At 47.1% G+C, this 114018-nt stretch overlaps 3 protein-coding genes across 6 annotated transcripts; 2 read left to right on the top strand and 1 right to left on the bottom strand.

The window, feature by feature from the left end:
* Positions 1-5647: 5647 nt before the first annotated feature.
* On the bottom strand, positions 5648-10338 carry LOC120909875 (zinc finger protein 551-like). Its single transcript, XM_040321644.1, has 2 exons — positions 10241-10338; positions 5648-7475 (listed from the first exon to the last, which is right to left on the bottom strand). The coding sequence occupies exons 1-2, from the start codon at positions 10323-10325 to the stop codon at positions 5782-5784; spliced, it is 1779 nt and encodes a 592-aa protein (XP_040177578.1). The 5' UTR covers positions 10326-10338; the 3' UTR covers positions 5648-5781.
* An 8537-nt stretch (positions 10339-18875) lies between these two features.
* On the top strand, positions 18876-33195 carry MRPL16 (mitochondrial ribosomal protein L16). Its single transcript, XM_040321767.1, has 4 exons — positions 18876-19002; positions 23123-23194; positions 26320-26468; positions 32650-33195. The coding sequence occupies exons 1-4, from the start codon at positions 18948-18950 to the stop codon at positions 33133-33135; spliced, it is 762 nt and encodes a 253-aa protein (XP_040177701.1). The 5' UTR covers positions 18876-18947; the 3' UTR covers positions 33136-33195.
* An 8657-nt stretch (positions 33196-41852) lies between these two features.
* Positions 41853-100522, top strand: LOC120909845 (zinc finger protein 585A-like). 4 transcript variants are annotated; one of them, XM_040321574.1, is made up of 5 exons: positions 41853-41971; positions 51111-51284; positions 72905-73031; positions 91915-92028; positions 96745-100522. In XM_040321574.1, exons 2-5 carry the CDS (start codon positions 51216-51218, stop codon positions 100176-100178), a joined length of 3744 nt encoding a protein of 1247 aa, XP_040177508.1. In that variant the 5' UTR covers positions 41853-41971; positions 51111-51215; the 3' UTR covers positions 100179-100522. The 4 variants fall into 4 exon arrangements, with proteins under 4 accessions (XP_040177508.1, XP_040177507.1, XP_040177509.1 ...); XM_040321573.1 differs by having other exon boundaries at positions 51108-51284; XM_040321575.1 differs by lacking the exon at positions 41853-41971 and adding an exon at positions 57591-57773 and having other exon boundaries at positions 51207-51284.
* Positions 100523-114018: the final 13496 nt, after the last annotated feature.

Raw genomic sequence — 114018 nt, 5'->3', positions numbered from 1 at the left:
GTTTTTTTCCGACGGATTTCCGCTCAAGCTCGGCTTGCATACACACGGTCACACAAAAGTTCTCTGAACTTTCAAGCATTAGGAACGCGATGACGTACAACACTACGATGAGGCGAGAGAAATAAGTTTGATGCTTCCGCGCATGTGTCGGATTGTTTCCGAGCATGCGTGTGCTTTTTTTCCCATCGGAATTCCATACAGACGAACGGATTTTCCGTCTGAAAAATTTAGAACCTGCTCTCTATCTTTCCGACGGAAAAAGTCCAATGGGGCATACACACGGTCAGAATATTCAATGAAAAGCCTTTTCCATCGGAAATTCCGACCGTATGTACAGTACATTCTATAGCTAATAGCCAACAAGATCTTGTCAGGTAGCCTTATGCCATGTACACACGAGCGGTTTTCCCATTGGAAAAAAAACAATGGTTTTCCTGACGGAATCCCTCTCAAGCCTGCCATGCATACACACGGTTACACAAAAGTCTGGTGAACTTTTGACTGCCAAGAACGCAGTGACGTAAAAGACTACGACAAGCTGACAAAATTAAGTTCTATGCTTCAGGCCCAGCAATGTCTTTTCAGATTATGAATTATAAACATATATTTTTACTTTCAATATAGGCAGCCTTTCTCAAACTTTTCAACTCTGATGCCGCGTACACACGATCATTTTTCGGCATGAAAAAAACGTAGTTTTTCAAAAACGTCATTTAAAATGATCGTGTGTGGGCTACACATCATTTTTCCGTTCGTAATGGAGATAGCACATTCATCACGCTGTAACAGACAGAAAAGCGCGAATCGTCTTTTACTAACACGGAATCAGCTAAAGCAGCCCCAAGGGTGGCGTCATCCGAATGGAACTTCCCCTTTATAGTGCCGTCGTACATGTTGTACTTCACCGCGCTTTGCTAGAGCATTTTTTAAAAACGATGGTGTGTGGGCAACGTCGTTTTAATGATGAAGTTGGGAAAACGTCGTTTTTTGGACATGCTGAAAAACAAAGTTTTTTTTTCATGCCGAAAAATGATCGTGTGTGCATGAGGAACCCTTGAAATAACTTTTTAGTCTCAGGGAACCCCTGCTAAAAATGACTATATCTACAACTCATAATACATTAGTGTGATGGTCATTGGGAAGAACGCTCCTTAGGCCGCGTACAGACGAGCATACATGTACGATGAAACCGGTCCGCCGGACCGTTTTCACCGTACATGTTTGCCCGGGGATTTCTGTATGGTGGCTGTACTCACCATCATACAGAAATCCGCGCGTAAACAATACGCGGGGCGTGTCCGCGCCGCGACGATGACGCGGCGACGTGGGCGGCCCTGCCAGTTCAATGCTTCCACGCATGCGTCAAAGTCATTTGACGCATGCGAGGGATGGCGGGCGCTCGGACATGTACGGTAGGTCTGTACAGACGACCGAACATGTCCGAGCGGGCAGGATTTCAGCGGGCTGTTTTAAAACAAGCCAAGAAATATTTGCCCGCTGGAAAAAGGCCCGGCGGGCAAATGTATGCTGGAATCCTGCCCGCTCGGGCCTACACACGACCGAACATGTCTGCTGAAACTGGTCCGCGGACCAGTTTCAGCAGACATGTTCGGTCGTGTGTACGGCCCATTACACTTGTGAACCCCCTTACAGATAGCTAAAAAGATCAATGGTGTCAGTGGAAACTTATCTGAGAGGCAGAAATTGCTCAAGGAACCCCAAGCAACCTCTGGAGGAACCCTGGATGAGAAACCCTGACCTAATGTTACACTGATCATCATGTAAATAGATAACAGAAGACATCTCAAATAATTGGAGGTGGAACAAGTGATCTACCATGTTTGTTTATTTATTCTGTTGGCAGCTGATCCAATGACCAAAAAACCTAGGCACAAGTCATGTGATCTTGATCTCAAGCCGTAAATGAGGCTCAAGACCAAAGCCAAAACTTTTTTTTTTCTTTTAGCTTTCCAGTAGAGTAGGGAATGGTCAGAACTTTGGTAAGGTTTCTAATGCTGTCCTTTGCTGAGGAGATTATCCTTCACTTCTTGTGTGGTCATCAGAAATGGAAGTGAGAGAAAGTCTTCCCGGTAGGGACAAAGGCAGCGATAAAAACCTGACAGGGGTTCTGTATTTTCCTTTACTATCAAACCAGTCTTTGTTAACCTTTTTACTCCAAAATAACACTTGCAATTATGTTTAGGTCTCAGGGAACCCCTGCTAAGATTATTCCATTGGTTGCCATTGAGAAAATGACCCTTACATTGGTTGTGGCTGGTGGGAAGACTTCTAGTGGTCAGAAATGCCACCCTTAAGCCTTGTACACACGACCGGTTTTCCCGTCGGGGAAAACTGCCATGAGAGCTTTTGGCCAGAAAAACCGGCAGTGTGTATGCTCCATGGCAGTTTTACTGACAGGAAAACTGCCGGGAAAGAAAGAGAACCAGATCTCCTTTTTCCCGCCGGTTTTTAACCCGGCAGTTTTCCTATGGGAAACACTGCGATGGAGCATACACACGGCCAGGGTTCCCGACCAAAGCTCTCGTGGAAGTTTTCCTGTCGGGAAACCCAGTCGTGTGTAGAGGGAAAAAGTTACAAAGCAGGTTCTCGGTTTTCCTCTCTGGTTTCCCGGCGGTAAAAAGTATTTTTACTGCCGGGAAACCCGTACATGTGTACGAGGCTTAACAGTCATGATTCTGGCTCTGCCAAGTGGTGTTGGACCTGGAACTATGCAGGCATTATCAAACAGAAGGTAAATTACCCACAGCTCAAAGAACCCCTAGCCACCTCTGGAGGAACCCTAGGATTTCATGGAACCCTGGTTAAAAAATGGCTGTACACTGCAGACATACAACAGGAGATGATAAGAGACTGCAGCATGATACAGGCATGGTTTCAGGCTGCGGACACGCAATGGGAGATGGTTAGATACAGAAAATGTATTATAAAGCCTCGTACACACGACCGGTTTTCCCAGCAGGAAAACTGCCAAGCACTTACGCCGACGTATAACAAGATACGGCGACGTAAGTGCAAATGTGCGCCGTCGTATCTGTGCGCCGGACCCACAAACTAAGATGCGCCTAAAAACAGGCTTCATCCCGCCGACGTAACTTGCCTACGCCGGCGTAGGGTGGGCGCACATTTAGGCTGGACGCATGGTGGCGCTCCTATTGATTAGCCATTCAAATATGCAAATGAGTGAAATACGGCGATTCACGAACATACGTGCTCCCGACGCAGTGTGCGTAAGTTGTACGTCCGGCGTAAAGTTATCCCCCATAAAGGAGGTGTAACCCAGCACCAGACATGCAAAGGTCTGCACCAGGGAACACAAGCCGGCGTATTTTACGTTGGAGGTGTCTGGCTGGGCGTAGGTTACATTCACGCCATACACAGTGATCCGGCGTAGTTTAGGCAGTTCCGACGTGGTTGTGAGCATGCGCAGGGGGCTACGTCCACGTCTCGGCGCATGCGCAGTTCGTGATACGTATCTGTCTGGTGCTCGGCCCATCATTTGCATGGCTCACGCCCACTTCCACCTACTTCGGCGTACGCCTTCAAAACCCAGCGCAGAGTTGGGAGCACTGGCTTGGTGAATTCCATGCTTGCCTCTCTGCGCTGCGTTGGCGTAGCGTACATTGTTTGCTCTACGGCGGCGTAATGTGCGCCCGCTCTCTGTGAATCTGGGCCAAGCTCTCCATTTTCCCATCGGGATTTCCAGCGTTATTTCCCCGCCAGATCTACTACTTACCTATGGGAAACGCTGCGAGGCAGTGCCGATGGAGCATACACATGGCCGGGATTCCCAGCCAAAGCTCCATGGCAGTCTTCCTGCCGGGTTCTCGGCTTTCCCCTCGGTTTTCTCTGCAGAATTTTTACCGCTGAGAAAACCGAGCGTGTGTACAGGGCTTAAGAGATGGTTAGGACCTTCAAACATACTACTGGCAAATTGCTATGGCATGCTACAACTATGGTTATGTACTGCAGAGGTGCTACTGGGACTGTGGATATACCACAAAAGATGGTAAGAGACTGAAAGGATACAGGTATATAGCTGGATTCAGGTAGGGTTCTGGAAACCAGATACGCTTAAATTAGGCTAAGATACGAGCGGCGTAAGTCTCCTACGCCGTCGTATCTTAGGGTGCACTTTTTCCGCTGGCCGCTAGGTGACGCTTCCGTTGAGTTCAGCGTAGAATATGTAAATGACTAGATACGCCGATTCCGTAAGAGGTACGCCGCGTAAAGATAAAGCTGCCCCCTAGGTGGCGTAGCCAATGTTAAGTATGGCTGTCTTTCCCGCGTCGTCCGTGAATGGGGCTGGACGTAATTTACGTTCACGTCGAAACCAATATGTCCTTGCGGCGTACTTTGGAGCAATGCACACTGGGATATGTACACGGATGGCGCATGCACCGTTCGTAAAAAACGTCAATCACGTCGGGTCACCACCCATTTACATAAAACACATCCTCATTTGAATTAGGCGCGCTTACGCCGGCCCCATTTACGCTCTGCCGCCGTAAGTTAGGAGGCAAGTGCTTTGTGAATACAGCACTTGCCTCTCTGATTTACGGCGGCGTAGCGTAAATACGATACGCCGCCGTAACAATGGGCCCGGCTACCTGAATCTAGCTAATATTTTTTTCAAATGCTACTGGAAATTGCCAGAGACTGAAGACATAATATAAGTGGTGGATCACGGGGCACATGCTGCAAGAGATTGGGGACAGGTCAAATGAGACTGTTACAACTGCACAGCTTCTTGGCGATTCAGCACTTCCCTGTTTGTGGTCCCTACAGCTCCCCTAAGTAAAAGAAATAAACCAAACCCATGTAAACAACACCGTAGGCAAAACGGTGCTACAGGGAGCCCCCAATTAGAACAGAGTGATGGTTCCTGGCTTTCTTTTCAGCACATTAAATGACACGGGGGAACTCTGCACCAAAAATACTAGGTGACATTTTGTTTAGGATTGAGAGAATAGCTGGGTGAGAAAACACCGACCTCTGTTGGGGATCAAAATAAGTACCAAAGGGCCAAATGCATTCCTTGGGCCACCAGTGGGGTACCATGGTACTGGATTGTCTGTTGTAGTCCTGATTGAAAATGAAGAATCCCAAGGTAGCTACACCCCTCAATAGGTAATAAAAGCTTAGAAAAAAATGCAACAATTTATAGCACAAAGAAACTGAGAAGTGATGGGAAGAGAAATATGAAGAGGAGGAGAGGGGGAAGTCCAATATTCAAAGTCCGATATTATATAGTCTCTCCTGAATAGCTGCAGCTCCTCTGAATCAGAGTATTGGATAGGTCCGCTGTGGTCATGTACTGAAAACAGAATAAAGAACAGAGGGCGCCACCAACTAAGTGTAGATGCTTATTATGCTGCGTACACACGTTTTAGAAATTCCGCCGTCCGTACAAAACGTCAATCACATCAGGTCATCATAGATTTACATAAAACACGCCCCCCTTCCACATTTGAATTACGCGCGCTTACGCCGGCCCCATTTACGCTACGCCGCCGCAACTTACAGAGCAAGTGCTTTGTGAATACTGCACTAGCTCCTGTAAGTTGCGTCGGCGTAGCGTAAATACAATACGATGCGCCGCCGTAACAATGCGCGCCCCTAACTGAATCTAGCCCACGGTTTTCTTGTCGGAATTTCCGATCGTGTGTACGCGGCATTAGATTATAAAATTAAAAACCGTATTTGTGGTGCCCCCTGTCTTTTTATTCTCTTTTTCAATAAAAGCTTAGAAAATGGATGGCTTTACCATTGTGGTGGTGACTCTACACTCTGATGTCTTTTGTTGTAAGCAGAATAAGAGCTAGTGTCGTACATTTTGAGAGCCTGCTGGTCCACCCAACTGGTCGGCTCATCGTCTCCAATGCTTTCTGTCACTTTTTCAGCGCCGTGAGTCCTCGCGTGCCTGTTGAGGTGGCCCTTATGGCCAAACCGTTTCCCACACACCAGGCAAGAAAAGGGCTTCTCTCCGGTGTGAATACGTTGATGGACAATAAGGTTCGAATTGTTGGTGAAGCATTTCCCACAGACAGGGCAGCCAAAAAGTTTTTCTCCAGTGTGAATGCGCTGGTGGATGAGTAGGCTCGACTTGTAGAAAAACAGTTTTCCGCACTGCGGGCAGGCCACCTTATTCCCGTTGTGGACCGTTTGGTGCCTGACTAAGCCGAAGCCAGAAGTGAAACTCTTCTTGCATACGGAGCAGACGTAGCTAGTCTGTGAGAGTAGGGAGGGTTGGTGGACCAAAGGAGTCGTTTTTTCGCAGTAGGCTTTGTTGTAATCGCGTCCGTTGGCTATAGACAACTTTTTGCTCCACTTCTGGCTACGGTTTTTACTTCTGTCGTTCAGACTCCCCTGAACTAACGCATAATGAGCGTCTGAATATTCTATAGGGGTAGGATCATCATTGCTTTCTTTATCAGAGAAAGATTCTTCCTTTGTAACGTTGAACTGATCTGTGTTTGGACAATATCTTGGTGCGTGACTTATGGGTGCGTGACTTATGGCTGTGCATTGTGTTGGCGAAAACTCTGTATTTGTATAATGTCTTGGAGAAGCATCTACGATTGTACTTGCTATAAGATTTGTGGTCCTACCAGGATTAGAGGTGGCACGTTGTTTTGGCTTGGGTTCCATGGATGTACATGGTCTTTGCAAACAATCTGTGGGCGTAGAACCTACGTCATGGGAGGCAGATTCCATCCTAACCAAATCAGATCTGTATTGTTCAGCACCAGCGGGGTCATAATCATCAATATGTCCTATTGAAAATAAATCTGGTTCCTCTTTAATACCATTGGACACACACTGTGTATAATATGTGGCTGGGCAGTGATCAGGTAGAGAAACCGTCTGTCCATCTTCATCGCAAGACACAGGCTCCTCCTTTATAATGTGAGGGGTGCACTGTGGATGATCAGTTGAAGCATAAATATCTGTGTAACACGACGTCACGTATGACCCAAAGTCTTCATTAACTCCAGATGGAACCTTGGCTTCTATGTATTCTGTAGGTCCAAAGACGTCTGAGGTCAGGAAGCCAGCACTGGTGGCAGAGGGGGACTCCGATTTAATTTTTTTTAAAACTGGTTGCGTCTGGGCACACCTATCGCTGTTCTTATGAGACAAATGTTCAATCGTGCGCGGGTCTGACAGGCTTCTATTTGCTGGAGAGTTATCATCAGGACTACAAGCAGCAGAAGCTGCCTTCGTTGGAGATGCACATTGTGACCACTCATGATTCAACAATGTTGACATTTTTTCACCAACGGCGGGTCTTGCTTTGGCTTTTCTTACCCACTTCAGCTTCCGTTTTCTTGGCCATTTCTTCCTACAGCTTTTTAGGCTGGTTTTATTGGGCGTAGGAGTTGTATTACTGTTTACATTCGACGATATCAAGGGCAGTGTATGACTCTCGACTTCACAATCCTTCAGGTTCAAGTCTGCGAGAACAAAAAATGGAAAATTGTATCAAATACTTACCGTAATTTTCCTTTCCTGGCACCAATCCATGATAGCATACATGTGGTAGTAGCAAGGAAAACGCATATGCGGAGTCCGTGTGCTGCGCACCCCGAAAATGCAAAAACAAAAATGGGAAGGTCCCCCAGTGGGGTTTTTTAGCGGCACGATGTTCTCACATAATGCCGCTAAAAAACCCCACTGGGGGACCTTCCCATTTTTGTTTTTACATGTGGTAGTAGTAGCCCTGCCTACTACATGTATGCTGCCACGTTGGCACCAGTAAAACTAAAAATGTTATCAAATACTTACCGTCATTTTCCTTTCCTGGCACCAGTCCATGGCAGCATATATGTGGTAGTAGTAGCCCTGCATACTACATGTATGCTGCCACGTTGGCACCAGGAAAGCTGAAAATGGTATCAAATACTTACCATCATTTTCCTTTCCTGGCACCAATCCATGGCAGCATACATGTGGTAGTAGTAGCCCTGCCTACTGTATGTATGCTGCCACGTTGGCACCATAAAAACTGAAAATTGTATCAAATACTTACCGTAATTTTCCTTTCCTGGCACCAATCCATGGCAGCATATATGTGGTAGTAGTAGCCCTGCATACTACATGTATGCTGCCACGTTGGCACCAGAAAAACTGAAAATGTAATCAAATACTTACCATCATTTTCCTTTCTTGGTGCCAATCCATGGCAGCATATATGTGGTAGTAGTAGCCCTGCCTACTACAAGTATGCTGCCACGTTGGCACCAGAAAAACTGAAAATTGAATCAAATACTTACTGTAATTTTCCTTTCCTGGTGCCAATCCATGGCAGCATTCATGGCTACTACTACTACATGCATGCTGCCATGGATTGGCACCAAATAATCGGCACAATATTGTGACAAAGAATTACAGCCCAGTGCAGAAACCTATAGTTAGTGTACATTTCTAAACACTGTGTACATAGATATATATATCTCCATCTATAGAATTTGCAAAGTTTTTCATAAAGTAAGAGTCACAACCCCTTCTAGACTGCCTAGAGCAGGGTGACACCACCATTTACTTGAGAGAATAGAGAGCCAACAACCCGTTCTTCCAAATAAACATAAGCGTGCGCACAGGGTGTGCCAGGTATGCCCAGGCACACCCTAATCACTCTGTACAGCACAGATTCCCCCTACTGCCTAGGTTTCACCCCCTCCTTCCCCTTGCAGTGCTTCTGGCTACCCTACTCTCCTCTTCCTCTGGCTGTTGCTGCAGGGATGTTTTAGGATGAGTGGGGAAATATGTAACTTACCGACCCCTTCCCTTTCAACGTGAGTGATCGGTAGTCTGTGTTTGAGCTTTGGGGTGCACACCCTGATGCAATAGGCTGTGCACACCTATGCAAATAAATGACTTCATTATGATGGGCAGAGTGTACAAATTACAGCAGCTTAGGTGCTTTGGCAATAAGCCTGTCATAGCCATGATGGTTATGATTAAGGCTTATTGCCAAAACGCATAAGCTGCTGTAACTTGTACACTGCCCATCATAATAAAGTAATTTATTCGGACGAACAAGTTGCCTGTGTTCTGACGAGAAATGACCGCCGTCGAATAACGCCCGCCCTGTACTGCGCAGGCGCAGCACTTGCGCAGTACGGAGGACAAAGGAGCCGCCAAAAGTCTCCGAACATGAACAGCTGTTGATCAGCTGTAGACGGCGCCTGCGCAGATAAGACTTCATTGTGCCACATGCTCCTGATGCTCATGCAACTCTGCAAGGGGCAGGTGTATTATTCATTGAACTCTGCAAGGGGCGGGTGTGTTATTCATTGAACTCTGCAAGGGGCGGGTGTATTATTCATTGAACTCTGCAAGGGGCGGGTGTATTATTCGTTGAACTCTGCAAGGGGCAGCTGTATTATTCATTGAACTCTGCAAGGGGCGGGTGTATTATTCGTTGAACTCTGCAAGGGGCAGCTGTATTATTCATTGAACTCTGCAAGGGGCGGGTGTATTATTCATTGAACTCTGCAAGGGGCGGGTGTATTATTCATTGAACTCTGCAAGGGGCAGCTGTATTATTCATTGAACTCTGCAAGGGGCGGGTGTATTATTCATTGAACTCTGCAAGGGGCGGGTGCATACAGAACAGGCCGTATTTTAACATGATGGGCAGAGCTCATACGATGGGGGTGCATTTGTCAAAGGGGCGGATGTATTATTGAGAAGCATGTAAGGGGCGGATGCCGCAGAAGACGCCGTATTTTAGAATGATGGGCAGAGCTGATACAATACGGCCTCTTCTGTAGGCATCCGCTCCTTGCAGAGTTCATTGAATAATACACCCGCCCCTTGTAGAGTTGCACGAGCATTGGGAGCGTGCGGCACAATGTAGTCTTAATTGCGCAGGCGCCGTGTACAGCTGATCATGTTCAGAGACTTTCGGCGGCTCCTTTCTCCTCCGTACTGCGCCTGCGCATTACAGGTCTGGCATTATTTAGATGGGGCTTTTGACCTGTACAAAATCGTGGAAAAAAGCGTCAAAATCGCATTAAAAACTGCCGCAAAAATTGCGCGACTTTCTGCCTGTAAAAGCTATGCTTGGGTGTGAATGGGGCCTTAAGCCAGTCTGAGGCAGACCTTGCACTCCTTAGGATGAATTCTCAGCTGGACCAAAGGGTGGGGTTTTTCCATTCTCCTGGTGTTTGACCCCCAATATAAACCAAATATCACTTACTGGGAGTTGTCTTACCTTTTATTTTGGGAAGTGGCCGCTTCTCCATCATGACGTCCTTGTAGAGATCCTTGTGTCCTTCTATATACTCCCACTCCTCCATGGAGAAATAGACAGTGACATCCTCACACCTTATAGGAACCTGACACACACAATGATACCGTCACCATCCAGACACACCCCTTGTCTGTTACTGGATAATGTCCCAGAATTCCCGGCACCGCTCACCTCTCCTGTCAGCAACTCTATGATCTTCTGGGTGACTTCTAGAATCTTCTGGTCTTTGTTATTCTTAGTTATCAGGGAGGGAGATGGAAGCTCCATGATGGGACTGTGACTCCTCCCCCATCGTCCTGACACCCGGGAACTCATGCTTCTTGTGATAGGCACATCAGATTTGCTCAAAGGTACATAATCCTGTATATACAAATTTATATACATGTTTCCGTGGTTAGAACATATAACATTGTAAAAGTAACAAAATCTACAAAGGATTTCTACCAGCTGTATTGTATTAACAGAGATAAGAGTGATGTCATGCAGTGGCGTAACAACCGGGGGGGGCGCCGGTGTGTCTGCCCCGGGCGCTGAGCTGAGGGGGGGAGCCGGAGCCCCTCCGCAATTGAAATGGTGGCAGCGCCGCGGGTTTAGACAGCGCCGCAGCGGCACAGTGAGAGGGGTGCAGGGTGACACCGCTCACCGCTGCACCTACTATCCCCTCCTCTCGTGGCCGGGGGCTCTCTGTGCGATCCCGGATGTCAGCCCGGCCGAGCAGCAGAGTGAAGCCGCCTCCCCTCCTCTCTGTTTATGTGTAAACAGGGGGAGGGGGACCTGCTGCATGTGACGGGCACTATCCGACGGCAGACCCTTATCGACAGGAAACCCGCCATGCTTACCAGAGGTACTGAATGGGGGGGGACTACACTGAAGGGGGGCTACACTGAAAGGAGGGCTACACTGAAGGGGGGACTGCGTTGAACGGGGGCTACACTGAAGGTGGGGCTACACAGATGGGGGGGCTACACTGAAGGGGGGGCTGCACTGATGGGGGGGCTGCACTGATGGGAGAGGCTACACAGAAGGGGGGCTGCACTGAATGGGGGGCTACACTGAAGGGGGGGTTACACTGAACAGGGGTCTGTGCAACATGCAGGAGGTCCAGAGCTGCAGGGTGCTGTGTAATGTAAAGGGCTTCAGGGGGCTGTGTAATGTAAAGGGGTCCAGAGGTGCAGGGTGCTGTGTAATGTATAGGGTGCTGTGTAATGTAAAGGGGTCCAGAGGTGCAGGGTGCTGTGTAATGTAAAGGGGTCTAGAGGTGCATAATGCGGTGTAATGTAAAGGGGTCCAGAGGTGAAGGGTGCTGTGTAATGTAAAGGGGTCCAGAGGTGCAGGGGGTTGTGTAATGTAAAGGGGCCCAGAGGTGCAGGGTGCTGTGTAATGTAAAGGGGTCTAGAGGTGCATAATGCGGTGTAATGTAAAGGGGTCCAGTGATGCAGGGTGCTGTGTAATGTAAAGGGGTCCAGAGGTGCAGGGTGCTGTGTAATGTAAAGGGGCCCAGAGGTGCAGGGTGCTGTGTAATGTAAAGGGGCCCAGAGGTGCAGGGGGTTGTGTAATGTAAAGGGGCCCAGAGGTGCAGGGTGCTGTGTAATGTAAAGGGGCCCAGAGGTGCAGGGTGCTGTGTAATGTAAAGGGGTCCAGAGGTGCAGGGGGTTGTGTAATGTAAAGGGGCCCAGAGGTGCAGGGTGCTGTGTAATGTAAAGGGGCCCAGAGGTGCAGGGTGCTGTGTAATGTAAAGGGGCCCAGAGGTGCAGGGTGCTGTGTAATGTAAAGGGGTCCAGTGATGCAGGGTGCTGTGTAATGTAAAGGAGCCCAGAGGTGCAGGGGGATGTGTAATTTAAAGGGGTCCAGTGATGCAGGGTGCTGTGTAATCAGGGATACGTTATTGAGGTATGTCTGCTGGCAGGACAGGTGAGGGCTAAAGGGGATCCAACCAGAGTGAATGTTTATATAAGGGGGGGGGGGGGGGGGGCAGAAAAAAAAATCTGCCTCGGGCGCCCATAACTCTGGTTACGCCACTGATGTCATGTGACCTCCCAGAATCCTCCTCACCTCTCTGGTCAGGTCTGTATGTTATTAATAGAAGAGTGATGTCATGTGACCTCCCAGAATCCTCCTCACCTCTCCGGTCAGTAGATAGATGATCTCCAATGTGAGGTTTAATATTTCCTTGGTCATGTGACTCCTGTCTTTCTCCATCCTCAGATGATGCCGGCAATGTTGGGGCCCCGTATCCCAATGACACCATGTAACTGATGCACAATGTACTGGTATGAAATAAAACACACAGGAAAGAAATTTGACCAAATTAGTTCAGGTACAAGACTAAAACATTACAGGAGAAAAAAAAATTAACAATTTCCAAAATGCAAGATAAAAAATAAATAAAAAAATGTAATTTGTAATAACATTCCTCAGTAAAACAAAGAAAGGCAACTGAAAGCAAAGAATAAAACAATGGCCTGGATTCAAGAAGCAATTGCGCCATAACGTTAGGAAAGGCCGCGGCTTCGGCCTAGCTCCGGCCATCTTGGTACACCTGGAGGCGGCCCTCCTCTGTTTACACTCACAGAGGTGGAGGAGCCCGCACTCGTGGGACACTGCTAATTGGGAGTCCCACTACTGGGGGTGTCTGTCTGCACGGAGAGGGGGGGGAATCTGTCTGCACCGAGAGAGGGAAGGGGGGGGTCTGTCTGCACCGACAAGGGGGGGTCTGTCTGCACCAAGAAGGGGGTGGAGAAGTGGATATTACAATGGGGGGGGGGGGAGATGTGGATATAACAGTGGGGGAGAATTTTTTTTTTGCTGATCCGAAAAATGATCCGATCCGTGACTCCTGATCCGAGGAACGATCCGAACCGTGAGTTTTTTGATCCGTTGCACCCCTAATAATAACTACAAAAAGAGGTAATAAACACACATTGATCATCAGGTCAGTGCTGCTGCATTTAAAGCGGAGTTCCACCCAAAAACTAAACTTTTCGGAAACACCCCCCCCCCCCCCCCCCTGGTGGCACCTATCAGGGGGGGTTGGTGCAGATACCTGTCTAAGACAGGTATTTGCACCCACTTCCAGGCATAGACTCACAACGCTTCACTTCCTGATCCCCTCACTGAGGATGGCAGCGGGGGCAGCCGAGAGAGCTTCGGCTGCCGACATCGCGGGTAAGTGTCCATTTTTTAAACGTCAGCCGCTGCCGTATTTGTAGCTGCTGGCTTTTAAAAAAAATAAAAACATTCGGATGGACCTCCGCTTTAATAGTCTTTTGCAAAATGTGCGCCTTTATCTACTTGCCGTTTTACGGCGGCAAGTTGGCTCCCCTGCGCGAGAGCCCGTAGCTCTACGTCGGCTCTCTCGCACCCCGCTCGCCCCCGACTCCAGTGCGCGTGCCCGGCGGGCGTGATCGCCGCCAGGCACACGCGATCGCTCGTTACAGAGCGGGGACCGGGAGCTGTGTGTGTAAACACACAGCTCCCGGTCCTGTCAGCAGGGGAAATGCTGATCTTCTGTTCATACAATGTATGAACAGAAGATCAGTCATTTCCCCTAGTGAGGCCACACCCCCCCTTCAGTTAGAACACACCCAGGGACATACTTAACCCCTTCCCCGCCCCCTAGTGTTAACCCCTTCACTGCCAGTGGCATTTTTATAGTAATCCAATGCATTTTTATAGCACCGATCGCTATAAAAATGCCAATTGTCCCAAAAATATGTCAAAAGTGTCGGAAGTGTCCGCCATAATGTCGCAGTACCGGAAAAAAAATCGCTGATCGCCGCCATTACTAGTAAAAAAAAAATATTAATAAAAACGCCATAAAAATACCCCCTATTTTGTAAACGCTATAACTTTTGCACAAACCAATCAATAAACGCTTATTTTTTACGAAAAATAGGTAGAAGAATACGTATCGGCCTAAACTGAGGAAAAATAAAGTTTTTTTATATATTTTTGGGGGATATTTATTATAGCAAAAAGTAAAAAATATTATTTTTTTTCAAAATTGTCGCTCTATTTTTGTTTATAGCGCAAAAACTAAAAACCGCAGAGGTGATCAAATACCACCAAAAGAAAGCTCTATTTGTGGGGAAAAAAGGACGCCAATTTTGTTTGGGAGCCACGTCGCACGACCGCGCAGTTGTCAGTTAAAGCCACGCAGTGCCAAATCGCAAAAAGTGCTCTGGTCTTTGGGCAACAATATGGTCCGGGGGGTTAAGTGGTTAATTCTGGTCCCCACATTTCTTTGTTTAGCCCCCCCTGCTGGTCTGTTCACCTCGGGAGGAAGAACAGGCAGACCCAGTACTTCCAGGTATAGGGGGGATCATGTGACTCACTTCCTTTCTGCCCACATGACGGCACCGGTGAGTGGTGATTGGCTGACCAGGCATCCATTGCTGTCACATGATGGGCAGGGAGTGTTACAGACCCAACTTGGAGCTTACACAAGGCCTTCTTTTCTCACCGACTGAAGGAAAAGGTGAGGACCGGCCGCGGCTGGGACCACCATGGAGTGGGGCTGTTGCTACACCTTGCCTGGGTTCATTTTATGGCAAAAACCTAGAACAGCCAATCACAACTCAGCTCTTATTCCCTTGACTCCAGCAAAATGAAACCTGACTACTTGCTGCACATTATTCCTTCAAGCATAACCCTGTTGGTGTCAAAACAGATGGAGTCAGTGGGAAATGAACATTGACAGCATCCTTTATTCTATAAACGCGTCAATTATCTCCATCATCCTGCACCGCCCCCCACCGTCCATTCATCACTAACCTGCAGCTGTTTCCCTCAAGCCTTGGCTCTTCTATTTTTGCAGGCTGGCCGGAAGTCGCTCGCCGGAAGTGCAGCGCTTGCGTTTCACGGAGGCTGTGCGTTCCAAGCCTCCTTATCGCAGCCGAGTTCCTGTACGGAGATTGGAGCCCCGCGATATCACGTGCTCTGCCGCGACGGAGGATTCTGGGAGTTGTAGTTTTGTAGCAGCTGCTGGTTCTTGCCCTAGTTCTGGGGTTTTCCAGTTCATAGGAAATAAGGAGGTGAAATGTGTGGCGTCCTATCTGCAGATTGCATGGGAAAGGAGTGAGATGCTTTGGGTTGTAGCCTGGTTCTATAAAGGGGCTTATTCTGGGTGCAAGTTTAGTTCATTTGGTGAGGAATACATCACTAAGCACATTACTTGTAAGGCCTCACCCATCTGGGCATGAAGGTGTCAAATCCCTCACACTTTTCTGATGCCTGAGGGGCTGGCCGTTCCACACACATCCACCAATATAAGTGAATGGCTATATGCGGCTCTGCTTGGGTAAACACAGTTTGTTCACCGGCATTTACCTGTGCATGGCACTTCTAACCATGTGTACCACTTCTGTGTTTGGGGAGAACCACCACAGGTACATGCGTGAGTATACAGGAGCCATCTTTGTACACCAGAGCATGGCTGTGCCACAAAGTGCTGGGGATCCACCTCAGCTCAAGTGTCTGTGTACGTGAGGCCCAAAGATGTGTGTCCTACATCTAGTCTGGATGGAGGACCTCAGTTCTGAGGGATGGAGGAACTTGGTTATGAGGGATGGAGGAACTCGGTTACGAGGGATGGAGGAACTTGGTTACGAGGGATGGAGGACCTCAGTTACGAGGAATGGAGGACCTCAGTTACAAGGGATAGAGGACCTCAGTTACGAGGGATGGAGGACCTCAGTTACGAGGGATGGAGGACCTCAATTACGAGGGATGGAGGACCTCAGTTACGAGGGATGGAGGAACTCAGTTACGAGGGATGGAGGAACTCGGTTACGAGGGATGGAGGAACTCGGTTACGAGGGATGGAGGAACTCGGTTACGAGGGATGGAGGAACTCGGTTACGAGGGATGGAGGACCTCAGTTACGAGGAATGGAGGACCTCAGTTACAAGGGATAGAGGACCTCAGTTACGAGGGATGGAGGACCTCAGTTACGAGGGATGGAGGACCTCAGTTACGAGGGATGGAGGACCTCAATTACGAGGGATGGAGGACCTCAGTTACGAGGGATGGAGGAACTCAGTTACGAGGGATGGAGGAACTCGGTTACGAGGGATGGAGGAACTCGGTTACGAGGGATGGAGGAACTCGGTTACGAGGGATAGAGGACCTCAGTTACGAGGGATGGAGGACCTGAGTTACGAGGGATAGAGGAACTCAGTTACGAGGGATGGAGGAACTCAGTTACGAGGGATGGAGGAACTAAGTTACGAGGGATGGAGGAACTCAGTTACGAGGGATGGAGGAACTCAGTTACGAGGGATGGAGGAACTTGGACTACGAGGGAAGGAGGAACACGAGGGATGGAGGACCTCAGTTACGAAGAATCGAGGATCTCAGTTACTAGGGATAAAGAACCTCAGTTATGATGTATGGAAGACCTCAGTTACGGTGGAATGAGCACCTCAATTACGAGGGATGGAGGACTTAATGTACGAGGGATGGAGGACCTCAGTTACGAAGAATGGAGGACCTTGGGTATAAAGGAATGGAGGACCTCAGTTACGAGGGATGGAGGACCTCAGTTACGAGGGATGAAGGACCTCAGTTACGAGGGATGAAGGACCTCAGTTACGAGGGATGAAGGACCTCAGTTATGAGGGATAGAGGACCTTGGTTAAGAGGGATAGAGGACAAAAAAACATAATATCAAGCGCACTCCCTATGGATATCTCTATAGACCATAAACAAAGGATAAACGATGGGAACAATAGAACTCCAAACTAATTTTTGTGAAAATCAAAAAATGAAAAATATATAGTGCTTATATGGAATTACTATAGTCCATCAATGAAAAAGTCCACAGCACTGAATAATCAAACGATGCCTTGCTTAGATGGCTGCCAGCTGACAGATGAAGCAATCTGTGAAGCAACAAGAAAGGAGACACAAAGCAGCGCCTTCTGAGCGTAGCAAGTGTATTTAATATTGGAACTGTATCAAAAACATATAAATCACCTACTCACATGTGAGTAGGTGATTTATATGTTTTTGATACAGTTCCAATATTAAATACACTTGCTACGCTCAGAAGGCGCTGCTTTGTGTCTCCTTTCTAAGAGGGATAGAGGACCTCAGTTACGAAGAATCAAGGATCTCCGTTACTAGGGATGAAGAACCTCAGTTAGGAAGTATGGAAGACTTAAGTTATGGGGGAATGAGCACCTCAGTTACGGGGGAATGAGCATCTCAGGTACGAGGGATGGAGGACCTCAGTTACGAAGGATGGAGGACCTCAGTTACGAAGGATGGAGGACCTCAGTTACGAAGGATGGAGGACCTCAGTTACAAGGAATGGAGGACCACAGGTATGAGGGATTGAGGACCTCAGTTACTAGGGATAGAGGACCTCAGTTACTAAGGATGGAGGACCGCAGTTACGAAGAATGGAGGACCTCAGTTACAAAGAATGGAGGACCTCAGTTACAAAGAATGGAGGACCTCAGTTACAAAGAATGGAGGACCTTAGTTACGAAGAATGGAGGACCTCAGTTACCAGGGATGGAGGACCTCAGTTACAAGGAATGGAGGACCTTAGGTATGAGGGATGGAAGACTTTTAGTTACGAAGAATGGAGAACTTCAGTTACGAAGAATGGAGGACCTCAGTTACTAGGGATGGAGGACCTCAGTTATGAAGAACGTGGAACCTCAGGTACAAGGGATGGAGGACTTCATTTACCAGGGATGGGGTCCTAAAATGTGCCTCCTTGAGGATACAACTATACCAGCTCAGTGATGGGACTGAAACTTTCACTTATTGTGAATAAAAGCATGCTGACCATATATGAGTGAGTCTTTCTATAAAATAAGTTCATAAATATAATGTATTCCCTCCAGCCTACACTGGCATCTCCCCTCCTCTGTGGGCGGTATCAGCTCATAGAGTACTGAGCAGGCGCCGTTGACTTAACAAGCTGGTTCCGCCTATGGTATTTGTTCCACTGAACAGCTGATGATCAGCTGTTGCGTTCGGCTATTTCCGTAGCCTGCTACTGCGCACGCCCGGAGTCTGCGCAGTCGGTTGTGGAACAAGCTCGGCGATTGTCATCTTCTCCTCCTCCCTCCCTGAAGCCTCCCCCGCCCGGGTGCTCGCTGACTGGTGCCCTGGATGGGCCGCTCTATTGTCAGTCAGTGAGCTCCTCCTGCTCTGTCAGCCCCATAGAGCCGCACACAGCCCCCCCCCCCCCTCTACGATCCGTTTCAAACCCGACGTTTTACAGAGAAACACAATTTAAATGATGTAATAAATATACATGTCTGGAGGAAATGTTATGAAATTGACGGTGTGGTGCAGTGAAGCTTTCCGTCCTCCCCTGCTGACTTTTGGTACGCTCCACAAGCCAGGTTTCCTGTCTCAGCAGCTAGCTGCCGATTCCGTGTTCCACAGCTGACGAACAGCTGTTTTGTTCGGCTATTTCCGTAGCCTGCCCGTAGAATGTTACTGCGCATGCCCGGAGACTGCGCAGTCGGTTGTGGAACTTCCCCCATAGGGGAACATTGAGGACAAGTCACCGTGAGCGGAGCTTCAAGCAATATTGACCTTGACCTGTTCGCCCCTCCCAGGTTGATGACGTCACATCCAGGGTAGCTTCAAGCTTGGCTTTCCTGCTGGTGACCGGGAGGGCGCTCCGTGTCCGTCTGGTGGGAGGATGGCGCTGCCGTTATGGAGCCGCCTAACGGGGCCCCGAGGTCTTCTACTGACAGGTAAGGAACACCCAGCAGCATGCATGCATGCGGGTTACTATAAGTAAGCTCTCAGGGCAAGTGACAGGGACCACATGGAGAATCAGTCCGCTAGAGGGCGGGGCGGCTCGCCGATTTGTCTCCAATGCCCTTAGTGCTCTGTGTGACAGCGGCCATTTTACTGTAGTCTTATGTTAGTTATAGAGTGGACTTCGGGACGATGGAGGAGACAGAAATTGATGGCTTGCTGTATATAATGATCTGCAACAAAAACCTGGTTTTAACAGAACCGATTAGATAAAGTTTTTTCGTTGGCCAGCCTGAAGTGTGCTGGGACTTTCCTTGCATGTTCTGCCCATGTGCACCTCTCAATGGAAGTTAAAGTGAAGATAAAGAGGACTCCACCTTTTAACTAACACTTGCGCGGTCCCAATAACATTTTATGTATTCCCCCCCCCCCCCCCCATAAATAGAGCTTTCTTTTGGTGGTATTTGATCACCGCTGCAGGTTTTTTTTGCGCTATAAACAAAAAAAGCGACAATTTTGAAAAAACAACTTTTTTTTTCTTTCTGCTATAAAAACTTTAACCACTTAAAGGGGTGTTCCAGGCATTTTTTTATGTTTATTAAAAGTCAGCAGCTACAAAAAGTGTAGCTGCTGGCTTTTAATAAACAGACACTTACCTGTTCCCCGGTCCAGCGACGTGCCGCTGGGAGCTTCGTTCCGGTCCCCCCTTCACCGCCGGCGCCTCCACTGCAACTGTGGGCACCCGGCCGTGACAGCTTTCGGCTTCACGGCCGGGCACCCACTGCGCATGTGCGAGTGGCGCTGCGCCATCCGATTGGACAAGCGATCGCCTGGGACCTGTCACGTGTCCCAGGCGATCGCCTACAGGGAGGGGCTGCCAAAAGGCGATTAACTTATTGGCTTTTGCAGCCCCTCGGCGGAAGGAGGAAGTGGGACAGGAAGTCCCACTCCCCCCCCCAAAAAAAATTACATGCCAAATGTGGCATGTAAGGGGGCGAGGAGTGGATTAAGCGGAAGTTCCATTTTTGGGTGGAACTCCGCTTTAAGACCCGGACCATTATGCAGGTAAAGGACCTGGCCACTTTTTGCGATTCGGCACTGCGCCGCTTTAACTGACAATTGTGCGGTTGTGCGATGTGGCTTCCAAACAAAATTGGCGTCCTTTTTTCCCCACAAATAGAGCTTTCCTTTGGTATTTGAGCACCTCTGCGGTTTTTATTTTTTGCGCTATAAACAAAAATAGAGCAACAATTTTGAAAAATTTTTTTTTTTTTTGCTATAATAAATATTCCCCAAAAAAATGTTGGTTTTGGGATATACTCGCTGTGACGGTATTAGAATATCCCCGTCAGGCATTCCCTTCTTCCCATAAAAGCAAATCACCACAATATTCCACAAGGAGGAATATTCCTGGAATCACCCAATAAGCCACACATTAGTCCAGGCTTACTGCTGGAACAAGACAGACTTTAATGGTACAACACACAGCTTATATGTAATTTCCAAAGCTGTTGCAATGACAATCTCCGCCCCCCTCACACTGGGGCTTCCATACAGATTATTAGGCAGACACTTCGGAGCCGACCCTGAGAACACATTTTCTTTAGATAATGACATCAGTGACGTTAATTACTAGTTGTACAGAATACGTTATCTAGACAGCCTGGCCCCGCATGTAGAAGAGATAATTACCACAATGAAGCAATCAGAATAATTAACATGAGCCACTTCTAATCACAGTAAACGGTAAACACAGGTCTCCTTCACACACACAATAGATCAATTATCCTTTGAAATAGGACTGGCTGAGGAAGGGTCATTAACCTGAGTCACACCTGAAATCACCTTCCCTCTAACACACACACACACACACACACACATTAAACAAGCAGGGAGAATTACACTGAAGCATGTGCTTCACACTCGCCGTATAAGACTACCCCCTTCCTACTAGTCATGCCTCGCCTCACGGTGCCACCATTACATGCCAGACTGTGCCCCAGTACATGCCAGACTGTGCCCTTACATTATCCCAAGACATGCAGAATCGCGGCCGTACGATTTTTCAAAAGCCGCGCCTTCTACGTCTTCTGTTCCGTGATAGCCGGAAACACTCAGCTTCCCAGGAGGCACTGTGTTTAGTGTCCGCCTATCACGGAGGCCCTCTCGTCTGGGGATGAGAGGGCCTCCGTGATAGGCGGACACTAAACACAGGACGAGAGGCCCTCCGTGATAGGCGGACACTGAACACAGTGCCTCCTGGGAAGCTGAGTGTTTCCGCCTACCACGGAACGGAAGACGTCGGAGGCGCGGCTTTTGAAAAATCGCACGGCCGCGATTCTGGGATAAGGTAAGGTTAGGTTACCGGCGTATAAGACGACCCCCTGACTTTTAAGAAGATTTTAAGGGGTTAGAAAGTCGTCTTATACGCCGGAAAATACGGTAATAAAAACTTTTTTTTTTTCCCCCAGTTTAGGCCGATACGTATTCTTCTACATATATTTGTTTAAAAAAAATCACAATAAGCGTTTGGTCTGCGCAAAAGTTATAGCGTTTACAAAATAGGGGTGGTTTTTTTTTTTACTAGTAATGGCGGACACATCGGACACTTTTGACGCATTTTTGGAACCATTGTAATTTTCACAGCGAAAAGTGCTATAAAAATGCAGCTATTACTGTGAAAATTACAATTTCAGTGATGGGGTTAAACACTAGGGGGCGCTAAGGGGTTAAGTGTGCCCTAAGGGAGTGATTCTTACTGTAGGGGGGCGTGGCTGTAGGTGTGACGTCACTGATCGTCGTTCCCTAGATCAGGGAACAGACGATCAGTGACATTGCCACAGAGAAGAACGGGGAAGGTTTGTTTACACTCGCCTCTCCCCGTTCTTCAGCTCCTGTGACCGATTGCGGGACACTGGCGGCTATCGGGTTACGCGGGCACAGTCACGGCGCTTCGGACTGGGTCGCGAGCGCGATCCGCGGCTGGACACTTAAAGGGCAACGTACCTGTACATGCCTGTGCCCTTCTGCCGACGTATATCGGCGTTAGGCGGTCCTCAAGTGGTTAATAATTTTTTTTTAAAAAAATTGAATTTCTTTATCAAATATGCATTCTGCTACATATTTTTGGTAAAAAAAAAAAAAGTGGTCCATAAATCTATCCCTTATTTTGTGCACGCAATAATTTTTGCGCAAACCAACCAATATACGTTTATTGTGTGTGTTTTTTTTTTTTTTTAATCTAGTAATGGCGGCGATCAGCTCAAACACAACCCCCCCGTCCTTCCCTCCAATAAGTGACACTTTTTGGGGACCAGTGACACTGATACAGTGATCAGTACTTAAAATATGCACTGTCACTGGCCGGGAAGGGGTTAACATCAGGGATCATCAAGGGTTAAATGCTTGATTAGGGGGTGCTTGCTAACTGTGTGGGGGATGGTTTGACTGGGGAAGAGAGAGTTCTGTGTTCCTGCTTGGGGGGGAAAAAAACACAAGATCTCCCTCTTCCCCCACTGACAGAACGCCGTTCCGCCTCACTCGGAAACGACTGCCGGCGAACATCCGGACCCGCTGATTGGACACAGCGGGAGCCAATCGGAGCTGGTCACGCGACTCGGAGGAAGCGAACAACGTGCAGGTATGTAGCTTCGTGCAGCCGGGCCGCTCTGCCACAGTTTATGGGCGGTGGGAGGTTAAAGCAAATCTGTCCATTCAGGGATCAGTGACAGGTTCTCTTACTGGGACCTCCTCTGACACCTGCTCAGTGCCACCCTGTCTCCATTCCTCTGGCAGAACATTGGGTCTTCCCTGTGTGTCATCTCCATGTCAGAGCTTGTAGAAGGTTGATGATTCCCCCCCCCCCCTCTATCCAGCGGCAGGTGATTGGGTAGAAAGTCACACACTTGCTCATACCCAGAAGTACTGAGTGTCGGTGGACTTCACCTGCACACAGGAAAGGCATCGCTGGGCCGGGGGTTGAGCTTTCAGGAGAAGTGACAGGTTCTCTTCAAGCATATCCTTCTTTTTTAGAAGATGTCCTGTTATGTTTTCGTCAAAGAGAGGCTCATCTTTAGTAACTAACACACCATTGTGATCTTTTTCTCTATACAGGCCGAGTGTCCAACACACACAGAACCGCCGCAGCCGGACTGAAGTCTTACGAACCGCCGCCGGATTTTAGAGGTGAGCAAAATAAAAATACACCGGATTACCAAAAGTATTGGGACGCCCGCCTTTACACGCACATGAACTTTAATGGCATCCCAGTCTTATAGGTAGATTCAGGTACGTTGGCGTAACTTTGCGGCGGTGTAGCTTAAGGAATTCAGGCTACGCCGCCGTAAGTTAGCGAGGCAAGTACATGATTCACAATGTACTTGCCTGCTAAGTTACGTCGGCGTAGCCTGAATCGGCGGGCGTAAGGGCGCCTAATTCAAATGTGTTTGAGGGGGGCTTGTTTTATGTTAATGGCGCTTGACCTAACGTTTTTTACATTTTTTTTTACTGCGCATACGCCGGGCGCCTACATTTCCCAGTGTGCATTGCGGCGAAGTACGCCGCACGGGCCTATTGATTTTGACGTGGACGTAAACAACGTAAATCCCCCCCCTCCCGGTAAGCCTCGGAGGGCAGCGGGAGGGGCGACCCTCTCCCGCCACTGATGAAAGTGATCTTGCGGCGTATCCGCCGCAGAGACCACTTTTATCTGAAAGCGGACCGCCCGCTCTTGAAGATACCAGGGTTATGGTAGCTAGCTGTTACCATAACAATGGTATTCCTCTTCAAAGTAGCGACGCATAACGACGGCCGGCGGTTCATGGTTAAATCAGACCTGTGTAACCTTGAGCTCTTATCTGCTGATGTGGCTAAAGGACCGTACACACCATATGACTTTTTGACAACAATTGTCCGATGGACCTGTTTTAGCGGACAATCCGACCGCGTATGCTCCATCGGACAAATGTTCGCTGTGAAAACGGACAAACTTTCCGGCAACGATCGGATTTTGCTCCTTCAGACATGATGGATTAGTCTGATGGAGCAAAATCCGATTGTGACTAAAGTCCAAAGTACAAACACGCATGCTCAGAAGCAATGCTAAAGATCAGACCATAGCAGAAGTTGCCCAAAGGGTGGCAGTAAAGAGCTAAAAAATCATGTGATTTGGTGAAAGTTGGCTGAAAAAGTCCTGCCGTGTGTATGCAGGACAAGTTCGCGGCCAACGCCCTTCGGACGAAAATCCACGGAAAAGTCAGATGGAGGTCGAATCGTGTGTATGAGGCATTAGAGTTTCCTTGCAACCAGGTCCCCTACCTTTTTTTTTTTTCTATTGAGAACTGGGTCCACCATATCTATGATATTCATGGTAATCCCAAGGGTGGTAAAGATCTTTGGGCTTTCAATGACCCTCCCTAATCTAGTAAATTCTTGCTCATCATCTCATGGGCTGTCCTGGAGGATGATTTGGGGAAACCAGAGTTGGGGCCCCTTTCACACGGTCGGACCGCTTAGGTCCGCCTGTCAGTTTTGTCGGCGGACCTCAATGGCCGCTCCATGCAATCCTATGGAGCATTGGATGTCAGCAGAGACATGTCCGCTGACATCCGACCCGATCCGATTCGCCAAAATCGGACGTATGGTGATCTGTCCCCATCCGTCCATGGCGGATCGGGTGAGATCTAATGAAAACGGGCATGCTGTCCATTTTTTTATTTTTATTTTTTTTAATCATCTCTCCATAGGAGACAGCGGCACTGCACAAGCCCCTCCCCGCTCAGTGAGCAAAGAGGAACTTGTTATCCGCCGGTGTATTAACGTTCTTGTTCCACCATGTGGGAAGTTCCACAACCGACTGCGCAGTCTCTGGGCATGCGCAGTAACAGGCTACGGAAATAGCCGAACAAAACAGCTGATCGTCAGCTGTGGAACACGGAATCGGCAGCTAGCTGTCCGGTGACGCGCTGCCTGTCGGGATCCGTGGTGTCGGTGCAGGCGGGTGACGCGCTGCCTGTCGGGATCCGCGATGTCGGTGCAGGCGGGTGACGCGCTGCCTGTCGGGATCCGTGGTGTCGGTGCAGGCGGGTGACGCGCTGCCTGTCGGGATCCGTGGTGTCGGTGCAGGCGGGTGACGCGCTGCCTGTCGAGATCCGTGATGTCGGTGCAGGCGGGTGACGCGCTGCCTGTCGGGATCCGCGATGTCGGTGCAGGCGGGTGATGCGCTGCCTGTCGGGATCCGTGGTGTCGGTGCAGGCGGGTGACGCGCTGCCTGTCGGGATCCGTGGTGTCGGTGCAGGCGGGTGACGCGCTGCCTGTCGGGATCCGTGGTGTCGGTGCAGGCGGGTGACGCCTGTCGGGATCCGTGGTGTCGGTGCAGGCGGCGGTTCCTGGGCGGTGAGCGGAGCTCGGGGAGGCAGGATACCAGCAAGTTCAGGTGTGTGCTGTGTGACGGGAATGGGCTGATCCTGGAGGAGGGTGGAGGGGAGAGGTCTGATTGTTATGGGATATTATAGGGAATAGAGATGGATAGGAGGGTGCACCGCCCTCACCCTGCACGGTGGTGGCCAAGAGCTGTGTGTGTGTGTGTGCAGGCCGGTGTCTGTCCCTGCAATGTCCCCATAGCTGCCTCAGGGAGGGAGGAGGAGAAGATGACCATCTGAGAAGTTCCAGAACCTACTGCGCAGACTCCGGGCATGCGCAGTAGCAGGCTACTGAAATAGCCGAATGCAACAGCTGATCATCAGCTGTTAAGTGGAACAAATACCATAGCTGGAACAAGCTTGGCAGATCACCGGCTCAGCGGAGATCAGTGGAGAGATCGCCCGCTGAGCCGGCGGGAGCTGGCGAACTCGTAGCATAGTGTATTTGGTGATGCATTTCCTGTTCCTGTTGGAGGAGGGGCTTTTTCTCATGGGCTGTCCTGGAAACAGTCGCTGGTAAGTCTAACTGGCTTATGTTGAGCCACATTTGGTCTGGTAAGCCTGTGATTGGTGGAGGACAAGTGGCGTGGAGACTTCATGATGAGTTGATAGGGAATCCTAAACATGTGCACAGTGGATTATGGTCTAATATGAACTTTGATACTCGCTTTATGACCTCTCAACTTTGCGTGGTGTGTGTTTTTTTTTATTATTTTTTATTTTTAGCGCTGCACAATTGAGTGTTTTATGTATTGTGCTTTTTCAAGTCGAAATATTAAATACCAGTGTTTTGGTTAAAAAAAGGTCTGTGTGTAAAGGGTGGACCTGCAGGTGGCAGTTCTAACCCAAGGGGTGTACATTACAGACTGAATAGTTGTTCCTGTTTCTCAGGGGTCGAGATGAAGGAGAAACCCAAACTACGCTTTCTGAACAGAGCGCCGGACCTAGTGAAAGTGCTAAAAATGCCTAAGAACCTGCGAGACATCCGGGGCCCGGCGACCGAGGGACGGGACTTCCGAGAAGGAAAATACGGCATCTTGGTAACGATAACCTATAACTTATCAGTAATATAACTGACTTAATAATGTCACCCTAGGAGCACAGGGTCACTTTGTATGTTAAATCCCAACTCTTTACTGTCCCTTTAACTAGATTTTTTGGGCCAAGGTGGCCAACATGAACTATTTGCTACACCAGGCGGTCGCTAAAATCTCTAAACAAGGTCCAGTTTACTGCCCTTCAGACTTTAGGGATGCTGGACTGTGGTCAGTGGTAGTGTAAAATGTAACGGGTGGGAGGAGTAGGGGGTCGGTGGGAGGAGTAGTGCCCCCCTCGTTGGGAGGAGTAGTGGCCCATCGTTGGGGGTCGGTGGGAGGAGGAGTAGTGGCCCATCGTTGGGGGTCGGTGGGAGGAGGAGTAGTGGCCTGTCGGTGGGAGGAGGAGTAGTGGACCATCGTTGGGCGTCGATGGGAGGAGGAGTAGCGCCCCCATCGTTGGGGGTCGGTGGGAGGAGTAGCGCCCCCATCGTTGGGGGTCGGTGGGAGGAGTAGCGCCCCCATCGTTGGGGGTCGGTGGGAGGAGTAGCGCCCCCATCGTTGGGGGTCGGTGGGAGGAGTAGCGCCCCCATCGTTGGGGGGGTCGGTGGGAGGAGTAGTGCCCCCATCGTTGGGGGGGGTCAGTGGGAGGAGTAGTGCCCCCATTGTTGGGGGGGGGGGGTCGGTGGGAGGTGTAGTGCCCCCATAGTTGGGGGTCGGTGGGAGGAGTAGTGGCCCCATCGTTGGGGGTCGGTGGGAGGAGTAGTGGCCCCATCGTTGGGGGTCGGTGGGAGGAGTAGTGGCCCCATCGTTGGGGGTCGGTGGGAGGAGTAGTGGCCCATCGTTGGGGGTCGGTGGGAGGAGTAGTGGCCCATCGTTGGGGGTCGGTGGGAGGAGTAGTGCTTCCATCGTTGGGGGACGGGCCTGAACTGGCCACAGGGCACCCGCTTGCTCTCCCCCCCCCCCCCCAATACTCTTCATCTTCCCATTTTTTGCAGAGGCCCTAGAGAATAAAATGGTGGGCTTTGCGATTTTTGTTGCGTGGTATTTGCGCAGAAGTTTTTTCAAATGCAAATTCTTTGGAAGAAATCGAAAAAATAAATAAATATGTAATGCACGCAATATAATTAATCGTTTGGTAAAATATAAAAGATGTCACACAGAGTAAATAGGTACTTAACACAGGGCTTGACAAATTTGCTTAGAATCTCCAGTTTCCAGTCGCCATTGCGACCTGGCGCCTTGGTTTTGTCGAGCCCTGACTTAATATGTCACGCTTGTGGAATGGCGACAAACTACTCCCTGGTGGGACGGGAGAGCCTGGGGAGTCACAGGGAGGGGTGGACCCCCTTTTATCCTCATTTAAAAGCAATCCAGCGGCTTTTTTTTTTTCCATCTCAATCTTTTCAGGGGGGAGGACAGATGTGGGGTCTTTTTATAGACCCCCCCCCCCCCATATCTCTCCATAAGGAGAACCTGTCACACACCATTTCTATTACAGGGGATGTTTACATTCCTTGTAATAGGAATAAAAGTGATAAAAAGTAAAGGGAGTGAACGCACATGTAAATTGCGCCCGCATATGTAAACGCCTTTCAAACCACACATGTAATTGCCACGTGTGTTAGAGCGAGAGCAATAATTCTAGCCCTAGACCTCCTCTGTAACTGGTAACTAGGGATGAGCTCGATGTTCGCGTCGAACATAAGTTCAACTTGAACATTGGGTGTTCGTCGAAGAGCGAACATTACGGGACGTTCGCGGCAAATTCGAGCGCCGTGGAACACGATCGCAGTGCATTGCTCTATGATTGGCCAAAGCATGCACCTGACCTGCATGCTTTGGCCAATCCCAGCGCCCTCAGCTAAGAGAGCAATACTTGGTCAAAGGCAAGGGTGCCTTTGGCTAAATATGGCTCAGGGGGACCAAGTCCACGCCCCACACTATATAAGGCTGCTTACACGGCGGCCCTGTGTAGTGTTGTTGGTGTGGACGGAGAGATAGTGGGGTGGATTCAGGTAGGGGCGCGCACTACTACGGAGGCGCAGCGTACCGTTTTTACGCTACGCCTCCGTAAATTACGTGCGCTACGCTTCATTCATGAAGCAGTAGCTCCGTAATTTGCATGTGTGCTCCGTAAAACTGCCCGGCGTAAGCGCGCGTAATTTAAATGATCCCGTAGGGGGTGTGGATCATTTAAATTAGGCGCGTTCCCGCGCCGAACGTAGTGCGCATGCCCCATCGGGAAACTTTCCCGACGTGCATTGCGGTAAATGACGTCGCAAGGACATCATTTGCTTCAACGTGAACGTAAATGGCGTCCAGCACCATTCATGATTCACTTGCGCAAACGACGTAATTTTTAAAAATCGCGACGCGGGAACGACGGGTATACTTAGCATTGGCTGCCCCTGCTAATAGCATGGGCAGCCTTACGCAGAAACCGACGAATGCAAACGACGTAAAATGCGAACACAGGGCGCGCGTACGGTTGTGAATCGGCGTGAGTATGCAATTTGCATACTATACGCTGATCACAACGGGAACGCCACCTAGCGGCCATCGTAAGAATGCAGCCTGCGATACGACGGCATAAGGGCCTTATGCCAGTCATATCTTAGGCTGCAGTCGGCGTATCGAGCTTTCTGAATACAGAAAAGTCGATACGCCGGCGCAACTAAGCAATTGCGCTGTGTATCTATGGATACGCAGACGCAATTGCTTGCTGAATCTACCCCAGTGTGATTTAGATTTAGCAGGCAGGTTATTCAGTTAGCTGCAGTGTGCATTCCTGGTGTACTTCTACTACGACGCTTCTGGTGGTGTACACAATACAGTGCAGCCGTAGTGCAGTGGCAGTTGGCTAGTCAGCCGCTTGATCATTCTTACGGGCGGCGAGAGGGGACATCCGTCCGCCCCCGCTGCCCTCCGGTGCTTCTACCGACTCACTGCTGTGAACGGTGAGTCGGAGAACAGATCTGCCAGCCCCAGATGTTCACCATAGAGATTTCCGGCGGACCAGATGGTCGTCAGAATCTCTATGATTGTCAGAGGCCGGGTGCGATGTTAAACTAAAAGTAGAATTAACATTTTTTTTTTATTGGCCGTCCCCGTGTGCCCGCACGCAAAAGCGAACGCATACGTAAGTCCCGCCCACATATGAAACCGGTGTTCAAACCACACATGTGAGGTGTTGCCGTGAACGTTACAGCGAGAGCAATAATTTTAGCCCTAGACCTCCTCTGTAGCTCAAAACATGTAACCAGTAAAAAAAATGTTAAAGCGTCGCCTGTGTTTTTTTTTAACCACTTAAGGACCGGACCAATATGCTGCTAAATGACCCAAGGGGTTTTTACAATTCGGCACTGCGTCACTTTAACAGACAATTGCGCGGTCGTGCGACGTGGCTCCCAAACAAAATTGGCGTCTTTTTTCCCCACAAATAGAGCTTTCTTTTGGTGGTATTTGATCACCTCTGCGGTTTTTTATTTGTTGCGCTATAAACAAAAATAGAGCGTCAATTTTGAAAAAAATTCAATATTTTTTACTTTTTGCTATAATAAATATCCCCCAAAAACATATATAAAAAAAAAATTTTCCTCAGTTTAGGCCGATACGTATTCTTCTACCTATTTTTGGTAAAAAAAATCGCAATAAGCGTTTATCGATTGGTTTGCGCAAAATTTATAGCGTTTACAAAATAGGGGATATGTTTATGGCATTTTAATTTTTTTTACTACTAATGGCGGCGATCAGCGATTTTTTTTCGTGACTGCGACATTATGGCGGACACTTCGGACAATTTTGACACATTTTTGGGACCATTGTCATTTTCACAGCAAAAAATGCATTTAAATTGCATTGTTTATTGTGAAAATGACAGTTGCAGTTTGGGAGTTAACCACAGGGGGCGCTGTAGGAGTTAGAGTTCACCTAGTGTGTGTGTTTACAACTGTAGGGGGGTGTGGCTGTAGGACTGACGTCATCGATCGAGTCTCCCTATAAAAGGGATCACTCGATCGATGCAGCCGCCACAGTGAAGCACGGGGAAGCGGTGTTTACATACGGCTCTCCCCGTTCTTCAGCTCCGGGGAGCGATCGCGACGGGGCGGCTATAAACGAATAGCCGCGCCGTCGTCCCGGATCGCTCCTGAAGCCACGGGAACTGCCGCAAGTACCGGGGGGGGGGGGGGGGGGGAGTCACAATCGGACCCCCAAACCAACGTCTAGGCAGGGACGTACAGGTACGCCAATGTGCCTGTCCGTGCCATTCTGCCGACGTAAATGTACATGCGGCGGTCCGGAAGTGGTTAAGTACCGAAGTTTGGCGCCATTCCACTAGCGCCATTCTACTTGTGCAATTTTGAAGCGTGACATGTTGGGTATCTATTTGATCGGTGTAACTTCATCTTTCACATTATGCAAAAAAATTGGCTAATATTACTGTTTTTTTTAACCGTTTTAAAAATTGCTGCGCAAATACCGTGCAAGATAAAAAGTTGCAATAACCGCCATTGTATTCTCTAGTATCTCTGCTGAAAAAACATATATGATGTTTGGGGGTTCTATGTCATTTTCTAGCCAAACAATTATGATTTTTTTTACATGTAGGAGTGAAGTGTGAGAATTTGGGCTGGTTGAGGTTGATGTCGCCTGCAAATGTGAAGTTACTGGGGCAGATCCACAAAGGTATTACGCCGGCGTATCTATTAATACGCCGGCGTAATTTGAAAATTCCTGCGTCGTATCTTTGTTTTGAATCCTCAAAACAAGATACGACGGCATCTCGGCTAGATCCGACAGGCGTACGTCTTAGTACGCCGTCGGATCTAAGCTGCAATTTTTCGGCAGCCGCTCGGTGGCGTTTCCGTCGAATTCCGCGTCGAGTATGCAAATTAGCTATTTACGGCGATCCACGAATGTACGTCCGGCCGGCGCATTGTTTTTACGTCGTTTGCCTTCGGCTTTTTCCGACGTATAGTTAAAGCTGCTGTTATGAGGCATACTCAATGGCCCAGATTCAGTAAGCAATTGCGCCTGCGTAACCATAGTTACGCAGCGCAATTGCTGACTTGCGCCGGCGTAACGAGTTCCTCTGATTCAGAGAACTCGTTACGCCGACTGCAGCCTAAAATCTGCGTGGCATAAGGCAGATTTTAGGCTGCATTCTTGCGTTGACCGCTAGGGGGCGTTCCCATTGTGGTCAGCGTATAGTATGCAAATTGCATACTTGCGCCGATTCACAATGTTGCGCGGACCCTGCGTACGCAAGTTACGGAGTTTCCGTACGGCGTCTTTAGCGTAAGGCTGCCCCTTCTAATAGTAGGGGCAGCCAATGCTAAAGTATACCCTCCGTTCCCGCGTCGTGAAATTTGAATTTCACGCCGTTTGCGCAAGTGATACGTGAATGGCGCTGGACGCCATTCACGTTCACTTTGAAGCAAATGACGTCCTTGCGACGTCATTTGCCGCAATGCACGTCGGGAAAGTTTCCCGACGGCGCATGCGCTTTACGATCGGCGCGGGAACGCGCCTAATTTAAATGATTCCCGCTCCCCGGCGGGATCGTTTACATTGCGCGTGCTTACGCCGGGCAATTTTGCCGGCGCGCCCTCGCAATTTACGGAGCTGTTGCTCCGTGAATCGAGGGCAGCGCAAAATATTTGCGGGGACGCAGGGCAAAATCATTGCCCTGCGCCTTCGCAAATAGAGCGCAGATGTCTTTGAATCCGGGCCAATGTTAAGTATGACCGTCGTTCCCGCCTCGCATTTTCAATTTTTTACGTAAGTCGTTCGCGAATAGGAATTCGCGTAGAATGACGTCACCGTCGTAAGCATTGGCTTGCTCCGGTTAAATTTCGAGCATGCGCACTGGGATACCCCCAGGGACGGTGCATGCGCAGTTAAAAAAAAAAAAAAAAAAACGTCGTTTACGCCGGGTCGCAACGTATTTACATAAAACACGCCCCCATTACATCCATTTGAATTCCGCGCCCTTACGCCGCAAGAGATACACTACGCCGCCGTAACTTACGGCGCGATTTCTTTGTGGATTCGAAATAAAAATAAAAAAGTTACGGCGGCGTAGCGTTTTTTTAGATACGCTGCGCCCGGCAGAATCTTACGCGAAGGTACGTGGATCTGCCCCACTCTGTGTAAACTCTTCTGATTATTTTTTTTTTCTTAGGCCCTGGGAGGCGGCTACTTGCGCTGGGGCCACTTCGAAATGATGCGTCTGACCTTAAACCGTAAGTTTGACGCTCGCACCACCTTCAGCCTGTGGATGGTGGAAGCGCCCAACAAGCCCATTACCCGCAAAGGACTTGGGCAGCGTATGGGCGGAGGGAAAGGCGACGTGGACCATTATGTCACCCCGGTCAAAGCCGAGCAGCTGATCTTGGAAGTGGGGGGTCACTGCGAGTTTGAAGAGGTGCTACCGGCCCTGGAACAAGTGGCCAAGAAGCTTCCTTTCCCAGCAAAGGCCGTTAGTCGGGAGAGCCTCAAACAGATGCGGGAGGAGTTCGAGGAGAAGCAAAGGAACAACCAGAATCCGTGGACATTCGAACGCCTTGTGACCCGCAACATGATGGGCTGTAGGAAGTATCTGTGCCCGTTGGACCTTGAGTTGAAGGGCAGATACTGGGGCAAACGCTGCCTGAAAAATCGTGTGTGAGGCTGGTTACCTTACCTGTTAGAAAATGGAGAGGCTCTTATGGTCTGTTAAAGTGGTTGTAAACAAAGCATATCCCTCTGTGGTCCTCCAGCTGTGGAAAAACTACAAATCCCATCATGCCTCTTTCTGTGGGAGTCATGCTTGTAACTGGCAGCCTTGCAATGCCTCATGGGACTCGTTTCGCAAACAGCTGGAGGGCCATATAGTGCAGGGCTCGACAAATCCCGGTCGCCAGGTCGACTAGAAATAGGGTCCTGGCGACTTGGCTTGGAGCTGGCGCCATCTGGTGGTGAGCCGTTGGTATTACAAGTTATTACCACCAGATGTGTAAGCTGGCACCATCTGGTGGTGGCCGTTGGTATTACAAGTTAAGCATTACAAGTTAAACAGCAATTCTAATGTCATTTTTCACTATTTTCACTGCCATCTTCTTCCCTCTAATTAGAACCCCCAAACATTATATATATTTTTTTTATCCTAACACCCTAGGGCAGGGATCCTCAAACTACGGTCCTCCAGCTGTTGCGGAACTACACATCCCATGAGGCATTGCAAAACTCTGACATTCACAGACATGGCTAGGCATGATGGGAATTGTAGTTCCTGAGCAACTGGAGGGCCGTAGTTTGAGGAGCCATGCCCTAGAGCATGGGTGCTCAACCTGTGGCTCTCCAGCTGTTGCAAAACTACAATTCCCATAATGCCGCAGCCTTTGGGAGACATGCTTGTACCTGTCAGCGGCTTGCAATGCCTCATGGGAATTGTAGTTCCGCAACAGCTGGAGAGCCACAGGTTGAGCACCCATGCCCTAGAGCATCATGGGTCAGTCACCCTGTGGCTCTCCAGCTGTTGCGGAACTACAAGTCCCATCATGCCTCTGCCTTCAAAAGTCATGCTTGTACCTGTCAGCGGCTTGCAATGCCTCATGGGAATTGTAGTTCCGCAACAGCTGGAGAGCCACAGGTTGAGCACCCATGCCCTAGAGAATATAATGGCGATCGTTGCAATACTTTCTGTCACGCCGTATTTGCGCAGCGGTCTTACAAGCGCACTTTTTTGGAGAAAAAAATATTTTTTTAATTAAAAAAATAAGACAACAGTAAAGTTATCCCCATTTTTTTTAATATTATGAAAGATAATGTTACGCCGAGTAAATTGATACCCAACATGTCACGCTTCAAAATTACGTCCGCTTGTGGAATGGCGTCAAACTTTTACCCTTTAAAATCTCCATAGGCGACGTTTAAAAAAACTCTACAGGTTGCATGTTTTGAGTTAGAGGAGGTCTAGGGCTAGAATTATTGCTCTCGCTCTACCAATCGCGGCGATACCTCACATGTGTGGTTTGAACACCGTTTACGTATGCGGGCGCTGCTCACGTATGTGTTCGCTTCTGCGCGCAAGCTCGGCGGGACGGGGTGCGTTTTCTGGCTCCTAACTTTTTTAGATGGCTCCTAGATTCCAAGCAAATTTGTCAAACCCTGATATAGTGTGTACTTGTCTCAATTAATAGCACTAAATGTCATTTCTATCTGCTGCTTCCTTCCTCTGACAAGTTTTCCTGACACCAAAAGATAACAAGGTGACAGGGGAGGTACCTCCAGCTGATTGGCAGCCTCCTGTGAGCTGTGTGGAGGGGGATATTTCCCTTCCTCTCCTTACCGAGCTCTACAGAGTGTAGCTTTTGCTTTCCTTCCCCCGTTTTCTGATGGCTCGGACAAGCTTTATAAATTCTGGATTTGAACGGATGTAGAGAAGAGAGCAAATAAACAGGTACAACTTATCTAGGAGGATCTGTTACTTTCTCTGTATCACCTGAGGCCAGTCACTATACTGGGTATATGGAAGGGTTTTCAACCACTTTAACTTATAAGGCTGTGCAATATGCTGAAATGCTGTGTCATTCTACGACAAAATGGAGTCTGGTGCAATTCGTTATCTAGCCTCTATTTCTGCAGATCTAACCTAGAAAATTAGCAATGAAACCACAGGCTGCAAATGATGAAATTTAAGTTTTTGAATTTGTACTTTTCTTATGCCGACAAACTTGATTGGGATTTAAATAAAGATTATTTCACAATGAGAAGTTGCAGTGATCGCTAAATATCTGGTACAGACAATACGGTACTGTTCAAAAGTCTTGGGCCTCTTTCACACCAACGCTTTCCCCGGCTTGTTCCGTTTCCCCCCCCCGGCTTGTTCCGTTTCCCCCCCCCCGGCTTGTTCCGTTTCCCCCCCCGGCTTGTTCCGTTTCCCCCCCCCCCGGCTTGTTCCGTTTCCCCCCCCGGCTTGTTCAGTTTCCCCCCCGGCTTGTTCATTTCCCCCCCCCGGCTTGTTCCATTCCCCCCCCGGCTTGTTCATTTCCCCCCCCCGGCTTGTTCCATTTCCCCCCCGGCTTGTTCCATTTCCCCCCGGCTTGTTCCATTTCCCCCCCGGCTTGTTCCATTTCCCCCCCGGCTTGTTCATTTCCCCCCCGGCTTGTTCATTTCCCCCCCGGCTTGTTCATTTCCCCCCGGCTTGTTCCATTTCCCCCCCGGCTTGTTCATTTCCCCCCCGGCTTGTTCATTCCCCCCCCGGCTTGTTCATTTCCCCCCCGGCTTGTTCATTTCCCCCCCGGCTTGTTTCATTCCCCCCCGGCTTGTTTCATTTCCCCCCCGGCTTGTTTCATTCCCCCCCCCGGCTTGTTTCATTCCCCCCCCCGGCTTGTTTCATTCCCCCCCCCCCCGGCTTGTTTCATTCCCCCCCCCCGCTTGTTTCATTCCCCCCCCCCCGGCTTGTTTCATTCCCCCCCCCGGCTTGTTTCATTCCCCCCCCGGCTTGTTTCATTCCCCCCCCCGGCTTGTTTCATTCCCCCCCCCCCTTGTTTCATTCCCCCCCCCCCCCCCCGGCTTGTTTCATTCCCCCCCCCCCCCCGGCTTGTTTCATTCCCCCCCCCCCCCCCGGCTTGTTTCATTTCCCCCCCCCCCCCCCGGCTTTTTTCATTTCCCCCCCCCCGCTTGTTTCATTTCCCCCCCCCGGCTTGTTTCATTTCTCCCCCCCCCCCGCTTGTTTCATTTCCCCCCCCCCCCCCCGGCTTTTTTCATTTCCCCCCCCCCCCCGGCTTGTTTCATTTCCCCCCCCCCCGGCTTGTTTCATTTCCCCCCCCCCCCGGCTTGTTTCATTTCCCCCCCCCCCGGCTTGTTTCATTTCCCCCCCCCCCGGCTTTTTCATTTCCCCCCCCCCCCGGCTTGTTTCATTTCCCCCCCCCCCGCTTGTTTCATTTCCCCCCCCCGGCTTGTTTCATTCCCCCCCCCCGGCTTGTTTCATTTCCCCCCCCCCCGGCTTGTTTCATTTCCCCCCCCCCCCCGGCTTGTTTCAATTCCCCCCCGGCTTGTTTCAATTCCCCCCCGGCTTGTTTCAATTCCCCCCCCCCCGGCTTGTTTCAATTCCCCCCCCCCCCCGGCTTGTTTCAATTCCCCCCCCCCCCCGGCTTGTTTCAATTCCCCCCCCCCCCGGCTTGTTTCAATTCCCCCCCCCCCCGGCTTGTTTCAATTCCCCCCCCCGGCTTGTTTCAATTCCCCCCCCCCCCCCGGCTTGTTTCAATTCCCCCCCCCGGCTTGTTTCAATTCCCCCCCCCCGGCTTGTTTCAATTCCCCCCCCCCCCCCGGCTTGTTTCAATTCCCCCCCCCCCCCCGGCTTGTTTCAATTCCCCCCCCCCCCCCGGCTTGTTTCAATTCCCCCCCCCGGCTTGTTTCAATTCCCCCCCCCCCCGGCTTGTTTCAATTCCCCCCCCCCCCCGGCTTGTTTCAATTCCCCCCCCCCCCCCCCCGGCTTGTTTCAATTCCCCCCCCCCCCGGCTTGTTTCAATTCCCCCCCCCGGCTTGTTTCAATTCCCCCCCCCCGGCTTGTTTCAATTCCCCCCCCCCCCCGGCTTGTTTCAATTCCCCCCCCCCCCCGGCTTGTTTCAATTCCCCCCCCCCCCCGGCTTGTTTCAATTCCCCCCCCGGCTTGTTTCAATTCCCCCCCCCCCCCCCCGGCTTGTTTCAATTCCCCCCCCCCCCCCCGGCTTGTTTCAATTCCCCCCCCCCCCCGGCTTGTTTCCATCCCCCCCCCCCCCGGCTTGTTTCAATTCCCCCCCCCCCCGGCTTGTTTCAATTCCCCCCCCCCCGGCTTGTTTCAATTCCCCCCCCCCCCCCTGTTTCAATTCCCCCCCCCCGGCTTGTTTCAATTCCCCCCCCCCCCGGCTTGTTTCAATTCCCCCCCCCCCCCGGCTTGTTTCAATTCCCCCCCCCCCCCCCCCGGCTTGTTTCAATTCCCCCCCCCCCCCCCGGCTTGTTTCAATTCCCCCCCCCCCCCCCCGGCTTGTTTCAATTCCCCCCCCGGCTTGTTTCAATTCCCCCCCGGCTTGTTTCAATTCCCCCCCCCCCCCGGCTTGTTTCAATTCCTTCCCCCCCCCGGCTTGTTTCAATTCCTTCCCCCCCCCGGCTTGTTTCAATTCCTTCCCCCCCCCGGCTTGTTTCAATTCCTTCCCCCCCCCGGCTTGTTTCAATTCCCCCCCCCCCCCCCGGCTTGTTTCAATTCCCCCCCCCCCCCCGGCTTGTTTCAATTCCCCCCCCCCCCCCCGGCTTGTTTCAATTCCCCCCCCCCGGCTTGTTTCAATTCCCCCCCCCCGGCTTGTTTCAATTCCCCCCCCCCCGGCTTGTTTCAATTCCCCCCCCCCCGGCTTGTTTCAATTCCCCCCCCCCCGGCTTGTTTCAATTCCCCCCCCCCCGGCTTGTTTCATTTCCCCCCCCCCCCCCCGGCTTGATTGGGGTAAGCGGTACACTTTGGTGGGGGAGGGTCAGCCATGCCTCGTGACCAGGCATTATTACAAGCCAGTTAACGGACTTGTAAAAACGGACAGGCGGAGCGGACGTCTGAAAGGGGCTGAAGAAAACCCTATTTTTCTTCCGTCAAAAAAACGGAACAGACGAAAAACGGATGTTAGCGGACGATCCGTTTAACATCCGATCCGCTAACATTCGTTTTTCATCAAAATATGTAATAAAAATAAAGTTCTAACAAAAAAAAAAAAACGGATGAAAAAACGGATGATAACCTGATGATAAAAATCTGATCTAAACAACAGTCCGCACGTGTGAAAGGACCCATAAGACGTCCTGTTTGCAGTCTGTAAGAAGCCATGTGGGGGAGGGGACACAGCAAACATGTGGAAGAAGGTGCTGTGATTAGATGATACCAAAATGTTTCTTTTTGGCCTAAAAGCAAAACCCTATTGCAGGGGTCTTTAAACTACGGCCCTCCAGTTGTTCAGGAACTACAATTCCCATCATGCCTAGTCATGTCTGTGAACGTCAGTGTGTTACAAGGCCTCATGGGATGTGTAGTTCTACAACAGCTGGAGGGCCATAGTTTGAGGATCCCTGCACTATTGTGTGGTGAAAAACTAACACAACTTGCGCTATTTTTCAAAGAAGAATGGGAAAAATGTCCCTCTGTAGATGTGCAAAGCTGGTAGAGACATCCCCAAAAAGACTTGCAGCTGTAATTGCAGAGAAAGGAGGTTCTACAAAGTATTGACTCCGGGGGGCGCCATACAAATACACACCACACTTTTCACATATTTATTTGTAAAAAAAAACTTGAACGACGATTATAATTTTCCTTCCACTTCACAATTATGAGCCACTTTGTGTTGGTCCATCAGATAAAATCTCAATAAAATACTTTTATGTTTTTGGTTGTTACATGACAAAATGTGGAAAATTTCAAGGGGTATAAATACTTTTTCAAGGCACTGTGTGTATATACACACAAACCCTGTACTCCCGGTATACAGATCACCCGCACTCCCGGTATACAGATCACCCGTACTCCCGGTATACAGATCACCCGCACTCCCTGTATACAGATCACCCGTACTCCCGGTATACAGATCACCCGCACTCCCTGTATACAGATCACCCGTACTCCCGGTATACAGATCACCCGCACTCCCTGTATACAGATCACCCGCACTCCCTGTATACGGATCACCTGTACTCCCTGTATACAGATCACCTGTACTCCCTGTATACAGATCACCTGTACTCCTTGTATACAAATCACCCGCACTCCCTGTATACGGATCACCTGTACTCCCTGTATACAGATCCCCTGTACTCCCTGTATACAGATCACCTGTACTCCCTGTATACAGATCACCTGTACTCCCTGTATACAGATCACCTGTACTCCTTGTATACAAATCACCCGCACTCCCTGTATACGGATCACCCGCACTCCCTGTATACGGATCACCTGTACTCCCTGTATACAGATCACCTATACTCCCTGTATACAGATCACCCGCACTCCCTGTATACGGATCCCCCGCACTCCCTGTATACGGATCACCCGCGCTCCCTGTATACAGATCACCTGTACTCCCTGTATACAGATCACCTGTACTCCTTGTATACAGATCACCTGTACTCCTTGTATACAGATCACCTGTACTCCCTGTATACAGATCACCTGTACTCCCTGTATACAGATCACCCGCACTCCCTGTATACGGATCACCCGCACTCCCTGTATACAGATCACCTGTACTCCCTGTATACGGATCACCCGCACTCCTTGTATACAGATCACCTGTACTCCCTGTATACAGATCACCTATACTCCCTGTATACAGATCACCTGTACTCCCTGTATACAGATCCCCCGCACTCCCTGTATACAGATCACCCGTACTCCCTGTATACAGATCACCCGTACTCCCTGTATACAGATCACCCGTACTCCCTGTATACGGATCACCCGCACTCCCTGTATACAGATCACCCGTACTCCCTGTATACAGATCACCTGTACTCCCTGTATACAGATCACCTGTACTCCTTGTATACAGATCACCTGTACTCCTTGTATACAGATCACCTGTACTCCCTGTATACAGATCACCTGTACTCCCTGTATACAGATCACCCGCACTCCCTGTATACGGATCACCCGCACTCCCTGTATACAGATCACCTGTACTCCCTGTATACGGATCACCCGCACTCCTTGTATACAGATCACCTGTACTCCCTGTATACAGATCACCTATACTCCCTGTATACAGATCACCTGTACTCCCTGTATACAGATCCCCCGCACTCCCTGTATACAGATCACCCGTACTCCCTGTATACAGATCACCCGTACTCCCTGTATACAGATCACCCGTACTCCCTGTATACAGATCACCCGCACTCCCTGTATACAGATCACCCGCACTCCCTGTATACAGATCACCTGCACTCCCTGTATACAGATCCCCCGTACTCCCTGTATACAGATCACCTGCACTCCCTGTATACAGATCCCCCGTACTCCCTGTATACAGATCACCCGCACTCCCGGTATACAGATCACATGCACTCCCTGTATACAGATCACCCGCACTCCCTGTATACAGATCACCTGCACTCCCTGTATACAGATCACCCGCACTCCCTGTATACAGATCACCTGTACTCCCTGTATACAGATCACCTGCACTCCCTGTATACAGATCACCCGCGCTCCCTGTATACAGATCCCCCGCGCTCCCTGTATACAGATCCCCCGCACTCCCGGTATACAGATCACCAGCACTCCCTGTATACAGAACACCCGCACTCCCTGTATACGGATCACCCGCACTCCCTGTATACAGATCACCCGCACTCCCTGTATACAGATCACCCGCACTCCCTGTATACAGAACACCTGCACTCCCTGTATACAGAACACACGTACTCCCTGTATACAGATCCCCCGCACTCCCGGTATACAGATCACCCGCACTCCCGGTATACAGATCCCCCGCACTCCCGGTATACAGATCCCCCGCACTCCCGGTATACAGATCACCCGCACTCCCTGTATACAGATCACCTGCACTCCCTGTATACAGAACACACGTACTCCCTGTATACAGATCCCCCGCACTCCCGGTATACAGATCCCCCGCACTCCCGGTATACAGATCACCTGCACTCCCTGTATACAGATCACCTGCACTCCCTGTATACAGATCACCCGCACTCCCTGTATACAGATCCCCGTACTCCCTGTATACAGATCCCCCGCACTCCCGGTATACAGATCACCCCGCGCTCCCTGTATACAGATCCCCCGCACTCCCTGTATACAGATCCCCGTACTCCCTGTATACAGATCACCCGCACTCCCTGTATACAGATCCCCTGTACTCCCTGTATACAGATCACCTGTACTCCCTGTATACAGATCCCCTGTACTCCCTGTATACAGATCCCCCGCACTCCCTGTATACAGATCACCCCGCGCTCCCTGTATACAGATCACCCCGCGCTCCCTGTATACAGATCGCCCGCACTCCCTGTATACAGATCCCCGTACTCCCTGTATACAGATCACCCCGCGCTCCCTGTATACAGATCACCTGCACTCCCTGTATACAGATCCCCCGCACTCCCTGTATACAGATCACCCGCACTCCCTGTATACAGCTGATTCTCTATGTAATGTAGCTCTGTCAGCCATGGCCGGTCACACTCCCAGCAGTACACACAACGTTTGACACACACAGTGAACACCGGCCTGGCTATAGGGACCCCTCACTGGACCCTTTCCCAGAATGGCCGAGAAGACTCTCCGTTGGTGACGTCACGACAAGCATCCCGTCGCCCCGGTAACCCACCGCTCTCCTGCTCGGAGACCCTGCGCTTGCGCACTTCGCTCCTACCCCGGGCTGCCTGTGTGGTCCCCGGGACATGCGCAGTGGAGCCGCTCTCCTGTCCGGACCAGGACAGCGAGAAGAACAGTGCGGGGGGGTGTGAAGGTGCGGGCTGTATATAGACAGGTAAGTGTGAGGGGGCGGGGAGGCCTTCTGTGATAGCTGAGAGGTCCAGGGCGGGGGATGCTGGGAGAGGCCTGTATATAGGTGCTCCATTAGTCAGCCTGCAGGTAGCCTGCCTCTGGCCTGCAGCCCCATCCTCATCTCCATCCCCATCCCTGTGTGAGGGGCCCAGGTACAGCTATGACAGGGCCTCATCCACAGCCTGACCACACTCCTCACCTCAGAGGGGACACCAGGAGAGGACCATCAACTTATCTCACTTCTAGAGTCATCACTGACCAATGAGGGACCCGGGGTCACCACACACCCATCACTGACCAATGAGGGACCCGAGGTCACCACACACCCATCACTGACCAATGAGGGACCCGAGGTCACCACACACCCATCACTGACCAATGAGGGACCCGGGGTCACCACACACCCATTACTGACCAATGATAGACCTGGGGTCACCACACACCCATCACTGACCAATGAGGGACGCGGGGTCACCACACACCCATCACTGACCAATGAGGGACCCGGGGTCACCACACACCCATTACTGACCAATGAGGGACGTGGGGTCACGACACACCCATCACTGACCAATGAGGGACCCGGGGTCACCACACACCCATCACTGACCAATGAGGGACCCGGGGTCACCACACACCCATCACTGACCAATGAGGGACCCGGGGTCACCACACACCCATCACTGACCAATGAGGGACCCGGGGTCACCACACACCCATCACTGACCAATCAGGGACTTGGGGTCACCACACACCCATCACTGACCAATGAGGGACCCGGGGTCACCACACACCCATCACTGACCAATGAGGGACCCGGGGTCACCACACACCCATTACTGACCAATGAGGGACGTGGGGTCACGACACACCCATCACTGACCAATGAGGGACCCGGGGTCACCACACACCCATCACTGACCAATGAGGGACCCGGGGTCACCACACACCCATCACTGACCAATGAGGGACCCGGGGTCACCACACACCCATCACTGACCAATGAGGGACGTGGGGTCACGACACACCCATCACTGACAAATGAGGGTCCCAGGATCATCCCCCACCCATCACTGACATATGAGGGTCCCAGGATCATCCCCCACCCAATACTCCATCACTGGCCTATGAGGTTCCTGGGATCATTCCACACCCATCACTGACCTATTAGGGCCCCTGGATCATCCCACACCCATCACTGACCTAGCAAGGTCCCAGGGTCACCCCACACCCAATACTCCATCACTGACCTATGAGGGTACCGGTGTCAACCCACACCCGGGTAATGGACTCATCCATCACCCAATACTCCATCACTGACTTATGAGAGTCCCAGGACCATCCCTCATCCAATGCTCCATCACTGACCTATGAGGGTCCTGGGATCATCCAACACCCAATACTCTATCACTGACCTATGGGGGTCCCGGGATCATCCCACACCCATCACTAACCTATGAAGGTCCCGGGTCATCCCACACCCAATACTCCATCACTGACCTATGAGGGTCCTGGGATCATCCCTCACCCAATGCTCCATCACTGACCTATGAGGGTCCCGGGATCATCCCACACCCATCACTGACCTTTGAGGGTCCTGGGATCATCCCTCACCCAATGCTCCATCACTGACCTATGAGGGTCCCGGGATCATCCCACACCCATCACTGATTTATGAGGGTCCCGGGATCATCCCAAACCCATCACTAACCTATGAAGGTCCCGGGTCATCCCACACCCAATACTCCATTACTGACCTATGAGGGTCCCGGGATCATCCCACACCCAGTACTCCATCATTGTCCTATGAGGATCCCGGGATCATCCCACACCCATCATTGATTTATGAGGGTCCCAGGACCATCCCACACCCAGTACTCCATCACTGACCTATGAGGGTGCCGGGACCACCCCACACCCAATACTCCATCACTAATCTATGAGGGTTCCAGGATCATCTCACGCCCAATACTCCATCACTAACCTTTAAAGGTCCCGGGATCATCCCACACCCAGTACTCCATCACTGTCCTATGAGGATCCCTGGGTCACCCCACACCCATCACTGACCTATGAGGGTCCCGGGGTCACCCCACACCCATCACTGACCTATGAGGGTTAGGCATGTGCAATTTTTTAAGTTACGAATACGTTTTCCGTCAATTTTCGTTATTTTAGTTGATTCGTTAACATACGAATGAACGAATGGTTTAGCGCAATTAATAACGAATAACGATATTTTCAAAATAACGAATATGAAAAACAACGAAGATACGAAAGATGAAAGAAACGAAAACATAGAAACAACGAAAATACCGAACCCAAAAAAAATAATAATTACGAAAAACAAAATGAACGAAAATGCAAACTTACTAATATTCGAAGACCGAAAAGAAAACAACCGAAATGCCGAACAAAGACTAAAAAACGAAAATCAAAACTAACGAAAAATAAATTACGAATCTTCGGAAAACTGAAGTGAAAACAACGAAAATACAAAATAATGTAAATTAGCTTTCGTTGGTACTGAAATATTTCTGGACATTGACCAATAGCCACTGAGCGCTGTCCCTTTCCTCTGAAGAGGTTTGTTCCTTCCCCCAATGAGCTTCTTTCTCATTACCTCCTGGCTCCTTGTGTCTTTTTCTGTGTTAGACTGCAGTGCATCTCATTTCTAGATTTGTATTTGTAATATCTGACATATTTTAGTTTTCTTCTACGTCAGACTTCATTCTAGACAGGGTGTGTGTGCTAACTAAGACAGTCAAGTCAATCACAGTAAAGTACGGATTACAAAATTACGACGAGTAGTGTGTCGAATAAACGTAAAATGTATTCTAACAGAATTACGAATGCAATAAAATCTACAAAAGTACGTTTTTACAATCAAAGGAAATTAGACACGAAAATACGAATGATCATAAAGCAACGAAAATATATTTCTTACGAAAATACGAACGCGGCATGATGGAAAATATATTGTAAATACGAATAGCAAAACAACGAAAATTAAACTAACGTAAAAACGAAGGAACGAATAAAATCATTTTAAAAATACGAACGCGGCAGAATACAAAATATAACGAAAATACGAATCTCGATTCAACGAAAAATAAACTAACCGAAAAAAACGGAAAAAAGAGTGTTACGAAAATACTAAAGAGTACGAATACGATAACTAACGTTTTACGAAATTACGACTTGTTACGAATCACGATAAACCAACAAAAACGAAACAGAAATAAACGAAAATTTTTGCTGTGCACATGTCTAATGAGGGTCCCAGGGTCACCCCACACCCAATACTCCATCACTGACCTATGAAGGTCCCGGGTCATCCCACACCCATCACTGACATATGAGGGTCCCGGGATCATCCCACACCCATCACTGACCTACGGAGGGTCCCAGGATCATCCCACACCCATCACGGACTTATGAGGATGTCAGGATGATACTCCATCACACCCAGTACTCCATCACTGACCTATGAGGGTCCCGGGATCTTCTCACACCCAGTACTCCATCACTGACCTATGAGGGTCCTGCGGCTCATCCCTCACCCAATTCTCTATCACCAAGAGGGGAACCGGAGGAAAGTACCACCACCACCAATAATACTAATTTTTATAATAATAATATTATTTATAATAATAATAATACCATCACCACCACCAGCAATAATAACAATAGTAATAATTATAATAAAAATAGCAATACCAATAATAACAATATTATATATAAAAGGAACAACAATACCAGCACCTCAACATTAATAATTATAATAAGGATAATAATCTCACCACCACAAACAGTAATAACAATAATAATTATAATAAGAATAATAATACCACAACAGCTAGAATAATAATAACACTAATAATTATGATAAAAATAGTAATACCAACAATAATAGTTATATTAACCACTTAAGACCCGGACCATTGTGTAGGTTAAGGACCTTGCCCCCTTTTGCGATTCGGCACTGCGTCGCTTTAAGCGACAATTGCGTGGTCGTGCGACGTGGCTCCCAAACAAAATTGGGGTCCTTTTTTCCCCACAAATAGAGCTTTCTTTTGGTGATATTTGATCACCTCTGCGGTTTTTATTTTTTGCGCTATAAACAAAAATAGAGCGACAATTTTGAAAAAAATTCAATATTTTTTACTTTTTGCTATAATATCCCCCAAAAACATATATCATTTTTTTTTCCTCAGTTTAGGCCGATACGTATTCTTCTACATATTTTTGGTAAAAAAAAATCGCAATAAGCGTTTATCGATTGGTTTGCGCAAAATTTATAGAGTTTACAAAATAGGGGATAGTTTTATTGCATTTTTATTAATTTTTTTTTTTACTACTAATGGCGGCGATCAGCGTTTTTTTTCGTGACTGCGACATTATGGCGGACACTTCGGACAATTTTGACACATTTTTGGGACCATTGTCATTTTCACAGCAAAAAATGCATTTAAATTGCATTGTTTATTGTGAAAATGACAGTTGCAGTTTGGGAGTTAACCACAGGGGGCGCTGTAGGAGTTAGGGTTCACCTAGTGTGTGTTTACAGCTGTAGGGGGGTGTGGCTGTAGGACTGACGTCATCGATCGAGTCTCCCTATAAAAGGGATCACTCGATCGATACGCCGCCACAGTGAAGCACAGGGAAGCCGTGTTTACATACGGCTCTCCCCGTTCTTCAGCTCTGGGGAGCGATCGCGATGGGGCAGGTTTTAAGGGAATAGCCGCTCCGTCGTCCCGGATCGCTCCCCGCGGGAATCCGACCGCCGCACGCAGCGGATGGGGTCCCGATCGGACCCCCGACCCGCTAGAAGGCAGGGACATATATATACGACCATCTGCCTGTACGTGCCATTCTGTGGACGTAAATAGGCGTGCGGCGGGCGTTAAGTGGTTAACAATAACAAACTTTTTTTTTAAAGTGCTCCTGTCCCTGTGAGCTCACACGCAGAAGCGAACGCATACGTAAGTCCCGCCCACATATGAAAACGGTGTTCAAACCACACATGTGAGGTGTCGCCACAAACCTTAGAGCGGGAGCAATAATTCTAGCCCTAGACATCCTCTGTAACTCAAAACATTTTACCAGAAAAAAAATGTAAGCGTCGCCTATGGGGATTTTTAAGTACTGATGTTTGGCGCCATTCCACGAGCGTGTGCAATTTTGAAGCGTGATATGTTAGGTATCTATTTACTCGGTGCAACTTCATCTTTCACATTATGCAAAAAAAATTGGGCTAACTTTACTGTTTTCTTTTTTAAAGCATGAAAAATTGCTGCGCAAATACCGTGCGAGATAAAAAGTTGCAATGACCGACATTATAGTCTCTAGGGTCTCTGCTAAAAAGGAAAAACATATATAATGTTTGGGGGTTCTATGTCATTTTCTAGCAAAAAAAAATGATGATGCAGGAGAGAAATGTCAGAATGGGCCTGGTTGGCAAGGGGTTAATATGCTCCACACAAATGTGGTGATATCACACAAGCTATATTAAGCGCTCAGATCTTTTCAGAGTGCATAAAAAAAGCTGCTTTATTAGACTGTTTCAATGGGAATGGGTAACAGCATCTTTGACCCGCAGAAACAATGGCCCAGATTCAGGTAGGGGCGCGCACTGATACGGCGGCGCAGCGTTTCGTTTTTACGCTACTCCTCCGTAAATTACTGGAGCTATTACTAGAGAATTTGCTCCGTAATTTGCGGCGGTGTTTCGTAAAAGGGGCCGGCGTAAGCGCGCGTAATTTAAATGATCCCGTAGGGGGCGTGGATCATTTAAATTAGGCGCGTTCCCACGCCGAACGTAGTGCGCATGCTCCGTCGGGAAACTTTCCCGACGTGCATTGCGGCAAATGACGTCGCAAGGACGTCATTTGCTTTAACGTGAACGTAAATGGCGTCCAGCGCCATTCACGATTCATTTACGCAAACAACGTAATTTTCAAACATCGCAACGCGGGAACGACGGGTATACTTAGCATTGGCTGCGCCTGCTAATAGCAGGAGCAGCCTTACGCGGAACCCGACGAACGCAAACGACGTAAAATGCGACCGCCGGGCGCGCGTAGGGTTGTGAATCGGCGTGAGTATGCAATTTGCATACTCTACGCTGACCACTACGGGAACGCCACCTAGCGGCCATCGTAAGAATGCAGCCTAAGATACGACGGCATAAGAGCCTTATGCCAGTCATATCTTAGGCTGCAGTCGGCGTAACAAGCTTTCTGAATACAGAAAAGTCGTTACGCCGGCGCAACTAAGCAATTGCGCTGCGTAACTATGGATACGCAGACGCAATTGCTTACTGAATCCACCCCTCTGAGAAGATCTGAGCGCTATACTTTAGCTTGTGTTATATCACCACATTTGTGTGGAGCATTATATTCGATCAGCTGCCATTTTGTCATATATAACAAACATAGGCCCAGGTTCACAAAGCACTTACGCCGACGTATCTCGAGATACGCCGCGTAAGTGCAAATATGCGCCGTCGTATCAATGCGCCGTGCCCACAAACCGAGATACGCTTGAAAATAGGCTTCATCCGACCGATGTAACTTGCCTAGGCTGGCGTAAAGTGGGCGCATATTTACGCTGGACGTATTTGGCGCACCCATTGATTTTCTATTCACATATGCAAATGAGGGAGATACGCCGATTCACGAACGTACGTCCGTTCGACGCAGTGCGTGTAAAGTCATACGTCCGGCGTAAATTTATGCCCCATAAAGCAGGTGTATCTCAGCAGCATTCATGCAAATGGCTGCAGCAGGGAACACAAGCCAACGTATTTAACGTAGTTTACGAAGGACGTAAATATGGCTGAGCGTAGGTTACGTTCACGCCGCAGGCAGTGATCCGGCGTATCTTAGGGAGTAGTTCAGATGTGATTCTGAGCATGCGCACTGGGATACGTCCACGGGACGGCGCATGCGCCGTTCATTATACGTATCTGTCTGAGACTCAGCCCATCATTTGCATGGGGTTGCGCCTCATCTGCATGGCTCACGCCCACTTCCACATACGCCGGCTTACGCCTAGGAAACCCAGCGCAGATTTGGCAGCACTGGCTTTGTGAATCCAGTGCTTGCCTCTCTGCGCTACGTCGGCGTAGCGTAAAGGAGATACGCTACGGCGGCATAAATATGCGCCGATGTATGTGAATCCGGGCCATATACACCAATCAACCATAACATTTTGACCGCTGATATTTAAAGTGAATAACATCGATTATCTTGTTACAATGATATCTGAAAGTAGGTGGGATATATTAGGAAGTAAGCGACCGTGTTGTCCCTAAAGTTGATGAAAGAAGAAACAATGGACAAGTGTAATGCCGCGGACACACGACCGACCGTTTTTCATGACGAGAAAAATGCAATTTTTTAAATTGGTCATTAAAAACCACCGTGTGTGGGCTCCAGAGCATTTTTCTCGACGTGAAAAAAGGGCATTAAAAAATTTAGAACATGCTCTAATTTATTGCGTTGTTTTTCACGTCGTGAAAAACGGTCATGTGTACGCTTTAACGACGGGAAAAAAACGTGCATGCTCAGAAGCAAGTTATGAGACGGGAGCGCTCGTTCTGGTAAAACTAGCGTTTGTAATGGAGATAGCACATTCATCACACTGTAACAGACTGAAAAGCATGAAGACTGAAAAGCGCGAATCGTCTCTCAACAAACTTTTACTAACACGTGGTAACACGAAATCAGAAAAAGCAGCCCAAAGGGTGGCGCCATCCGAATGGAACTTCCCCTTTATAGTGCTGTCGTACGGGTTGTACGTCACCGCGCTTTGCTCTAGCATTTTTTTTTTCACGATCGTGTGTATGCAAGGCAGGCTTGACAAGAATCACGTAGAGAAAAACTTTGTTTTTTCCATGACATTAAAAACGGTCGTGTGTATGCGGCATAAGGATTTGAAGGACTTTGAAAAGGGCCAAATTTTTATGTCAGAGCAACTCCAAAACTGAAGTTCTTGTGAGATGTTCCCAGTCTGCAGTGGTCAGGACCAACTAAAAGTGGTCTAAGGAAGGAAAACTGGTGAACCGGTAACAGGGTCATGGGCGGCCAAGGGGACTGAAGAATGGGCTGTGTAGTCCTCAGGGCTCGATAAATCCCGGGCGCCAGATCGCCATGGCGACTAGAAATAGGGTCCTGGCGACTTGGCTTGGAAGGCTTGTGAGCTGGCGCCATCTGGTGGTGGCCGTTGGTATTACAAGTTAAGCATTACAAGTTAAACAGCAATTCTAATGTAATTTTTCACTATTTTCACTGCCATCTTATTCCCTCTAATTAGAACCCCCAAACATTATATATATTTTTTATCCTAACACCCTAGAGAATAAAATGGTGATCGTTGCAATACTTTCTGTCATGCCGTATTTGCGCAGCGGTCTTACAAGCGCACTTTTTTGGGAAAAAATTACACTTTTTTTTAATTAAAAAATAAGACAACAGTAAAGTTATCCCCATTTTTTTTTATATTATGAAAGATAATGTTACGCCGAGTAAATTGATACCCAACATGTCACGCTTCAAAATTGCGTCCGCTCGTGGAATACCAACAAACTTTTACCCTTTAAAATCTTCATAGGCGACGTTTAAAAAAACTCTACAGGTTACATGTTTTGAGTTACAGAGGAGGTCTAGGGCTAGAATTATTGCTCTCGCTCTATCAATCGTGGCGATACCTCACATGTGTGGTTTGAACACCGTTTTCATATGCGGGCGCTGCTCAGGTATGTGTTCGCTTCTGCGCGCAAGCTCGCCGGGACAGGGCGCGTTTTCTGGCTCCTAACTTTTTTAGCTGGCTCCTAGATTCCAAGCAAATTTGTCAAACCCTGAGCTAGTGTTACTCAGATTGCTGAAAAAGTTAACGCTGGTTCCGATAGGTGTCAGAACACACAGTGCATCACAGTTTGTTGTGTATGGGGTTGTGTAGCTTCTGAAAGCCGGCTACAGTGGGGGCACTTGTGTGGGTGCGCTCCCAATCTGGGCTGTGTATGTTCATAGACACACTACCATATCAGCTAAAAACATGTTCCCCCAATAATCAGCCTCCACACACAACACTAATAGTCTGTTTCTCTCCAACAGTAGAAGAAGATGGATGCAGAAATACAGAAGCCCCTCCCACCTTCCACCGACAAGCAGAATGTAACGCCATAACTGCTCATTAGGGATTTGTTGTCACATCTCACGAACATGGACAGTCTGCGGACAGTTGCGGATTTTCTTGGCTCCACCTCCGACATGAACCACCTGACTGGAGAGGTAAGTGGTGAATGATGGTGGACTCACACGGTTGGTTGACCCTTACTGCTGAACACGGCAGCACAGAGTATAACTTATGCCTACAGACCAGCGCCAGAAAACTGCTTCTTGCCCTTTATTGGTGCAGTCACATGACCACTGTCAGTTCATGGCACTATTCCTGCAGTCTCTTGGTATATATAAAAAATAAAATAGAAATGGGAGCCTACGAAGATGGCAGTGATTTTGTCAGTGCAAGTCAGTGTGATTGTGTTAAACTGCAAACAACATTTTTTATTTTTTTTTCCCAATGCAGTGAGGCTGTGCCCGCACTGCTGGGGTTAACTTCTTGTTTTTGTCTAGGGCAGTGGTATCCAAACTGTGGCCTGGGGGCCAGATGTGGCCCTTGGGCACTATTCCATTCACTGAAACCAACGAAGGGGCACAATTCATCCCACTGACACCAACAAAGGGGCACAATTCCTCCAGCTGACACTAACAAAAGGGGCACAATTCCTCCCACTAAAACGAACAATAAGGCACTATTCCATTCACTGACAGCAACGAAGAGACACAATTCCTCCCGCTGACACCAACAATAGAGCACTATTCTTTTCACTGACACCAATGATGGGGCATTATTCCTGCCACTGACACCAACAATGGGGCACTATTCTTACAACTATGACCAACAATGGGGCATTAGTCCTCCCACTGACACCAAAGATAGGGTAATGGGGTGATACTGCGCTGGTCTATATAAATGTGGAATCGATGTTGATGTACTTTTAAAACAATACCACCAGATAATGAAAGCAGAAAAAATAATATGTGCTGCTGCAGCAAATAAATGTCAGATAGAACATCAACAGTATATAAATAGAAATTAAGCTGCGCTGCATGAACAATAGATCAAATATGGTGATCAGTATGCCAACATAAATAAAATTGCATATAGTGCTGTTGTTAAATACGTGACAACCATGCAAATAATAATGATCAAAAGTTCATATGACAGAAAACTTGAGTAAAGTGACATGTGCATGCATGAACCTCGGTGCAAAACACATGTAATGTATCCCAAATAAAAAGGTACACAAAATGGTGACGTCAGCACGCCGCTCCTCCCTACGCCGTTTCGTCCAATAGCAGACTTCCTCCAGTGCCCCCTGATCTCTTTCATTAGGGATCCACTCAATTCGGTAAGCAGATTAGAGATAGGAGGTGGAGGCTTTCATCTATTCTGCTATACACGGTTTCCTGGGATATTTTCAGCACTTTTCTGCGATTTTCATTTGAATTTGCACAGGAGATTGAACATTTCATGAACTTTTTATTTGGGATACATTACATGTGTTTTGCACTGAGGTTCATGCATGCACATGTCACTTTACTCAAGTTTTCTGTCATATGAACTTTTGATCATTATTATTTGCATGGTTGTCACGTATTTAACAGCACTATATGCAATTTTATTTATGTTGGCATACTGATCACCATATTTGATCTATTGTTCACGCAGCGCAGCTTAATTTCTATTTATATACCAAAGATAGGGCATTGTTTACTGCAGCGTTAACCAGTATATATATTTTTTTTTTCAGCCAGCGATTTCCTTCACTGTAAAAGTAATCCCAGCGTCTATGGAGCTGCTGGATTACTTCTACAGGCGGTGGGTTTCTGTTGTCATACAGTGGGAGGAACAACATCAGTTCCCCTCACTGTGTCCTCCCCCCCCCCTCCTCTTAGTGCCACTGATGCCTTTACAGTGGTCTCCCGAGCCATTGGGGTAAGGATGGGACCTGCGACATTCTTTTCCTGGGACACAGTGAGAGGCACTGATGTTGTGCCACCTATTGTGTGACATCAGAAATCAAAGACTTTGTTACTTCTGGGTTTGGTTCTTTGTTTATCTGTCCATCAACGGCCAATGAAGAAGCTGATCAGACCAATCTGCGTCTGATCGGCTGCATTGGAGGCCAAAGGAGAAATTTGAGGTCTAATAGACCTCAGATCTCTCCATAAAGAGGACGTGTCACTGTCCATGCTATCACAATGGATGTTGTTGATAAAAAAAAAAAACTGTAAAAAAAATTGAAACGCCCCGTCCCCTCCCCCGTGCTAAGGAATGCATGCGTCAGTCTCGCACGCATATGTAAATGGCAATTGCACTACTCATGTGAGGTATCGTCACAAACGTTATAGTGAGAGCAGTGGCCCGGTTTCAGGTAGATTTGCCCCTTAGTTACGGAGGCGCAGGGCACCATTTTTGCCCTGCGCCCCCGCAAATTTCCTGCGCTACCCGCGATTCACTCGAGCAGTAGCTCCGTAAATTGCGTGTGCGCTGTGTAAACTTGCCCTACGTAAGGGCGCCTAATGTAAATGATCCCGTAGGGGGCGGGAATCATTTAAATTAGGCGCGCTCCCGCGCCGAGCGTAGAGCGCATGCTCCGTCGGGAAACTTTCCCGACGTGCATTGCGGCAAATGACGTCGCAAGGACGTCATTTGCTTCAAAGTGAACGTGAATGGCGTCCAGCGCCATTCACAAATCACTTACGCAAACGACGTAGATTTCAAATTTCGAGACGCGGGAACGACGGGTATTCTTTAGCATTGGCTGCCCCTGCTTTTAGGATGTGCAACCTTACGCGAAACCCGACGTACGCAAACTACGGAAATTGCGTACGCAGGGCTCGCACAAAGTTGTGAATCGGCGTTAGTATGCAATTTGCATACTATACACTGAGCACAACGGGAACGCCACCTAGCGGCCATCGCTAGAATGCAGCCTAAGATATGCGTGGCATAAGAGCCTTATGCCACGCAGATTTTAGGCTGCAGTCGGCGTTACGATGTTCCTGAATCAGGAGCATTCGTAACGCCGGGGCAAGTAAGCAATTGCGCTGTGTAACCTATGGTTACACAGGCGCAATTGCTTCTTGAATCCAGGCCAATGATTTTAGCTCCAGACCTCCTGTGTAACTCTAACCTGGTAACCTGTAAAGGCTTTTAAAGGGTTGCCTTTGGAGATTTTAAGGTACTGTAGTTGGCATAGTCGTGCATAGTTACATAGTTACATATAGCTAGATTCAGGATGGTGAGCGCATACTTGCGACGGCGTAGCTTATGGCATTTAGGCTAGGCCGCCGTAAGTTAGCGAGGCAAGTACATGATTCACAATGTACTTGCCTGCTAAGTTACGGCGGCGTAGCCTAAAGCGGGCGGGCGTAAGGGCGCCTAAATCAAATTAGGCTGAGGGGGCGTGTTTTATGATAATTAGGCTTGACCCGACGTGATTGACGTTTTTTTGGAACTGCGCATGCGCCGTGCGCCTACATTTCCCAGTGTGCATTGCGGCTAAGTCCGCCGCACGGGCCTATTGATTTCGACGTGGACGTAAACGACGTAAATCCCTATTCACGGACGACTTACACAAGCGACGTAAAATTTTAAAATTTCGAAGCGGGAACGGCGGCCATACTTTAACATTACTATTCCAGCTATTTGATGGAATAACTATAGGCCTGATAATGCGTTACGTAAACGGCGTATCTGTACTGCGGCGGCCGGGCGTACGTTCGTGAATAGGCGTATCTAGTGATTTACATATTCTAGGCCGACCGCAATGGAAGCGCCACCTAGCGGTCAGCCTAAAAATTACACTTTAGGATACGAGGGTGTAAGACACTTACGCCGCTCGTATCTGAGCCTAATTTAGGCGTATCTGGTTACCAGAATACGCTTAAATTAGCGCTGGCGCACATTCAGACTTAGGCTGGCGTATCTACTGATACGCCAGCCTAAGTCTCTCTGAATCTGGCTAATAGTTGGTAAGGTTGAATAAAGACAGCAGTCCATCCAGTTCAACCCAGGTTAGGTGTGTGGGCATGCATAAAATCATTTCCCATATCCTTGTATAATGCATTCTCTAAGATGCACATCCAAGCGTCTTTTAAAACTATCCACTATCCAACTATCTGCCTTAAAAAAGTATATAATATTTGGGAGTTCTAAGTAGTTTTCTACCAAAAAAAAAATGATGTTTTCTTTTCGTGTAGGAGAGGGATGTCAGAGTTGGCCCGGACTGGAAGTAGTACACCACAGAGGAGTACCCGGAGCTTTAATCCTGCATTGGCAAAGCACAGCTTTATTCTAACTCAGGGTAAAGTCTGTTAAAAGGCCAACCCTAGCCCAATTATACTCAGTTTTCTGTTCTCTCTGAGCTCTCACATTACGCCCGCTCCTGCCAGGAATGGACAAGGTGGCATGTAATCTCATGCCAGGATGCAATGCTTAGAGGTCAGGGCCAATCACCAAGTCCTTATATTGTCACAATAGGAGGACATTAGGGTTGTCCCGATACCGATACTAGTATCGGTATCGGGACCGATTCCGAGTATTTGCGGGAGTACTCGTACTCCCGCAAATACCCCCGATACCAAAATAGAATACGCCGCCGCCGCCGCATCCCGCCGCATCCCCGCTTGGTTAATACGGGCGGGGAACATTACAGCATTCATTCGCCACGTATAGACACTCCCTCTTGCTCTGGTGACCTGTCCAATCCCGAGCAAGGGGGAGTGTCTATACGCAGCGCGGCGCGAAGGACTACAGCTATTCAAAGCTGTAATGTTCCCCGCGCGTATTAACCAAGCGGGGATGCGGCGCGGCAGCGGGGATGCGGCAGCATGTATGGTAAGGGGGACATGGCTGCTTTTTTGGGGGGGGACATGGCTGAATATGGGGAGGACATGGCTGCATATGGGGGGGACATGGCTGGATATGGGGGGGTCATGGCTGGATATGGGGGGACATGGCTGCATATGGGGGGATATGGGGAGGACATGGCTGCATATATGGGGGGGACATGGCTGGATATGGGGAGAGACATGGCTGCATATGGGGGGACATGGCTGCATATGGGGGGACATGGCTGGATATGGGGGGACATGGCTGCATATGGGGGGACATGGCTGGATATGGGGAGGACATGGCTGCATATGGGGGGGACATGGCTGCATATGGGGGGGACATGGCTGCATATGGGGGGGACATGGCTTGATATGGGGGGGACATGGCTGGATATGGGGGGGACATGGCTGGATATGGGGGGGACATGGCTGCATATATGGGGGGGACATGGCTGCATTTGTGGGGGGACATGGCTGCATTTGGGGACACATTTAAAAAAAAGTATCGGTATTCGGTATCGGAGAGTACTTGAAAAAAAGTATCGGTACTTGTACTCAGTCCTAAAAAAGTGGTATCGGGACAACCCTAGAGGACATCATCAACCCTTTGCAAGCCCCAATGCCAGCTGACATGGAGGTTACACAGTGGTCCCAGCTCCAATAGAGGAAGGAACGGCAAGGGAGCATGGCAGAAGTATGAAGGGTGGGCTTTCCATGAGCTTTCTAGAGACTCTGGGCCAGATCCACGAAGCAGTTACAATGGCGTATCTATTGATACGCCGCGTAACTTCTAGGTTGCTCCGGCGTATCTTTGTTTTGTATCCACAAAACATGATACGCCTGAAGCTGGGCTAGATCCGACTGGCGTACGTCTTAGTACGCCGTCGGATCTAAGGTGCATATTTACCCTGGCCGCTAGGTGGCGCTTTCGTCGATTTCCGCGTTGAGTATGCAAATTAGCTAGATACGGTGATCCACGAACGTACGTCTGGCCGGCGCATTTTTTTACGTCGTTTCCGTAAGGCTTTTTTCCGGCGTATAGTTACCCCTGCTATATGAGGCGTATCCTATGTTAAGTATGGACGTTGTTCCCGCGTCGAATTTTTAAGAATTTAACGTTGTTTGCGTAAGTCGTTCGCGAATAGGGCTTTGCGTAGAATGACGTTCACGTCGAAAGCATTGGCTTGTTGCGGGTTAATTTGGAGCATGCGCACTGGGATACCCCCACGGACGGCGCATGCGCCGTTCATAAAAAACGTCATTTACGTCGGGTCAAGACGTATTAACATATAACACGCCCACAACTTAGCTACTTGAATTGCGCGCCCTCACGCCAACATATTTACACTACGCCGCCGTAACTTACGGTGCAAATTCTTTCAGGATACGGAAAATACGCTGAAAGTCACGGCGGCGTAGTGTATCTGAGATACGCTACGCCGGACGGAAAAATGCGCGGAGGTACGTGGATCTGGCCCTCTGTCTCTTTGCCCTTTAAAGGCTAACTCTGGCGAAATTAATAATCTACCCTTTGCAGTAACGCTCCTGCCCTGCAAGGGTTAAATGCTCGTTTTTTTTTTGCCTAGGGTACCATTATGAAGATTTTTTTATTTACCTTATCTCTCACTTCTGCAGGCTTCTCCTCTGCATGCAACCGACAGACAACACTCTGTCTGTCAGTCCCACCCTGATGTCATCAGATACAATGCAGGACCGGCAGTCCTGCCTTGTATGAAAGGATGCCGAGGGTCCGCCCACATTTCAGAACATTGGAGGAAAGAGGAGCACGCTGCTTGCCAGGAAAGCAAGGGGTAAGGGGTAAGTAAAGCCGCATTACAGTGGTACCCTAGGCAAAAATAAACATTTAACTTTTGCCGTGTGCGCAAGGGGGTACCCACTGCAAGGGTATATTTGTAATTTCCCTGGAGTTCAGCCTTAATGCACAAAAGGACGGAGTTTCTCTAAAGTGCATGTCAAGCCAAAAATGTATTTTCTAGTTTTGAATAGTTAAGAAGGGATTAGAACCAGTTTCTTCTAGGGTTGTCCCGATACCACTTTTTTAGGACTGAGTACAAGTACCGATACTTTTTTTTATGTACTCGCCGATACCGAATACCGATACTTTTTTTAAATGTGTCCCCAAATGCAGCCATGTCCCCCCACAAATGCAGCCATGTCCCCCCCATATGCAGCCATGTCCCCCCACATATGCAGCCATGTCCCCCCTATATGCAGCCATGTCCCCCCATATATTGCAGCCATGTCCCCCCCATATGCAGCCATGTCCCCCCCATATGCAGCCATGTCCCCCCACATATTCCAGCCATGTCCCCCACATATTCCAGCCATGTCCCCCACATATTCCAGCCATGTCCCCCACATATTCCAGCCATGTCCCCCACATATTTCAGCCATGTCCCCCACATAATGCAGCCATGTCACCCACATATTACAGCCATGTCCCCCACATAATGCAGCCATGTTCCCTACATATTACAGCCATGTCCCCCACATATTACAGCCATGTCCCCCACATTGTCCAGCCATGTCCCCCCACATATTTCAGCCATGTCCCCCACATAATGCAGCCATGTCCCCCACATATTGCAGCCATGTCCTACACATAATGCCGCCATGTCCCCCACATAATGCAGCCATGTCCCCCACATAATGCAGCCATGTCCCCCACATATTACAGCCATGTCCCCCACATAATGCAGCCATGTCCCCCACATATTACAGCCATGTCCCCCACTTATTACAGCCATGTCCCCCACATATTCCAGCCATGTCCCCCACATATTCCAGCCATGTCCCCCACATATTCCAGCCATGTCCCCCACATATTCCAGCCATGTCCCCCACATATTCCAGCCATGTCCCCCACATAATGCAGCCATGTCCCCCACATAATGCAGCCATGTCCCCCACATATTACAGCCATGTCCCCCACATAAGGCAGCCACGTCCCCCACATATTCCAGCCATGTCCCCCACTTATTACAGCCATGCGGGGAACATTACAGCTTTAGTTTGAATAGCTGTATCCCCGCCGCGTATAGACACTCCTCCTTGCTCGGGATTAGACAGATCCTCCGTCCAATCCCGCGCAAGGGGGAGTGTCTATACGCGGCAGGGATACAGCTATTCAAACGAAAGCTGTAATGTTCCCCGCACGCTGATTAACGGCGGGTTTTCAGGGCGACGGGTTTGCGGCGGGGGAACAAGTATTCTATTTCAGTATCGGGGGTATTTGCGGGAGTACGAGTACTCCCGCAAATACTCGGTATCGGTCCTGATACCGATACTGGTATCGGTATCGGGAAAACCCTAGTTTGTTCTTTTCCTGCTATTCGGAGAGATTTCTCCTTATTTCCTGTCCTGCTGACAACGAGGTCAGTAAAAATCTGCAGCAGAGACACAGACTAGAAAAAAAAACCTGGCAGGGGTTCTAGTCTTCCCTCATTCTACTAAATGAACCACTTGCTGACCACCTGCAGTACATTTACTGCTGATGGGCAGCTCCTCCAGGCTCAGCGATGTGCCAACTGCAATGTTGTGATCTGCAACAGCTGTGTCCATCGAACACAGTGGACTGCAGTGCTCGGTATCAGACAGATGCGAGTGGCCCACATACCACGTGATCACTGTGCGATCACATGACACCTATAGGTAGATTCAGGTACATGGGTGCAAACTTGCCGCGGCGTAGCTTAGCCTGTTTAGGCTACACCGCCGTAAGTTAGCTAGGCAAGTACATGATTCTCAATGTACTTGTCTGCTAATATACGGCGGCGTAGCCTAAAGCGGGCGGGCGTAAGGGCGCCGAATTCAAATGTCTTGGAGGGGGGCGTGTTTTATGGTAATGAGGCTTGACCTCACGTTTTTTACATTTTTCCTTTAATGCGCATGCGCCGGGCGCCTACATTTCCCAGGGTGCGTTGCGGCTAAGTACGCCGCACGGGCCTATTAATTTCGACGTGGACGTAAACGACGTAAATCCCGATTCGCGGACGACTTACGCAAACGATGTAAGGAATTTGAATCTCGCGGCGGGAACGGCGGCCATACATTAACATTGTTATTCCACCTAATAGATGGAATAACTTTAGGCCTGCTAATGCCTTACGGAAACGGCGTAAAACTACTGCGGCGGCCGGGCGTACGTTCGTGAATCGGCGTATCAACTCATTTACATATTCTACGCCGACCGCAATGGAAGCGCCACCTAGCGGCCATCCGAAAAATTGCAACCTAAGATAGGACGGCGCAAGCCGTCGTATCTTAGATATGTTTAAGCGTATCTCTGTTTGAGCATACACTTAAACATAAGTCGGCATAGATTCTGAGTTAGGTCGACTTATCTACTGATAAGTCGGCCTAACTCTTACTGAATCTACCTACTAGTAAACAATAGTCATGAATGGAATTCATTCATGACAATATTGTATACTACTGGGTGTGATCTGTGATTGGTCAACAATAATCACATGGTACATGAGCCAATCACAGCACCCTGTACCATGTGATAGCTAGAGTTAGGCTGAACACTCCCCTGTTCGGTTTGCGCCAGAACTCTCGAACATGGCAAAAGTTCAGACCCGAACCCCAAACCCTATTAAAGTCTATGGGACCTGAACTTTAAAATCAAAAGGCTTATATGCAATTTATTGGCCATAAAAAGGGTATGGGGGTCCCAGGTAATGCCCTGGGGGAAATGTAATAATGCAAAAAAAATAATTTAAAAAGATTGGCCCGGATTCACATTACGCCGCCGTAGCACATCTCAATGTACGCTACGCCGAAGCAGCGCAGAGAGGCAAGCATGGAATTCAGGAAGCCATTGCTCCCAAAGCTGCGTCGGCGTGGCGTAGATTTCGAAGGCGCAGGCCGGCGTAGGTGGAAGTGGGCTGGCCCCATGCAAATGAGGCGTGACCCCATGCAAATGATGGTTTGAGAGCCAGACAAGTACGTTGAACGAACTGCGCATGCGTCGTGTCGTGGTTGATGCATCCCCGTGCGCATGCGCATAACCACGTTGGAACAACTGCCTAAGATACGCCGGATCACTGCCTACGCTATGAACGTAATCTGCGCCCATCCAGACACACGTCCAACGTAAACTACGTAAAAACTGCCGGCTTTTGTTCCCTGATGCAGACCTTTACATGTCTGCTGCTGAGTTACACCTCCTTTATGGGGCTAAACTTTATGCCGGACGTACAACTTACGCGCACCTCTCGTAGCCTGCGTCGGGCGGGCGCAGGTTTCGTGAATCGCCGTATTTTCCTCATTTGCATATTTGAATGGCTAATCAATGGGAGCGCCACCATGCAGCCAGCGTAAATGTGCGCCCACCCTACGCCGGCGTAGGCAAGTTACGTCGGCGGGATTAAGCCTGTTTTTAGGCTAACATTAGTTTGTGGGTACGGCGCACAAATCCTGATCATCCCCACTATGGTGACACTGAACTTCTCTGATGAGAGTATGAAAAAAAAATTGTAAAAAATAAAATTATTTAATTTTGTCTTTTGTAGATACTGTCACCAGTCAGTATCCCAGATAACTGCCACACCAGTCATATGATAATGCTGTACTGCGCTGGTGACATTTTTGAGCCTGGTCATTATGGAAAAAAAAAATTATTTTCCATATTTATACTTAACCACTTCCTTACCGCTTCATTGTGAAATGACGGCGGCAGGAACCCCTCCTCGATCCAGGAGGACGTCATATGACGTCCTGGGCTTTGTGGGGGGGATATCTGAATGATGCCTGCAGCTAGAGGCATCATTCAGATATCCTTCTCTCCTGCCGGCGATTCTGCACAACGTAAGAATGATCATAGCGGCGATTCCGCCGCTAGATCGTTCTTACAGGCGGCGGGAGGGGACATCCCCCCCCACCCGCCGCCATCCGGTGCTTCTCCGGGCTCTCCCGTGCCATCGGGGGCCCGGAGAACGAATCGTCCGGCGCTCGCAGGAAGCATAGAGATGACTGGTGACCAGATGGTCACCAGTCATCTCTATGACCGTCGGAGGACCCGGGCGCGATGTGAGGACGTCACGCCCGGGTCCCCGTAAGTAAACAAAGCCGCAATTGCGGCTACTAAGCAACACTGATCATGAGATCTCTGAATTTTTTTTCACCGATTTCATGCTTTCCAGCCTGGAGGAGAGATGTGAGGTCTTATTGACCCCGCATCTCTCCATAAAGAGGACCTGTCACACACATTCCTATTACAAGGGATGTTTACATTCCTTGTAATAGGAATAAAAGTGATAATAAAAAAAATAAAATAAAATAAAAAAGTGTAAAAAAAGAAATAAATATGTAAAAAAAAAAAAAAGAAATAAAAAATATTTTTTTTTAACGCCCCTGTCCCCAGTAACTCGCGCGCAGAAGCGAACGCACACGCAAGTCCCGCCGACATATGTAAACGCCGTTAAAACCACATATGTGAGGTATCGCCGCGTGCGTTAGAGTGCCAGCAACAATTCTAGCACTAGATCTCCTCTGTAAATCTAAACTGGTAACCTGTAAAAAATTTCAAAGCGTTGCCTATGGAGATTTTTAAGTACTGAAGTTTGGCGCCATTCCATGAGTGTGCGCAATTTTAAAGCGTGACATGTTAGGTATCTATTTACTCGGTGTAACATCATCTTTCATATTTTACAAAAAAATTGGGCTAACTTTACTGTTTTGTTATTTTTTTAATTCATGAAACAATTTTTTGCCAAAAAAAAGGCGTTTGAAAAATTATTGCGCAAATGGCGTGCAAGATAAAACGTTTCAATGACCGTCGTTTTATTCCCTAGGGTGTCTGCTAAAAAAACATATATAATGTTTGGGGGTTCTGTGTAATTTTCTAGCAAAACAAAAATGATTTGTACATGTAGGAGAGAAGTGCCAGAATAGGCCCGGTATGGAGGTGTGTATAACTGCCCTGTATGGAAGAGGTTAATCGCATATTGCTATAATCGCATCTCATTTGAAGTCCCAATCTTCCATTTTTTAACTGGTGACAGTATTTAAAAAAAAAAAATATGTGAAAACATTACAGTATTTAAATTTGTCTACTTTCCAAAAAAGATTTGGGGTTATTTGTACTGTTCTGCATTTTAGGGCCTCAAGATATTAGATTGGCCGTAATATACACTTTGGGCTAGATTCAGATAGCCCGCCGTAACTTTGTGCGGGCGTAGCGTATCTCAGATACGCTATGCAGCCGTAACTTAGTGAGGCAGGTTCTGTATTCACCAAGAACCTGCGCCCTAAGTTACGGCGGCGTAGCGTAAATCTGCCGCCTAATTCAAATTGTGAAGAGGTGGGCGTGTTTTACGTAAATAAAACATGACCCCACGTAAATGACGTTTTTGACTAACGGCGCATGAACGTAACACAGTGCACATGCTCCAAATTAACCCGCAAAAAGCCAATGCTTTCGACGACGATTTACGCAAACTACGTAATCGACGGAAAATTTTGACGCTGGCCCGACTGCCAATACTTAACATTGGCTGCGCCTAATATAGCAGGGTTAACTTTACGCCGGAAAAAGCCTAACGTAAACAACATAAAAAAATGTTTTTTTTTTGTTTCTTCTTTTATTGATCGGGTCACCCTTTGTTGGGTGCTTGACCTGGTTGATTCTGTTATGTCTATCTAAAAAATTGACAATAAATACTTAATGAACCTAAAAAAATGCGCCGGGCGGACGTATGTTTCTGAATCGGCGTATCTACCTAATTTGCATATTCCTTGCGTAAATCGACGAAAGCGCCACCTAGCGGCCAGCGTAAATATGCAACTAAGATACGACGGCGTAAGTGACTTACGCCAGTCGGATCTTAGCCAAATTCCGGCGTATCTTGTTTTCTGAATACAGAAAAAAGATACGCCGGAGCATCCTAGAAGTTACGCGGCGTATCAATAGATACGCCAGCGTAACTTCTTTCTGAATCTACCCCTAATTGTTTTTTTTTTTTTTTACCAAAGACATGCAGAAAAAAAAATTTGGACTTGCATTTAAGAAGAAAGTTTATTTGTTTTAAAAATGTTATAAAAGAAACAAACAAAAACGTGTTTTTCTTTCAAAATTTGGGGTATTTTTGCATTTGTATAGTAAAAAATAGAAAACCCAGGCAGGGATGCCCGCTTTCCCCAGGGCTGTTCGCCATCAAGACACCAGAGTAAAGGGAATTATGCTAGGTCCCATGCAGGAGAAACTTTCACTCTATGCAGATGACGCACTGTTGTACCTACGAGATGTGACTCTGTCTCTGCGCTCCACATTAGGTATCATAGATAGATTTGGTCATTATGTTGGGGTTTGTATCAATTGGTGGAAAATCCGTCCTGTTCTCTCTCAGCCCCTCGGAATCTGGTGGAGTGACGCGCACAGCGTTACAATGGGTGGAGGAGTTCACCTACTCGGGTGTCAAAGTACGGGCTAAGTTGGATGGATATTTTGTTGATAATATCGATCCGCTAGTTTCACAATTTGTCCGCAAATGCCAAGCCTGGCATACCCTCCCGCTATCTCCAGTAGGTAGGGTGAACTTGGTCAAGATGGTCTATGCACCCAGATTCCTCAATTTTTTTTCAGGAATACCCCGATCTCTAAAGTGACTTTTGTGTGATTAGACAGTATAATTACATTTTATGTCTGGGCGGGTAAAACCCTTAGGCCCAGATTCTCAAAGGGCTTACGACGGCGCAACGCCGTTTGCGCCGCCGTAAGTCCTAATCTGGGCCGTCGTATCTATGCGACTGATTCTTAGAATCAGTTACGCATAGATACCCATTAGATCTGACAGGCGTAAGGCTCTTACGCTGTCAGATCTTAAATGCAATTTTTTTCCCGCTGCTAGGTGTCGCCTCGTCGTTTTCCCCGTCGTCTATGCAAATTAGCTATTTACGCGAGATTCCCGAACTTACGCGCGGACGATGCAGTGAATTTACAACGTTTCCGTAAGCGTAAACTTGCCCCTGCTATATGAGGGGCAAGTTTGAGAAGGTCCGTCGTATGCCATGTTAAGTATGGCGTCGGGTCAGCGTCGTCTTTTTCCGTCGTTTGCGAATAGGACTTTACGTCAATGACGCTCACGTCGGCGTCATTGACGTTTTCCGTCGTGAGCTGGAGCATGTGCACTGGGCTATTTTTACGCCCGGCGCATGCGCAGTTCGATCGGCGCGGGGGCGCGCTTAATTTAAATACAAGCCGCCCCCTTTGAATTACGCGGCCTTATGCTGGGCCATTTACACTACGCCGCCGCAAATTACGGACCAAGTGCTTGGAGAATACGGCACTTGCTCCAGTAATTTGCGGCGGCGTAGTGTAAATGGCTTAAGCTACGCCGCTGCGGATTCTACGAGAATCTGGCCCCTAACCTGGCCCGGACCACTCTTCGACTACCTCTCTCACAGGGTGGCCTGGCTTTGCCTAACCTCCAGCTGTATTATTGGGCAGCTGTGCTTGTTACAGTACGTTGGTGGTTCAGGCAGCCTAGTCAAAACTCAGCTGTTACATTGGAGGCTGCCCTCCTTGGGTCATATGCCACATTGATTAATTTAGTTTTTCGCAATCCTAGGGCCCGTCCAATGGTCACTGATCCTATGCATACAACGATCAGAGTTTGGGTGCAGGCTAGGGGTATCTATGGTAAAGACGCTACCTACTCACCTCATGTGCCTCTTTGGGGCAACCCACAACTACGACATTTAGCTCAGATTCAGAATTTCTGTCTTTGTTGACTTAAGAGAGAAGTTCTCTCTGCCCCAATCTATGTCCTTCCATTATTATCAACTGAGGCATGCTCTTCGTGTTCAACTCCAACAGACAGTCACCCTGGAACCAGACTGTATAGAGCGCCTGGTGACATCTAGACTTCTTGATAAACCTCTATCTTCCCTTTACTTTCAGTTGTCGATCTCCTATGTCCGTACCTCGGACAAAACGTTTAATAAAAGGCTAACTGATATTTTCCGGAACTCTCTGCAAAGGACTGGGAGGAGTGTACAGGCTCTTACATTAACACTATGATTTCAGCCAAAGACCACTTTATTCAGTTTAAATTCCTCCACAGAGTATACTATACCCCTCAAAGATTCGCAGTTATCTACTGTAAGGGATTAGCTCGGTAGCGGGGTGTGTGACCTCCTGAGTGGGTTCACTACACACTGAATTATACAGAGAGGCAGCCGTGGGTGGTTGTAAAACAAGGGCTATGGTTTATTCTTTCATATTGCTGGAAACAAGTGCAAGCATCAAAACAGCATAAACAAAATAAAACATAAAATGAACCCTGGCCACTTGGGCCGTCTACCTTCACCACACAGGAACCTACCTATGGAGTCTGGCACAGCCTACTGCTTGGCAGACACTGCTGGTCTTCCAGCAGAAAACAATAGTCTTTTTGATTTTCCTATCACACAGCAAAGATATCAACAACCACTTCACCTTCAGAAGTCTTCCTCAGCTCACTGCTCTCCTTAACTCAACAAGCCTCAGGATGCAGCATTGAGTAGTAATCCTCTGGACAATTTATAGAGGCCTTAATTTCCTCATTCTGAACAGCTGAAGCTATCCAACGTCCTTAAACCTTTCTGGCTACCTCTGCAGCCGACACCTGATAGTAATTGGTGAATTTTCTAAACAAGGCAGAAATGTATCTCCCGTCTGTGACAACACCCCCAGATTTACCTGACTTCCTATCACACTACCCAGTGCTGAATAGCAAAATAAATTCCTGGTCATGAAGGGGGTAAAACCTTATAGAGGTCGAGTGGTTAAAAACCTGACAGGTGTCATTACTACTCCCTATTCTCTTCAAACTCATGCCCCGTAAACTCGACCAGTTTTCCTAGCAGGAAAACAGCCATGAGAGCTTTTGGCCGGGAATCCCGGCCGTGTGTATGCTCCATCGCAGTTTTCCTGACAGGAAAACCGCCAGGAATCCCGGCGGGAAAAATGAGAACATGTTTTCTTTTTTTTCCGCCGGCAGTTTTTCTATGAGGAAAGCCTGCGGTGGAGCATACACACGGCCGGGTTTCCCGACCAAAGCTCTCATGGCAGTTTTCCTGCCAGGAAAACCGGCCCTGTGTAGGGGGAAAAAGCTACCGAGCAGGTTCTCGGTTTTCCCGGCGGAAAACCGATCGTGTGTACAAGGCATCAGAAAATAATTGGGCTTGACAAACACTTTGGCCCAGATTCACGTAGGAGATACGATGGCGTATCTCCAGATACGCCGTTGTATCTCTGAGTCTGAGGCGTCGTATCTTGGCGCCTGATTCAAAGAATCAGATACGCCAGAATTTGGCTAAGATACGACCAGCGTAAGTCGCCTACGCCGTTGTATCTTAACTGCATATTTACGCTGGCCGATAGGGGCGTGTACGCTGATTTATGCCTAGAAATATGTAAATCAGCTAGATACGCCTATGCACGAACGTACGCCCGGCCGTCGCAGTACAGATACGCCGTTTACGTAAGGCTTTTTCCGGTGTAAAGTTACCCCTGCTATATGAGGCGCAGCCAATGTTAAGTATGGACGCCGGGCCAGCGTCGATTTTTCCGTCGATTACGTCGTTTGCGTAAGTCGTTCGCGAATAGGGCTGGGCGTAATTTACGTTCACGTCGAAAGCATTGGCTTTTTGCGGGTTAATTTGGAGCATGCGCACTGGGATACTTTCACAGACGGCGCATTCGCCGTTTCGTAAAAAGCGTCATTTACATGGGGTCACAATAAATTAACATAAAACACGCCCACATGTTCCACATTAGAATTAGGCGGGCTTACGCCGGCCTATTTACGCTACGCCGCCGCAACTTTGCTTTGTGAATACTGCACTTGCCTGTCAAGTTGCCTGTCAAGTTGCGGAGACATAGCCTAAATAGGATACCTTACGCCCGCTCACAAATACGCGCTCCCTACGTGAATCTGGGCCTTTAATTTTAGCTGCCTGATTTTTTTGGTTTTTAAGAGGGAGGGGTATTACAAATACTACAGGCATGGGGGGTGAATCTATATATTTATTATAGCTCCTTTCCCCCTTCTTAACGAATTAATTCTTTTTTTTTATTCAGATTTAATTTTTTTTATTTTTATAACAAATAAGCAACAACAATAAAAATAATAAAATTAATAATTTATTCTTAACAATTTTTCTGCTGGGTCTCTGTCCGCTTCGGTGCAGCAGGGGATAAAATTACTTGCCGCAGTTCCAGAGGAGGCAGCCCGGTCCTTGAGGTCTTGGTAAGATATTATTTGGCTCTGCTTCTTCCCCGAGTTACTGTGTTGCGTAGAAATAATTCTCCTCTCGTAGAATTAGAACTGATCCATGTTACATTAAAAATCTTTTCCTATTTATGTTTTTGAAATAAATATTTCAAAGTAATTAAATTAAAAAGATGTAATGTGTGTGAATGTGTTTCTCTAGGGCCGTACGATCGTGCGAGCCCTGTGTTTACCCGCATAAGGATGCACAAGTGTTCTGTGTGGGTGCGTGTGCACGGCCCTGAACGCCGACAACGTGTGTTCATTTGGGGGCCATACACCCCCACCTGCACAGGTGGCCTATTGGCCAGCAGCCTTTATGTCCCAATTGTCATGAACAGGACTGCTTGCGCTGTAGCACGCTCATGTGAATGAGGCCCAAAAGTAAGATATTGTTTTAAAGCTTAGTACACAATTGAAATGTACACATGTGATCTTTCATAGGGTCCATTCACACCAGGTGTGGTGAAACTGCATTGGGAGACAATCCAACCGCCTCGCACCAATCTGTCCTCGACAGCCAATAAACAATAATGAAATGTCATTTTGTGATTTTTCAATAAAGTTTGTTAAAAAAAAGTGAACAGCCGGATGACACTGCACAACAGCTGCTATGTTGTAATGCAGCAGCTGATATTAATGGGCCCTTATTGTCTAAAAGTTTTGATCCAAACCACCACCTTTCCAGATGTTCCTGACCTCTCTTTTCTACCCTGCAATTAAGCAGCACAGCTTGATCAAGAATGTACCAACATGGAGTAAGGGCAGTGATGGTGGCGCCTTCATCAGGCTGATGAGGTCATCACTCTGCTCTTACCTACTGGCAGGCTTCAAGTATTAAACTGATTAAAATGCAGGAGACCTTTTTTGGTTCACAGTACTGGTCATCCATTTCCCAATGTTGCTGTGAAAAGAATTACAAAAAGCTAATATAAATGTTCAATTGGCTACTTATACTAGCTGTCCTTAAAATACAGTTCATGATATTGTTAGAACATAACCAGTTTGAGTTTAAAGCGGGGGTTCACCCCAAAAAATTTTTTTTTATATTACATCTAGCAGAGCCAGCATAGTAAGGGCATTTACTTTCCAGGGCTGTGGAGTCGGTAGATAAATGTTCCGACTCCGACTCCTCAGTTTTATGTACTTCCGACTCCGACTCCGACTCCTCTGTATTAATATGCGAATGTATTTTATACATTCCTTGAGGGAAAGAAACGCAACCTACCACAGGACTACTGGCTGGGAAGCCAACAGTCTACTGCATTGCACAGTTTAAGCAAAAGACAAACACAATGAAAACAATCAAGTGGCTGGATAGTAACAGCAGGCATAAACATCAGGAACAGGAACTTTACCAGTTCAAAAATACAAACCACATTATTTGGTTGTTTTAGAACAAAAACAAAGCTCATCTATAATGAACCAAAAACAAAATCTGTAAAACCTAGAAATGGTTTATATTAATCTTGAAATGTAGTTATAGGCTTAGCAAATGCAAATCAATTCAATGTAGAGTTCTAAGGCCCCGTACACACGATAGAATTTATCCGCGGATACGGTCCGCCGGACCGTATCCGCGGATAAATCCTCTGCGGATTTTAATCCGATGGAGTGTACACACCATCGGATTGAAATCCGCGCCGAATCCCCATCGCGGTGACGTGTCGCGCCGTCGCCGCGATGATGACGCGGCGACGTGCGCGATGCTGTCATATAAGGATATCCACGCATGCATCGAATCATTACGACGCATGCGAGGGATGGGTTCGGACGGATCGATCCAGTGAGTCTGTACAGACCACCGGATCGATGCGCGGGAGCCAATTCAAGCGGATAGATTTGTAGACATGTCTACAAATTTTTATCTGCTGGAATTGGGAAATTTCCGTGGATGAATATCCGCAGGAATGTACACACCATAGAATCTATCCGCTGAAACCGATCCGCTGAGATTTTTCAGCGGATGGATTCTATCGTGTGTACGGGGCCTAAGGAAGAGAATTGCCTCTGCCAGATCCTCTTTCATAGAGGCTCTTAAAGCGGATGTGCCACTAAAAAAAATATATTAAAAGCCAGCAGCTACAAATACTGCAGCTGCTGACTTTTAATATAAGGACACTTACCTGTCCTGGAGTCCAGCGGTGATCGCAGCAGATGACGAGCCGATCGCTCGTCACCCTGCTGCTCCCCCCTCCATCCACGGTGAGGGAACCAGGAAGTGAAGCGCTCCTGCTTCACTGCCCGGTTCCCTACGGCGCATGCGCGAGTCGCGCTGCGCCCGCCGATTGGCTCCCGCTGTGTGCTGGGAGCCGAGTGTTCCCAGCATACAACGGGGGACGGACGGAAGGTAAGGAAAAAACCCGTCCTTTGCCCGTATCGTAGGGCCGGAAGTGGGTGCAGATACCTGTCTGTAGACAGGTATCTGCACCCCCCTCCCCCCTGAAAGGTGTCAAATGTGACACCGGAGGGGGGGAGGGTGCCGATCAGCGGGACTCCACTTTAGAGTGGAGATCCGCTTTAAGTCAGACTTTATTATTTTTAGGGCTGAAAATAATCTTTTGACACTGACTTGGGTGGGTGGCATTGCAGCAACTATTCTGGATAAACAAGGATGGCTTCTTCAACAGTAAGTTTTGATGAGCGATCATACTTTTCAACTTCTTTTAGTGCTTTATAAAACTCCTGTTGGAATTTTTTTATTTGGACACTTACTGGTTCTCTAACATGCGTTCCCTGTAAAAGCAGAACACAACACTATGGAAAGTAAAAGTATTGCAGCTCCTAATTGTGCGTTGCGTGCCATATAGTGAAGCACATGAAAAGCATGCTTCTTCACGATCACTTAAGGTGTTCGTTTTGCGGTTACGTGAGGCACTGCATGCATTGGTCTTTATTCTTACAGTAGAGAAGTCATTAATTATAACTTTTTGTGAATTGGGACATTTAAACTTGCTTTTTTTTTTTTTTATTACAATCTAAATTTAGTAGGAGTCGGAGTCGGTGCATTGTTTGCCGACTCCGACTCCGACTCCAGGTACCCAAAATTTCCCCCGACTCCTCGACTCCGACTCCGACTCCACAGCCCTGTTACTTTCGGCGTTTTTTTTTTTTTTTTTATATATACCTTTATATTCTGTTTTTGTCCAGCTCTTCCGGGTTCCGATGACTGCAGGACTGGGCGTTCCTATCCTTCCGTTCGATGATTGACGGCTTGTGAAACAGGTGACCTGTCGCACAACGCGCGTCACCAGATGTTAGGAAATAGCCGAGCTGCGAGTCGGCACTATACGGCGCCTGCGCAGTCAGCTCTACACGGCGGGCGCAGGCGCCATATAGTGCTGATCGCAAAATCTGGTGACGCGCGTTGTGCGACAGGTCACCTGTTTCACAAGCCGCCAATCATCGAACGGAAGGATAGGAACGCCCAGTCCCTCAGTCATCGGAACCCTGAAGCCCTGGACAAAAACAGAATATAAAGGTATGTAGAAAAAAAAAAAAAAACGCCGAAAGTAAATGCCCTTACTATGCTGGCTCTGAGGCAGGGATAGGAACGCCCATTCCCGGAGTCATCAGAGTGCGGAAGCCCTGGACCAAATCAGAATATAAAGGTAAGTACGGAGAAAAGTATATGCCCTTACTATGCTGGCTCTAATGTTAAAAAATCGTTTTTAGGGTGAACCTCCACTTTAAATATCTGCCTTGATGATAAAAAGGGGTACATTGACAACTGTCAATATCAATATCAATGTCATCGTCAACATTTTCATCAACAGCTTTTTTAACGTACTTAGGTTGACAAGGGTGAAGATGGATATATAGATAATTGTCAACATCATCGCCAAAATCTTTGTTTTCATCAATATCTTTGTCAGCTTACCTAGTCTGATGAAGATGAATATGGATATGTTGACACCTGTCAATATCAGTGTCATCATCAACATTTTCATTGACATCTTTGTCAACATACTCAAGTTGACAATGGCCAATATTAATATATAGAGGATTGTGAACATCAACATCAAGATAATGGTTTTCATCAGCATCTTTGTCAGCTTACTTGGTTGACGATAATGAATATGGATTTGTTTATGACTGTCAATATTAACCTCATCATCAACATTTCCATCAACATCTTTGTTAATATACACCGGATTGACAATGGTGAAGATGGATATATAGATGATTGTCAACATCAACGTCAAAATCTGTGTTTTCACCAACATCTTTGTCAACTTACTTAGTTTGATGATAGGGAATATAGATACATTGACATGTTGATGATTGTCATCATCAACATTTTCATCTACATCTTTGTCAATGGCCAAATGATGCACTTTAACTTACTCTTGATAAGTAGGGTGTAGGTCCTCAGACTTGACCTGAAATTCTTGGTTGGGAAGACACGTGACTTTTGGTCAAGTTCTCCCCCACGCATGGGTTCCCCACCTCAGGGGAGATCTGGGAGAATTTGCTTCAAGTGGTACCTTGAAGAATAGCATAAACATGAGTGAATCTTAGGTGAAAGTTGGGTAAATCTTTGGTAGAGAGAGACCTCTAAGAGTTTAATGGATTCACTTTATAGGTTTACCAATAACACTGGTTGCTCTCAGAGAGAAGGTCATCTCCTTTAAGAAACTGTTACATTGATTATAGAATCTTCTCTTGCAGGAACAGGCTACATTCGATGACATCGCTGTCTACTTCTCCAAGGATGAGTGGGATTACCTAAATGACGAAGAGAAAGATCTATACAGGGAGGTGATGATTGAAAATTATCAGACCCTCCAGTCACTAGGTAAGACAGAATGAAACCTTTTTCCTTTTTTTGTCCTATGGTCAGATTTTTTCAATTCTATATTTAAGAAAGGAGAGCATGCGGGAATACAGAGACATCTCTGAAAAAACATAACAATCAGCAACACAGTTCCATGTTTACATACCACACTGCATATACTAGATATTGTGCTTATTGAGGAGACACATAGAGCCTATCTAGGGAGCAGGATTTCCTTGCATCCCGCATGACCATTTTCACGGCTTCCGCCGTGATTGTTTTTTTTTTCTTAACCTGTTGGTTTTTGAAAAGAGAAAGAGAAAATAAAATAAAAAAGAACGAGAGAAAAATAAAAATAAAATAGAGTTCGAGCCTGGTGAGTACCGGCTCTACAGGCACAGCATACCCGTGCCAACATAATAACAGAAAAGTGAAAAGGAAAAAAAAAAGAAGATCCCAGGAAGGAACATAAGGTAGAGAGATAAGAGTTAAGGAAAGGGGGAAGGTGAGAGGGAGAGAAAAGGGAAGGGGGGGGGGGAAGGGGGGGTATGTGCAAAGAGGGACAAGGAATACCATCCAGCCGCAACCATCAGAATCAGAGTCAAACCCCCTCAGGAGGACCGGGCCATCAGCTCTCCGTATTCCTCTGAGTAAACAAACTTGTGCCAGAAAAACCATGTCGTGGAGAATCTGTCCTGCATGCCCCTTTCCGTGGCCACCAAGTCCTCCATTGCATGGATATCTGCCACTCTCTTCAGCCAACCAGCCACCGACGGAGGCCGGGTCTGTTTCCAGTTCAGGGGAATGCAGCCTTTCGCCGCTGTGATCAGGAATGGCAGTATAGATCTTCTATAAGCCTTGCCCGGGATCCTGTGGTGATGCAGAAGGAAGAGCTCAGGGGACATCGGCAGTTCCCGATCTGTGAATGTCTGTGTAATCCGATGGACCTATGTCCAAAAAGGCTATGGTCAGATTTTATTACAGGTCTTCATTTTGAAATCACATTGCTGGTAGGTATATTAGGACGTTAGTTCTAGACGTGACTGGAATATGTGTTTGTGGATCTCTATCTTCAGCTTTCTCTGTAGCTGGTCATTGTCTGGCCTGTACCAGCCAAGGGAGAGTAAAGAGGGAGAATGCTATGGACCAGGCAGCTGGTGTCTAATCAGAAGATTAAGCAATGGACAGACTAGGCAACAGTTCTCCATATGACCAAACGTTTGTGGACACCTCACCATCACAATTATCCATATGGCAGCAAGTATGTGGAAATTCCTGCAAGTTATTGAGTTCCAGTGAAGGATGCTATTAAGCTTACTAGATGCTGCAGGAATATGGGAATGTCCTCCAAGATCCAATCCTGGAGTGCTGCGGAAAAACAGATCATAGACCACGAGGTTCAAGCTCATTTAAACTGTACTTACCTATCATTTTCCTGCAACAACATATATTCCAGGTCCCTAATAGAGTCCAGTTCAGTTGCTCATTCCACAAGTGAAGGCTTGGTGGTTGTTTCCCAATGAAAAAGGTTGGATTAAAAGTTTTGTGTAAGAGGAGCTCAAGTGGTCTGCACTGAGCCCTGACCTCAATCTTACTGAACACCATTGGGATGAACTGGAATGCCATTCAGGACCTGACCTCACAAATTCTCTTTTTTGCTGAATGGGCACCAATCCCCACAGATACACGCCAAAATCTTGTGTAGGCTGCTGTGGTCACATAGACCCATTTCATATCCATGGTTTTGGAATTGGATATCAAACAAACACATAAAAGCCAAGTACTTAGGGGTCCACAAATCTTTGGCCATTTGGTGTATATGAGGAAGCACTCTCTCTGCACTCAAGGCCTCTTATACTTTAGCTGAAACATAAAGCGAACAGTATGTTTTTCCAAGCTGGCCTGTAATGCAATTGGGTATAATAAAGGGTCTACCACAAAAGCCAAGATGCCTCCATCCCCAAAAACACTGACAAAGAAGTCAGAAGTCGGATGCCCCTGGGATTTTTTAGGGGGCCATATAAGTGATATACATTTAATATTGACTTTTATATTTTATAAATATATCTATATATGCAAGAACATTGCTAAGACACTCCCAGTCGTTACTTTACCACCACCACAGGAGCGAGCTCCCAAACCCCTGCACATGTATGTCTATTATCTCCTCTGTCACAGCATTGCTAAGCTCAGGGGTAACGGAAACTTGGAAGACAGAGACGACACAAGGGGTTTTGATTTGGCTGGGAGTGTCTTAGCAATGTCCCAGCAACAAGGACAGGATGATGCCATCTCTGGGAGTTTTTTGGCTAGAATTGTGGAAGCACATAAATGACCTACACTTATAATAACAGCATTGTTTAACTTTGACCAAAGCTGCACAGTTTGCTTTTAGCTACTGACACCCTTTAGTTGCATAGGTAGTTTTTTTATAAAGGTGAACTAACCCTGTAAAGATTGTTAGTTATGAAAATACTGAAATCTGATCTCAGCAGAGTTGGTTTGAATGCAGTTACCGGCAACCCAAAACAGCAACCGCGCTTGTGGGAACAATATTAATGTAAGCCGCTAGCATGCTATGAGATATTCTTCACAGAAAAACAATATATATAGATTCAGTGCTGTGCTATTTATACACAAAAAAGTGAAAAAAAAACTGAAATCTCAAAATTAAAGTCCTTATTAAAGTGTTCCCAAAGAGGAATTCAATCTTCTAAAATCAATAAAATTGCACTTACAGATAAAAAAAAAAAATGAACAGTAAATCATCGTTCTAGTGATAAACTCCGGCTCACTTCAGGTTAACGCGCGATGATGTCACAACAGGCTCCGTCCTACGCGTTTAATCACAAATGACGTCTTCTGGGCCATGCCTGGGATTTTACATTGCAGAGCTCCCTTCCTACCATCCTCTCACTCTTCATAGCCCCCTCTTACCCATTCAGCTGTTATTTGAAAACAAAATACCTTTCAAAACCTTTTAGTACTCTGTTGTCTCTGTGCCTCACTGGTGTTGCTTTCGGGAGTGAGCACTGGTGAATCCAGTGCTGTATTCTGCGCCAGTGCAGAACAGTCATCTCTTCATGTCATCATACCACTGTAACCTTTTGAACAATGAGAGGACTTAACTTCTGGACATCCAATAGGAAATGTCCTTGACACTCGGGAACAAGGACCCTTCTGCTCTGCAGAAAAGACTTGAAACCTGGGATTCCACATGACCACAGCCTTTGGTGAGTATTTTGGACATTTGGATTTGACTGTCTTTTAAATTAACTCGGCAATTAGTTAGGCCTGGTACACACGATAGGATTTATCCGCGGATATTTAGACATGTCTACAAATCTATCCGCTGGAATCGGCTCCAGCGGATCGATCTGGTGGTCTGTACAGACTCACCGGATCGATCCGTCCGAACCCATCCCTCACATGCGTCGTAATGATTCGACGCATGCGTGGATATCCTTATATGACAAATCTATCCGCTGGACCGTATCCGCGGATAAATCCTCTGCGGATTTTAATTCGATGGAGTGTACACACCATCGGATTTGGAATCAGCGCCGAATTCCCATCGCGGTGACGTGCCGCGCCGTAGCCGCGATGATGACGCGGCGACATGCGCGACGCTGTCATATAAGGATATCCACGCATGCGTCGAATCATTACGACGCATGTGAGGGATGAGTTCGGACGGATCGATCCGGTGAGTCTGTACAGACCACCGGATCGATCCGCTGGAGCCGATTCCAGCGGATAGATTTGTAGACATGTCTACAAATTTTTATCTACTGGAATTCGGAAATATCCGCGGATAAATATCCGCTGGAACGTACACACCAGGGGATCTATCCGCTGAAACCGATCCGCTGAGATTTTTCAGCGGATGGATCCTCTCGTGTGTACGGGGCCTTAGAGGAAAGAGGTATTAATAAGGACAGTGAAAACTTGATGCTATAGCTTTACGAGTTCCTAAAAAAGTTTGGTACACTACCTCTGATGTGATGACCACTGTGCAACACAGACTGGATGATCCAGGTGTTGTAGCCCTCTCAAGACTAAGGCAGGCCATAAATTGTACAGAATTTGCACAATTCCCCCATCAACACAGACCATTCTGACAGGGAAAACCCTCCTGTCGAGACATTGTATTCTTGCTGCGGGGGGGGGGGACCGTTCCCACTGGGAGAAGACAGTGAAAGTGATGGGGCATGATTGAACGGGCCCAGTACCTCCTGACTTAAATGGGTCTACCTGGTCTGGCCGTGGACTGGGAAAGCAGAGAATCTGCATTGTCTGTGCCCGCTGGGAGTTGGTCGCCCCAGGGGTGCCTGTAGTATCACTTGGGAATTGAAAACTCCACATCAAGAATGAGCACATGACCATGACACTAAAGCTTTTTCTGAACTGCGCCTCTTTGTGTTTGGGTTTTCTGGCTACATCTGGGGACATTTTTGTTACCAGGCCCCAGGGTCTAGTCTATGCACTAGCACGGGCACTTATTTTTTTTTATGTACATTTTTTTCACATTTATCACTTGCACTTTTATTTCCTTCCTCCCCTGAACTGGGAGTCTCTCTTTGGGAGAGCCTCTCACTTAGTACTCATTGTTTGGCTTTGGTTAGCAATGAGGAGAGGGGTATGTCAGGCCTTTTGGCTAGGTGGACCACGTTAAACCTTGCCCCTGTCAAGAGCCTTGTGCCGCAGGGGTCAGGGTAAGGTCCTACTCTTTCATGGGGGTGGACAAAAGACACACCCTTAAATGTACATGTTTGTGTGTGCTTCTCACATGCACTTTTTTTGTACACTTAGGTGTTTTGTTTTTAAGCACCATCGAGAATGAAATCTGAATTGTTAGGAACCTTGATGGTCTTAGAACAGTTCTTTAAGCACAGTAATGCCTTGTACACACAATCAGTGCTCGGTAGCGTTTCTCCCCTTACACACGGCCGGGTTTCCCGGGAATCCCGGCCCAGTGTATGCTCCACCGCAGGTTTTCCCCATAGGTAAACTGCCGGCTTAAAAAACGCTGGGAATCCCGGCGGGAAAAAAGAGAACATGTTCTCATTTTTCCTGGCGGTGTTCCTGTGGGGAAATGGAGCATACACATGGCCGGTTTTCCCGGCCAAAAGCTGTCATGGCAGTTTTCCCGACAGGAAAACCAGTCGTGTGTACGAGGCATTAGAGAAGAGTGAAAAGTTGTATTTGCAAGTTTACTTGCTTTTGCTGGATATTTCAAAGGTGCTAAAGTGGGTAAAAAATGCACCTAGTCTTGAAACTTCAATCAAAAAACATTGATCAATGTTATAACTTATATCCAAATTAAATGAAACAACGATGATTCCAGTTTCTGTTCATGGGGTAAGATTTTAGAGGAGATTAAGCATTCACGTTCTGATAAACATTTTAATCTATTTCTTGTATATTGTTAAGTTATTTCCTGAGACGATGATCATTCCACCGACTTTGCAGATGAAGTAAATTATTTTCTGAATACTTTATTTAGATTGGTGTCGCAGCTTGCAGACCAAATTCACACACCATATTCTTTGATGAAGGTAGTTATAGATGAAACGTTGGTTGTCTTTGGTACAGTAAATGTTTTTAGATTAGATCTAGAGTGCTACTTGTGTTTACAAGCTCAGTTGTCAAAACGTAATAAAAACATGAAAAAATACTTATCAAACTTTGTCTTCATTGAAGCCTCTGGTCCGATTTTTACCTAGATCTAGAAAATCACATCACAGGTCCAAGAAGGCTGCGGCACCATTCATGGCTTGTATATACTCAGTGGGGAGCCAGCTGTGAGGCTGCAAGGAGTCACAGCTGCCTTTCCACAGTTAGCATGGTGGCGTCAGGAACCTGAAGACTGCCAAAGAACCTGAAGACTGCCAAAGAACCGGCCCGGATAAGGACAGCGCTGGATCCCTGGACAAATAAGTATCCTTTTATTAAAACATATAAACAACAATTGCCAGCAGCTTGTGTAATTGCCAGCAGCTTGCTTCTTCATGTTTTCACCCACGTCCCCTCCCTGTTCCTTTTATTACGCCCTGGTTCACACTGGGCTGCGGGAGTGAAGCCGTGCGAGTTCAGCTGAACTCGCACAATTTCACTCCCGCCGGCAGTCCCGATTTCGGCCGCGATTTAAGAGACATCTGTGCAGGTTTCTGCACAGATGTCTATGTAAATCGCGGCCCGAAATCGCAAAAAGTAGTACAAGAACTACTTTTTGAAATCGGTGCAGCGCCATAGATGCGGCGTCGCACCGATTAGGACGGCGCCATTGGCGGCATTTGAGATGCGATTTCACATGTGAAATCGCATCTCAAATCTAATGAAATCACACCCAGTGTGAACCTGGGCTAAAAGTCAGCAGCTACAACAGCCTTTCTCAACATTTTCAACACAGAGGAACCATTAAAATAACTTTCCAATTTGAGGGAATCCTTGTAAAGGGGGTTGTAAAGGTAAATGTTTTTTTCACCTTAATGCATCCTATGCCCCCCCCGGAGCCCCCGTTTTACTTACCTGACCCTTCAAAAGTCCTGCACTTGCCCCCGTCATCCTCCTTGTTTCTGAGCCTGGCCTTTGATTGGCTACACTGGATGGATTGAAAGCAGCGCAGCCATAGGCTCACTCTGCTGTCAATCACATCCAATTGTTAGCCGCCGGCTGTATCACGGGAGCGTGCCTGCAGGAACTCAACAATATGCGAGCGAGCATAAGGGTTTTGTGTTCTTGCGGGGGGAAGCTGAGACAGCTGCGGAGGGACCCCAGAAGACCAAGTTCGGGGACACGCTGTGCAAAACGAGCTGCACAGTGGAGGTAAGTATAACATGTTTGTTATTTGAAAAAAAAAAAACTTTACAACCCCTTTAATAATTACTATATCTACAACTCATGATACATTAGTGTGATAATCAGTGGGAAGAGCTCCTTACACTCATGACCATTGGGAAGAATTACCCCCTTACAGATAACTGAAAAGATTGATGGTGCCAGTGGAAACTTATCTGAGATACAGAAATTGGTCATTGCTCAAGAAACCCCTAGCAACCTCTGAAAGAACCCAAAGGTTCAATGGAACTCTAGTTAAAAAACCCTGAGCTACAGTATTTGTAGCTGCTGACCTTTCATTTTTTGGGGGGGACTGAAGAACCGCTTTAAATATATTCTCCATTATCAATTTTTTTTTTTTTTTTTTAATCAATGTGGTTTATTGAAGTTTTAAGATAGGTACAGAAAGAAGAGATGTGGTTAACGTTACAATGCAAACGTAATGTCATACACACAGTTCAGATACATTTCCATAACAGCTCATCCAAACAGGTAAACTTTTCAAGATTCAGTTACACTCTGCATAAAATTGCCTTTGTTATCTAAGATATAAATGAAACTCTTAGTATGTGCTTAATTCCAAGGGTATAATCTACATGTCGAACTGCTTGTTGTGGACTGATCACAGATATGCCTCTGCCCTGAACCATTGTGTCCAGGGTACCCAGATATCTCGTGTCCGTTGGATACGGCCTGCGCTGGATGCCAACATGACCTCGTAATTGTGGTGCGTGTTGATCTGATCTGATGTATGCTCGATGGAAGGAGCTTGTGTGGATTTCCACATTCTCGTAATGGACAGTCTGGCCGACAGAAGTATGTTAGTCACTACCACTCTATGTGAGACATGGACTTTCTCTATCGTCAGATTCAGTAATGCCAAGGCCGGTGAGGGGAGTATCGGAGTTTTAGTTACGTCCGAAAGGATTCGGAATATTGTTGTCCAGTAAGGCTGGATGATAGGACATTGCCAGAGGATATGTAGGAGATCGCCTTTTTCCTTGTTGCATCTCCAACAAGTGTCTGGCGTGGAAGGACTAAATGCCGCTATTCTCGTCGGGGTAAGGTACCATCTAAGTGAAATTTTTTGTGTCAGTTCCCAGAAGGCTGAGTTTTTGGTGGATCTGTATATGAAGCGGAGAGCTGACTGCCACTGTGTGCCCTAGATCTGTGTCCCAGTGGAAGTGAGGTTTGACTTTGGTAAAGGTTCTCTTTTGTTGGAAGATGTTATAAAAGAGGGAGATTTCTTTCAAATGTGGTTTAGGATTGGTCAAGAATATCCACACTTCCGGGGGAAGAGTATAGAACCAGTTGGACATCTGATTAAAAAAGTGTTTTATCCTGAGGTAATTGAATAGTTCTGTGCATTTGAGGTTAAATTTCTCTTGCAATTGCGAAAACGATAGTAGAGACCCGTCTTGGAGAATGTCACCTAGGAGTTTTATTCCCTGAGAATTCCTTTATCAATTTTAATTTGGTAAGTATTAAATGTTTTTTTTTTTTTTAATGCAGAGGCCGGGCGTGACGTCATAACATCGTGCCCGGCCTCTGACAATTATAGACCATATGGTCTGCCGGGAATCTCTACGGTCAACATCCGGGGCCTGCGGATCCATTCTCCAACTCACTGATCGCAGCAGTGAGTCAGTAGAAGCACCGGAGGGCAGCAGGAGGGGGGACGTCCCTTCTCGATGCCCGTAAGAACAATCAAGAGGCTGACCAGCCACTATGATCATTCTTATGGTGTGGGGAATCGCCGACTAAAAAAGCCGATATCTGAATGATGCCTGTAGCTGCAGGCATCATTCAGATATAGCCCCACAAAGCCCAGGATGTCATATGATGGCCAGCTGTCAGTAAGTGGTTAAAATACACCTAATTATTGCACTTTTAATCTGTTCTCCAACTCAGGTTCAAGGAAAAACATATTGGAATTGCTATTACCACCTTTTTTTTACAGGTTCAAGCTTTGGGCTGCCTACCCCCAGCCTTGCTTTATTATCAAATTAGCTAGTGACCTGTAACAAGAAATCGAACAGTAAAATCCTTTATACTTGTTCCCAGTTCTAGCTCATTTCTCGAGAACTGAAATGTTATAGCTCTGAAAGCTCTAACTTCCAAAATGCATTAAAAAGTGACAAACAGTAACAAATATCTAAAGTTGAACTCCAGGCAGATATACTCAAATAATGCAGCTTTATATTAATTATGGTGATCGTATTCAGAGAGACACCAACTCCCTGTTGCATAAATGTGAATGAGATGGGTAAAAGGTGGCTTCAGCTCCTGTTCTCCAACGGTAGAGAACTCCTCAGACGCCTTTCGCCCCCTTTAGTAGCTTTCCTTTATGGTCAAGCCCCGAAAAGGGCATCGGAGGAGTTCTCTACGAGTAGCGAACAGGAGCTGACGCCATCTTTGACCCATCTTATTCATAATTATGCAGCGGGGAGTCGGTGTCTGTGTGCAGACGGCCACCATTTTGTTGAAGTCTACTGGAGCCTGCCAAGCCTATTCTGTCTGTCTTGCACCAGTCTTTTCAAATGCTGATCCGACTGACATAGGTTTGGGGGGGGGGGGGGGGTCATACTAGCAGTACTATTTTCATTGTTTTGGACTACATCTGTAATAAGTATGTCCTTACCTGAATTGGACTTGATATAAAATCTTGCAGTGCTTGTAGCTTAGACTGGGGGAGAGAGAAACAGTACAAGGAGTCAATCAGCTGTTCTGCAGTCCTAATGCATTGCTATCAAGGAATATGCTAATAGGAGGAGAGGGGCAGAGTGACAGAGAGCTCATCGGTCTGCTGCTTCTGCCTACACTGTCCAGTTGTAGGGTGTGTAGGGACAAGAGCAGAGAAAAATCAGGTCTCCTGCCCTGCCAGGGCTGGAATGGATGGCCAGAAATACAAAACCTTTGGCAGGTAAAACGGCTCCTTTATATGTAAACCATCTGTGTATTTAGCCGTTTGTCTGAAGGTCATCTTTAATAGGAATATGGTGCTTACTCAGAATATTGTTTTATTTCAATAAATTCATACCACCCAACCTTCTTCTTTTCAGTTGTTCTTTGTGTGTCTAAGACTTCAAAGGTCTAATTTATTGTCTAAATTGTTTTATGTGAAAAAAGAACTCAAAAACAGATCAATACAAAATGGGCTAGATTCAGAGAGAGTTACGCCGTCGTAAATTTAAGCGTATTCTGGAAACCAGATAAGCTTAAATTAGGCTAAGATACGAGCGGCGTAAGTCTCCTACGCCGTCGTATCTTAGGGTGCATATTTACGCTGGCCGCTAGGTGGTGCTTCCGTTGATTTCGTAGAATATGCAAATGAGCTAGATACGCCGTTTCTGAATCCAAAGCACTTGTATATCAAAGCAATTTTTTTAAAGGGTATAAAAGAGAAGAGAGTCACCTCTAAGTGTAGCAATAAGTTGCTAAATGGTGTACCTTCATTAAATGTAACCATATTGCTACACTTAGAGGCTCCTCTCTTCTCTTTTATACTCAGTTGTGACATGACACTACTCTTATATCAAGACATTGCTTGTATATCAAGGCAAAATCTATTAAAACATTTTGCTTGTCTTGCAAAACGCTGTCAAACCAAGTTACTCTCAAACCAAGGTTTTACTGTAAACGGGAGCAATGAGAAGGGTCTTAGGTTGTTTAGACTGGCGTCCAGTGATGGCTTTTTAGGTATGGTGGTTTAGCAACCTCCTCTGGAATTATAGGGTCATATGAGGAAACTATTTAATGTGTTGGTAGACACGGTATGTTACTTGGGGGAACTAACTGGACAGTGGAGATCTAATTGCATCTACAGTATCTTGTTTTTGAAGTGATTGGCAATATCCTGGGCAATAAATGATTAGTTACAGGCATATCAGAGTTCTGGTGTCACCTGTTTGCCAGGGTTGTTGTGGTCATTGCCTAATTTTGTGTGCAGTGAGAGGTGAGCAAGTGTGTCCAGGGATAAAGAGAGTGAGCTGTTGTAGACAGTAGTGGCCAGGACTGGAAAGGGGGTGAAATTTTATTGTAGAGGTAGTCAGTAGCTGATTAGAGCAGGTAAGGTAAAAGTAGCAAAGGGTTCTACAGATAACTGTTTGCAGGTTGAAGATATACGTAGTTGGAGATGGGCAAGATTTTGTTGTAGAGTAAGGCCCCGTACACACGACCGGATCTGTCCGCTGGGATTTATCCGCGGATCAGTTCCAGCGGACAGATCCGGTCGTGTGTAGGCCCGAGCGGACATTTTCCAGTGGATAAATATCCAGCCGACGGATTCCCAGCGGATAAAAATTTCTTAGCATGCTAAGAAATCTATCCACTGGAATCCTGTCCTTCGGACTTATCCGGTCGTCTGTACAGACTCACCGGATAAGTCCGCCCGATCCCCATCCCTCACATGCGTCGAAGTGATTCGGCGCATGCGTGGAAGTATTTACCTTCCAGGGTCGCGCACGTCGCCGCGTCATCGTCGCGGCGACGGCGCGGCCACGTCACCGCGGATGTTTTCCGCTGGGATTTTGATCTGATGGTGTGTACAGCCATCAGATCAAAATCCGCCAGCGGACCTATCCAATGGAAACGGTCTAATAGTAGGCGTTTCAAAGAATAGAAAGTAGGGTAACCAGGCAGATAAGTAATCAAGGAAGCATGATACCAGTTCAGGAAGCCGATAAAGCACAGTGATTTTCAAATAAACCGGAGAAAAAAGATGAATACCTTGATCTTAAAAAGAGGAGCGGGAAAGAGATGGAGATGTAAGAAAAGCGTAAAAACTGCTTTGGGGGAGAATGCACTCCACGTCCTTTTCATCTACTGGGTCTGGGTGAGTCCAGTGGAGGCCACCATGGTAGAGAGCACTGGAGACACAGAGTAGGATTCCTGAACCAGGTTTTACAAATAGCAGTTGGGTTGAAGGAGTTGGAGATGAAAAGGCCACGGGCAGAGGTAAGCTTACAGACCACATATTCCAGGGGTTGATTTGTTCCACCAAAGAAATTTGTGCCACAGAATCTATCCCACCCGAGAATTATGTGTCCCAGATCCTATCCCACACCAGTTATACGTGCCCCAGATCCTGCCCCACCTCAGTAATTTGTGCCTTAGAACCTGCCCCACCATAGTAATATGTGTACCTGAGAACAAACCCCAGTAAAATATTCCCACTCTCAGTAATATCTTTCCCAGAGTCTATTCCACCCCAGTAATACTTATTCTGGAACCTGTTCCACCCCAGTTAGATGTTCCCCAGAATCTATCCCATCCCAGTAATACTGTATGTGGCACAAAAGCCCTCTAACTTAAATAATGGGTGGTTAAACCCGACCACTCTATTATTACTTGGCAAAAAAAAACTTTACCCAGTAATATGTAGCACAGAACCATGCCCAATGATAGGCTGCACAAAATCCATCATACTCCAGTAATATGATAACACAGAGTGTGCCCCACACCAATGGTAGAGGCTATTTTAATGCAGTGATATGTGGCTTAGAACTCTTTACACTCCAATAATATTTGGAATGAAACTCATCTGACTTCAGTAATATCTAGTAAAAAGTCCACCGTACACCAGTAATGCTTGCCACTTTCTCTTTTCCCAGTAATGTGTCACCGAACCCCTTTCATCCATATTATATTAACCTCCAACTTCACCTATAAGTGTCAGTTACTTGGCATTTATTTGTCAGTATTTTTTTTTGCTCTTAGGAACTGTGATATTTGGAATCTTATGCAGCAACATTATAGAAGAATTTGGATACAAATATGGGCCCGGATTCAGAAAGGAGTTACGACGGCGTATCTCCGGATACGCCGTCGTAACTCTGAGTTGCGGGGTCGTATCTATGCGACTGATTCATAGAATCAGTTACGCATAGATTTCCCTAAGATCCGACCGGCGTAAGTGTCTTACACCGTCGTATCTTAGGCTGCATATTTACGCTGGCTGCTAGGTGGCGCTTCTGTATATTTACGCGAGGAATATGCAAATGATGTAGATACGCCGATTCACAAACGTACGTACGCCCGGCGCATTTTTTTACGTCGTTTACATTAGGCTTTTTCCGGCGTAAAGTTACCCATGCTATATGAGGCGTATCCTATGTTAAGTATGGACGTCGTTCCCGCGTCAAATTTTGAAAATTTTACGTTGTTTGCGTAAGTCGTTCGTGAATAGGGCTGTACGTAAGTTACGTTCACGTCTAAAGCAAGTAAAAGACGATTTGCGGCGTAATTTCGAGCATGCGCACTGGGATTCTTTCACGAACGGCGCATGCTCCGTTCGTAAAAAAAACGTCAAATACGTGGGGTCACAATTAATTTAAATAAAACACGCCCACATTATCCACATTTGAATTAGGCGGGCTTACGCCGGACCACATACGTTACGCCGCCGTAACTTAGGGCGCAAGTTCTTTCTGAATACGGAACTTGCGCCCTAATTTACTGCGGCGTAACGTATCTGAGATACGTTACGCCCGCCGAGAAGATACACCATTGTATCTGAATACGGGCCACGGACGATAAACTTAGCCCTGGTTTAGCCTAATTTATTCCCTATTCTATAACACATTAACTTTATATTTCTTTATAGGTTCATTTAATTCTATTCTCTTCATAGATGACATAATTATATTATATTATATTATTTCAATCAACTTAATTTCTCAATTACTTGTCATAAAATAGCTGCCATGAAGCTATGATTATGACACTTTGTGTTACATAATCTTATCCGACAATTCGCTAGGTTATCTATTTTTATTTACATTTATAATACCTCGTACACACGGCCGGACTTTTGCCCGTGCAAAAGTCCGTCGTAAGTCCGTTGGAAGTCCGATGGAAAGAAAGAGAACAGGTTCTCTATCTACAGTCCGTCAGACTTCCGACCAAAAAAGTCAGATGGAGGCTACACACGACCGGACTTTCAGAGAAAAAAAGCCTGTCGGACTTTTTTTTATCAGAAAGTCTTGCTGTGTGTACGAGGCATTAGAGTTACCTTCCTGAATGATTACGCCTTTTTCTACTATACTATTGTGCATGTTTTGTTAATGGAATATCTATTTCTATTATATTATTTTATATGCTCTGTTAGTGGAATTTTGTTGATAATTATAAAATTCTATAAAATATTTGAAACACAAATATGGACGATAAACTTTCTTCTCAAAATTAAATAGACAATATATAGGTTGAAACAAAACTAAGCTCTCTAAGGTAAGATTATCATGTCATTGGACCAAATTAACCTAATATTAATCATGTTAATGTCAAATTTAGGTAAGCACTGTTTATATCTGATCTGGATTCATATTCGAACCGCTCCTCTGCAGCATGTCATAGTCAGTTGTGATAGAGCATGCCTTCTCACTGACTCTCAGTCATATTAAATTGGGTGAGCACAGACAATGGTTTATTCTGGGTGACTGTTTTAGATCAGCTAATTTTCATAAACTGACAGAATTGTTAATATACTGTACAGAACTAACTTTGCTATTAGAATCTCTAGAATTTTTTGTTCACAGCAGAATTATTCAGTGTATTATGGTTACCATCAACTGCCAACCAGTTGCAAGGGACAGAGGCCCAGATTCACAAAGACTTACGACGGCGTATCTCCAGATACGCCGCCGTAAGGCCGAATGGCCGCCGTCGTATCTATGCGCCTGATTCATAGAATCAGTTACGCATAGATTTGGCCAAGATACGAGCGGCGTAAGTCTCCTACGCCGTCGTATCTTGGGGTGCATATTTACGCTGGCCGCTAGGTGGCGCTTCCGTTGCTTTCCGCGTCTAATATGTAAATGAGCAAGATATGCCGATTCACGAACGTACGCCCGTCGCAATTAGTTACGCCGTTTACGTAAGACATACGTCGGCGTAAAGATAAAGTAGGTCTCTAGGTGGCGCAGCCCATGCAAAGTCTGGACGTCGGAACAAGCGTATCCTTTTACGTAGTTTACATAAGTCGTACGTGAATGGGGCTGTGCGTAGGTTACGTTCACGTCACAGGCATTGAGCCGGCGTATCTTTGGGCATAAATACGACGTGATACTGAGCATGCGCGCGCATTCGCCGTTTGTTCGGCCATGCATCTACATGGGGTTAAGCCTCATTTAAATACAACAAGCCCACGACCTGCCTACTTTGAAATACGCGCGCTTACTCCGGCCCATTTACGCTACGCCGCCGTAACTTAGGACGCAAGTGCTTTGGAAATACAGCACTTGCCTCTCTACGTTGCGGCGGCGTAGCGTAAATACTCTACGCCCGCACAACGTAAAGCCGCCCTACGTGAATCTAGGCCAGAGAATCAAATGATAGAACTGGTCATGTGAGCATCAGTATGCTTCTTAATAAAACATCCTTTTTTACATCCTTTTTTTTTCTGGTGCATTAAAATGGAATTAATTATGTCCAGCCGAAAAACTTTTTTTTCCAGTTTTGGATAGCTTGGGGAAGGATTACAATTACTGTTGGGTTTCCTACAAAGACTTACCTTTACTTTCTGTCCCACTGACAACAGTTTTACTAGACAGGAAGTCATGGAAATTCTACAACAGTCACACAGACAAGCTTAAAAAATCTGATTAGGGTTCTAACAGAGCCTCAGATAGTGACAAAAGCCTAAAGTATGTAAAATGGAAAAGAGAGACAAATATATAATACGAGTCTATAGACCTCATCTGGAATATGCAGTTCAGTTTTGGGCACCAAACCAAACTGATAAGAGGCATGGAGGAGCTCGGCTATGAGGAAAGATTAGAGGAACTGAATTTATTCACTCTTGAGAAGAGGAGAATAAGGAGGGATATGATCAACATGTACAAATATATAAGGGGTCCATATAGTGAACTTGGTGTTGAGTTATTAATTTTACGGTCAACACTGAGGATAAGGGGGCACTCTTTACATTTAGAGGAAAAAAGATTTCATCTCCAAATACGGAAAGGTTTCTTCACAGTAAGAGCTGTGAAAATGTGGAACAGACTCCCTCCAGAGGTGGTTCTGGCCAGCTCGGTAGATTGCTTTAAGAAAGGCCTGGATTCTTTCCTAAATATACATAATATAACTGAGTACTAACATTTATAGGTAAAGTTGATCCAGGGAAAATCCGATTGCCTCTCGAGGGATCAGGAAGGAATTTTTTCCCCTGCTGTAGCAAATTGGATCATGCTCTGCTGTTTTTTTTTGGATGGTCTTGTGTCTTTTTCCAACCTGACTAACTATGTAACGAGTCCAGTAAATTTTTATTGCACACAACCAAGCGTCACAAAAAAATCCACCCCATTTTAGAGGCTCAGTACTCCTTCTTAAAGCTGAACTCCAGCTTTTGATATACTTTATCCAGCTTGGCCCCAAAGAACTATGTCCATCACTATGTGAGGCTTTTTGATGCGCTGTACAAACTGTATATAGCTGAAGCTTCCTGTCTCATACCCAGAACACAGTAGAGTCTATCTGATCACCGCTCAGCCATTCAGAGAAAGCAATGTATTCTAGCAATGAACACAAATTTAGATTGGCTGAGCCAGAGTGGCGGGCTGATGATGTCACACTCTCTGACTCAGCCAATCAGAGGAAGCTTTGTATTCATTGTTAGAAAACATTACTTTCTCTGAATGGCTGAGCACCGATCAGATAGATTATACTGTATTTCGGGTATGAGACAGGAAGGTATTGGCGTGAATCCGGAAGACAGTGCGGTATGCTGTGTGTAGCCCCAGCTACATACAGTTTATACAGCACATACAGTGGCCTCACACGTTAATGAAGGACAGCTTGGCCCAAACAAACTATGCAAAGTATATCAAAAGCTGGAGTTAAGCTTTAATGGCTTAAGTAATCCATTCTCATCCAGGGTTCCATTGAACCATAGGATTCTTCAAGAGGTTACTTAGGGTTCTTTGATCTATAGCTGATTGACTCCCTATTTGAGGGTGCCTGCATAGTTCCAGGGTCAACGCCACTAGGCAGAGTCAGATGCATGACACTAATGATTTTTTTTTAGCTCTCTTTAAAGGTACCTACAGTATCTTAGCACCATTGTAAGGGTTACATTTCTCCTGACCACCAATGTAAGGGGAATTTTCCCATTTGACCCCTGATAAATTGGATTTAGTAAGGGTCCCCTGAGACCTCCATTTTTTTTTAGGGGTACTTCTGGAATGAAAGGTTAAGCGCTTGTTTTAGCGGCGCTGTAGTGTAAAAGGTGGCTTACCCTTCAAGTAATACATGTCTCAAACCTATCCCACTACAGTAATATATGTATGTCCCAGAATCTATCCCACCCCAGATTTATATGCCCCAGAACATTTACCCCTCAAGTAATATAGTTACATAGTAGGTGAGGATGAAAAAAGACACAAGTCCATCAAGTCCAACCTATGATGGGTGATTATATGTCAGTATTACATTGTATATCCCTGTATGTTGTGGTCATTCAGGTGCTTATCTAAAACATTTTTTGTTAAACTATCAATGCCCCCCCGCTGAAACCACCGGATATGGAAGGGAATTCCACATCCTTGCCGCTCTTACAGTAGATGCAATGCAATATGTGTCTCAAACCTATCCCACTACAGTAAAATCTGTCCTATCCCACCCTTGGAAACATCAGTAACATGTCCCAACCATTGTAAGAATTGCATTTCTCCTGACCACCAATGTAAGGGGCATTTTCCTATTTGACCCCTGATAAATTGGATTTAGTAAGGGCCCCCTAAGACCTCAAAATTATTTTAAGGTTAAGAAAAGCTGGCTTAGGTACTTACAGTAGATAGGGAGATTAGAAAAAGAAAAAAAGCTGTCTGACCGGTGACCAGAAGTCATGAATGAGCACAATCTGCGGTCCAGTAATTTCCCTAGTTACTCTCAGAATCTAAGCCCTGAAAGGAAGGGGGGGGGGGTGTTAGGACCCCAAAACACATTTTTTTGTGACTGTCTGTTATGTACAATAAAGATTTACTGGACTCACAATATAGCTGCCTCTAAAATCTGGATTTTAATTCTTATCTCTCCTGTTTTGGGTACAGCACTGTATTAATGCATATATTGTTGACTGGAAATCTAACTCCTCTCCCACCCTTCTAAAACTAAGAAAAAAAAGTTTAGCCGACATACACTTTAACATTTAGAGGTCCAGGCTGCTGAGAATGAAATTATGTCTGTAGATGGAAAATAACTTAAGCGCACACGACACTCATGGATGTAAGCCTGAAAGTCAGTAGTTTAGAAGGGTAGGAGAGGAGTTAGATTTCCAGTCAACAATATATGCATTAATACAGTGCTGTACCCAAAACAGGAGAGATAAGAATTCAAATCCAGATTTTAGAGGCAGCTATATTGTGAGTCCAGTAAATCTAGAGTCTAGAGATATAGAGTCTCTCAAGGACTGTCCTACAAAATTGGTGCAAGTTGCTAAAGGTTGGTGACACAGTTTAGCCAAAGCAACAGTAGCAGGATCAATAAGAGGTTACCTGTTTTGTCTCTATGGAATCGCTCCCTCTGTATTTGAAGCAGCTAGATGTCACTCCCATCACTGGAGATCCAGATTCAGCAGCATTGAGGCCAGCTATAGAGTGACATCTTGATGCATGTGACTATAGAGGGAGCGATTCCACAGGGGAAGCCTTTATATATATATATATATATATATATATATATATATATATATATATATATATATATATATATATATACTTTTTTTATTGAGATAACAAGCATCCACATTAAATATACAGCTTCATGTAAAACATTCTGCCACAGTACTGTGTACAAAAATTTAAAGATAAAACATAAGGGAAGCATTTTTAGGGATCCTGCTGCCGGCAATTTTTCACTAACAGCAGAACCACCCACGTGTCATCATCCATTTATATTTGCAGTTTATAATAACTAAGTTGTTGTAAAATATACACATATGACAAAAATCATTTTTGCAAATGTAATTGTTGATTTTTTTTTTATGACAGGTGCAGCTAGATGTGCATGAATTATACTGAGTATTTTCTTCATGCAAACATTGATCTGTTCTGTTTGTATCTGTAAGGATGGGACAGTGTAAAGCCTTCTGTCGTATCAATGATTGAGCGGGGAGAGGAGCCATACTTGAATGAGATGTGGCAGTCTGAGAAGGAGATGATTCTGGAGAGTTATAATGCAGGTCAGTCACTTGGCATGGAAAATCCATCTCCTATCTGTCTAGTGGTACAACACTGCTCTCTTAAGTCTAAAAAGTGATCTTGCGCTAAAGGTATAAAACCAATACATACAAACTGCAAACGGTGCAAATATGTGATAAAGTGCTATCTATGTAATGCCAAACAGCTCATATAGAATAAGATGAGCCTACATATACTGACCCGCAAACAGATACTGATACAATATTCATGAGTGATCAAATATATATATAAAGTGTCACTGTGCAAATCAGAAAAAGGTGCAAAAAATGACAAAAGCTGCAAAAGAAGGTGCAAAAAATGAAAAAAAAAAAGTGCTAAACTTGCAGGAGTGCACCAATGCACACAATATACAAATGGTTCAATAGTGCAATATGCAAAAAGATATGAGTGAGAGTAAAGTTAGTAAACGTCCCATATAATCAATGAGGGGACAGATCCTCCAATGTCTCCAAATTCTTGATGAGAGTGTTTCCTTAATTGTAGTATTGAACCATGGTGTCTCTCCTTCACCAGTCTCTCAGAACTCTCACCTTACAGATATATAAAACAGGCACATCAATTATTTCTCTTCCACTCCTTTCTGATGTTTAGATACCAGGATTAATATACAGTGCCTTGCGAAAGTATTCGGCCCCCTTGAACCTTGCGACCTTTTGCCACATTTCAGGCTTCAAACATAAAGATATAAAACTGTAATTTTTTTTGAAGAAGCAACAAGTGGGACACAATCATGAAGTGGAACGAAATTTATTGGATATTTCAAACTTTTTTAACAAATAAAAAAGTGAAAAATTGGGCGTGCAAAATTATTCAGCCCCTTTACTTTCAGTGCAGCAAACTCTCCAGAAGTTCAGTGAGGATCTCTGAATGATCCAATGTTGACCTAAATGACTAATGATGATAAATAGAATCCACCTGTGTGTAATCAAGTCTCTATATAAATACACCTGCACTGTGATAGTCTCAGAGGTCCATTTAAAGCGCAGAGAGCATCATGAAGTACAAGGAACACACCAGGCAGGTCCGAGATACTGTTGTGGAGAAGTTTAAAGCCGGATTTGGATACAAAAAGATTTTCCAAGCTTTAAACATCCCAAGGAGCACTGTGCAAGCGATAATATTGAAATGGAAGCAGTATCAGACCACTGCAAATCTACGAAGACCTGGCCGCCCCTCTAAACTTTCAGCTCATACAAGGAGAAGACTGATCAGAGATGCAGCCAAGAGGCCCATGATCACTCTGGATGAACTGCAGAGATCTACAGCTGAGGTGGGAGACTCTGTCCATAGGACAACAATCAGTCCCTGTATACTGCACAAATCTGGCCTTTATGGAAGAGTGGCAAGAAGAAAGCCATTTATTAAAGATATCCATAAAAGTGTTGTTTAAAGTTTGCCACAAGCCACCTGGGAGACACACCAAACATGTGGAAGAAGGTGCTCTGGTCAGATGAAACCAAAATCAAACTTTTTGGCAACAATGCAAAACATTATGTTTGGCGTAAAAGCAACACAGCTCATCACCCTGAACACACCATCCCCACTGTGAAACATGGTGGTGGCAGCATGATGGTTTGGGCCTGCTTTTCTTCAGCAGGGACAGGGAAGATGGTTAAAATTGATGGGAAGATGGATGGAGCCAAATACAGGACCATTCTGGAAGAAAACCTGATGGAGTCTGCAAAAGACCTAAGACTGGGATGGAGATTTGTCTTCCAACAAGACAATGATCCAAAACATAAAGCAAAATCTACAATGGAATGGTTCACAAATAAACATATCCAGGTGTTAGAATGGCCAAGTCAAAGTCCAGACCTGAATCCAATCGAGAATCTGTGGAAAGAACTGAAAACTGCTGTTCACAAACGCTCTCCATCCAACCTCACTGAGCTCGAGCTGTTTTGCAAGGAGAAATGGGCAAAAATTTCAGTCTCGATGTGCAAAACTGATAGAGACATACCCCAAGTGATGTACAGCTGTAATCTCAGCAAAAGGTGGCGCTACAAAGTATTAACTTAAGGGGGCTGAATAATTTTGCACTCCCAATTTTTCAGTGTTTTGTTTGTTAAAAAAGTTCGAAATATCCAATAAATTTCATTCCACTTCATGATTGTGTCCCACTTGTTGTTGATTCTTCAAAAAAAAATTACAGTTTCATATCTTTATGTTTGAAGCCTGAAATGTGGCAAAAGGTCGCAAAGTTCAAGGGGGCCGAATACTTTCGCAAGGCACTGTATCACTACTTCTCTCCTTTGTCCACTGCGATCTCTCCGTCCTGCAGCAAATTACTGGAAGAGGGGAGGGGGGGGGGGGGAGAGAACTCCAACCCATGCCCAGGGACAAAAAAGGAGGAGAGAAGACTCCAATGGTGTAGTAATTTGCATAAAACTTTAATTTAAACACACATACAGTATGTATGAACTCTTACAATGAATAAAATAATAGCAAGCCTGTAAGCGCCTCAATCTCCCTACGGCGTTACGTCACGCACCTTGTGACTTCTACACTGCTCTCTTGTGACAGTAACTTAAAGTGCAGCTACGTAGTTCGGACCGTTCTCTTTGGATGGACCGACCGTGTGCACAGGGCATTACTCGTCAAAATCTCCAATTACGTAATTTCCGGTGACTCTCCAGCAGCAGTAATTGCAGATTTCGACAACTTGTCTGTTTGCACAAAACTCCATCAGGGTATATACTATGGTACACTAGGATTTGGCTTTTTTCACAGAACACCGGCTAAGGAGTTAAAGTGGTCGCCGCCTTGGGGGCGGCCATGTTGTTTGTTGCTAGCGGGCGGACTAACAATGTCCACTCATTATATCATGTACCATAGTGTATACGCTGCCAGTGTTCTGTCAAAACAGCCAACTCGTCAAATTCTGCTGCTGGAGAGTCACCGGAAGTGACGTGGTTGGAGATTTTGGCGAGTTAGCTCTTTTGACAGAACCCTGGCAGTCCCATAAATATCTATTGGGACATGCAGGTGCACGGAAACTGTGTGCATACAGGTGTCTCCCCCTGAACTTAGCCTGGGTGGACATGCAGGTATTCGCTCTGTGTGATTGGGCTGGCAGCTTTCTTAAAATAACTCAGAGCTGGAGGCAGAAAGCGTTATGAAGGTGGTCACCAGGATTTTCACTTTCCTTCAACGCTTTAGATCATCAGTGATGGAAGCGTTTCATTTAAAGGTGACCTTGCACCCAAAAGAAAGGTCCCCTTATTATATAGTGTCCCTCCCCATCTTAAATAGCTGAATTAAAACATGTAAAAAAATAAAACTTTAGAGAACAAACTTTTCCCCCGGCTTCCGCCCATGGTTCCTAGGCATGGGTGAAGTCATGATTCTTCCAGCTGAATCCAGGGAACACTGAGGTTTCACAATTGTGGTAGATAATGCTCCTGCACTGTGCTAGTGATAATGTGAATACATTTCCTAACTTTTTTTTTCCACAGGTGTTTTTTTGTTTACAACTTTAATGCTACTGTTCGAAATGGACGAAATTGCTTTTTAGTGCAAGGTCTGATTTAATCTTTTAGATCTGCCAAGGTAATATGTAAAAAGAAATTCAGTTGTGGGGAGCTTAACCACTTAAGACCCGGAACAAAATGCAGCTAAAGGACCTTGCCCCTATTCGGCACTGCGTCGCTTTAACTGACAATTGCGCGGTCCTGCGACGTGGCTCCCAAACAAAATTGGCGTCCTTTTTTTCCCCACAAATAGAGCTTTCTTTTGGTGGTATTTGATCACCTCTGCGGTTTTTATTTTTTACGCTATAAACAAAAATAGAGCGACAATTTTGAAAAAAATTCAATATTTTTTACTTTTTGCTATAATAAATATCCCCCAAAAATATATAAAAAAAACATTTTTTTCCTCAGTTTAGGCCGATACGTATTCTTCTACCTATTTTTGGTAAAAAAAATCACAATAAGCGTTTATCGATTGGTTTGCGCAAAATTTATAGCGTTTACAAAATAGGGGATAGTTTTATTGCATTTTTATTATTTTTATTTTTTTTACTACTAATGGCGGCGATCAGCGATTTTTTTCGTGACTGCGACATTATGGCGGACACTTCGGACAATTTTGACAAATTTTTGGGACCATTGTAATTTTCACAGCAAAAAATGCATTTAAAATGCATTGTTTATTGTGAAAATGACAGTTGCAGTTTGGGAGTTAACCACAGGGGGCGCTGTTGGGGTTATGTGTTCCCTGAAGTGTGTTTACAACTGTAGGGGGGTGTGGCTGTAGGTGTGACGTCATCGATTGTGTCCCCCTATAAAAGGGATGACACGATCAATGACGCCGCCACAGTGTTTACACACGGCTCTCCCCGTTCTTCAGCTCCGGGGACCAATCGCGGGACTCCAGCGGCGATCGGGTCCACGAGTCCCGCGGTCACGGAGCTTCGGACCGCGCCCGCGACCCCACGGCTGGGCTTAAAGGACAACGTACCTTTACGTTGATGTGCCCAGCCGTGCCATTCTGCCGACTTATATCGGCTTGAAGGGGTCCTTAAGTGGTTAATGTGATTCATTTTATCTTGCAAAAAAAAATAAAAAATATGCCACAACCCCGCTTTAACAATACTCAGTTTGGAATTTTATCAAAGTGACAGGTTTGTTTTAGGAATTTGAGAAAGTGATAAATGACTCTTACCCTTTGTAACCTAGTCTTTTCCATTTTTACAGATGAAGCCTTCAATATGACCCTTTCAGATATTAGCGATCTGCCTGTTCTCCCACTAGACTGGATTGCAGAAGATGGGTTTGTCCACCCCGATTATTATACCACGAGGATTACTAGAAGTATGACATCAGGCACCCCCTTTCGAATAAAGTTAGAAAAGCCGAATGGAATCTTCCCATTTCACGTCTCAACACAAAGACTCGATACCTGGACAGAATATTCATCATCTCACTACAACCAAAGAACAATACACGAAGAGAAACCTTTGAACTTGTCTGACGTGAACACTAATTTCATCAAACACGAGAGCCTTTTGTCCTGTTTTGGTGGTGAGCATCCTTTTAGTTACGAGTCTGACCTTTACCAAGACGAGGAGATCCGCAAAAAACAGAAACAGTTTGTCTGCTCGGTGTGCGGCAGCGTCTTTATCTCCAAGTTAGGTTTCATCAAACATCAGAAGCTTCACAAAGGGCAGAATGCGTTTTCCTGTGCCGAATGTGACAAATGTTTTTCAAGTGCCTCGGACCTCGTGGTCCACCGGAAAATTCACACAGAGCAGAAACCCTTTGTCTGTTCCGAATGTGGAAAGTGCTTTATCACAAGCCTCCTTCTCAGCAGACATTTGAGGAGCCATGAGAACGAAAAGCCGTTTCCTTGCTCTGATTGTGGAAAATGTTTCAGCAGCGCAGGCAACTTGGTGGTTCATCAGCGAATTCACACAGGGGAGAAACCTTTCGTCTGTTCTCAGTGCGGCAAATGCTTTTCCCAAAAAGCTAGTTTCCTTTCCCACCAGAGGATTCACACTGGGGAAAAACCCTTTGTTTGCTTCCAGTGTGGCAAACGCTTTACTCAAAAAGCTAGCTGTATAGTCCACCAGAGAATACACACAGGCGAGAGGCCTTTTGTTTGCTTTGAGTGCGGGAAATGCTTCAGCTCTAAGGTCTATTTGGTTCGGCACCGACTGGTTCACACGGGTGAAAAGCCCTTTGCCTGTTCCCACTGCGGCAGGTGCTTCACACAGAAAGCTAGCTACCTGGCTCACCAGCGCATTCACACGGGTGAAAAACCCTTTGTCTGCAACCACTGCGGCAAACCTTTTTCACAGAAGGCCAGCTGCATTGTGCACCAACGAATTCACACAGGTGAAAAACCTTTTGAGTGTCCGGATTGTGGCAAATGCTTTAGCTCGAAGATCTACCTGGTGAGACACCGAGTGGTCCACACCGGCGAACGACCCTTTGCTTGTTTTGATTGTGGAAAATGCTTCACGCAGAAGGCTAGCTTTAACGCGCACCAGAGGATACACAATGATGAGAAGCCCTTCAAGTGTGAAGAGTGCGGTAAATGTTTCACGCAGAAGGCCAGCTTCCTGGCTCACCAACGGATCCACACCGGTGAAAAGCCTTTCTTGTGTAATTTGTGTGGAAAGTGCTTTACCCAGAAAGCCAGTTACCTCACGCATCAGCGAATCCACACAGGGGAAAAACCCTATATGTGTACGCTGTGCGGAAAATGTTTTACGCAGAAAGCCAGCTACCTGGCTCATGAGCGGATTCACACAGGAGAAAAACCCTACGTCTGCTCCCATTGTGGGAAGTGTTTTGCTCAGAAAGCCAGCTGTATTGTCCACCAGAGAATTCACACGGGGGAAAAGCCCTTTGTCTGCTCGCTGTGTGGCAAGCGATTTGCCCAGAAAGCAAGTTGCATTGTCCACCAGAGGATTCACACCGGAGAAAAACCCTATGGCTGTCTCGAGTGCGGCAAGTGTTTTAGCTCAAAGATCTACCTGGTGAGGCACCAACTCATTCATCGTGGAGAAAAGCCGTTTCAATGCGGGCAGTGCGGCAAATGCTTCACCCAGAAAGGAGGATACATGGCCCATCAAAGGATTCACACAGACGAGAAACCTTTTAAGTGTCATGAATGTGGGCGGGGCTTTGCCCAGAAGGCAAATTATCTGGCCCACCATAGGATACATACAGGAGAGAAGCCCTTTGAGTGCACTGAGTGCGGAAAATGCTTTTCCCAGAAGGCTAGCTTTATCACACACCAGCGGGTTCACACTGGTGAGAAGCCCTTTGTGTGCACGCAGTGTGGCAAATGCTTTTCACAGAAAGCAAGCTACTTGGCTCACCAGCGCATTCACACAGGGGAGAAGCCGTTTGTGTGTACGCAGTGCGGCAAGAGGTTTACACAGAAGGCCAGCTGTGTCGTACACCAGAGAATTCACACAGGTGAGCGACCCTTTGAATGTGCGGTGTGCGGAAAATGTTTCCGACTGAAGAAAAGCTTTGATGAACACCAACGGACTCACACAGGAGAAAAACCCTTTCCCTGTTCTGATTGTGGCAAATGTTTCACCAATGCTGCCAACCGAATAATACACCAACGGATTCACACTGGAGAAAAGCCTTATGCCTGTTCGGTGTGTGGCAAATGTTTCACTCAGAAAGCAAGCTTTGCGTCCCACCAGAGGACCCATACTGGGGAAAAGCCTTTTGTGTGTTCCCATTGTGGGAAACGTTTCACCAGTGCCTCTAACCTCATAGTCCACCGGCGCATCCACACCGACCAGAAGCCGTTTCTTTGTCCAGAGTGTGGAAAATGTTTCACCTCCAAAATTTACCTGGTTCGTCATCAGATTATCCACACAGGGCAGAAGCCCTTTGAGTGCACAGAGTGTGGCAAGTGCTTTACTCAGAAAGCTGGCTACGTGGCACACCAGCGAATTCACACGGGGGAAAAACCTTTTGTGTGTACACACTGCGGAAAATGCTTTACCCAGAAGGCCAGCTGCATTGTCCACCAACGAATTCATACTGGTGAAAAGCCTTTTGAGTGTTGCCAGTGTGGCAAGCGGTTTAGCTCCAAGGTCTACCTGGTGCGGCATCAGTTGATTCACACTGATATTAAGCCCTACAAATGTTCTGAGTGTGGCAAATGCTTCACACAGAAGGCCAGCTACAATGCACACTACAGAATCCACACAGATGAGAAACCTTTTAAATGTTCAGAGTGTGGTAAATGCTTCACTCAGAAGGCATCTTTTGTGGCTCACCAACGGGTCCATACTGGTGAAAAACCATTTGTTTGCAACCATTGTGGCAAGTGCTTCACTCAGAAGGCCAGTTGCGTGGTCCATCAAAGAATTCACACGGGAGAGAAACCTTTTGGCTGTTCGGAGTGTGGCAAATGTTTCAGCGCCAAAGTCTACCTCGTCAGGCATCAGCTGATCCATGCGGACGAGAAGCCCTTCAAATGCGCTGAGTGCGGGAGGTGCTTTACTCAGAAAGCTGCCTATATGGCGCACCAGAAGCTCCATGTAGACGAAAAACCATTTGTTTGTTCAGAATGTGGGAAGTGCTTTACCCAGAAAGACAGTTATGTGGCCCACCAGAAGGTCCATATAGATGGGAAGCCCCTTGCATGTACCTGATTACTGCATGTAGATGCATCTTTAGCCTTCATTGTATGTATACTGTCACCGTAGCAATTGTCGCTTCCAGGGGTGGATGTGTTGCTGGAAGTTCAGAAACCAGTAGGCCAAATACAGGAGATGTTACGATTGTTTGATTGGCCAGTCCACCCACTATTGATATTTCAGTGTTGGCTAGAAGTCAGTAGTTTGAGTTTCCGTTTTTGTAGAAATAAGATTTAGAATTTTTGGCTCTTCCTACTTGCCACAGTTTTAGCAAGAGAGTTTTAAAATACCGTATTTATCTTCCTATAACGCGCCTCGGCGTATAGCGCGCACCCCCAACCTAGAAGAAAAATTCCTGGAAAAAAAGAAATACTTACAGTTTGGATGCCCCTCTTCGGTGTCTTGCCCGGCGTCCATCGGCGGCCTTGTGCGGTCCGGCGTTCTTCTGCGACCATCGTGGTGTCCTCCCCGTTGTGTTCTTCAGCCGATCCCCGCTTCCCACGCCGTGTTTGAAGCACTCCACCGACATATACCGAGCGCAGTACACTCGGGTATAGTCAGGCAGGCTTGGCTCCTCTCGCGTAAAGGATGTACAAGACGCACAGTACGTGACCGCCAGAGGAGCCGAGCCTGCCCGAGTATACCCGAGTGTACTGCGCTCGGTATATGTCGGCGCAGTGGTTCAAACACGGCGCGGGTATCGGCTTATATCGCGCACCCACGATTTTGCCCTGATTTTAAGGGCAAAAAAGTTGATAAATACGGTACCTTACAGCTATTGATAATTGAATTGGGAAATGTTTGTAGGTCCCTCCACAACTCTGGCTGGTGCTCCCCGGCTGAGGCAGCTTGGGTAAAGATGCTCAACCAGGATTGGTTTACACTGGCTGATACTCCCAAGACAGGCCAACATCTGCAATGCTCCCTCCTCCAAAGGCTCAAGTCTCACTTCTCCTGCTTCATTCTCTGTACTGTATATCAAATGAAAAGCACTTGCAGCATGAGTGAAACTACTGGTGGGTGGAGTTGAGATTTTCTGGTGTACATCAAGTTCCTTATCACTATATATACTGAGAAACGTCGGTGTAATTGAACTCATCACCATCCACTCATGTCTTAAATATCAATTTTGGGTGAACTGACACTTTAAATATCCAAGATAGATGTGCATCCATTAACTATAGTGGAAGCCATGCCAAGGTGCCATCAGTATTATTATTTTTTTTTAACTAAAGCTGGCAACCTGGCTTCTGGGATGGGTCCAACTCTGATGCGGCATATGTAACCTTTTGTAGTAGAAGAGAGGAAACATATTATTAGTATATCACAGTTCTTTTCCTGTAACCTGGTTATTCAATTTTGAGTGTTCTGGAAATGTGTTATTTGCAAATAAACTCCTAATCTTCCAACACTACATCATGGGTAATTTGTCTTCATTACAAATGTTGCCACAGGTACTGTCTCTTATGCCTCGTACACACGCTTTTGGCCAGGAAAACTGGCCGTGTGTATGCTCCATGGCAGTTTTCCCGACAGGAAAACCGCCGGGAATCGATTCCCGGCGGGAAAAATTAGAACATGTTCTCTTTTTTCCTGCCGCAATTCCCGGCGGTCTTTTTCTCGGTGTAGTGTCACATTCCGCTCCCTATCACAGAATGCTCCAGAAGTGACGTTTGGTCGCCGCCATCTTGCTACACCCCACACTCCTGCACAGTAATGATAGAGTGAGAAGGGGCATCGCGGACATCTTGTTACACCCACCGGAGTTTTAGATTTCACAGTTATTTTTAACACAAAACGGAGCTTATTTGCCTAAGAGCCGGTTCACACAGGGGCGGCACGACTTCGGGGGCGACTCGGCCAGGCGACCTGAAGACGACTTCCAAGGCGACTTGCAAAATGACTTCTGTATAGAAGTCAATGCAAATCGCCCTGAGTTGCCCCCGAAGTCGTACAAGAACCTTTTTCTAAGTCGGAGCGACTTGCGTCGCTCCTATTAGAACGGTTCTATTCACTAGAATGGGACGCGACTTGTCAGGCGGCTGCGTCGCCTGACGAGTCGCCCCAGTGTGAGCCGCGTCTAAATACAGTATTTGTAAATCCGACGGACTGTTTACATGTTAAATGTGACAATCAGAGGTGTTCTGTCACATTAGCAACCATGTAAGGTCAGCAGGTTTGCTGCTGCTTTTAGAAATTTAACATCTAAACAGTCTAAACATCTATACATGTTCGTATCTATCGGCGGGCGCAACGTATCTCAGATACATTACGCCGCCGTAACTTAGGGCGCAAGTTCCGTATTCAGAAAGAACTTGCGCCCTAAGTTACGGCGGCGTAGTGTAAATGTGGGCGATGTGGGCGTGTTTTATTTAAATTACTTGTGACCCCACGTATTTGACGTTTTTTACGAACGGCGCATGCGCCGTCCGTGAACGTTTCCAAGTGCGCATTCTCCAAATTACGCCGCAAACTGTCAATGCTTTCGACGTGAATGTAACTTACGTACAGCCCTATTCACGAACGACTTACGCAAACCACGTAATCAACGGAAAATTTGACGCTGGCCCGACGTCCATACTTAACATAGGCTGCGCCTCATATAGCAGGGGTAACTTTACGCCGGAAAAAGCCTAACGTAAACGGCGTATCTGTACTGCGACGGCCGGGCGTACGTTCGTGAATTGGCATATCTAGCTGATTTACATATTCTAGGCGTAAATCAGCGTACACGCCCCTAGCGGCCAGCGTAAATATACAGTTAAGATACAACAGCGTAGGCGACTTACGCTGGTCGTATCTTAGACAAATTCTGGCGTATCTGATTCTTTGAATCAGGCAACAAGATACAACGCCTCAGACTCAGAGATACGACAGCGTATCTGGAGATACGTCGTCGTATCTCCTACGTGAATCTGGGCCACTGTATTTAAGCAAATAAGCTCCATTTTGTGTTGAAAATAACTGTGAAATCTAAAACTCCGGTGGGTGTAACAAGATGTCCGCTTGCCCCTTCTCACTCTATCATTACTGTGCAGGAGTGTGAGGTGTAGCAAGATGGCGGCGACAAAACGTCACTTCCGGAGCAATCTGTGATGGGGAGCCAAATGTGACGAGACACCGGCAGTTTCCCTATGGGAAACACTGCGGTGGAGCATACACACGGCCAGGATTCCCGGACAAATCTCTGATGGGAAAACCTCTGGTGAGTTCACGGGGAAAGTGACCGAGCAGGTTCTCTGTTTCCCCCCCGGGATTCCCGGCTGACTTTTTACCGCCGGGAATCCCGATCGTGTCTACGGGGTATTACAGGGCACTTGTCATGAAAGAAGTACAAAGAACAAGGTTGCTTATCTCAGTCTGAAAATATTCTGGGTCAGTGACTCAGAAGGTATTAAAAATGGCGTCTACATGCCAATCAAGCAACTAGCATTGCTTTAATTTAACTGTGCCTGAACACAAGAAGTGAAGATTTTGTATATTATAGGGCATGGTTCAGCAGGGGTTTGCTGAACCTCCACCTCATTTAGGTCATTGGGAGCCAAATCTGTCAAATTACAAATGCCCAGTTTTGGGCTACCATGCAAGGGGGGTGTCAAAAATAGCATGGGGGTGGGCACTGTGCTGAGGCACATGCAGGGCTGGACTGGGACAAAAATTTGGCCCTGGACTTCATCCAGACTGGCCCACTTTGACAGGTCTCTCCCATGGCAGCCGGACAACTCCCGCGCACACCCCTCCACCCCCAGGCCACCCAAGCCCCCTCACCTCCTTCACTTACCACTATCCATTCTACTTTATTAGAGTAGAACGGCTGGTGCTGGTACTCTTATAGGCAGTACCAGTGGTGAAGCTAGACATTATTTCACCCGGGCAAAGAATCATTTAGTTGCCCCCCCCTTATGGGACAAGATTAGGCAGAAGTGAGAAACTCCCAGGCCATAGCTGTTGAGTCAGCTGTCTGTCCCCTCCCCCCATGCTCCTCTGTCGTCCCCCCTGCTCCTCTAGTCCTCCCCCTGCTTCTCTGTTCCCCCCAGGTGAGCGCTGCCGGGAGGGAGAGGAGGTGAGCGCTGCGGGAAGGGAGAGACAAAGGAACGGAGGGGGCGGCGATCCGTTGTCTCTGAAGCCAGCCCACTGAGCCATCGGCCCACCGGGAAACTCCCTGTAGTCCCAATGGCCAGTCCATCCCTGGGCACATGTATCAATGCATAGAAAACCAAAGGGAGGTATGTCAAGCTCATCCACTATAGTCGGAGACAAACGGGGTTAGAACTAATAGAAAGTAATAATAATTCATGTATCACACACACCATCACTGGGAAAGGTTATCTTATCAAATAGCCTCCCGGAGTGTTCCTCTGAATCGTTAAGAGCAAAAACAAAAACATGGAAAAAGAACTTTCAAAAACAATTCTTCACAAAGGAACAGCTGGCGGGACTATATTAATTTATTTGATGTCCGCAGGTAAACAAATTTACAAAAATAGAAAATTCGATAGAAAAACACCCACCTTCACCACATTATTTAAAATTAGACACTAGTCTAAAGGGGGGGGGGGCACAGGTGGGCCACCACAACAGCCATACACATCACACAAATCTGCTCATATGAATATACTCTTTCCAGGGCCACACTAAAATACTATATTAAGGTATGTAGAGGATCTGAAAAAGTATACGTGTAATAACACCTAATTATGAATAATGTGTCAATAGTTGTATGAAGCAGCGCTCACATAAATATATAAATAAATTAATCAACATATAATTCAAATGAATAAATAAATAAATAAGTGTATAAACACCCTATACGTGATTAAAAATAAACAGTGAAAATATACACACACAAAAAAAAGGAAATAAATGGCAATGGTATCTATAATCCGTGAACTAAATATGTGGACATTGAAATAAAAGTTCATAAGTGAAAATTCCTTCCAGGATCTTCAGATGTACTTCCACCACACCACAGTGTCTGCGTGATTCCACCACCCTTCAGAAATGCGCACTCACCGCAACAAATGGCCTCACACTCTCGTGTTTAGGCAAATAAGCTTAAACAGGATCACTCAGCTCAACAGGTGGGAATCCGTATCAAAGTAATAAACTCCAAGAGGGTTGCCACATGAATAATGAAGAAAAAAAGCACAATAGTGTGATACTGCAAAGCAACTTTAATAAAACACTATAAAAATTCCTAAAAAAGATGCACTCACAAACACTCTCTTTGTATCAAGCAGTGAATAACTCCAAATAAACCAAAGTGTTGCAAAAGAACAAAAACTTCTCCAGATGAACCAGTGGTCACGGCGGACCAGCGAACAGCCCAAACGTACTCACAGCCCTTGATGGTATACTGGAGCAGCTGCTGAGATGGATGCCTGTGTCAGCTCAAACCGTCCCACGTCCAACTAGTTCAGATTAGATTATGGAAGTGACCTAGTGACCACGCCCCGACATGTTTCGTCACGTGGACTTAGTCATGTATATTTGCACTGTTTATTTTTAATCACGTATAGGGTGTTTATACACTTATTTATTTATTTATTCATTTAAATTATATGTTGATTAATTTATGTATATATTTATGTGAGCGCTACTTCATACAACTATTGACATATTATTCATAATTAGGTGTTATTACACGTATACTTTTTCATTTCTGTTTACTTAATAGCAGCAGCTACATATCACTTTAGTATTATTTATTTAATTTCCAGTCAAGCGCAGTGGGGGTGGTTCAAACAGACGGCCCCTTTTTTTCCACCAACTTGCTCATTTATGTAGAGGATCTCCTCATTGATTGAATAAATAGGGCTAGTCATGGCATTGAGAGTTTATAATTGGGCTCCATAAAATACACCATTCAATTGCAAAGATGTATCCGCATTAGAACGGGAAAACACAGGGAAGGTACACGCTGTTCACAGGCACTTAACCAGATTCAACACGCATTGCTCAGTCTTTTGGAAGTCTTATCCCCGAGCCTTTTAGGAGCGGTTGGAACCAAAGTGACTATTGAAGGAAACAAGCGGCTAAATACAAGTATACATCCCCTCAGTATTGGGGGTAAATACATCTTTTACTGCTTGATGTCTTCTTAGGTCACAGCCCATTTATATGTGTAGCGCTCACCCCCGAAGGAGCCGCTGATTGATTTTGGGATTGGCCTGCTAAGTTACCCTGGCGGTGTCTAGGGGTGCAATTGTGAGAACAGTGGTAGTGATCGAAGGTCCAGACAGCCAATAAAAGGGTTTTCAATGCTTTATTGTCCAGGCCAAACACGGCCAACATCAACACGTATTGGGAAGGTCAAGGTTGATGAAGGAAAGAGAAGAGAACCTTGCGGTATTAGGCATGGATGTTGGATGGAGCAATCAATACTGCTCTGTATAGTACCAATTTTTGTAACTTGTCGCCAGTCTGCTCGGAGTGGGTAAAGTGCCCCCGGACAGACCCCTATAATAGGCCTGGCAGCTGAAGCGTCACTCTGAACTTGCTGGGAGGAACGGGTCTCTCTCAAAGACCCGGCTCTAGGGCCTCTGCCACAGGCCAGTTTCAATAAAGGACTTAGGTGAATAAAGAGAGCGAATCCTCCCAGTTGACTTCTCCTACATAGGGCCCCGGATGACAGCAAGCATACCTGTCAGTGGTCCGGACACCCGATCCCAGACTAGGATCCTCTCAACAAGTCATGGGGTCCCTTTTCTCCTCAGGATGAGGTTCGATGCAGCTGTCAGCTTTGGCCAGGTGGGCCACGCTGGCGGGGTCCATGGATGCACATACCCTGAAGGTGGATACCGCACCTGGAACGGGGACCCCGCAAAGACTTTTTAACACATGACCCCTGTCACAGATATACTCTCCCCCAGCATGCCCCGCGAGGGAAAACTCCTCCAATTGGCTGCTGGGGAAAACTTGCTCTGCCAAAACCCCTCTGGCGCCAACTGCCGGCAAGGGGTGGTATTGCACCCCTTGACCACAGACTGACCCAGTGGACATTTCTGGGATGACAGAAGTCCCAAATTTAGACAAAACACGAATGGGAGCAAAGTAACTCTCCCATTCCCACTAACTTTAACGTAGCGCCCATGCTGAAAGCAAGGGGGCGCTACATATGAAAATTCAAACAAGTGTCCATTCAAGTGAAGGGTAGTTCCAAACCATTCAGTATGTTAGAGATGCTTAGTGTGTGCTGGTTGTGTCTTTTTCTGGAGGGTGATGTCCATGCAGGTAAACCTTCCTGCTGGATGGGGCAGCGTAATACAGGGTGAATCAGCGTGGTGTGATATGCAGCGTCTTCCCAGCACTGTGCGGAGGTGGAGCCGGTAGAGATGGAGGTGATGAGATATTTAGCTATGCGGGTGGGACGCCCATGTCCTCACCACAGTAAGCGTGATGGACTGATGCTTACGCGTTTTGCTTGTGTAGCGCCTGTGTACTTATCAGTACAGGTGCTATGTTAAATCTAGTGGGATGAGAGACTTACTTGCTCTCATATGTGTTTGATTTATTTAAATTTGGCTGTCGCCAGCCCTGAACTGTCCTGTGGGTCACTCTGTTCTCCAGGGATGCTGTTTCATCTCTGGACGGTAGGTGGTGCCAGAGGGGTTTGGGCGGAGGCGCTTTTTCCCAGCAGCCAATTAGAGGAGTTTTCCCTCGCGGAGCATGCTGGGGAGGGGTATTTCTGTGGCGGAGGCCTTTGCTCGGGGTTCTTCGCGGGTTCCTGGTTCCAGGTGCGGCACCCACCTTTAGGGTGTGCGCACATCACGGGCCCCCGGCGATATGGCCTACCAGGCCGGGGGCGCACGTGCTACGCGGAGTTCCTGACTCTGGGCCCTCATTGCCCGAAGCACCTGATGCTGCTAAGGGGCCCCAGTGACTTACTGTGTTCCCCCATGAGAAGATCCCAAGCGAGTTGTGCTGTTCGGTGGGGGATCGGCTTGAGGAGAACCCGGAGGCAAGTGATCCAATAGGGCTTGAACGAACTATACGCCGGGAAAAAGCCGACTAGAGACGACGTAAAAGAATGCGACGGCCGCTCGTACGTTCGTGGATCGTCGGAAATAGATAATTTGCATACTCGACGTGGATTACGACGGGAACGCCACCCAGCGGACGCCGAAGAATTGCATCTTAGATCCGAAGGCGTACGAAGACGTACGCCTGTCGGATCTAACCCAGATGCCGTCGTATCTTGTTTTGAGGGTTCAAAACAAAGATACGACGCAGGAAATTTGAAAGTACGCCGGTGTATCAGTAGATACGCCGGCGTACTCGCTTTGTGGATCTGCCCCTCAGTCTCAGTGGCACTGGCGAGGAATGAAGAGAGACTGTATGAACACTGGAAGGAGAAATTAGGAATGTCTTTGCAGTTAGTGATCAGTGAGTACAGGGGGAAAGGGGAGCTCTGGTGGGGACACCTGATGTAAAGGGAGATCTGGTGGGAATGTAAGGGGGAACTCTGGTGGGCACACATGATTTAAGAGGGAGCTCTGGTGGGGACACCTGATGTGAGGGGAGCTCTGGTGGGGACACCTGATGTAAGAGGGAGCTGTGATGGGCACAACTGATCTAATAGAGAGCTCTGGTGGGCAAACCTGATCTAATAGAGAGCTCTAGTGGGCATACCTGATCTAAGAGGGATGTAAGAGGGAGCTCTGGTGGGCACACCAGATGTAAAATGGGGCTCTGGTGGGGACTCCTGATGTAAGGGGGGCTCTGGTGAGCACACCTGATAAAAGAGTGGGCTCTGGTGAGCACACCTGATGTAAGAGTAGGCTCTGGTGGGCACACTTGATGTAAGGGGGCTCTGGTGGGCACACCTGATGTAGGGGGCTCTGGTGGTCACCTCAGATGTAAGGGGGAGCTCTGGTGGGCACCTCAGATGTAAGGGGAGCTCTGGTGGGCCCACCTGATGTAAGGGGAGCTCTGCAGGGGACACCTGATGTAAGGGGGCTCTGTTGGGGACACTTGATGTAAGATGTTGCTCTGTTGGGGACTCTGATGTAAGGGGGGGCTCTGGTGGGCACACCTGATGTAAACTGGGCTCTGGTGGGGACATCAGATGGATGTAAGGGGGGACTCTGATGGAGACACCAGATGTAGGGGGCACTCTGATGGGGACACCAAATGTAAAGGGGGTACTCTGGTTCTAAAATGTTAACAATTGTACCTCCTTTTTAGTTTGAAAAACACCTCCGCTTTTCGGAACCCTCCCCCTTCCGGTGTCACATTTGACACCTTTTAGGGGGGGGGGTGCAGATACCTGTATAATACAGGTATTTGCACCCACTTCTGGGAATAGACTCCCGCGGGAGTCACGCCCCTTCGCGTCACCCCCACTGTCTTCTGGGAAACACACTGGTCCCAGGAGACAGCAGGGACCAGTAATAATGTGCCGCTTGACTCGAGCATGCGCAGTAGGGTACTGGGCAGTGAAGCCACAACGCTTCACTACCTGATTCCCTCACAGAGGATGGCGGCGGGAGCCGCCAAGAGATGAGCGATTGCTCGGCCCTCGGGTGCCGACATCGCGGGCACGCTGGACAGGTAAGTGTCCATTTATTACCCACTACAGACCCGGCCTAGTTCTGAGATTTTGTGTTTTTAAGTTAAAAACTTTTTTTTTTTTGCTAGAAAATTACTTGGAACCCCCAAACATTATATATATATGTTTTTCTAACACCCTAGAGAATAAAATAGTGGTCATTGCAATACTCTCTGTCACACTGTATTTGCGCAGCAGTCTTACAAGCGCACTTTTTTTGGAAAAGATACACTTTTTTAAATGAAAAAATAAGACAACGGTAAAGTTAACCCAATTTTTTTTAAGATTGTGAAAGATAATGTTAAGCCAAGTAAATTGATACCCAACATGTCACGCTTCAAAATTGCGCATGCTCGTGGAATGGCGACAAACTTTTTCACTTTAAAATCTCAATAGGCGACGTTTAAACAATTATACAGGTTGCATGTTTTGAGTTACAGAGGAGGTCTAGGGCTAGAATTATTGCTCTCGCTCTAACGATCGCGGCGATACCTCACATCTGTGGTTTGAACACCAATTTCATATGCGGGCGCTACTCACGTATGCGTTTGCTTCTGCACGCGAGCTCGGCGGGACAGGACGCATTACATTTTTTATTTATTTATTTATTTTACCTTTTCATTTGTTATTTAAAAAAAAAAAAAAAACGGTGTCACTTTTATTCCTATTACAAGGATTGGAAACATCCCTTGTAATAAAAAAAAGCATCTCAGAACCTCTTAAATACGAGATCTGGGGTCAAAAAGACCTCAGATCTCATATTTACACTAAAATGCAATAAAAAATAAATAAATACAATGGCCCTTTAAGAGCTTTGGGCGGAAGTGACGTTTTGACGTCGCTTCCACCCTGCAATGACTTGGAGACGGGTGGGGGCCATCTTTCCCCCTCACTCATCTCCATGTCAGGCTAGGGACAGGTCCGGATCACCCCTGCCGCTACCGACGGTCACGGTAAGCGGCAGAGGGCACCGGAGCGTGGCGGGAGGGGGGACCCCTCTCTCGCTGCAGAGACCACTTTTATCTGAAAGAGAACCGCCGGCTCTTGAAGAGGATACCAGGTTATGGTAGCTAGCTGCTACCATAACAACGGTATTCTTCTTCAAAGACAGGATGTATAGAGTCCTCCCGTGGGAAGGAAGTGGTTAAAAGTCAGCAGCTGCAGTATTTGTAGCTGTTGGCATTAAAAAAAAATTTGGGGTGTGTAACGGTATTAGAATGATATCCCCGTCAAAGTCTTCCCTTCTTCCCATAAAGATAATCACCCCAATATTCCACGAGGAGGGATATTCCTGGGATCACCCAATAAGCCACACATGCCAAGCTTACTGCTGGAACAACACGCACTTTAATGGTTTTCTTCTCAGCTTTTTATACAGTCCAAGACATTCAAGCAACAATGAAATCTCCACCCCCCCTAATCACACACTAAGGCTAATTACTAAAACATTCTAGACAGGTCGGCACCGACCGACAATTATCATGTCTAATCACTGCACATTCCTTAAACAGCATAACAACAAACCACCTTCACACACTTGAGTTTCTTAGGCATCCAGTTTGACACCTATTAACACCTCTGAGCATCACTAGGTTGTAGACAGCGTTGTCACACAATTAAAGGCCTTTCAAAAGCTAGCCTTATTTAACATATGAACAGTCTTTACAGAGATAGATGTCACACATGAAAACACCTGTTACCTCTAACCCACAGCATTAAATTAGCAGGGAGAATTAAACTGAAGCATATATAGGCAATTGCATCACAGGGTGGACCTCCGCTTTAAAAAAAAAAAGATTATACAGGTTTTGCAACTATTTGTACTACATTTAGTTTTTATTTGGTTTGTATACTACAACAAAAAATTGGTGCGTCGCTAAAGTGTTCAGGTTAGTCTTGAAGAAAAGGTTGCAACCCTAGGCCATGCCAGAGGGGGAGTCGGGTGGTAGATGGAGAAGCAGCACTGAGGGAGTCTGTCGGTGGTCCTTGAGCACAGGGCTGATCCTGGGGTCACAGACGCCTGGGTGCAGAAATATTTCTGGCACCCCCACATGGGCGTTATCATCTTACCATCTCCTTCCCTTTACAAATGTTTCTATTGCAACGACTCGAACACAGAGATGCTCCCCTAACACGGACAAGGAGAACACGTCAGGAACGGACCGCCCTCTGGCGACGTCACTGGACGGCTGGTCTCTCTCCACACAGAGACAGCCGCTGCTTCGCTCTCCTCCTCTGACAGGAGGAGGGAGGGGAAACGGGTTTGGGCAGGAAACACAGTCGCAGCGGTGGCGGTGACCAGCAGAGAGAGCCGCCTCTGGACACGGACAAGGAGAGGAGGAGATTTAGGGAGGGGGAGCACTGTATGAATTATTAGAAATCACCAATTTGTTTGGACACCTGAGTTTTTTTTATTTTGATCACATTTATTCTGATTGCATTTGTTTAATTCAGGTAATTTGAATTTAATTGGTTGCACTGCACTAAGTGCTGTTTTCACATTTCCTTCTATAGCTCTGCCCATCCGATCACACTCCCAGATGGCACAATCATTGTCTGGCCTCCATCAGTATTATTTTAAGAGGACCCTGTCTAGATCTCCAAGGCCTTAAGCACCTCTCTTCAGGACCCCCCGGAGAAAGTCAAGGAAGACAGGCAGCTACAGCTATTCCTCCCATGTTCTTTACCACCTCACCTGGGACTTCAGCCCTGAAAAGGGCCCTTTAGTTCAGCTCTGCAGGGACTACAACTTTAGTAGTACTGGGGTATCTCATGTCCATTTCCCATCTATCGTTGGGCCCCTTCAGCACTGACATTATATGGGTGCTCACTACAACCATTACATCACTGTAGGATAGGGTGACCACATTTCCAAACTATCATTTAGGGACACCCTCCCTTCCCAAAACTCAGCTTGTGCTGTAACGAATCACAGCACAGTGATTGGACACAAGAGGCGGCATTTATAATTTCTCCAATCCCAAGCAGGGGGCGGGATTGTGCTCCTCCAGGCTTTCCCGGCCAGGACAAGTACTGTCAGTGAGTAAAGCGGTGATATGGCGGCCTTTTTTGGGGGCATCAGATTGGCCCGGGGGGTGGCTGTGTCAGTTTCATTCCGGGACACTGTATTGTCCTGGAATGAATGTGCCCGGGACAGACCTGCAAAATGTGGGACTGTCCCGGGCAATCCGAGACACGTGGTCAGTGGCGGCCCGTCCATAGGGGGCGCTCGGGCGCCGAACCCCCAAGCTGTAAAAAAAAAAAAAAAAAAAAAAAAAATTTTTTTTAAAAAAAAATGTCACTTTAAGAGTGACCAGGCGCCGGACATGCGGCGGTCTATGGGAAGCTTCCCAGCCTGCAATCAGCTGATCGCAGGCTTGGAAGCTGATTTGCCCGTGTTTAGGGCGTGTGCAGGGCGCAAGCTGTGCGCCCGCACACACTCCCACTGTCATTTGATTTGCTAGAATGCATGGTGTTCTCATGGGATTGGCTCGGCGGGGACCGGAGGAGAGGTCAGTGGGCAGTGCCATTAATATTATATCACTTCCGGTATTCTGGTGATATCTGGAGCGCGTGTGGGGGCATCATAGAGGAGCGGCGCCAACCATTGAAGGTAAGGAACAGACCGGCTCCTTCCCCCACTCCAGCACCAGCAGCACCCCCGCATCCATTGCCTGCCAGCCCCGCCACCACCACCGAGCCCCACCGCAGCTGAATACTTCTCTCTGCGCTAGTACTGCCAGTGACAAGCAGCAGCGGCGGCCCCCCCACCAGGAGTTCACTCCGAGTCCCGCCGCCACACTCCGCTCCGGATCAGCAGTGTGCACTCGCAACAGCTTCGGGTACTCCCCCCCCCCCACTTCAATGTGCCGATCAGACGTCTGATCGGCACATTGAGGTGGGGGGGGGGGGGACCTGAAGCTGTTGCGAGTGCACACTGCTGATCCGGAGCGGAGTGGGTCTGGGCGGCAGGACTCGGAGTGAACTGGGGGGGGGAGGGGAGGGGGGCTGCTGCTGCTTGTCAGTTGTCACTGAACTTAGATGACAGAGCTCGGAGTGAACTGGGGGGGGAGGGGGGCTACTGCTTCTGCTTCTGCTTGTCACTGAACTTACACACTGACAGGACTCGGAGTGAACTAGGGGGGGAGGGGAGGGGCCCCCTCCCCTCCCCCCCTAGTTCACTCCGAGTCCTGTCATTGTGTAAGTCTCCTCTCCTCCCCCCCACTTTCTCTGAAGTTCACACTGCCCGAGCGGAGCTGGCGCTGCTAAGGTAAGCCAGCCAAGCCACAGAATTCAGTTCAAAAT

This window comes from Rana temporaria, chromosome 8 (genome assembly GCF_905171775.1).
Source record: "Rana temporaria chromosome 8, aRanTem1.1, whole genome shotgun sequence".
In the NCBI taxonomy this organism is placed as follows: Eukaryota; Metazoa; Chordata; class Amphibia; order Anura; family Ranidae; genus Rana; species Rana temporaria.
This window is presented reverse-complemented; position numbering and strand designations above follow the sequence as displayed.

Excerpts from the sequence above, each read along its gene's own strand:
- LOC120909875 (XM_040321644.1), bottom strand. The coding sequence starts at position 10,325 with ATGGAGGAGTGGGAGTATATAGAAGGACACAAGGATCTCTACAAGGAC. Across the intron at positions 7,476-10,240 it reads GCCACTTCCCAAAATAAAAG|ACTTGAACCTGAAGGATTGT; the intron begins GTAAGACAACTC and ends TTGTTCTCGCAG.
- MRPL16 (XM_040321767.1), top strand. The coding sequence starts at position 18,948 with ATGGCGCTGCCGTTATGGAGCCGCCTAACGGGGCCCCGAGGTCTTCTA. Across the intron at positions 23,195-26,319 it reads ACCGCCGCCGGATTTTAGAG|GGGTCGAGATGAAGGAGAAA; the intron begins GTGAGCAAAATA and ends CCTGTTTCTCAG. Across the intron at positions 26,469-32,649 it reads AAGGAAAATACGGCATCTTG|GCCCTGGGAGGCGGCTACTT; the intron begins GTAACGATAACC and ends TTTTTTTCTTAG.
- LOC120909845 (XM_040321574.1), top strand. The coding sequence starts at position 51,216 with ATGGACAGTCTGCGGACAGTTGCGGATTTTCTTGGCTCCACCTCCGAC. Across the intron at positions 51,285-72,904 it reads TGAACCACCTGACTGGAGAG|GAACAGGCTACATTCGATGA; the intron begins GTAAGTGGTGAA and ends CTTCTCTTGCAG. Across the intron at positions 73,032-91,914 it reads TCAGACCCTCCAGTCACTAG|GATGGGACAGTGTAAAGCCT; the intron begins GTAAGACAGAAT and ends TGTATCTGTAAG.